The sequence below is a fragment of the Linepithema humile genome, chromosome 2 (assembly GCF_040581485.1).
Source record: "Linepithema humile isolate Giens D197 chromosome 2, Lhum_UNIL_v1.0, whole genome shotgun sequence".
Classification (NCBI taxonomy): domain Eukaryota; kingdom Metazoa; phylum Arthropoda; class Insecta; order Hymenoptera; family Formicidae; genus Linepithema; species Linepithema humile.
The window spans coordinates 14,677,227-14,797,940 of record NC_090129.1 but is presented as its reverse complement, the minus strand read 5'-3'; the positions used below and the strand labels follow the sequence as shown (position 1 = coordinate 14,797,940).

At 37.7% G+C, this 120,714-nt stretch overlaps 6 protein-coding genes and 1 pseudogene across 7 annotated transcripts; 4 read left to right on the top strand and 3 right to left on the bottom strand.

The window, feature by feature from the left end:
- Positions 1–2,445: 2,445 nt before the first annotated feature.
- On the bottom strand, positions 2,446–7,463 carry LOC136997755 (uncharacterized; annotated as a pseudogene).
- Positions 7,464–11,277: 3,814 nt separating this feature from the next.
- Positions 11,278–13,761, top strand: LOC136997756 (uncharacterized). Its single transcript, XM_067348929.1, has one exon. It carries the CDS (start codon positions 11,324–11,326, stop codon positions 12,536–12,538), a length of 1,215 nt encoding a protein of 404 aa, XP_067205030.1. The 5' UTR covers positions 11,278–11,323; the 3' UTR covers positions 12,539–13,761.
- A 35,412-nt stretch (positions 13,762–49,173) lies between these two features.
- Positions 49,174–49,722, top strand: LOC136997876 (uncharacterized). Its single transcript, XM_067349274.1, has one exon. It carries the CDS (start codon positions 49,174–49,176, stop codon positions 49,720–49,722), a length of 549 nt encoding a protein of 182 aa, XP_067205375.1.
- A 31,830-nt stretch (positions 49,723–81,552) lies between these two features.
- Positions 81,553–86,512, bottom strand: LOC136997686 (skin secretory protein xP2-like). The gene is made up of 3 exons (XM_067348720.1): positions 86,430–86,512; positions 85,838–86,343; positions 81,553–85,323 (listed from the first exon to the last, which is right to left on the bottom strand). Exons 1-3 carry the CDS (start codon positions 86,449–86,451, stop codon positions 84,994–84,996), a joined length of 858 nt encoding a protein of 285 aa, XP_067204821.1. The 5' UTR covers positions 86,452–86,512; the 3' UTR covers positions 81,553–84,993.
- Positions 86,513–90,813: 4,301 nt separating this feature from the next.
- On the top strand, positions 90,814–95,841 carry LOC136997875 (uncharacterized). The gene has a single exon (XM_067349273.1). It carries the CDS (start codon positions 90,814–90,816, stop codon positions 94,120–94,122), a length of 3,309 nt encoding a protein of 1,102 aa, XP_067205374.1. The 3' UTR covers positions 94,123–95,841.
- A 1,162-nt stretch (positions 95,842–97,003) lies between these two features.
- Positions 97,004–98,631, bottom strand: LOC136997687 (uncharacterized). 2 transcript variants are annotated; one of them, XM_067348722.1, is made up of 3 exons: positions 98,460–98,631; positions 98,141–98,376; positions 97,004–97,606 (listed from the first exon to the last, which is right to left on the bottom strand). In XM_067348722.1, the coding sequence occupies exons 1-3, from the start codon at positions 98,500–98,502 to the stop codon at positions 97,247–97,249; spliced, it is 639 nt and encodes a 212-aa protein (XP_067204823.1). In that variant the 5' UTR covers positions 98,503–98,631; the 3' UTR covers positions 97,004–97,246. The 2 variants fall into 2 exon arrangements, with proteins under 2 accessions (XP_067204823.1, XP_067204822.1); XM_067348721.1 differs by having other exon boundaries at positions 97,004–97,609; positions 98,460–98,630.
- A 15,707-nt stretch (positions 98,632–114,338) lies between these two features.
- LOC136997768 (uncharacterized protein DDB_G0281497-like) lies at positions 114,339–119,048 on the top strand. The gene is made up of 6 exons (XM_067348991.1): positions 114,339–114,655; positions 115,197–115,262; positions 115,404–115,490; positions 115,785–115,895; positions 116,306–116,365; positions 116,808–119,048. The coding sequence occupies exons 1-6, from the start codon at positions 114,454–114,456 to the stop codon at positions 117,194–117,196; spliced, it is 915 nt and encodes a 304-aa protein (XP_067205092.1). The 5' UTR covers positions 114,339–114,453; the 3' UTR covers positions 117,197–119,048.
- Positions 119,049–120,714: the final 1,666 nt, after the last annotated feature.

Genomic DNA, 120,714 nt, shown 5'->3' with positions numbered 1-120,714 from the left:
TGAGCTGACAATTTTTAATAAATACAGTCAGAGGCGATCTAACATCAGCTGATAATTTTTAATAAATACAGTCAGAGGCGATCTAACGTCAGCTGACAATTTTTAATAAATACAGTCAGAGGCGATCTATCGTAAGCTGACAATTTTTAATAAATACAGTCAGAGGCGATCTAACGTCAGCTGACAGTTTAGAAAAAACAGAGCCAAAGACGATTTATTCGTGAGCTAGCAAATTGTAAGAAACATTGTCAGAGGCGATCTATCGTGAGCTGACAATTTTTAATAAATACAGTCAAAGGCGATCTAACGTCTACTGACAGTTTAGAAAAAAGAGAGCCAAAGACGATTTATTCGTGAGCTGGCAAATTGTAAGAAATATTGTCAGAGGCGATCTATCGTGAGCTTACAGATTTTAAGAAATACGTATTTTTAAGTTTGTTATTTACTACAAGTGTGGTCTTTTAATGTTTTATCGCATAATTTATAAAGTTATTTCATCTTTTTTCTCGCAATTGAAATTCTATCGTATGGCTGTATGATGTACATACGAGACGAAATAGACTTATACAAAGTGTCTAATAGATATAAATTAGATATGATAAAATATTTTATTTGAAAAATATATATATAATACTATATATCTAATTGGAAAAAATATGCTTTCTCTATTTTTATTTTTATGTAATTAATACAAAATAAATAAATAAGTTAAATAATTATTCAATACATACATATACATATTAAATAAAATTATCTTTATTTTATATTTTATATAATGACCGAATTGATATATACTCTCATTATTTCAGCCATTATCATATAAAATACAAAATAGGGATAACTATTTATTCAATATATGTGTATATGTATATATTAATTAATTGATTAATTAGCTATTTTGTATTTATTACATAAGGATAAAAATAAGAAAAATATATGACATTTTTCTTCAGTGATATATATAGTATTATATGTATATTTTTAATTTATTATTTTGTCATATTTAATTCATATTTATTTGACACCTTGTATACGCCTATGTCTTCCCGGACATTATATTGCAGCCTTGCGACGAAATTTCAGTCAAGGAAACAAGCGCAAGCATCGTTTGTTTACAAACTATCCGATCACACGTACACAGACCACACGTCAGTGTAGTGAGTTACCACTACAAACAAATGCGTACACACGGACCTACGCGGCATAGGTCCGTAGGCTACGCCGATAATGTCATTTTTTTTTTAGTACCATCGAAATGATGGCGCTTTCGCGTCGGAGTTCGGCTTCCACTCCAGCATCCTCTTAAGAGGATGCTGGAGTGACAGCCAAACTCCAACGCGATAGCGCCATCATTTCGATGGAACTAAAAAAGAAATAGACATTATCGACGTAATGTCCATGTATATGTATTTATTTGTGTTGGTAACTCACTACACTGACGTATGGTCTGTGTCGGATGATAAACAAACGACGCTCGCGCTTCTTTCCTCGACCGAAATTCCGTCGCAAGGCTGCAATATGATGTACGATGCGAAATAGATATATACAAGGTGTCAAATAAATATGAACTAAATATGACAAAATAATATATTTGAAAAATATACATGTAATACTATATATTTACTCAAGAAAAATGTCATATGCTTTCCTCATTTTTATCCTTGCGTAATGAGTACAAAATTAACTAAATAATCAATTAATTAATGTATACATGTAACATATATAAAATATAGTTAGCTTTCTTTTGTATTTTGTACGATAATGACTAAAATAATAAGAATTTATTATTTCAGTCATTGTATAAAATACAAAATAAAGAGAACTATACATATACTCAATATGTGCGTATATGTATATATTGATTAATTAATTAATTTATTTATTTTGTATTTATTACATAAAGATGAAAATAAAGACACATGACACTGTTCTCTAGTTTGATGTAGCATCATATATATATTTCTCAAATGAAATATTTTACCATATTTAGTTAATATTTATTAGACATATTGCATATGCTTATTTTGTCTTGTACATTATATCACAGCCCTGCAATAAAATTTTGGTCGAGGAAAAAAGTGCGAACGTCGTTTATTAACAAACCATCAGATTACATATGCACAGATTAGTCACGTCAATGTAATGAATTATTAAAGAAAAGAAAACACGTATTTATTAAAAATGACCAGCCCACGTTAAATCGCCTCTGGTTTTATTTATTGAAAATGCACACGTTACATCGCCTGATATTATTTTTTACAAAATGCCAACTCGCCATTAGATCGGCTCTGACTTTATTTATATTTTGCAAAATATATTAAACATAGGGAATATATAATGGGCCCCGTCCGCCGCCCATTCTCGTGAGACGCGACCATTGTATTCTTTATTCGTCTCTCCGATTGTGCACACCAACTGTGTGAATAATAACGCATTTTTTTGTAAGTGCGAGTGAGACATATATCGAGTATTATCGATATTATATTTAAAAATGCTATTTTATGTAAAACAATTGGTTTTTTTTATGTCGTGGAAAATTTTATGTGGTGCAAAAAACGCTTATTGTGAGGGGAAAAGTGACAGCTTGTTATTTTCTATTATATTCATAAAATGACGTCTTATGCGTTCTATGTCATTAGAATATTTGTCCTCACAAGGATTTCTTCCTAAGACTACAGCTGTAGCGAAAGCAGCTGCATAAATTCCACAACATATACTGTCCGATTGTGATTGCACTTTTTCGAATATTATATCGCTTACGTTTATTCTAGGATAACGTTTGCGAATATAATCTTTCTCCTTCCGTGCTAGTTTTTCGTATGTACAGTTTGGTAAACTGTCATACACATGCAGTTTGGAGCCGTCAAAGAAAATGCATCGCCAGTGATCAGTACAGTTGCCTCCAATTATTTGTAAGCTGTTGTCGCTATCATTGGCTGTTATTAGTTCAGGGAACTCCAAGTACTGAACGCTTTGCGTTTCGAAACGAGAAGTTTCTCTAACGACGCGCAAAAATCTGTCTAACGATTCATCGTTCAGTTTGTTCTGTACAGGCAGAACATTTTCTCTCACCAAAGAAAGAGGAATAATTGTATCATCTAAAGTTTTTTTACGTATTGCTATTTCTTCTTTAGTCAGATTTCGTTTATTCTTAGAATAACTGACTAAGATGCAATCGCTATCCTGCTCTGTATCCAAAACAGCAGCAATGTTTGTTGCGTCTGTTGGCAAAACGTTTAGTTTTAATCGCTTCTTTTGTTGTCCAATATTTATGCTTTTTGTATTATTTTGTTGCATCGTTTGTCGCTCACAACTAAATTTCTTTTTAGACGCTTTTTCTTGAGCGTTTATTATATATTCAGGGTTTCTAATAGGCATATGCCTGTTATGACGGCTATCCAACATTTCTGGAAGCATACAATCATAATAGAACCATGTTAGGCGAGGCAGCATTTGATTTTCCCAAAAGTTATTGTCTCTATTAACAACGACAATTTTTAAGCTTTTGGGAGTCCATATTGTGAATATGCAGTAGTTTCGTTGTGTTATGTTTAACTGTCCTTGAACTTGATAAAAGAATCGGTGATTCCGATTCATTTTATCAGTATTTTTTTTTGTCAAATACGTTTTTTAATTGAGGCAATTTTTGTATAGTTTCATCAACTGTTAAATTTTCAGCTGATAGAGGACATTTTATCTCCACTAGACCATCTTTATCAATAAGTCCATCGGGAGAAGCACCCAAACATGGATTTTCATAATCAATGAACAATCCGCATGGTTTAATTTTTGTGTTCAGTTTTGCAGCCAATTGTGTTCTAGCGACTTCCTCCCTATCGAGACCATATTTCATGGCTGCAGTGTTAATTTGTGGAGGATACAAAATTGTTTTTTACAGTCGTTGCACAAGACGTTGTTGCTCTTATGCGACATACGGTTCCAAAATTTGATGCCGTTAGCATTTCACGTCTCAACGAATGCCATAGTTCACATTCACTTTGGCCTCTTGTATTCCGTTCAATTTCTTGCCTTCTTTCTGCGTTTTCCGCTAACTTTATTAAATGATTGTTTTCTAATTGTTGATATACGTCAGACGAAAAATCTGGTCTTTGTGATTGTGGGCCATAACAATCTGTTCCTGGCTCTGGTTTAAATTTTTGTTGTCTACCATGCACTTCTCGAGATTCTTTGGTCCTCGAAATTTTTATTTGTCGTCGTTTTTCTAAATTCTTAACAACCGGAGGAACATCCTTACACATGCTTTGATACACTTGCGTAAGAACTTGTTGAGTATTATACTGTACAACAGCTCCCGCAATTCTAGCATTGTAAGAACCTCGTAGGCCGAAATTTATGCGCTTTCCACCAATTTCTTTGCAGATTATCGAATTAAACGATTCTGCAGGATTGTTTGTTAAATTTAACAACAAACTATCTGAATAAGCGCTCAAGTACATAACAGCACTCTCAATTTTCTGATATAAACCGTGGAATTTCAAATACGGTACATGATTTTGTATTTTCTCACGGTTTTTGTCGCATATACGGCCGCGTTCTTTACATCTTTTATGCTCACCAAAAATATGGCTAGGAATGTTTAAAATATCTTTTTGTAATTCCGTAGCTTTACTATGGTGAGGTACTTTTTCTTCTCTTCGTAGAGTGGCTGTCTCCAGCACTTCTTTACGTATTTTTAAAATGTTGTTTTTTACAACATTTCGTAGCTGAACAAAGCCACGTTTTCTTTGCTGTTTTGGCTGAACTGTCTCTGCAACAGCTTTCAGTTTTTTGCATAAATTGCGAAGCAAATGATTGGTGCATTCTATTTTTTTTACAGTCACCATTTGTTCGCGATACGGTGCATTATTTTTTATGGAATGGTATACACTGCTGTCGCCATCAGCAATAACTGTTTTATATATCAGTCCATGCATTTCAAGGCTATTTTTAAAGCCTTCTACAATGGCGTCGCTTTCCATTCTTGCAGAGCTAGCCTTGCGGTCAAAATTTTTATAACATTTATGACTATGTGGCTCGTGACCGTTTCGCTCTGCCATGTCACACACTGTACAAAATTTGTTGCGGATACCAATAAAAAGAACTTTCCTTGTGCGATAACCTATTATGGCACCAACACCAGAAAGTGAATCGTAAGTATTGCCATACGATCTCTTCATCCAACTACCATCCGCTACAACGGTTATATACGGAATGCCATTTATAGTTTCATTCCTCTCGAGGGCGAGTTGTTTTTCAAGTTTGCCTGCCATTTTCATACTTTCCGTGGTTGTTTTTTGAAAATCATCGACTATATTTTCTCGATGTTTTATATAAGTCTTTTCAGACATGCAAGGGATATTTATACCCGCACAGAACTCTTCCAGTTGGGCATAACCATTCCCAACTGTTATATTTGTAGCCACAGTAGCTTTATTGATATCCAACTTTTCAGGTTCTGTGGGTTCTGACCATATGTTGGCTTCATAGTTGCACATTTGGCACTTGAAGAACAACTGTGTCAGTAATCCACGGCGACGAGAATTTATGAGTTTCCAATCTTTAAATTGGCACTCTATTCCTCGTGCATGGTTATCAAATACTCTGTGGATTTCATTCAACACAAAAGAAATGTCGATTATGCGACGACCTTCGGGCATGCATTCTTGGATACGATGTGCATCCAGAAGACCCTTATTGTCAATAACATAACTGTTATCATCGTCGTATTCGACATTTTTACTGTACTTACCTTTTCCTTCTTCTTTTTGCTGCTCTTCTGTCAAGCACTGCACAGCTTCTCCAGTAAACTTTTTTTCTCCTAACTGCGTATTTCTCGTATGCGTTTTAAATACTTGACGCCTACAAAGAAAAATTAATAAATATACACGCATTTAATTAATTTTATATATATATGCTCCTACACAATATATTTTAATAAATTTACATTACAATAGAAAAGTTTCACTATCTTGCACATTATAAATAAAAGCAATCCTTTGTTACATTTTTTCTTTACTTATAATAAACTATATGCTACCTATATGTTCTTAGTCGGGTAGGCATTTATAATTTTTAATATTATTGTAAGTTATCAGCTTCTGTACAAAACTGACAGCCTCCGACTTTACGTTATATAAAAAAAAACCAGCTCACGTTAGATCGTCTCTGGCTATATTTATTAAAAAGTACCAGCCCACGGATAAATCGCCTCTGGCTTTTCTTATTCTAAAATGCCAGCCCACGGATAAATCGCCTCTGGCTTTTCTTATTCTAAAATGCTAGCCCACGGATAAATCGCCTCTGGCTTTTCTTATTTTAAAATGCCAGCCCACGGATAAATCGCCTCTGGCTTTAGATATTACATTTACTCATAAACTACTATAAAGAATTACACATACACAATGTGTGTATGTAACTTTTGTACTTGTAAAAAATGAAAATTAACAAAGGATTGCTTTCTTATATCATATTTTAAATTTCTTTTACTTGGACTTTATTTCTTGAATGTACTCAAAAATTTTAAATTTGATTATTAACAATAATAATATTAAAATTAATAAAATGTGAGGAAAAAATATACAAGTATACATAATCTTTATGATGGAACACAAAGTTGTAACTACATTAATGACAGTGTAAAAAGAACTCATTACAAAAATTTAATTTTGAAATCTGTTAAATTAAAATTGATTGAAACAATTACAATGCACCTTTATAGATGGCCTTTTTTATACACGTAGAAAATTTTATATAAAAAATTACTATGTACGGTAGTAGCCGCGGACCATAAAGAAATTATAAAAATTTTTACTATGTTTTTCACATGTAAAACATAGTAAAAATTTTCGGTCTGTAGCTTCATGGTTCGCGGATAATGTCGTACATAGTAATTTTTTATATAAAATTTTTTCCATGTACTAAGCAATATTTATCTAAAACATTTTTTTTAATAATCTACATTTATACTGTTATTCATGTTATTATTCCTTTAATAATAAAAAATAGATATTACCTTTTCAGAAATGATTGTTTCCTGCACAGTCTGCGGGCACAGAGAGTCAATCGCTTCTCATTATATTTTCGTCCCATTTCTTCTTTCTTCTACACTAATATTTTTCACTAATAATCTGATGAATATACTCACAGCTATCACTCACTATAAGGTTATGATAAAGACGCGCTAAATCTTTTCCCGCTGAATTGTCATATATTTTTAATACCCAGTACCGTATGCAGCATAGCGCAATGCCCACATATTTACTAAAAAATGTGTACAATGCATTGATATTGATAGAAAATCAAAAAATATATATTTTACAAGTATATATTTAGACAGACATAAATTCTTATTCTGCAGACTTCTCTGTAGGTTGTCGAAATAAAAAACTGTTTATGAGAGAAGATGCGATAAAAATTAATTTTTTTATTATTATTATTGCTCTAGTTTTTGAGAATATTATAAAATATGCGTGGTTTGTACATGGAATTAAATAGAAGAACTAACTATTTAGAATTGCAATGTGATTGTACGGTACATGCATTTATAGTGTGTATATGTACAGAATCAATTGTTCATTCTTTTATGATTAATATCATCCAACACATCGTACAAATTTTTCAGTATATATCAGGGTGTCTCACAACTACCGCCTAATATATTAATAGTATATTCTGCAGATAAAATGGAGTAAAAAACTTTAATACAAGAATATATGGGCTACAATAGTTTTGAAGTTATAAACGATCAAAGATTGCCATTGATCTCGCGTAGAACTGGCGCGTTCTGATCCGTGACTGCACGCACACGCGTACTGATCTGTCAACTGTTATTGTTATTGATTTTTACAAGTCAGGTGATATTGATTTTTACTGCACAGCTAATTTTATTATGTCGTTTCTTGTGTGCGTGAATACACACGTATACTATCACGGTCAGTTAATATTGAAAAATTAATTATTATAATAGGAAATTATAATTCTTTTAAATAAAATATTTTAAATTTCGTTTTTGAATTATTATTTTAAAAATAAAAAAATTTTATTTTTTGAAATATTATTCTTTTTAATTATTCAAAGAAGTTGCTAAACATGTCCTCCTTCCGAAAATTTTTAATATATTTCACGTATGAAAAACTTAGTAAAAATTTTTATAATTCTTTCATGATACGCGCCTACTGCTGCATATAGTAATTTTTAATATAAAATTTTCTTCGTGTAATCGTGCACGTTGTAGTAAATTTGTGGTCCATTTAACTGATCAGCACTAAACTTGATTCCAATTGATTTTTTCTTTTCTGGGGAAATCTTTAACAATATATTTATCAAAGAGAACAAATCCAAAATAAAGAGGTATTGTACGATTAAAGTCATGAAGGTTTGACAACAATTACAAATTAAATGATTAGAGAGTCCGGTCGCAATTTACTACGACGTTTATGCATCGAGGTTGAAAGAGGACACTTTTGTTAGAGCAACTTCTTTGAATAATTAAAAAAAAAATATTTTATAATTTTTAAAATAATATTTAAAAAATACAAAATTAAATATTTAACTTAAAAGAATTATGATTTCCTATTACAATAATTAATTTTTCCATATAAACTGATCGCGATAGTTACGTGTGTACTCACGCACACAAGAAACGACATAATAAAATTAGCTGTGCAGTAAAAATCAATATCACCTGATTTGTAAAAATCAATAACAGTTGACAGATCGGTACGCGTGTACGTGTAGTTACGAATCAGAACGCGCCAGTTCTACCCGAAATCATTGGCAATCTTTGATCGTTTATAACTTCTAAACTATTGTAGCCTATATATTCTTGTATTAAGATTTATTACTCTATTTTACCTGCAGAATATACTATTAACATATTGGCTTAGTTGTGAGTTACCCTGTATAAAGAATATATAATAATAAAAATCATACTGTTATGGATATATTGAATTTTGCATTAATTTTATTGAAACAAAGACTAAAAAAAAAGTGTATGTGTTTCTCATTCCAAAATATTTTGTACACAATAACCTGAAAATTTTTAAAAATATTAAAAAATGAAATAAAAACATTTCAAAACTAATCATTACAAAATCATGAGAAACAATGAAAATAAAATAGAATAAAGTTAAAAATTAAAGCATATCGCATATGATAAATATAGATATCAATCATGCTAGGTATACAATAAAAAATAACAATAAAAAAACGCTATGGTTGTTCTTTTTAGAATAATTACAAAATATAGTTATTGTGAAATGTGCGGAAGACGAGCGAGTTTTTGATTATAAAAAACGGGAAGGGGTTATCGCACATATGCAAAAGCCACGTACATGTGAGCTCCACGCTTTGCCTAGCTTCGGACGCTTGTCGAACCGACAACGTCGAAAGCGACGTCGTCACAATATTCGCTTGTTAGCTGTGATAGCAATGATTTTAGATTTCCAATCTATTTATATATATACGCATATATGTATTTTAAAATATGTAGTCGCAACATTAATTATATGCGAAAATACTATTAAAAAAAATGTAATATCTATATTTATAAAATATTTAATATTATGCATCTTATATTATTATCTTTTTAATTTATAAATAAATTAATGATATAATAAATTTATATACGTACTAATCTGTTAAACGTTATTGATTTTTTCACTTCATGTGATATTGATTTTTACTGCTTATTGTCAGCTGATTTTGTCTTTTGTTTATTGTGTTATTATTCCGACTTTATAAACTAAGTATTTTATATTTGTCTCTGGACGAAATTGTTCAAATATTTATGAAACAACAGTTTTAATTATTTAATTTTTATTTTATTGGAATGTATGTATATATTCCGTTCCTAATATTAAATCTTTGTTCTTATTCCTAATTATATCCTATTTTCTCCACTGCGCGCAGGACTTTTCAATTAAAATTGGATAAAAATATTACTTTTTACTGTTTACATATTCCAAAGCGCATAATTTTTTATTATACTAAATTTATTATATTTAATTTTATATTTTATATTTATATTAATTTATTTATAAATTAAAAAGATAATAATGTAAGATGCAAGCGATTATCGACCGATAGACGGCGCCAGCTGACGGCAGCCAGATGATCGAGGGCAGCGCCTCGATAGAATCGATCCTGCGCGGGCGTGCTTCCGCTCCTTGTATTTTACTATGTTGAATTATAACCGATCTAATTGTTCGAGAAATTTCTTGAAAGTCGACTTGCGAGGCAACGTGAGATCAAGTCTCACTCTCTATCGCCGAACCAGTTATAACAGTCGCAAAAATCGAAAATATAGAGAGACAGTCGGGCCGATATATTAGAACTTTTGGACTTAGTCGAAATTACAACTCTGTACTTATAAGTCGATATTATATTGCTAATAGTTAAACTAAATTCAGTGTCGAATCATTTAAGAACCATCCTGTCGTTTTACCATTTTCATCGAAGTATCATCGTTAATAAATAAAACAAAATAACCAGGGTCGCGTCTAGGACGTAACCGTCGCAGTCGTTTGAATTATCTTTGAACAATAAGAATATTCCTATTAAGAAGTCGATAATCGAAAGATTCTATAAGGCTTCTTTCAGCTCAGAAGTGGGATTACGGGCTCATTATACCCGTGTCGTGTCGGATGGGATTACGGGCTTATTATACCCGTGTCGAGTCGAAAGTTTGAAAAAACGAACATTGCCGTGTCGTGTCGGATGGGATTACGGGCTCATTAAACCTGTGTCGAGTCGAAGGTTCAAAAAAAAAAAAAAAACGAACTTTATTGTGTCGTAACGGAACATTTATTAAAACATTTATCGGAACATTTATCGGACTGAATAAGTCCGCGTCGAGTCGAAAAAGTGACAAAAACTCTTGTCGTGTCGAGTAGAAGCAGTGTACAGGCGGAAGTAATCCGCGTCGAGTCGAAAGAGGCAAAATTTGCCGTCGGAACGTGACGGGTCGATCAACGGATTTTTCAAATCCGCGTCGAATTGAAGAGGCCGAAGAATCCTGATTGGAGTCGTGCCGGGCATTAGAATGCCGAAAACCAGGTCCATGATGGACAGAGAAGACCTAGAAAAGGCTTCATTAGAGCAGCTCCAGAGAGAGGCAAAAAGATACCAATTACCGGTCTCAAACGACCGCGATTTATTGGTAGATCAAATTTTAACTTACCTGGAAAAGACGAGCCATACCGACAGGACGTTGGAGATGCCGAGAGAGACGGGTGTGATGCACGATCCAGCAGAGTCGTCCTCGAGTCGAGCCATCGATGCAGATCCACCAAATGCAGGAGCTCTCTGCCATACCATCACGGAGATGACGGTGATGATGCAGCAGCAGCAGCAGATCTTGCTCCAGGTGTTGCAGAGGCTGGCGCCACAGGAAGCGAGTGTACCGATAGCCCAGGACGAGGGGACAGCTGGTCCGAGCGGGCTGGTAACTCTGCAGAGATCAACATCGGGTAATGTACGATCGAACCAAAGTAATTATTCGAATAACGGACAGAGTAGATTGCTCTCGAATGCGAGCGCCTTACCGGCCGGAAATGCGGTAAGCTGGTTGGCCTCACAAATACCGGAATTTGGCGGGAGTGACGACGAAAATGTCGAAGTGTGGTCGAATCGCGTGGACAAAGTGGCGGAAATCCACGGAGCGTCCGACGGGATAACGTTGCTGGCCGCGTCCAGTAAGCTCGTAAAGTTTGCCCGTCAATGGTACGAGATCCAGACGGGTGAAATAATTGAGTCGTGGCAGGCGTTGAAAACGGATTTACTGAAAATGTTTAAAAAACAAGTGTCATTCTATAAGGCAATGCAGAAATTAGAGGCGCGGAAATGGATTCCGGGAAAAGAATCCTTTGACCAGTACGCGATCGCGAAGCTCGCGCTTATGAAAAACTTGAATTTGCCGACGAGTGACGCGATTCACATGCTGATTGGCGGAATATCGCAGGGTTCGCTAAGGGCCATAGCCCTCTCGATATCCGATATCTCGATAGACGGATTTCTCGCGAAAATGCGAACAATTGCGGAAGGAAATACTGAGACAGATAGAAAATCCACGGCAGTCGCGAGTGCGGTAAAATCCGTGAATACTACCGCGTGTAGAAACTGCGGAAAAAAAAGACATTCGCATAAGGATTGTCGCGGTGAACTCACGTGTTTCTACTGCAAGTCGAAAGGGCACCGTCAGTTTGACTGCCCTAAAGTCAAGGATAGAAACGGCGGGAAACCGCCGACGGCTCAGAGGTCTTCGATGGCCACGGTAGCAGCCGCCGTTACCGTCGATGACGAGGAAGAAGAGGTGGTGGCTTGCGTTTCCGTAGCCACGGGTGGAAACTTGGAAATTACCGAGCCATTTGCGGAAATCTCGAGCATCTGCGGGAAAGAATGTAAAATTCGTGCGTTAGTCGATACCGGAAGTCCAGTCTCGTTTGTCGATAAAGGGATTTATTTAGAAAAAATCAGACCGTTTATTAAAAATTTTAAATTGCCGAATAAAATTTCATTAATCTCAGCCGGGAACGGTTAAATGTACAAGGAGTCGTACAAACAGAGATAACATTAAGCGAACTTGGCGGAAAAAAATACGAAATTGAATTGTATATATTAAACGAACCGTTCGACGGAGACATGATCTTGGGAAGAGAGTTTTTAGACAAACAAAAACTCACCTTGATTAGACGAAGCCGTGAGTCAGCAGAATTCACGAGCACTGTTGGTTTGTTTGAACAACTGCCGTTATATGTAAATAATGAGAATGCCGTTAATCTAGAAAAAAATTTTGAATTAGATATTAGTAGCTTAGATTTAGAGACGAAAAACGAATTGCTTAGTTTATTAAATAAAATAGAGGAAAAGAAAATCGTACCTGTCGAAGACAATTACGAGGTGAGAGTACATTTGAAGGATGACTCCATCTACGCGTATGCGCCGCGACGTTTCGCGTATGCGGAACGCATACATATACGCAAAATTACGGACGACCTCCTTGAGCGTGGCATCATAAAAAACAGCGTATCGCCGTATTGCGCCAGGGTAATACCTGTGAAAAAAAAACGGAGAAATTAGGCTTTGCGTCGATTTGAGGCCATTAAATTGTCGAGTCGTTAAACAAAAATATCCTTTTCCGTTAATCGAAAACTGTTTGTCGCGCTTAAGTGGCATGTCGATATTCACACTACTTGATCTTAAGGATGGGTTCCATCAGATCAAGGTGCCGATCACGAGTTAGCTCGTTTTACCAAGGCCCTGGTGGGACAGGATACAGACCTGGAGAATGACAGAGACGCGTCACGACAGGCAGCGCGAAACGCAACAGACTCGATCAGAGCTTATAATAAAAAATACCGCGACTCGAGATTAAAGAAAGCAACTGTCTATGACGTAGGCGACTACGTGATGATCAGGAAAGCGAAGGCTACTCCTGGTGAAAGCGCAAAATTGCGCCCAAAATTTGTAGGGCCGTATGTAATAAAAAAGTCTTTAGGAAATAATCGTTATGTAGTTCAGGACATACCGGGCTTTAACGTAACGGCGAAGCCGCTCAATACGATTTTGTCATGCGATCGCCTAAAGCCTTGGATCCGATGTAGTCCTCCCGATGAATCAGTAAACGAAAGTTGATCTACAAAATAATTTTGTTATTAGGTTAGTTGTTAATTATATAAAAAGAAAATAATAATGTATGTTTTAGGATTAAAATATTGAAGCTTGTAAGATTTGAAACTTACCACAGATTTGTAGAAGTTAAATGTCGAATCGGCAACAACAAACTGTTTCACTTCTGTTCACAATTCCGCACATAAAATAAATTGCGCAACAATTGCACATAAAAGAACTTCGGGATAGAGTCCCTATAACTAAGAGTCTGGCCACCTCCGTGTCATTTCTTATTGGTCCGAATCAAAATGGCGGCACCAATAGGAGTTTAGGAATTAGACGCATCAAAATTGAAACTATTCCAATATTCGTTCACATAGCTTGTTCTCTGAAACAATCAAAATGAATCAAAGAAAAGAATAATAGAAAAAAAAAAAACGAATATTTAAATATTTATTTAATTAAGTTTATAAAATTTTTGAAATGGTCCCAATTAAGTTTTTATTTCATCAAATCATTTATTCCAGCTTTTAATTTAAAAAACTATTAATTATGCTACCTCTGTACGGTCAATTTACCGCAGTTATTTAAAATATTATTGAGTAGATCAAATCTTAAATTAAAATAAAAAAAAGTCATGATTTTGTTGGAGGTGAATAATTCATAATTCAATTTATTTTGCCTAATTCATGATTATAAATTAATAAATTAACACTAAAATCACCGGAATGTAAATTTTTATTGTTTTTAAGAACCTAATGTAATTTGAATTCATACAGAAATATGGATATCAAGTTCATATTATATGATCCTACATAATATTACTGATATATTGCAATATTACTGTGATATTTCTTTAAATTATGTGCTATGTAGGTACATATCACATGCTATCATACATATAACTATACATATCACACATACACATCTTTTATCACACATGCTTTCTTTATTAATATAAATATTACATAAAATATCATTTAAATAAAACTTAATTAAAAATTCAATAAAATATAAATAAATGGTCTTTTAAACAGGGTCTTTTAAACAGGGTCTTTTAAATAGGGTCTTTTAAACAGTCTTAAAACTTTTCAATAAAATATGAAATACTGAAGAAGATATTCATGCAGACATGCAATAGATCTTTATAATTATCGAATACTGTAATGCATCGCCATTGTTTTGCTGCTAAAAATACGTTTTTGTGTATTTCGTTCGCGTTTGGTGGCAATTCGAATCCGAAATCGCACAAAATAAAACATTAATTTATGCTGCAAAGCATGACAGTTATTTAGTGTGTCACACCGAATATGGCTCATTTCCTGCAAGAAAAATTGCACCAAGTTGCAATCTGTTTCTTTTACATAGGAAAAATATCTGCGGAAAATTGTTTCTATCTCCAAAAAAAAATTATATGTATTTTCATTTATATAAAATAGAGTTTTTGCTCTAAATGATCTTAAATGAACAAATAGAGAATATTTTGTTTGAGCGTTAAAATTTTTGGAACCAGCTGAATTTATGCAAGTATCGCATACTCTATAAATTTTGCAAATTCTCGATACAACGTAGCCACTGATATTGTATAAGGCATTCATTTCGAAATTATTTAGAATTATTATTTTATTTCTTGCTTTATGAGGAATTAAAGGGACGTTTTGCAATGTTTCGATTTTATTCTTTTTCTTGTTGGTACGTTCAAACAGTTCTGCAATCATGCTGCCTTCATCATGGTCATAATTTGTATTTTTTAACTCTTGGAAATATTGAGATAAACTCAATATCTTCAAGCTCTGTTTGAATTGTAACGCGTTTGGCACTGGAAACTTTTTCCTGATATTTGAAAATGTGTTTTCAACACAATCTTGTGTGAATCGACTGCCCAATACATATGTGTAACCCCGCTTATATATCAAATATTCAGAAAGGTCAATGTAAGATTGAGTGGTAATCATGACACCTATTTGCACTGGTTTAAAGTTTTTTTTTCACCTATGTCTATTTCGCGGAATAAATCACGAACTGATTTTAAAAACGCTATTGCTTCAATAAATTTTTTCTCTGATTCCCCGTTATTTGACTTCCCTAATGCCATGGCTGGATTTCTTGACGCGATTAATGCAAACCATTTTGAAACAATTTCTATGAATATGGCAGTCGTTTGATATTCATTTTTATTGATATCGGATCCTAAAAGTTTTAAAGCACTGCTTACGTCACGATTTATCAAATTAACAGCTTTATTTACTTTCATTTTGTTAAATCTGTTCACCGTAAGAATTTCTCTGTTCAATGTCGGTGCTAATTTAAAATGTAATTTTTCTTGAATATCTACCAGTTCTGAAAGGTGTGATAAAAGAACAGCACATGAAGATAGTCTATAACATTTTTTAAAATGTTCTGGCAGCGTAATAACTTTGTTATTTATTAACGCACTTTTAAGATTTTTTATAAGATGTGCAGCATCGGCGAAAAAAAATAATTTACGTTGAGAATCAGTTGGATGAGGAACATAATTTTGGATTTCAGAATATTTTCCCGCTGTAATATTTGAAAATGATTTCCACATTGCTCTGTTTATGGAGCCCATATCCGATGTAACGCTATGCACATGCAAGTTAATAGCTTCAGCCTTGAAAATTATCTCTTCTATAAGAGGTTTTAATATTGCACCGTTGTATCCATCGGGTGTATAATAGTAAGCTACAATTTGCTTCCAACGTCTAAAAATATCACCCAAAAGAAAAACCAATTTATGCGTTGCTACCGTACAATTTCCTAGGTAAAAAAATATAAGAAAAATTTGTCAATGAGATGAATCATGGTATACGAGGATGCAGGCGAAATGCAGCGTGATTCTTCTGTTTATTCACAATAACATTATTTTTCATTTATATACAATTGATTTAGCACCTAAGTCTCCGCTTGATACATACCGCGACTATCAGGAATGGTAGTATATCCCATCAGACCATTAGACGATGCATCAAGTTGTTCCCCAGATGCGATACTCATCTTATCAAGAGCTAGCATGCAATCTTTGTCTCTATCGTCTTCAAATTGTGATATTTTAACCTTTAATGCTTCAAAAATATCGTTACATATTCCTGGTTGAAAATTAAGGGTTTCAATATTTCGACGAAAAGTTCGTTCTGACGGAAGAGGAATATTCTGTTTTATCAACTCTTCATAGCCACGTGCAGTACAAGCAAATTTTATTCGAAGTGCTTTTTTAATGGTATCGTTAGACCATCTAATAAATCTACGTGTAGAAGTATCTTTGGTAAGCCATTGTATTTGATCATCATTCAAATATAAACGCAATGGATTGAATTTCCCAAATGCAACTTTCTGTAATTCTGCTACTTGCTTTTTTAATTTTTTATTTTGTTGCATTAATTTTTTATTTTTTTGGTCTACTTTTGAAACAATTGAGTTAGCAACTCTAAGTTTATTATTATGTATATCTTTATCTGATAATGGCGACCGAGCTTCTAAGTTATTGATTATTGAAAATAGTGAACGAGATTCTAATTGATTGATAACTGGCTGTGATGTATGATTATTGGCATTAGAGTGGGTGCTTCTTATGTCTATATAGTTTGGTGTTGGAATCGATAGCTGCTCCGTAGATATGGATGTTTCTTTCTCTGCAAAAATCCCTTTCTGATCATTATGTACCTGTTAAGGAGTAATATTTTTATTAAATTTCAGTACAAACATTCTTTCAAAATTTATAAAAGTAAAAAATATTTACCCCGCAATTTTCGTTTTGAGAGGGAAAAATTGTTGGGACGGCATTATGTTTTAGTTTCCTCTTCCCATCTACCCGTGTTTTTTCCCACATTTCCTCCGCAAAGTGAGCCTAAAAAGTTATTTTTCATGACGTCGAATTGGAATGATTATATGATTATATAATGATTATAACTCGATTACCAATTACATATTTGATTCATCTAATTTTTCCATATTCAGAGTTTTAAATTTAAAAATCGGTTTTATTGCAAAGTATAGGTTAACGTACGTCACAAATACGAGGATTTGGTGATCGAGGCGAATTTTCCTTTCCAATGTGTTGAATCCAAATTGCTCGGCGCCCTGCATTCGTTGGAAAACGTCTCATTGATATTCCTACGCAAGAATCATTATGGCAGCCAACTATACAACAGCGAGTCATTTCTACAAAATAAATAGATGTATATCAATTAAATATAAATATAAAATATGCATAAAAATGGAGAATCGGAGAGACACTTCGAGGAGAGAAAGAAGCGGGGGATAATTGCTCAAAATTAAGTAACTCAACATACAAAGAGTAATACGAGTACATAGTCTAGCGAAATAAAATTACTTTTCTGTATTCTATTTTACTTTTCTGTATGTGCATACTTGTGTTTTGGTTGATTTGGCAAACACCAGTAAGTCCCCTGACGGCGAACTGTTGACAATCTGCATGGAAAAAAAATGTATTGTGTTGTGTATGTTAGTAAAATATCAGAATATGAGACAAAAGCTAAAAATATGCAGCATTAAATATTTCGTAAGTTCTTAGCTTACCTGTAATTGTAACACAATAATTCCGAACTCTGAAGTCGAACGGTTTTCACGATGTCACTCACAAACGACGCGAAAGACGAACTAGATTACTAGTTTGAGGCAAAGAGGATTGTTTGGGTATGTTGAACCGACGCATAAGTCGGCCAACACCATCTGTGGGCGAATTTCGAAACAGCTATTGCCGGCATTTTGGTTCGGATTCTCGGAGGTGGCCAGACTCTTAGTTATAGGGACTCTACTTCGGGACGAAGTCCAGCGCCAGGACGGCCGAGCTGTAAGATGCAAGCAATTATCGACCGATAGACGACGCCAGCTGACGGCAGCCAGATGATCGAGGGCAGCGCCTCGATAGAATCGATCCTGCGCGGGCGCGCTCCCGCTCCTTGTATTTTACTATGTTGAATTATAACCGATCTAATTGTTCGAGAAATTTCTTGAAAGTCGACTTGCGAGGCAACGTGAGATCAAGTCTCACTCTCTATCGCCGAACCAGTTAGAACAGTCGCAAAAATCGAAAATATAGAGAGACAGTCGGGCCGATATATTAGAACTTTTGGACTTAGTCGAAATTACAACTCTGTACTTATAAGTCGATATTATATTGCTAATAGTTAAACTAAATTCAGTGTCGAATCATTTAAGAACCATCCTGTCGTTTTACCATTTTCATCGAAGTATCATCGTTAATAAATAAAACAAAATAACCAGGGTCGCGTCTAGGACGTAACCGTCGCAGTCGTTTGAATTATCTTTGAACAATAAGAATATTCCTATTAAGAAGTCGATAATCGAAAGATTCTATAAGGCTTCTTTCAATAATAAGATGCATAATGTTAAATATTTTATAAATATAGATATTACATTTTTTTTAATAGTATTTTCGCATATAATTAATGTTGCGACATACATATTTTTAAATACATATATGCGTATATATATAAATAGATTGCAAATCTAAGATCATTGCTATCACAGCTAACAAGCGAATATTGTGACAATGTCACTTTCGACGTTGCCGGTTCGACAAGCGTATGAAGCTGAGCGAAGCGCGGAGCTGACATGTACGTGACTTGTGCATGTGTGCGGTTACCCCTCCATTCCTGCTGTTGTTGCGTGTGAAATCTGGCGACACTGGCTGTGTTCCGAAATTCACTGTCAGTACTGAAAATCTATAGTTTACGTAACGTATATTGTAGATTTTCAGTACTGGCAGTGAATTTCGGAACGCAGTCACTGATGAGTCGTGTGCCATGTGCTCGTTGGTGTGTGTCGTGTCGTGCGCCGGTCCCCGCTATGAAAAGACGTAAGTATATACACATTTTTCTTAAATTCTTTTATAGTTTTTTCATTTGTAAATATACAATAATAATAATAATTGGTAATAATACATTTCTCGCGATTGAATTGTTAATAGATTAATATTTATTCTTTGTTTCAGCTAAAAGCGAGGGAAGTGTGGAAAAACAACTGAAGTCGACGATGTCGCCGTCGTCATTGCCAGTCACAATGACGGCGACGACATCGTCGTCTACAATGTCCACGAGAAAAAGGGGAACAGCGGCGTCGGGGTCAACGGCGTCGCAAACAATGGCACCGGCGCCGCAAACAGCGGCACCGGAGACAGCGGCGTCGGGGTTAGCGGCGCCGCAAACAGTGGCACCGGGGACAGCGGCACCGGGGACAGCGGCACCGGCGACAGCGGCGTCGGGGTTAGCGGCGCCGCAAACAGTGGCACCGGCGCCGCAAACAGCGGCACCGGGGACAGCGGCGGCGGGACCATGGTTTGGGTTTAGAAGAAACGTAAGTAACGGTATTATATACAGAAAAGTGTAAACACAGTGCGGTGCGTTACATCAGTTATGTGTCAAGAGTGAATCTGTGCATGTGTATATGTATACGCGTGTGTAAAAAAAATGCTGATGCAACGCACCGTTCAGTGTTACGCCCAAACATTTTTCTTTTTTTATTTTTTTTTATAATAGTTAGCATTTCTCGTTCGCGACACAACCTAATTTAGCTACATGCCGCGTTACTTGTCGAACTCCGCTTTTCTTTTGGCCGCACTTTTTTTTTTTTTTTTTTTTTTTTTTTTTTTTTTTTTTTTAACGCAGGGAAATCCATTACGGATACCCGCAGCCCTCGGGGGAGGAACTGCAGGTTATGTGGGACTCTCCCCGGCTAGCCGACCGGGGCCTACCCACTAAAACCCTACGAGTGACCTACACCGGCATGATGCAGGGACCCGGGGAACTGCCCGAGGGTATAACGTCCCGGGCCCCCGCTGCCTGATGCTCTATTAAGAGCATCGCTCCTCGTCCTAACCCTCCCAAAAGAGAGTTAGGACCTGCTGGGAGGACCACTACCCCCTCCCAGCACTATCTCGCGTAATGCGGGGGGTGGAGTCGGTGTTAGGGCCCCTGCCCCATACACCGGCCCCCCCGGACGCCCGGCCGGCGGGAAGAGCGGGAGGGATGATGTCCTCAGAAGAAGACCCCCATTTCCACTCGACCCCCGGCCGGAACCCGTTAGGGAGGGTGCGGAGGAAACCGCCCCCCCCGTAGATGCGCGGGTGGTCGCCGCCGACGGCCAACCAGCCGTCGACGACGGGGAGCACCCGCGCCGTCCGCGTGAGGATCATCCGGGGGGTGGGTTTTCCCCCGTCTGATCCTCTCGGCCTCCTCCTTCTGGGAGATAACATTCTCGCAGAAGGTGGAGACCGCCCTCCAGTTTTCCTCTCCCTCCAGCATTCTCTCAACGAGAGTGGGGAAGGAAAGGTCACAGCCCACCACTGCGAGCAGAACCCGGCGCTCGGCATCCCACGCCGGACACACTTCAAGAGTGTGCTGTGCCGTGTCCCGCCCGGCCGCACAGTGGTGGCACTTGGTCGTGCGTTCCCGCCCAATGTTGTGCAGGTACTCACTGAAACAACCATGTCCGGTGAGCACCTGCGTCGTTCTAAAGGACAGCCCGCGTCCCCTCCGCCCCAGCCACTGCCGGAGACGGAGGTGGATGGCCATGGCGACCCTACGGCCCGAGAGATATTCTACTCGGGCCACCCGCCCGAGGAATTGCTCCCACGAGCAAATGGCCCGAGCCCGGGCCTGCCGTCTCATACGGTCGACCGCGCCGGGAGGGAAGCTTCCCTCCCTGCGGAGATCCCTAAGGCCATTATAGGCCTCCCGGTATTGCTCCGCGAGGAACTCTACCGGGGAGATCCCCGCCAGCACAGTCGACGCCGTATACGACACCGTCCTGTACGAGCGGATGACTCTGATGGCGGCCAGCTGCAACGCCCGATGCATACTGGCTTGTATGCGGGCGCTAGCCGCCATCTCACCCGCCCACACCGGTGACCCGTAAAGGGCCACCGACAGGACGGTGTTGGCGTAAAGACGGCGTGTCTTCACGCCAGGGCCGCCAATGTTCGGCAGGAGTCGGGAAAGAGCTTCCGCTATCCTGCCGACCTTGGGGGCTAGAGCCGCGAAGTGCTGCTCAAACCCCCAAGAGCCATCCAGGGTGAGGCCCAGATACTTCATCTGCTGCCCCACCCTGACGCGGACTGTCCCCACCGTTACGTCGGCCTGCGGTGGCCCCCCCAGAGACCCATCGTGGAAAAAGAGGGCCTCTGTCTTCTGGGGAGACACCCGCAGACCGATCTCCTCAATGGCACGCACGACCATGGCGGGAAGAAGGGGATGGGGAGGCCAGGCCTCCACTCACCCCCAACCCCAACTCCTCATCTTCCTCCATCCCTCCACCCGGGAGGGATTCCTCCCTCAGGTCGGGTGGAGTTCCCCTTATCCCCTTTTTCGGCAGCTTGTGGTAGCCGAATGGGGGGAAGGGGGGGCCGCCCGTAAACGGACGACCTCCTCCTTGATAATTTTTAGCTCCCGCGCGAGATTCTCTTTCTCGCGCTGGAGCCGGGCTATCTCAATCCTCCTCAGCTCCTCATCATCCTGTGAGGAGCTGGGGAGGAGGCCCTCCCTTTTCTGAGCTCGCTGGCTCAGAATGGAGGAGGACGCTCTGATTCCAGCCGCGGCGTCCCACAAGAGGCCTTTCAGCTCGCCTTTAATGCGAACCGAGGACGCCGCGACCTTCATCACCGCCTCCACCTTCTCGATCACCCGTGCGGCAAGATCGATGGTGGGGGCCTCTCTCAGTCGCTCCTCGAGGATAAGGGCTCGGTCGCGTATGCTTCTCGCCCTGTCCCCAGGAGCCTTTGTGGCCGGGTCTGCCGCTAAGCGGGCCACTTCATTTTCCTCTTCGTCAGCCGCCTCTAGACGACGGACCTGGATGGCCTCGCGCGTGAAGCGACCGACATTGGCGGGGTTGATCGCCGACCGACCCCTTTTCTTTTTGGATTGTTTGGAGGGGGGGAGTTTTCCTGTGTCAGGATCCTCCATCCCCAAATCCTCCTCTTCGTCGCACGAAGTCGACGCATGCGTCGATAGAGAGCGCTTACGTGCGTGAGCGCCCGTGCTCCTGCTCGTCAAGGAGGCTCCGCTGACGCTGATGGTGCCATCATCATCAGCAGATTCGTCAGAGACAATAATTGTCTCTAACGGGACCTCCCTGTCCATCTGGAGTTTGGGGGGAGTCAAGACAGATCCCCCCAATCTCTGGATTCGCACCTGGGGTACGAGTCGGCCGAGATCGTGTGCCACAACCCCCGCCGACCCCACCCCTTGCGACAATCCTGCTACACGCAGGAGCGTCCCCGCTGAGCCAAGGCCCAGAGCGGTCTTCACAGACGTCATTTCCTCCACGCCGCCTGCGGTGCACGGCATGGACGGCCCATCATTGGATGACGACACCACCCCTGGCTGGGACAGTAGCGCCTAATTTTATTATCAATTTTTTAATTATTTATTAATGATTTAATTAATATTTGATTTTTAATAGAAATAATTTTTTTTAATTTTTTACATATATATATATGTAAGAGATTAATAAAAAAAAAAAAAAAAAAAAATTTATTAATTTAGGCGTTTTGGTCCAAGGAATTCTGGCTTCCTAATAGTCCGGATTTAAACCCCCTAGATTATTATGTTTGGGGCGTTATTGAAAGATTGTCTAACAAGTCCAGGCACCCCAATGTGGCAACTCTTCAAGCCGCTATTGAAGCAGCATTCGTTGATTTAGACAAGGAGCAGTTGAAAAGAGCGTGCTCGCGCTTCAGGCAAAGGATTGAAGCAGTGATCGCAGCAAACGGGGGTTATATAGAATAATTGTACTCAGAGAGGATCTTAAGCAACGTACAAAAAAAAAAAAAAAAATATTTCATAATTTCAAGTTTTTTCTGAGTTAAAGAGTGTTTTAATAAACAATTTGTTTTGTCCGGATTTAGCTGACGCACCCTGTATATGTACATATTTGATGTATATTTTAAAATATTATTTTTATTAATAATAAAATTTTATAAATTTCAGCGATTAAATCAAGCTGCGCGCCGTGCTGTAAACAGAGAGGTGCGGAAATTATATAGGCCAAATAATCCGCCGCCATTGCCGCCGCCGCCGCCGCCGCCGCCGCCGCCGCCGCCGTCGCAGACACCACCAATGTACAATTCTATTTATTTCCCGTACAACCTAACGCCGGTGCAAACGCAGGCACCGATGTACAACCCAACACCGGTGCAGACGCAGGCACCGATGTACAACCCAACGCCGGTGCAGACGCAGGCACCGATGTACAACCCAACACCGGTGCAGACGCAGGCACCGATGTACAATCCAACGCCGGTGCAGACGCAGGCACCGATGTACAACCCAACGCCGGTGCAGACGCAGGCACCGATGTACAACCCAACGCCGGTGCAGACGCAGGCACCGATGTACAACCCAACGCCGGTGCAGACGCAGGCACCGATGTACAACCCAACGCCGGTGCAGACGCAGGCACCGATGTACAACCCAACGCCGATGTCGACGCAGACACCGATGTACAATCCAATGTCAATGTCGACGCAGGCACCGATGTACAATCCAACGCTAATGTACCCACATATGTAATTTTTTTAAAAATGTTAAAGTACAAAAAAGTTAAAGTACAAAATCTTATATAAAATAATATATTTGGAATTATGTAATGTAAAAAGAAATATTCTTTTATGAATAAAAAATGTGTGATAAAATATAAATTTTTTTCTGAAAACCTTATCTATTACTCTTTGCTTTATCCTCTCGTTTCTTCAGTTTTTTATAATTGCTTCTATATTTTTTTAATCTCTTTTTTCGTACTTGCTCTTTTTTTTGCTTTACTGGTCTTTTTTGCTTTTTGTTCTCATTTCATAATTTGTCTTAGTATTGTACATTTGCGCATGTTTGTATTTTTTCGTTTATATTCGCTCTCGTTTTTTTACGTTCCTTCTCTTTCTTTTACGGATTTAAAAAGTAAATAGTGGATAATTCTATGTATGAATCTTTTTTAACCTATTTGTCTCAATAAATAAGAAATAAAACATTTTCAAAGACATGATTTTTACATTTACTCTTTACACATGTAAAGGGTTAGTAAATAATGTTTTATTTTTTATTTATTGAAACAAATATGTTGAAAAATTGATGATTAAAATTATTCTATATTTACTTTAACATTACAAAAGTATATAAATAAAAATATATAAATAAAAGGAAAAAATAATGCTAAAGTGTGCAGAGTAGGATGAAATTTGCAATCGCAGTATTACTATAGCGAGTGAGCGAGCAAGAAAACAAGAGTGAGCAAATAAAAGTACGAGTCTATAATATGCAAATGATAATATCATATAGCGCCTCTAGATCATAATCCGGGAACTAATGTACCATTCTGTTTTACTCAATATGTCATACACGCACGCACACATACAAAAATTTTCACAGATTTATTTCTAATAAACTAAGCTTCTAAGCTCAATTTTAAGGGTTCTATGTTGTTTTTCCGTATAATCTAGAGTGCGGAAAGATACACACAATTTGCATAATTTATGCATAAAAAAAATATTGTCACAAATTGACAGTTTTAAAGGTTAAGAAAAATCTTTTTTTTTAATTTATTTCTTTCTTGCCTTCAAGTCTAGGCTTCCGCACTTTATTATCACGTGTATTTTAATCGTAGAAAAGGATTTTTCATTCTTTGCAGACAATAAAAAGATCCTCGCTCGCAAAAAAATCGTGTTCAGTCGGTAACTCCAGCATCCTCTTAACAACTGCATTTCTAAAAAAAAAAATTATGTCTTCTCCAAAATTTTGTATAAATTTTTTGTTTCAAATTGAATTAATTATTAATAATGATATAATATTATTATTTATAAAGGAACATTTGCAAAAACAGTTGTAAAAACATCAAAGATAAAAAAAAATGTTGTCAACAACGAATCTAACATAGAATGCACGAATTGTTGTCCTTGCATAGGTATATATTTAATAAAAATTCATACAGATATTATTTCAAATAACACTATTTTTAAAATATTGTAGTAATTTTAATGTTAATTTCCAAGAAAAGATAATAATTTTTGGTAATTTTTTAGAAAAGATAAATAGGAAACTGAAAATGATCATACACATCTTGCAATCAAAAATAAATGAAACTAATAATATTAGTATACAGGAAAATGTTGAATTTTTACAACTGCAGACAAAAGAAGAATTGAACGAATTTGAAAAATTACTTTCAGAGGATGCAAAAAAACAGAAACAATTTGTAAGTATAAATTACATTTTTCATATATATTACATTTCTCATTTAATTATTTCTTTATAACAGCACAGACAAATTTTTTAATTATATAGGAAACCGTTATAAAACAAGAAGGTGGAAAAGATTTTAAAGAACATATAAGAAGAGCAATGAAGAGAATAATGACGGACAATTTAGCTCTTCAATATTCTTGGAGTGGCAAAAAAATACTATTCGGTTTAAAGATTGTCTTATTTCAAAACTTATTTTGAGTAAGTGTAGATAAAATAAGAATATATATATATATATATATATAATGAAAATGAATTAAATGAAAATTATTCTAAAATAAAAATTTTGTTATTTTTTCATGCTTCTTCTTCTACATATTTAAACGGTTTATATTCTATGTAAAGTAATATTCGATTTGTTACAGATTCTGTTGCATCTTTAAATACATCGATAAATATAAAAATAATGGAAGATTCTATACTATCTATTCTATATTCTATTCTGTAATCTTGGTTAAATCATGCATCAGATCGGAAAAAGAAAAGAGAGAAAGAGCGTGAGTTATTAATAATTGATTTTAATTTGTTGATTGATTTTATGATAATTTGATATGCGTCTCTAATTGATGTTTATTTGATGTTTATTTGAACATTACTGCAAGTGGAATTGTATATCGCAATTATTGTAAATTTGAAAAAATTAAAATAAATACAACGGAGAATACAGAGAAAATTATATTTTTATAAAAGCACGACCTGATATATTATAGCAGAGTAAAAATAAAATATAATGTTTTGGACAAATTTTTTATTTTATTAAAAAATGTTTATTTTATTAGAAAATTTTTATTTCAAATTTTATGTCATATTAAATATATATTACAATTTATATGTATTATATTATAAATAGATAATTATGTTTATATTATTTTTATACGTATATGTGTGTTTCTCGTTATATGTTTGTTTTTTAAATAACATGCATATTACTTATATGTATTTTTTTTTAAGTATATAAATAAAGTAATTTTTTTAAAGCAATAATCTTATATTTACTTTTCCCTATCTACAATTCTTTCAAAAAAGTAATCCTTTTTCAATTCTAAAACTATTTCTTTTGAATTCATAAAGTAATCCTTTATCTATTCTAAAACTGTTCTTTTTGAATTCATAAAGCATAAATCTGTTGGTATAGAAGAATACTATATGAATACTCTAAGAAATTTTCAAGAATTCCAATCATGGTGCATGTAACTTCTTAAACCATTCTTATAGTATTCTTCTATGAATTCCTAAAGAATTACAATTCAGAAAAGAAGAAAACTTGAAGAATACTTTGCAAATTCACTGTGCTATCTGGGACACTGGTTTACATGTAACATCAAGTAAACGCAGTCAATCAGAATCAGATTATGATTGTGAAAACACACCAAAACGTTCGAATAACACAATAAGTAAAAACCAATTATCAAATAAAAAAATTTTGTTACAAATTTATGAATCAAAAGAAACTTTTGAGAAAAATCGAGAAAGACGTCATCAAGAAAAAATGAAGCAAAGAAGTGAAACAATAGAAGTTATTGAAGCAGATTGTAACGAATTTAAAAAAATAATTTTTAGAATAGTAGTTTGTATTTAGAGTATTTCATATGTGTTTTAATGAAAAGACTTTATTATAGTTATGTTTCAGAAGTTTAAAGAAATATTTTTTGTTTTTTAATATTTAAGAATACTGGTTGTGTTTAGAATCTTTTATATTATATGAATAAAAATACTTTAGTTCAATAAGTTTAAAGAAATATTTTTTGTTTTTTAATATTTTAGATGAATAGTAATTGTGTTCAGAGTCTTTCATATAGTATTAACAAACTAGTATTAACAAAAAATATCTATATTATATATCAATGAAAGACTGAAAAGTTGTGTATTATATTTATAAAGTCTTTAGTATCTTAATAAATTATATCTGCAATAAAAACTAATTCATGATTTATTTAATAATGCAATAAAAACAATAAAAACCAGTTACATTTTTTTGCAATTTGTATTAATTTATTAACATACAAACAAATTGATATAAAAAATTATGCTAAATAGTATTTATTCTTATACAATTTTTGTTTCTATAAAAAAAGTTTTACATAAGGGGCATTCTTTCTCAACTTTACACCCATGCTGCCCATTTTCTATTTGATCTAAAAATTTTTGAAAAAATGATAAAATTTACAGAAAAATGTAAGCTTTCCAATGGCGCGTGGCAAAATTATCAAATTCAATTGGATCATACTTAAAATTTCAGAAAACCGAAAAAAAATAAAAACGGTAATTATTCAAGTGTAGCGATTATTCATTCGACGTTTTTCTCTTCCAATTAACACTTTCGAGTACTCTGTTTATCTGTGCACTGTCACATAAGTCTAAACTAAAATGGCGAATCCAATATGGCCGCCGAAAATTTAAAAAATTTAAGAAATTAACGGATTTTTGTAAAACTTAATACCAAAGAATTTTTCTGTATGCTGAATACAAATCTCAAATCGGATTTTGAAAATTCAAAATGGCGGATCTAATACGACCACCAAAAATATTGAAAAATTTAAGAAGTTAACGGATTTTTATAAAACTTGGTATCAGGAGTATATTTGGGATGCAGATTTTAAAATTCCATCATTAAATTCGTATTTATCGACCTATTTGGTCTAAAGATTATCGAAAAACTATTAAAATTTATAACAAAATTCAAGTCCTCCATGGGCGCGTGGCAAAATTATCAAATTCAATTGGATCATTAATTTTTTTCTGAGCCTAGTCAAAAAAGTTTTATAAAATAAGATCGTGAAATCAATTTTGTACACATTCGAGAGAGTTTCTCTACCGCGATATTATCGCCATTCATTACAACATTTTAACGTTAAAAAACGTTTTATTGTGATTTCGTAAATTTCTAAACGCTTTAATATTTGGATTTGTATATCCGACTCCCATGGTTCTGGGCTTTTTTGTGTTTTGAGCGTTTCTCTGAGGTTTTCTTCGAACAGTTCTTTTTAGAGCTACTATTAACCGTTCTTTTAGGACTGCTCTCAGAACAATACTACAGATAATTCTATTATCTGTACTATTTTTGATCGTGAATCTTAGAATTTGATTTTGAATATGTCCAGTATACACGGTGATAGATGTTGCAATCCCTACAATGTGGAAGGTCACAGAAGGTCACCTATATACTCGACATTCAAGGGCCGTACTTCTCTGATAGCTGGAATAATGACGCTCGTATTCTGCAGAATAAATTTGTAAGAGATGCTGATAGAATGACAACGTGGTTTCAGGAAAATGATATTGTTATAGTGGATAGGGGGTATCGGGATGCTACTGAGCTACTAGCCCGCTTAGGTGTTCTGTGGAAAATGCCGGCGATTATTCAACCGGATGAGCGTCAACTCTCCACAGAGGATGCTAATGATTCGCGACTGGTTACAAAGACAAGGTGGATAGTAGAAGCTAGAAATGGGCACATTAAATCCATTTTCAAATTCCTTGAGAAAATTATACAAATCCAGCATCTTCCAAATCTAGGAGATTTTTACCGGATAGCTGGAGCTATTATTAACAGATATCACCCGCCCATTCTCATGGAAGAAGCCAATGCTGAAATGGCCCAACAATTACTTGACAAAGTGAGGGAACCAAACGTCGTCCAAGCAATGGTTGAGGTGGAAAATCTCAAAACCAGGAATGCTCAAAGGTGGGTTCGTTTGGATGCTGCACAATTGCTTGATTTTCCAGTCTTGACGGTGGAGTTTCTAAAAAATCTCACAGTTGGTGTATATCAAATCAAGTTAGCACCATCTTATGTGCAAGATAAATTACAAAGAGACGAGAAAGAAGAGTTTCAACTTGAAATGTTAAGAGGTGTAAACAGATTACCACAGCCAGGATTGATGAGAATTAGAGTTTTTTCACGATTCCGCAATGCAATGAAATATCAGCTATGGATTTCATACCAACCGACTAATGATGATGAGGTGGACGATGGGATGGATAATCACGAACGTACTCTCATACAAGGCTACTACTGTACGTGTAAGTCCGGCGCTCGAACTCTTGGTACCTGTGCGCATATTGCCAGTGTCCTATGGTTTATGGGATACGCACGCCATCAAGTTAACATTCGCTATCCCTCAACAAGACTACTCGAGTCCATACATGACGCAGCAAACAGACCGCAACAACAAAATGTAAATATTGTACCAGAAGTCATTGACGTTTAGATTAGATTGCATTCTATTATCTATTATATGCATAATCTATTGCCACTTTTTATTTCGGTTCCGGGAATGTTTTAAGACTGAGCTGGTCTTATGTTAAAGCACAAACACTCAAATCAACAGATACTCTGATACGAAATAACGTGCTATATCTGACATCTTCTAAAAAAGACCAACTTGCATTAATGTATCATAAACGTATATAACCATGCATAACGGACACTAGAAACGCACGGAACATTTTCGACAAAGAAATCGGTTCTTTTTAGGGCCAAATGATGTGTAAACTCCGATCGCGCAACCTCCTCGCGGTGCACATCGGGTAATTCTAATGCCGACGGTAATTGCTTGATTAACGTTAATTAATTGTACGTTTTATTATAAAGGAATTAAACGCTCTTAGAATTTAATCGATAAAAATGGCGATCAATTAAAACGGAATTTTCATTTACGCGCGCGCGCACACACACACACACACACACACACGCACACACGCACACAATCGCACACGCATACACCCACACACACACACGCACACAAAACATATACACGGTACCAGCATTATCATCCATCGTAAACATTACCATAAGCCGATGAACGCATTTTCGCGATGTTTGACGCTCTGTATCTTGGAAACTGTCCATTTTTTGACTTTGTGCCCATAGACACTTTTGATCGGGACGTCATGAACTACATTATACTACATTTTCAGTCGATTCGACTGAGATCCATTTTCCATAAGGTTTGTGCGGGGTCCTTTTTTGGAAGGTTAATATATACGACAGCTTTTTTTGAAAGGTTTATATATACAACAACTTTTTTTGGAAGGTTTGCGTGTTTATATATACAACTTTTTTTTGGAAAGTTTGTTAATATATACGACATTTTTTTTTAGAAGATTAATTTTTTTGGAAGGTTTGCGTGTATACAACTTTTTTTTGGAAGGTTTGCGTGTACTTGGCGCCTTTTCTTTACCTTTTTTTAAAAAGGTGACATTTACTCACCATCAGTACTACAATGTCGAGTTATGCCAAGAACTTCCCATATTGCTGATGTGCGTGAAGATACATTATACTTGTATGATTTTTCGTAGTTCTTGTATAAACCCATTTTATACCGTGTTATCTTTTTACGATTTTCTTGGCATGTTTGTTGGGTATTGTTGTTACTGTCTGATGTACTTTCCATTGTCTGTGATGTGCGGTTATAAAATGTTTAATTTAGTATTGTATATGCAGCATGTACAACTTTCTTAGCATAACATATAATGTACAACTTATTTTTGACACTTACCTGATCTTAATTTTGCATCAACAAACAGTAGAATTTATTTATTTTCTACATATAGTTCAAACAAGAACAAAATTCAACCACATGTTTCTTGCACGACAGCCATATTAGCCGGTATGCGTGCGCAGTGGCACTTCGCTCTAAGGCCTGTTCTACAATACAGTCGTAAGTCGTAAGAAATTGACCAATCACAGTCGATTATTCTTCTGTGATTTGTCTGTGATTGGTCAATTTCTCACGACTTACGACTTACGACTGTATTGTAGAACAGGCATAATTCGGTACTTGAGTTGTGGCAAGCGATCGAGCATGCGCGGCCTTGTACCAGCTAGGCACGGTACTCGGCGATTGGCCATTTCCACCATCATTCCACCGCGTGATTCTCTGCGACTGTGATTACTGTGAGTTGGTGCCGGTGCAGTATGCAATAGCACAACAACATTGGCAAATTTCTGATTTTGAAATAGAATATCGTTTAATTTTATCTCGCGATATCCAATTGTTATAATACGTTCATACAGTTTTCTTTGTGAGGTTGAATTTTTTTGTAACAAAAGAAATGTATGCGTATGTGAAACTCCTTGAAGGTCCCAACAGAGGGAAAAAAATAATTGTGCATACTTCAGAAATCCGAAATTTTTCAAAAAACACATAAGGACAATGTCAAGTATCGTTTGGAGGTGAACAAAAAAATGTACTCAGGAATAATTATGTTATTAAAAGATATGTAATGCATATTTTGTTTCTATGATATATATATATAGCGCCGATAATATATATATATTATAGATACTATAAGATGGATTTAATAAAATGGTATATTATTTACATATTTTTAAAAGGAAAAAAAATTATTCCATTTAAGGAATAAAATTATTCCTTTCAAAAATATGTAAATAACATACTTTTTATTAAACCCATCATATAGTATCAGTAGTATATCACAAGATTGTTACAAAACTTGCAACATCAATCTTTTTTAATTACCACAAACAGACATTAAAAGTGTGATTTATTATTTTACAGACTCGAAAGATGATATTATAAAGCGACTGGAAAGTTTCAAAAGGTTGTCTATTATTTCGGAACGCTTGATGATAACAGCATCAAGTAGTGGCATATCGTCAAATGAAATCATTCATGATTCACTGAATAGTAAGACATCTTCGAAAAATACACAAGAAAAGAATTCTGTAAGTTTATATTTTTTGGCTCAAATTGTATAACGCACAATATATTATTATATAAATAATAATCAGAATTGTTGATAATATCTTATATACATTTATATACATCTTATACACTGACATTCATGTTCCAGGTTTTGCAAAAAATATTAACAGTAAAACTGGATAAGTTATCGACGCAATCTACAATGAAAGATGTCGATGAAAATGCTAATGAACAGGTATAACGTAAAATGTTTGCAACACAAATTTTATTTTACATATATTTCAAATTCTTTAAATGAAAAAGTTATTTGATTTATTCTGTATTAATTTGTGCTTTGGATACTGAGCCTTGCTTGTATTAACTTCCAATTACGATCTTTTTGTGACATTTCTTATTCTAAATTTGTAAAATTCTTTTCTTAATTAAAAAATCTATCTTATAAATAATTTTCTTAATAATCTTTATTTCTTAATAATGAAATAAATATGATATTGCACTGATACAAATACAAATGTATGTACCTAAAATATATGTACCTAAATAAATGTGTACCTAAATAAGTATTTGAATAAATATGTATTAATTAATATTGTCAGCAATAAAATAGAACTTTTTAAATTTATAAGAAAGGAAAATTAACTTTATTTTTTATTATGAATGTATTTCTGAAAACTCAATGTTCTTTTCATTATTTTTTGTTATATAATTGTTCTAGTTTTTTTGATAGGCACACGTTCAAATCAAAAGATTTTAGGAATTAATTTTATTTTACTTTCTTGTCTTGTTTTAGTTTCATGTATTTTTTCTCTTGCTTTTTTTTATTTTGTTTTCAATTCTAATTAATCTATTGACCTTAATCTGTTTAATTTTTTAAAGATTTATGATAACTTTTACTTTAAAATCATACAAAATTGAGTATCAAAAATGTATAATATTTTGCTGTCAATATTTCAACTGTGTAAATATTTTATATAATTTGAATTGGAAACTGATTGAAGCAATTTCAGCTTATAAGTCCAAACAAGGAGACAGAGCAGATCAATGTACGACGCAAAGCTGACAGAGCAAAATTAAGTGGTTCGGATTGCTAGGAATGTGAAAAAGTAATTATAGGCGTATTGCCTAATGGATTGTGTTCGACTTGGTTGGAAGTTATGAAACCAATTTTGTGTTAGAAAAATATAATTTATTTTTCTCGTCAGAGAATGAGAGTATATGTACAAGTTGTGTTTGAATTAATTGATTGCGCCAGAGGCGCTTTCTCGGTAATAGTGTAAGACCGAGAATTAAAAGAAAAATTGACGGGCGCGGTAAGAAATTACCGGCCGCGTCTTAGTATATTGAACGGGTCCTAAAAAAGACGGTTCAATTGAATCTGCTCGTTGTAGCCCCTTTCCCGGTGTCGGTGGAACTCCGTTCGGGAAGTGGTCTTCCGTCTGACAACTGCTCTCTGAGCAGGCTTTCGGTGGCGAAGTCTGTACGGCCACGGAACGAGTCTCTGGTGTGCGGATAACTGCAACCGTCTCGGCTCTCGGTATTACAGATTGCTCCGTGTATCGAGGAGAGAGAGGCCTCCGAATTCGGATGTCGCCTGGTACAAGAGTGTCCCTTGGTGGTCGAATCAACCGGACGCAGAACTCTAGTGGAATTAATTTCCAAGTTAGAGACTGAGGAGGTGACGGCAAAACTGGAGTATCCGCGGGCCGCTTGGTTGAAATGTGCGGCCGATGCTGGGACTCTGTTTTCCTTTTACGTGCCTTGCGAGGCAGCGTGAGAAAAACTGCGAGACAATATGCCTCTGGTTAAATTCTGCTAAAGCAGAGTACGACTCAGATCAAGGGCCCTTGGAGAGAGCTCGCCTTGAAGCGAGTGAGTGAGGAAAGATCTGCGGAGCAGCTCTTTTATATCTCTTTGATCGAAGCTTGATCGCGAGAAAGCTCTTCACCGCCTGCGCAACCTGGCGGTGTCTCCGCAAGCTTATAACTGGTAGAAGGCCTGCGGCGCGTAGCGGCGCCGCGGCGTATTATGCCGCGTCAGTGCAGCGGTGTGGCGGTGAGCCGCCACAGTAATATTAAAATATTATTATACAAAATATATATACATATAAAGCAAATATTTTATTTATAAACAAATATTAACTTTTCTGATTCTGTATGTAATTTTTTAGTATTACAAGAATTTGTCGCTGTCAAAAAACGAACTGCAGAAAAGAAAGAATAAATGCTCACGGCATCGGCAAAAGTACGAAAGGCCAATAACACCAGAAGGTATATTAATAGTGTTTCTCATCATTTTTGTGATCATATTTGTAACATTATATAAAATACAATATAATTTTTTTTTAAAGGATTTTGGAATCCCGAATTTCCTGAAACACAGTCGTCGGAATGTATAGAACCAGCATTAAAAAAAGGTTGCAATAATTTGGAGGTATTGTATACAATATTTTTAAGTATATTACAAATAAATCATTGAAATTTACACTATAACACTATTTATCGTTATAACAATAACTACAATGTAGTTGTTGCATGTTCAGATAAAGCATAATATCTAAAATGAGCACAAAAGCAAAAACTTAGTTTTTAATATTTATAATTTATTACGAAAATTATAATTGAACATGTTTAACTAAAATATATGTCATGTAATCCTTTTAGATTTCTCAACATCAGGAAAGCTGCATGTTAGATCTCAATCATTCAAAGGTTTGTTTAATTTCTGCTATTAGATCTTAGAATTAGTAAATTAATAAATGTATTATAATTTAAATACGTATTTGTAGAGCAATCAATCGGGAGGATGCAATAATGAAGAGGTACGTTGATTGGATACATTTTTCTCTGCGTACATTGTACCACTAGTACTAATAGTAATACTAGTAGTAATACATATTATAGTAGTAATACATAATATTGTATTACAATGTACACTTAAAACTTTACTCGTTTTTTGCAGTTAAAAGAAAAAGTATCGTTACTTTATGAACAAAACTTTAAATTACAATCACGGATTAAGGAACTACACGAATATAATAACAAATTAGAGGGTGAATGTAAAGAAATAAAACAAAAGCTGGAGAAAGCAACGTTTGAGTTGACAAATGTAAGAAAGCTAAACGAACGACTGCAAACGGCGTTAATCGATAAAACTAACGAATGCGAAAGTAAGAGATTGTATATACATTATGCTTTTTTACTGTCAGTTTATAAAAATATCTTAAATTCTCTTGAAGTACAATAAATACACTAATAAGTGAATTACATAGCTATTCAAACAGCATAGAAAAAAAAAGAAAAAATCCTAAAGATATATAAAAGATAATAAGGAATCTTTAAGTGATTTTTAATCATCTTGTTTAGATATGTATGTTGTCTGAATAGAGTCGTAATTTTTTTTAAATGTTATGTAGATAAAAATAACAAACATTTAAATTTTTACAGCAACGTTGAAAACTGTATTGACTTCTAATATCAACATGCAGTACGAAAATAATTTTCCACCAATTGGGACAAGACACGTCTACTAGTGGGATGGTAATGAGTACAACCTTTCCCATTATATTATTAATAAAAATTATTTGTCATGATAATAAACATTTATGCACGCATTACAGATTCACATTGGGCGAAACAAATGGATAAGTGAAATCTACTATAACAGAGTGTTAAACTCGTCGAAAACTCCTCGCCAATTTGCAAGTAATGTTATTCTTGCTGTTTTCGACAATGAATTGCTTATGACTAGCACCGTTACAGGATACACTTCTACATGATGCGGTAAAAAAAGGAAATGCAATAAACTGGATGAAAAGAAACTGGGAGCTTGTGAAGGTAAAACATGTTTCATTATGCAACATATAATATCAATATAAACATATAAGAATATAACGTTTATTACTAATAATTTCTGAACAAAATCAATGGAATATTATAATAATGGATATAAACTCAGAAGTATAATCATTTGAGAATATTATTTTATTTTACTATATGTATATATAATATATATTTTATATATATATTATTTTTTATGTTTTGTTTTTAAGACCATAGTACTGAGCTAAAAGTATATATTGTCATTTATATTTTTGTTCGGATGCATACAAGCATTGGATAAACGACTTCTACTAAAAAAAATTTGCCAATACTCCCGACAAAGATAATTCTATGAGAGAAATGTCTAAGTTTTATTATTATGTGGGGAAAAAACTTGCTGATTTAAAGAAAATATGTGAAAAAGATACCGATGAAAATCAATCGATTGATGAAGAAAGCGAGGACATTGTTGATGATTCACAAATGAATGACGAAAATGCGAAGCCAAAAAATAGTGACAAGAAGAAAAAGAAGTACAGAAACAGAAGAACAAGAAACAGTAAAACTACTCAAGAGACTAGCGAACAAAGCGAAGAAAATGAAAATATTGTTGACGAAGGTGGTCGTTTTTATGATTTTTTACCTAAAATGTTTTAATTGTAAAAATCACAGAAGTTTCATTTATTTTAAGTATCAGTTGTTTTGAATTTTTTGAATTTTTTGGAAATTTTTAACAGCATAAAGGTATATTAAATTAAAAGAAAAGAAATATATATAGAAATAATATATATGTCAAATATATGTAAGATTATATAAGAATAAGAATAAGATTATATAAAAATGATATAATAGTACAAAGTACAGTACAAATAGTAACAAAAATTGTTTTTTTTTTTGTTAAAATATTTTAAGAAAGTTTACAATTGAAAATTTTATTTTTCTAATTTTATAAATTGTTTATATTACTATTGTACTTGAAAGTGTAATGCATAATATAAAAATTTTAAAACATTTTAATTCAGTTGCATTAAAACTTTTAATACTCTCCGCGACCACGTTTTGGAATCCTGACATTAGAAGCGAGAAATGATACACTGAGACGCTGAGAATTCTTGCGTGCCATTTTTAAATAAAAAGCTATTTTAATAAAATAACATTGTAAATCATGTTAACAAATTTGTAAAATTGTTCGAAAATTATTTTTTTTTCTTGGCGGTTGTTTAAAAATGCATAGCTTTCAGACAATTTTACAAATTTATTAACATGATTTATAGTGTTATTTCATCAAAATATCTATTTAAAAGTGGCACACAAGAATTTTCAACGTCTTAGCATGTCACATCGCATTAAAATTTGATTTAATTATAATTTATGAAATTCTGTAATTGCGGATTGATATGGATTTATCCCAATATTAATCCGTCCGAATTGTACTAAATCCGATCTTATTTTTAATCGGTTTTAATACCGTATTTTCGGTGCAGAAATCCCGATCGATTCGGATTACTTTTTTTTAAATCGGTTTTAATCGCATATTTTCGGCAGGGTAGTGTTACACAGATCCATTCATTTTCAATAGTGCATTCTTCTGTGCTTTCTTCAGAGCTTCATTTCGGCATCCTGTATATTTTGCCTTTTACATCGTTTAAGTTTATTGTCTCAAGTGTATTTAATAAATTTGAACACTGGAAAACACCTGCCAAATCAGATGTTAAACCAACGTCGTATACGTAAACCTGTGTTCAGAATTTTCTGACGATAAAACTAATATTTCCTTCTATTTGTACTATGTTTTCTATAACGCAGATTTATGAATTATTTAAAATACAGCAATTGTCACGACGGGAAGTAGAAAATGTTATATCCCCAACTTGTAATTTTCGAAATTGTTGACAACGACAGGCTAGCATATGATGTAGAAGAGGTCCCTCTACATGAACTTTAGATCCACGAATTTTTATTGTATTATCGGCCGGAGGCAGAACAAACTCATTTAAGTCACACATCTTAACGTAAAACTGCTGAAGAGGCATATGTGGTTTTCGTATGTATTTTTGAAATTGTGGCATGTTATTCTCATAACAAAAGGCACTGTATGATTCCAACGGCCCCAATCGCATAACATCGTTAACTACATGCAACAGACCATGCACATTGTACGAGATAAATTGTTCTCCGTACAGTTTCTCACACATCTTGACGTAACTCTTCAGTGCCGCATGGCAATAAATATATATTTCATCAGAGATATTTTGGAAACTGAGAAGGCGCATCACACAATGTAATAAAAGGAAATGTTCATAATATTCAGTATGTATAACATTTTGCAGCACAGCCGGAGCAGTATACAGTAAAACTTGTCTAAATTCAGTGCCTTTGAAATGTTGAAACATGGAAAACTTATTCGGACGACGATTGAATTCCGTAGGGCAATATTCTTTAAGTTGCATCATTCTTGAATCAAGAATGTCTAGTTTTCTTTTGTTTAATTTCTGACGCCCGTATTTTCCGTGGACGTGAGCGTGTAGAACTTTTTTTACTACTCCAATGTAAATAAGGTGTAAAGGCTCGAATGGAACTTGTGTTACTAGTCCTACCACAAGCTCTAAAGGGCTTTGGTCTTTATGGTGGTCTTCGTCTACTATATCTTTATATTCTTGATCAGTTCTTAATGGATGATGAATCCCCGGAAAAACCATAGTTCCCCGAAAAAATATTGCTTCGCTACGGAGACCTTCGACCTCACATTTGGAACACGCATTTGACGACATGTGCCCATAATGATTTAATGCAAATGCTCTTGCCGGTGCATCGGCAATAAAACAACGAATGATTAATGGTAACCGTCGATCGTTTATAATAATATTACTTTCATCTCGAATGTCGATAATTTCTTTAACAAATTGTTCAAAAAATTCAAATGCATTAGATGGTTTTCCTGATCCTTTAAAAACTCCTGCTATTATAGGCCGTTTATCGGGGTAATTGTAAGTTTTATACTCTGAATAGGCCAAATTTGAGCAGTACCATTGTTGTGGATTTGTGCACCGTCGGTACTGAAATCAATTTCTATTGTCTCTTGCAGCATATCTCCAGGAAGACTTTCTAATTTTTTTTAAGGGTACATTTGACACCTAAATAAAAATATTCTCCTCCAAAAATTTTTTTAATGTGCCTCGTAGCATTAGTAGGCGTTTGTAGTAATGTTCTTGTGTCGTTGGGAAAATATCTTAGGTTAAAAGGAAAGTTTTGCATTGTTTTCAGTAGTATATTTCCTTGTTTATGATTTAAATTTCCTGTTAAGAAAGCGTTTGCCAATGCTCTTTTCTTCAACTCGTCCAGATTTTGTAGATTATTGTCATTTTCATCTTCCGAAGAATTTGAAGACATGTTATATTCTGCTATTAGATTATCCTGAACTTCAACGTTATCAGCATCTCTTCCTTCTTCTTCGTTTTCATCATTTTCAGCGAAAGTGCCTTCACTATCTTCTATTCTTTCCCCACTGATAGAAGAGTCCTCATTGTAAACAATACATCTCTCATCATTGTGAATATTGTTATCAAATACAGATGGACCAGGATCTTCTGCCGCTTCATTCTCTGAAGCATCAGACGATGTAGAGTTCGAACTATTCAAATCATGTGCTACGGATTCTGAGTATCTTGAATGACCTTGTATAATAGATAACCGCCTTCTTTTCTGACTTGCACTTAGTTAAAGAAATGGTTTAAATTTTGTTGACATCCTTTTCTAAGCGTCGTTCGTAGTTGGTATAATAGTCAGAAAAATAATTAAAAATGCAATGATTCATTACAATATTTGTGATTAACATTATTAATCATTAATAATACAGATATCAGCCAATTAAAGATAAAATTAAAGTTTACAATTAAATTTTTTATATTACATCAATTAAAATTAATTAAGAAAAAAAAGAGCCACGTTGAGATTGACCGTGCAAAATTATATTATATCTACTAAGAGACTTACTAAAATTGCACACAAATCTACTGTATAATTTCTCTCAGTGAAGAAAAGCATCATTCTTTGCTTTAAACAATTTATACCTCTTATTTATACCATATATATATATATATATATATATATATATATATATATATATATATATATATATATTGTGTTGGTTAATGTATGTATATAATTCAGAAATACAATCCTCACTATGATATGTGCCGGCCTGGTGGCTTTCAAAAGGTTGTGTCGCTGGGGAACGCAAGTATGCAAATCACCAATTGTTATCTGGATAATAAAGATTTGATATAACAATGTTAATATTTATTATATCTAATGCCTGTATATTAATATTTTATTCAATTTATATAATATTCTATTTAAAATTTAATTAAAAATACATACAGTATTTCATTTAAAATTTAATTCTAGTTTTTTGTTTTGTAATCATTATATAATAATTTTTAGAACAGATTCTTCAATGAAGAGTTTAAGAAATTTTTAAATATATATAAATATAAAAAGAAATCCATGTACATATATAGAAAAAAATAATTTGAATATTAATTGTACCTCAATTTTATTTTGCTAAACAATTTATTTTAAATACTTAAATAAAATTTATATTTTTAATAAGAACAGCATTATACTAATAATGTCTAATAGTCATTAAAAGTTGTATTAAGAATAAACATTTTCATGATTCATGATTAAAAAATCTATTGCCAAAACAGTGTTAGCAAAAGTTATTTTTTACGATGACATTTATTTATATAAAATAAAAGTTGAATACTTTAGAAATAAATTGAAAAAAAATTAAAATTTTGCATATCTTACACATTTAAGTTTTTAACTTGCCATTGCATGATATTTCTAGGTTACAAGTCTATTAACAGAAAGTGTTTATTTGTGAAATTGCGATGTAATGTGTCTATGGTAATTGCTTTGTCAACTTTTGGCTAATGAAAGTACAGCTATTCATTTCTGGCTATATTTTATTATATGTATTTACTCTGTTTGATTACAAATTGAAAATTCGCTATTCAAGAGGTATTTACCGCACTATTGTAAAATTATTTATTTATGTGATATCATAAAGATTTACGTTAAGTAACACGTACTTTAGATAATTACTGTACTCGAAAACAACTCGTGATATAAATAAGGAGCATTTCCTTACAACCAACCAAGAAACACATTGGCACGCTACACTGACTACAAAGTTACATTTAGGTATCTTGTCGTTCGTCTTATATGATATGTAGATACAGGCAACCACGACTGACCACGACCGCGAAAAAGCAAATGCAACACTTTTGCAAACTTTTCTATAAAAATACAATATAAAAATGTGAAGTTATAACAAGGATTTCATATGACAATATTAATATTTATTATATCTAATGCGTACTTACCAAAAACAGCGAATTAATCGTCAGTCCAATGCCACGGTGTCACAAATATTTTGTACAAAGCAATCAAAGCAGCAATAACTATTAAGTACACCAGGCACAAAACGGCACACTCTTGAATTAAGCGGGAATGAGAATAACGCAATAAAATGAATTCTCGGCACATAGCACTCACGTCGTGAAAGGCAGCACAGTCGCGCATGGCGTAAACTGCATAGTGTGATTTATTGCTCCCGCACGCATGTCCCGATCACGTCGTACAGGCAAAGTGATAGCACTGTGCAGATATGGTGTGATACTCACATCGTGCAGGTAATATGAGCCCGCACGATTTGTTATCTGGGTGGTTTTGCTGGAAAACCACAAGCTTTTCTTGGAACAAGCATGTCATACGGATAATTTGATTGCTGATTAAATAATTACAATTGCAAAATCAGTAAAAATTCGGAGTACAATGTACAAAATTGGTGACGTTTTATTAATTTCGTTTGATGGAAATTTACCATTATTTGGTGTTATATCTCAGATTGTATCTTCGTCTAATATTACTGTATATTTTTATTGTCATTTATTTTTAACACTTGGTTTTGAAGATCATTTTTATGCTTATGTTGTGCATTATTCAGAAAAGTATATATATGTAGAGAAATCAGCGTTGTATGATTTTCGAACTTATTGTGCATGTAAGTCATTTACTGTTCATGATAAAAACTATTATATATGTCTAAGAAATAAAATATGTTCTACTAAAGATATATGATATAAGCTGAAAAATTGATATAACGTTGAGCGTTATGCGACGTCTACAATGCAGTCGTAGAGTCGTAAGAAATTGACCAATCACAGACAAAGTGTAGAAGAATAATCGACTGTGATTGGTTAATTTCTTACGACTTACGACTCTACGACTGCATTGTAGACCCCGCATTACTCAGAAGATTATATGTATGTAAAGGAGCGTTCCATGATTTCAACTTTATGTATGTCATTTATTTTTCACGAAAACTAATATATCCAAAGTCTGATATTTCATCCCATAAAGATAAGATGTTTTGTTACATAATGATAAGATATTTTGTTACATAAAAAAAAAAATGTAACGTAAAAAAAATATGTAGAAAAAATAAAAATATATTTATCTGTACACACAGACTTGTTTATATATTTAAATATATGACATATATGGCATATATTTAAATAAATGACATACATAAAGTTGTAATCATGGAACGCTCCTTTACATACATATAATCTTCTGAGTAATGCGGGGTCTACAATGCATATTTTAATAATGTTTTATATAAATATATGCCTGTATGTATTTTGAAATATAACTATAATATGAATCTAATTTAACTATTACTGTATATTTACTAACGATAAAAATAAAAATTACATTTAATCCATATTTGAATACCTTTTAACATATGTTATAGGTTAGCGATATTAATAAATTAAAACAATAAAAAGTTATTTTTTATTAAGTCAAAGGTTGAAATTAACACATGCACGTAGTAAATAATAAATTAAACTTGAGTCAAATTTAATACATTTTTTGAATTAAATTATTTAACTTTATTGTTTTAGTCAAATTAACAACATATTAAGTAGGAGCAGCGGCGACCTCCTCGTTGTGCGCCACCTTGTCGTGGTGAGGAGGCTCACCGTGGAATGGCCTGAAAAGGTCTTTTCATGGTGTTAAGAGCGCACAGTTCCTCCTATGGGGGAACAGGGAGTCCGGCGACTCTCCAAGGGACTTTTCCCATTCGCCAGTAAGAGATGGGGACTCCGACTTCAAACCCCCGGTGGCACGGCACCGTTAGGGGGAGATTTTTATCTCCCCTCCGTGCACGGGCGGCCAGGCTCGTCAGCCCAGTGGGGCGGCTGGCCAGGGGGGTGCTTCCCCCATGGTCGAGGCCTGTCCTGGCCGGGGCTGCTGCTCCGGCGGGACGGGTCCCTGGTGAGGTCACTTCGGTGGCCCCGTCTAAAGGGACGGGATGTGGGTGCCGGTCCTCCTGTGTCTGGGGCCGATCCTTCCTCTCCCGGTTCTGGGGGAGAAATGGATGCGATCTGGCATGGGAGGAAGCGGTGTCCCACAACAGAGGTGGCTCTCCCTCTCCGATCAAACGGCACGGGGACGTGGTCCCTGTGTACGCGAGAGTGATGGAGAGTGACGGGCCGTCGATGTCCCGGAGTTCACTGGGCTCGTTGGGCCGTACCGAGCCGCTCGGAGGTAATCCGAGGCAGGGTCGGACGGCGGTGGAGACTGGGGCGGTTACTGGGAGCTTAGCTTGCGGTTTCCGGTCTGGCCTGGTAGCTGCTCGAGCCGCTCAGACGTATTCTGAGGTCGGGGTCGAGTAGCGAGGTCCGTGCACTTTCGGAGTGTGTCCCGGTAGTCCTACCGGTCTCAGAGTGTGCGGACGAGAAGTACTCATGCTGGTCGCCACGGCGGGCAAGGCGGTTGGTTGGGTCGCTACAACCTTCCGCTCCATCCGTCCGTGGGGCCCCCCGCGTGGCGGCGCCCATCACGGTGCCCACACAGTCGGAGGTGTGGGACCCCTGAAAGCCCCTGGTTGGAATCATATCTGCCAGGGAGAAGTAAAGGGCCGGAGGCCCGTGCACCGGATGCCTATCCCGATGCTAGCGCCATATGCCGACTCCCCGGGGAAACTCGGGGGTAACGGGGCATGCCCGGTCGGCGGAGCCGTGATGGGTGGCGGGTTTGAAACCAAAAATGAACTGTTCCAATTTTTTTGATGTGGAGAAGAATTGCGAGGATCGCAGCACACTTGCGTCATGACACAAGTAGTAGACGCCCAACATCGGCGCTCGGACGGGTCAGAGGCTACCTCCTCTCCTCCTCCTATGAGGTTGAGAGGCGGAGCCGACGACAACAGGGAAGGACGGGACAAGGAAGGGAACTCCTCGGACACGGAGGGCACTCTGGTCGGGTCCGGAGGCGAGCGAGAGTCCGATACTGATGCGGAGATGTCCGACAAGACGGACATCTCGGTCATCTCGGTCCGCTCAGGCTCTGACCGCGGAGGGAACGATTCCCCTATTGGGCGGGTATTGAGGAAGAGGCCGGCGGCTATGAGCTATCAGACCTCCTCCGGGGACAAGGAAACGGACGCTCCGTGCCTTCGCCCTAGGAAGAAACAGGGCCGCCCGGCCAAATCAGCCGATCAGGTGGGGCAACACATCGCCCAAAAAAGAGGGAGAAGGACCAGCTCAAAAAGAAAGAGTTAAACGAAGAGTTGGCCCTCTCCATAGTAGAGGGAACCGAGGCCGTTGACCAAACAACGAGAAGGTTCCAGAAGCACGAGAAGGCGATGAAGACCTGCTCGGAACAGTTCGTGGACGCACCTGTCCAGGACGTCTTGAACACCCTTGAGACACAGGTGAGGTCCATCATGACTGTAGCAAGCAAAGGCAGCGGCATACAGGGTCCTCTACAGAAACTCCTGTACACCGCTGCCTCCACGATAGAAGCGGGGGCCAAGGTCCTGGCGTCCCGTACCCAGACGGGCCATTATGACCCCCTGGTCAGGAGAGCTCCCTCCCCTGTCAGCATGCAGGTGGAGGAATTAAAGGAGGCAAACCGCCGCATGGAGGAGGAACTCCGAAACCTCCGCAAGGAAATCGCGGAGATGCGGAGAATATCTCCCCCTCCCACCCTATTATTACCAGGGCCAGAGCTGGGCTCACGGGGGAAGAGGAGGAGAGGATGGAGGAAGACGAGGACGTGGAGGGACTGGAGGGGAGTCCCCCCTGATACCCTCCCCCGTTATCGTCCCCCCCTCCGAAGAGGAAAAGGCAAAGAACCCCGCTTTGAGGCCCCCGATAAAGGGGACAGAAAGATGTTGGAGGATCGCCCTATGAAGCCGGTGATTACGAGCAATTACCGAATTCCTGGGGACAAAGATTTTGTATGAATCATCGCCAATGAAGTCGAAAATAGGATTACGGGATCTCTCCTCAAAAATATCGAGGAGATAATGGTTAGGAGATTCCCCTCCTTGCCAGACCACCCCCTTCTGAATCTCCTAGCGGTCCGGGTCCACTCTCCGTTAAGAGGGTGGTTTCCCTCACTGGGGACTCAAAGAAGGGGAAAGAAAAGAAGGGGAAGAAGAAGGCGCCGACGCAGTCCGTCGATTTGCGACAGCCCACTGCCGGCCCTCCCCCTCCCCCTAAGGCGAAGAAAAAGGACCCGAGCAAGAAGCCGAGTCCCCTAACTCCCCCTGGAGAGGATACGACCACCCCTGCGGCCCTCACCAACGTCATACCCCGACGGGAGGAGGAGCTACTGTTCACCACGGTGGTCAAGAAAGGGGAGAAGAAAAAGACCCCCCCCCCCAAAACAGAAGGGAGAAGTTCGGCTCCCAAACCCCCCTTTTCTCCCTCCTTCCAAGGGGCTGGGAAAAAAGGGGGAAAGAGGAGGAAAGCCCCCCGCACCGCGGCGATCACCGTCACCTGCCCTGTGGGCAAATATGCCGAGGTGATGGGACGGGCAAAAAAGAGGATCCCCCTGAAAGAGGTAATCTCGGGAGAACTGAAATCCCGTCCAGCTCAGACGGGGGCCATGGTTCTGGAGATTTCCGGCCCCGATAGGAAAATCGAAGCGGACAGGCTGGCCAAGCGGATGGTCGACTTGTTTGCCGACAACCCGGAAGTCCGCATTGCCCGTCCGCAGAAGACGGGCAAAATTAGAATCAGCGGAATGGACCCCTCTGCCACACCCGAGGAGATAGCCCGGGCTGTGACGGAGCAAGGAGGATGTCTCCCCACTGAAGTTAAAGTGGGGGACTTTACTCTGACGGCGAGGGGCCTGCGGATGGCGTGGGTCTGTTGTTCCCTGGAGGCGGCCACTAAGATCGGACGAACTGGCCGTCTCCAGCTGGAGTGGTCCGCCTTCAAGGCGGAGCTACTAGACGTGCGCCCCTCCAATGTTTCAGATGCTTGGAGAAGGGGCACGTCAGGGCCAAGTGTCCAGCCGGTAACGCAGACCGCAGCGGCTGTTGCTACCGTTGCGGTGCTGCGGGACACTAGGCAAAGGCCCGGCCCGGCCCATTGTGCCGTCTGTCAGGCAGCCGGTCGCCCGGCCTCCCATCGTATGGGAGGCCAAGCGTGTAAACCCCCGAAGAAAAGGGGAAGGAACGGAAAGGGGGGGACTGCCTCGGCACTCTCTCCCCCTCCTCAGGGAGGACAGATTAAGGCGGTAGCGGCGAAACCGTTTGGTCCGGAGGGGCCCAGTCCCCCCCAGAGAAAGGAGAGCGAAACGTCGCCAAGTGTCGTCGCTGACGACGCGATAAAAGTTGACTTGCGGGAGTGACGGGTTACATAAACCCGACAATGTCTACAAGACTCCTGCAGGCCAACCTAAATCACGCCCGACAGGCCCAAGATCTCTTTCTTGCAGACCTGTGCGGGCGTGACGCTGGATTGGGAGTGGTGGCGGAGCCGTACAGTGTGCACGACTCAAATCCTAATTGGGTCGCGGCCGCTGATGGCTCCGCTGTCATTATTAGAAGGCACTCCCCGCGCTCCTCCCCGTATCCCTAGTGGAGAAGGGGAGGAGATTTGTCATCGCGCGGTGAGGTGCCCTACGGGTGGTGGGGGTCTATGCCCCTCCCAGCATGTCTCACCCCGAGTTTTTACAACTCCTGCGGGAGATGGGGGCAGGCATTTGCCGATGCCTCCCCCACCCTGTACTGGTGGCCGGGGACTTCAACGCCTGGAACATGGCGTGGGGTTCCCGGCGCACCGACAGAAAGGGTGAGGACGTGATAGAGTGGGCGGCGGAACTGGACCTCCCGCAATTAAACAGGGGGTCCACAAGCACCCCCGTGGGGAGTCCATAGTCGATCTGACGTGGACCTCCCCGCGGGCTGCGCGGCTGGTAGAGTCCTGGGGGGTGACGGACAGGGAGTCCCTGTCGGACCACCAAATCATAGAGGTGGTCCTGACAGCCACCCCCCAAGGAGTGCCGCTCCGTCGCCTGCGGAAAGAAAATAGATCCCCACGCAGGTGGGTCCTGGCGAGGCTGGACCAGGACAAGTTGGAGGCGGCGGTCTCGGTGGAGATGTGGTCGGATTCTCCCGGTCATGTCGAAACCAAAGAAGAGGCCGCCGCGATCGTGGGCATGGTGACACGGGTTTGTGACGTGACCATGCCCCGATCGAAACCCGCCCCTCGCCGGGCGGCGTATTGGTGGAGTAAGGAGATTGCAGAACTCCGCAGAGTTGCCAATTCAGCTCGACGCAATCTCCTCAGGGTCCGACGAAGGGCGGGTGAATACGATGGAAGCACTGCAATGGCGCGCGGTGTGTACCTGGCCGCAAGGTACGCACTGCGGTCGGCCATTAGCAGGGCCAAGGCCAAGGCCTGGGAAAAACTTATCGCGGAACTCGACAGGGACATGGGGGCATCCCTACCGGTTGGTCCTAAACAGACTAAGACCGGCGGCGCCCCCCATCTCGGAGATGCTCGACCCGGAGTTTCTCGGTCAGATAGTGGGGACCCCGAAAGAGATGTAAACATCCCCCCGAGGAGGGACCCTCCCCCCTGGTCCGAGGACCTGGAAATTTCAGAAAGGGAGCTCTCCGAGGTAGCAAAGAGACTGGGGGCGACTGGCAAAGACCCCGGTCCCGATGGGATCCCTGGTCGAGTCTGGGCCTTGGTCTTTGGCGGAGTGGGAGTCCGCCTGAGGAGGTTATACAACACCTGCCTCAGGACGGGCACTTTCCCCTCGGCGTAAAAAAGAGCCAATCTGGTTCTGATCCACAAAGAGGGGAAGCCGGCGGAACAGCCTTCTGCTTACAGGCCGATTTGTCTGCTGGACAAGGTCACCAAGCTGTTTGAGAGAATAGTTGCTGGCCGAATTGTCCGGCACCTGTAGCGGAATGGTCCCAACCTAAGTGAGAAGCAGTTTGGATTCCGGGAGGGTCGCTCTACAACAGATGCAATCTTGCATCTGAAGACCTTCTTGGATCAAATTGTAGGGCAGGGAGAGGTTGCGTTGGCGGTGTCATTAGACATCGTCAACGCGTTTAACTCTCTCCCCTGGGACTGAGTGGGGGTGGCCATGGAACATCATGGCCTTCCCCAATATTTAAGGGAAGTGGTATGAGACTACTTCCGCGGCAGGACGCTTCAGCACCAAGACCAGCTGGAGCCAGTAAGCAGAAGGCCAGTGCACTGCGGGGTTCCGCAGGGGTCGGTTTTGGGTCACCTACTGTGGAACCTCGCATAAGATAGAGTGCTCCGTACGGCGCTCCCCCTGGGCTGTCGTCTGTTGTGTTACGCAGACGACACACTAATAGTGGCCCGGGGAGAGGACTGGAGAGAGGCTCGGGACGCGGCAAACGCCGCAACCCGAGCGGTCGTGTGCTCCATAAAAGCCATGGGACTAGAGGTCGCCCCGCATAAGACGGAGGCTCTGTACTTTTACAACAGGGCCATGGGGCGTCCTCCCCCCATCCAAATGTGGGTGGGTGAGGTCCGAGTCCCGGTGGGGTCCCAGATGAAGTACCTGGGCCTCACTCTGGATGGGCTTTTGGGATTCAAGCAACATTTTGGTCAAATTATCCCCAAAGCGGACAGGATGGCGGCCGCACTAGGTCGTCTCCTGCCCAACGTGGGTGGGCCGAACGTTCGCGTTCGGCGTTTATACGCGAACGTCGTGCAGTCGGTGTCCCTTTACGGGGCACCGATATGGGCCGCAAAAGTCTCGGTCAGTCGGCGAATCATGGCGATTATTCATCGTCAACAACGCCGGCCTGCCATCAGGATAATTCGGTCCTACTGCACGACGTCGTTCGTGGCGGCCACGGCCCTGGCGGGCCTCCTCCCGGTCGAATTTTTGGCGAACTCGTACGCCGAGGTTTATCGGCGTACGAGGGACCCTGATCGTACCGGGAGTGCCTGTCTTAGACCAGGGGGTGGCGTATAGCGTTTCTACGCTCATGTAGCAGGGGTTTTGTTCCTTTCGCGGTTCAACACCCTCACAATGAATGTCTTAGACTAGGGGCTACCGGCAGGGGTTTTAGTGGGTATACCCAGGGACACCTTCCCTGGGGGACTCCCACATAACCCACGGGCTTTCCCCCGAGACCCGTGGGTATCCATAAAAGATTTCCCCCGCCTTACAAAAAAAAAAAAAAGGAGCAGTGGCGATCTATACGGGTGGTTAAAAATGACTCAAATATGGTGAAATTTTTAGTTAGTTTTTTGATAATCTTTAGACCAAATAGGTCAATAAATACGAATTTAATGATAAACTTTTAAAATCTGCGTCCCAAATATACTCCTGATACCAAGTTTTATAAAAATCCGTTAACTTTTTAAATTTTTCAATATTTTTGGTGGTCGTATTAGATTCGCCATTTTGAATTTTCAAAATCCAATTTGAGATTTGTATTCAGCATACAGAAAAACTCTTTGGTATTAAGTTTTACAAAAATCCGTTAATTTCTTAAATTTTTTAAATTTTTGGCGGCCATATTGGATCCGCCATTTTAGTTTAGACTTATGTGACAGTGCACAGATAAACAGAGTACTCGAAAGTGTTAATTGAAAGAGAAAAACGTCGAATGAATAATTGCTATACTTGAATAATTACCGTTTTTATTTTTTTTCGGTTTTCTGAATTTTAAGTATGATCCAATTGAATTTGATAATTTTGCCACGCGCCATTGGAAAGCTTACATTTTTCTGTAAATTTTAAGATTTTTTCAAAAATTTTTAGATCAAATAGAAATGGGCAGCATGGATGTAAAGTTAAAAAAGAATGCCCCATATATACATACAATTAGATTAAAATGTAAAAAAAATAGAAAATTTATTTTAAAAATGTGCACTTTACACGCGTGTGTGTGTGTGTGTGTGTGTTTGTGTATGTATGTGTGTGTTAAAATGTGATAAAAAAAATATATAATAATATACATATAAAAAATCAGTCATCTGTAACAAAAGAAAAAAATCATTAATAAATTTAAAATAACAGTACAGATTTTAAAAAATAGATACAAACGGGAATAAGTAGCCTGCAGAAAGCGCTTCCGCCACCGTCTGCAACACCTCGGCTGTTTGTGCCGCATCATGCTGCATGTGCTGGAACCGTGTAGTTAATATTTCCAGCAGCCTTACAGCCGTCATCAAGTTTCCCCGTATATTCTGCCTACAAGCAAAATAAAAAATAGTATAAGATTAAGAATAAATCTTTCATACGTAATATCAGCTAACAATACTTACATCGATGCTAAAACTACTCCGTTTTCACACCCGTGTACATCATAATCAATTCTGAAAAAGTGCAGCACGTGCTGCTGCTGCACAAGCCTCGTTGCCTCCTCAAATTGATGGATTGCACCTCGCAGTACAGCCACTCGATCCATTAAAGATGTCAGTAATGCATCGATTTCTCGAATTCCTAATGTGTATAACGCGGCCATTGTATGAAACTATCACCGACTAAATGTCACAGCTCGAATATGAGAAGACTTGTGACCGTCTAAAACCTCAACGCATTTTTATAATGTACATCCCATAGATGTGGTGCAAATCTATGTGACCGCTCTACAGGGGTTATCTTTTGAAACATACTCCAAATTTATAATTGTGAAACATAATTCTTCTCCCGAGTAACCGTATATCGGTCGATAGGTGTTTGATAGATCTAGTATAAACTACTGCGGGATAAACAATTCTCATAACAGACATCATAGCGATTCCTTCGTAAATACTCGAGGGTATCTTACACTCATTTACAAACTACTGTGGGATAAACAAATCTCATAAGAGATATCATAGCGACTCTATATAATGAGTTTGGCACCCGTGAATATTCCTCTTACGAGGTTGTTTTACTCTTATTCATAAACTACTGCGGCATAAACAATTCTCGTAACAGATATCATAAGATACGTATGACACACGTGAATACTTCTCTCACAAGGATGCCTTAATAATAATAATAAAATTATAACGGGGGGGCGTTCCCCTTTCGAAGCACCGCCCGCGGCACCCAGACATTGTCCATTGTGCCTCCCCTCATAAGCTTACTCATGAGAGACCTGTTTTTCTCCAAAAGAGAATCAGATCCCTCACCGGCAGCTTCCTGATCTGCTCGGGCCCAAGTAGTGCTGGCCCAGCATCTTGTGTCTCAACCCTGCCTGTGCAGGACAGTCGCTGAGCACATGAAGGCTTGTTTCCTCGTCGTCTCCACATGCCCTGCACTTGTATCGCTACGCCCAAGCTTGTACATGTGGTAGTTTAAGGTGCCATGACCCGTCAGTATATGTACCGCTGTCCTGGCATCTCTCCTACTCAGAGCCCTTACGCTCCAAGCCAGTTCCCTATTAGGAGTATCTCCCATCAGAGCTCTAGCCTGTCTGCATTTGGACTCAGATTCCACTCTCCAGTGTCTTAGATGTTCTCTGCGAAGCCATTCTTTGATCCTCCCCCTTCCTAGACAAAAGGGGATTCCCAGAGCCGGCCCCGGTCTTACCATCGTTATTTTTGAACCCGCTTTTGCCAGCTGGTCCGCACATTCATTACCCTGGATGCTCGAGTGACCCGGCACCCAGGTAACGGTGACTTCTCTCTCTCCCTCGCCAGTTCGTTCAGAACGCCTCTGCACTCCTGAACCAATCGCGACGTTATTGTCGGAGCCCTCAGCGCCTTGATGGCTGCCTGGCTGTCCGTACAAATTCTGATGTGCTCTCCCGCTTCTACCCTACTCCGCACGGTCTGAGCACAGCTTAGGATAGCCACAATCTCCGCTTGGAATACCGTGGCATAACTGTCGAGAGAAATGCTCTCCTTCCATCCCTCTTGATTGCCAAAAAAGCCGGCCCCGGAGCCCGTGTCCGTCTTGGAGCCGTCCGTATACCAGACATCCCCTCCACGCACTTGAGCCCCTAAGTTTCCACCTTCCTTTTCCCACTCCTCCGGCCTCGGTATATGCACTTTGAAGCGCTTATTAGAAACCCGAATAATAGGTATTCTGTCCTGTCACATTTCGAATATCGGATCCAACAGAACGTCTTCCGGCAGCCTCGTATGCCGGGCTCCCTTCTTCCATTTTAGTTCGCATCTTAGACAGTATGTCGCCACTGCTGCCGCAGCCACCACCACCTGGTGAAACGGTTCAATGCCGAACATTACGCCCATTTTTTTTTTTTTTTTTTTTTTTGGTGAGGCGGGGGAAATCCTTTATAGATACCCACGGGTCTCGGGGGAGAGCCCGTGGGTTATGTGGGAGTCCCCCAGGGAAGGTGTCCCTGAGGTATACCCACTGAAACCCCCGCCGGTAGCCTTCCTAACCCAAAATGAGAGAGGGTAAGGCATCGCCAGCGGCATTCATCTCACCCCCACTCGAATTTGGCCATTTGGTTTGGCCTTATTTCAGGGGGGGAAAGGTTTTCTCCTTCCTCATAATTCCTTTCTTTTTTTTTTTTTTTTTTTGGGGAAACCGGGCTACCTCGGTCTCCCCTGCCTTTCCTGGTTTATATATAGGGGGGGCCGGGACTACCGTGAGCCCCCGCTCACAATTGGCCCCCGCTGAAAAGAGAGGGATAATTTCCTCTCCGCCCAGCCTTTCTCTTAAGTGGAGGGTATCCCCGAAGAGGGGGGATACCGTCCCAGGGGTCTCTCAAATCAGATGGTGGCGGCGGTGGATGTTTGTTCACCGTCGCTGTCTAAGAGACCCCTACTCCCGTCACGCCCTACGGTGGGCTGGTGTACGGCGACGAGGGATGATTCTCCTACGCCGCATTGCGGTCGGGGGAATTCCCCCGCCGCCGTTGCGTCCCGTTCTTCTTCTCTGGGAAAGGGGGAGAGGTGGGGAGGGTGTTGGAGTACTATCCACCTCTTTCGCCTCCCCTCTCCTGATACGTTCCGCCTCTTCTTTCCGTGACATTACAATGCCGCAGAAATCGGAGGCGGCCTTCCATTTTTTCTCTCCTTCCAGCATTGATTTGACCAATGCCGGAAAGGAGAGGTCCTGTCCAACCACTGCGGTCAGAGCCTGGCGCTCCTCCGTCCACGCCTCACATTCCATGAGGGTGTGCTGCGCCGAGTCCCGACCGGCCGCACAATGGTAGCACCCCGTCGTATGCTCCCTACCAATCTTGCACAGGTAGTCACCGAAGCAACCGTGCCCGGTGAGCACCTGTGTCAGGTGGAACTCAAGTCCTCGTCCTCTCCTGTCTACCCATTCCGGTAGACAAGGCTGGATGGCGTGGGTAGTCCATCTGCCCGTCGCAGAATCCGCAATGGCTTTCTGCCACTGGGAGACGGCTCTGCGACGGGCTTCCCTCTTTATTCTTTACACGGCCCCTGGTCTTAAACGGGCACTCCCGGTGCGGTCGGGGTCCCTCGTACGCCGATAAACCTCGGTGTACGAGTTCGCTAGGAACTCGACCGGGAGGAGGCCCGCCAGGGCCGTGGCCGCCACGAACGACGTCGTGCAGTAGGACCGAATAATCCTGATGGCCAGCCGGCGTTGTTGGCGATGAATCATCGCCTTGATTCGCCGACTGACCGAGACTTTTTCGGCCCATACCGGTGCCCCGTAAACGGACACCGACTGCACGACGTTCGCGTACAGACGCCGAACCTTCACGTTCGGCCCACCCACGTTGGGCAGGAGACGGCCTAACGCGGCCGCCATCCTGTCCGCTTTGGGGATGATTTGAGCAAAATGTTGCTCGAATCCCCAAAGCCCATCCAGGGTGAGGCCCAGATATTTCATCTTGGTTCCCACCAGGACTCGGACCTCCTCTACCTACATTTGGATGGGGGGAGGACGCCCCATGGCCCTGCTGTAAAAATACAGGGCCTCCGTCTTGTGCGGGGCGACCTCAAGTCCCATGGCTCTGATGGAGCACACGACCGCTCGGGTTGCAAAATTTGCCGCGTCCCGAGCCTCTCTCCAGTTCTCCCCCCGGGCCACTATCAGTGTGTTGTCTGCGTAGCACAACAGACGACAGTCCAGGGGGAACGCCGTGCGGAGCACTCTATCATACGCGAGGTTCCACAGCAGGGGCCCAGAACCGACCCCTGCGGAATCCCGCAGTGCACTTGCCTTCTGCTTACCCGCTCCAGCTGATCTCGGTGCTGGAGCGTCCTGCCGCGGAAGTAGTCCCAGACCACATCCCGTAAGTATTGGGGGAGACCATGGTGTTCTATGGCCACCCCCACCCAGTCCCAGAGGAGGGAGTTAAACGCGTTGACGATGTCTAATGACACCGCCAACGCCACCTCTCCCTCCCCTACAATTTGGTCCGAGAGGGCCTTCAGGTGCAAAATTGCATCTGTTGTTGATCGGCCCTCCCGGAACCCTAACTGTTTTTTGCTTAGGTCGGGACCGTTCCGCGACAGGTGCTGGACGATTCGGCCAGCAATTATTCTCTCGAACAGCTTGCTGACCTTGTCCAGCAGGCAAATCGGCCTGTAAGCAGAAGGCTGCTCCGCCGGCTTCCCCTCTTTGTGGATCAAAACCAAGTTGGCTTTTTTCCACGCCGAGGGGAAGGTGCCCGTCCTGAGGCAGTTGTTGTATAACCTTCTCAGGCGGGCTTCCACTCCGCCAAAGGCCAAGGCCCAGACTCGACCGGGATACCCATCAGGACCGGGGGCTTTGCCAGCCGCCCCCAGTCTCTTTGCTGCCTCGGAGAGCTCCCTTCTCGAGATTTTCAGGTCCTCGGACCAGGGGGAAGGGTCCCTCCTCACGGGGATGTTCACATTCCTTATAGGGAAGAGGGTCTCCATCACCTGACCAAGGAATTCTGGATCGAGCGTCTCCGAGATGGGGGGCGCCGCCGGTCTTAGCCTGTTTAAGACTATCCGGTAAGGATGCCCCCATGGGTCCTGGTCGAGTTCCGCATTCAACTCCTCCCAGGCCTTGGCCTTGGCCCTGCTGATGGCAGACCGCAGTGAGTACCTTGCGGCTAGCTACACACCGCGCGCCATAGCAGTGCTGTTGTCGTTTCCACCCGTCCTTCGTCGGGCCCTGAGGAGATCGCGTCGAGCCGAGTTGGCTGTTCTGCGGAGTTCCGCGATCACCTCGCTCCACCAGTAGGCCGCCCGACGAGGGGCGGGTCTCGATCGGGGCATGGCCACGTCACATGCCCGTGTCACCATGCCCACAATCGCGGCGGCCTCCTCTTCGGCTTCGACGTGGTCGGGCGGATCCAACTACGTCTCCACCAAGACCGCCGCCTCCAATTTGTCCTGGTCCAGTTTGGCCAGGACCCACCTGCGTGGGGATCTGTTTCCCCTCCGCAGGCGACGGAGCAGCACTTCCCGGGGGGTGGCTGTCAGGACCATCTCTATGATCTGGAGGTCCGACAGGGACTCTCTGTCCGTCACCCGCCAGGACGTCACTAACCGCGCAGCTCGCGGGGAGGCCCACGTCAGATCGACTATGGACTCCCCACGGGGATGCACGCACGTGCTTTTGGACCCCTAGTTTAACAGCTGGAGGTCCAGCTCCGCCGCCCAATCCATCACGTTTTCACCCCTTCTACCGGTGCGCCGGGAACCTCACGCCATGTTCCAGGCGTTGAAGTCCCTGGCCACCAGCACGGGGTGGGGGAGGCATCGGCGAATGTCTGCTCCCATCTCCCGCAAGAGCTGTAAAAACTCGGGGTGAGACATGCTGGGAGGGGCATAGACCCCCACTACCCTTAGGGCACCCCACCGCGCGATGACGAATCCCTTCCGCTTCTCCAATAAGGATATGGGGGGGGGAGCGCGGGGATTGCTTTCGAATGATGACGGCGGAGCCATCAGCGGCCGCGACCCAATTGGGATTTGAGCTGGGCACGCCGTATGGCTCCGCCACCACGCCTAACCCTGCATCACGCCCGCACAGGTTTGCGAGGAAAAGATCCTGGGCCTGTCGGGCGTGATTCAAATTGGCCTGCAGGAGTCGCGTGGACATTGTCAAGTCCGCGGAACCTGTTACTCCTGCAGGCCAACCTCCATCGTGTCGTCTATCGCGACACTCGGCGACGGCTCGCACTCCATATCAGGGGAGGGACAAGGTTCCTCCCGATTAGGCTGAATCGCAGCTGCCTTCCTCTTTTTTGGTTGGGGGAGAGGTGCCTGGGCAGTCCCCCCCTTAACTTTTTTCCCCTCGTTTTTCGGGGCCTTGCACGCCGGGCCTCTTAACCGGTGGGAGGCCGGGCGACTGGCTGCACTGCATATAGCGCAGTGGGCCGGTGCCGTGCACGCTCTCGCCTTGTGCCCCTCGGTGCCACAGCGGTAGCAGCATTTGCTGCGATCTATGTTGCCCGAGGGGCATTTGGCTTGCACATGCTCCTTCTCCAGACATCTGTGGCACTGGAGGGGGCGTGCATCCAGTGGTTTCACTTTGAAGTGGAACCACCTTATCTGGAGACGGCCGACTTTCCCAATTTTTGTGGCCGTTCCAGGGGGCAACGGACCCACGCGGTCCTAATGCCCCTTGCCGTAGTTTTGATATCCTCCACCTTTATTTCGGTGAGGGGACATCCTCCCTGCTCTGCCATCGCCCGGGCAAAGTCATCGGGTGTGGCTGAGGAATCCGCGCTGCTGACCCTGATCTCCCCCATCTTCTGGGGGCGGGCGACTCGAATTTCCGGCCTGTCGGCGAACAGGTCGGTCATTATCTTGGCCAACCTGTCCGCCTGTTCCTTCCTCTCGGGGCTGGACACCTCCACCAACATGGCCCCGGTTTGGGCCAAGCGGGACTTGGGTGGCTCCGTGATCCCCAAGTCTTTGAGGAGGATTTCCTCCTGTGCCCTCCTCATCACCGCGGCGTATTCACCTACTGGGCAGGTGTTCATGACCGCCGCTGTGCGGGGGGCCTTCCTCTTTTTTCCTCCTTTCTTCCCCGCTCCCTGAGAGGGGGGTGGAGGAGAGGGTTTGTGAGCCGGGCTGCTCTCTCCTGATTTGGGAGGGGTCTTCTTACCCCTCCTCTTGACCACCTCGGAGAAGAGTGGCTCCTCTCGTCGGGGTACGACGGCAGAGGAGGCCACGGGAGTGGTCTCATCACCTCCAGGGGGGGTTAAGAGACTCGGCTTCTTGCCAGAGTCCCTTTTCTTCCCTTCAGGGGGAGGGGAAGGGCCGGCAGTGGGCTGTTTCTGAGCGACGGACTGCGCCGGCACCTTCTTCTTCCCCTTCTTTCCCTTTTCCTTCTTGGAGTCCCCGGCGGGGGAAGCCACCCTTTTAACGGAGGGTGGACCCGATTCGCTAGGGGGCTTGGGAGAGGGGGGGTTAGGCAAGGAGGGAAGCCTCCTATTCACCATCTCCTCAATTACATTGAGGAGGGGCCCCATCATCCTCTTTTGGACTTCGTTGGCAATATTACCAACGAAGTCTTCGTCCCCTGGAATCCGGTGATCGCTTGTGATCACCGGTTTCTGTGGACGGTCCTCCAATACTTTACAGATCCCCAGTATCGGGGGCCTTACGGCGGGGTGACGCTCCAGTTTCTCTCTGGAGGGGGGGGGACAATTTCGGGAGAGGGTACCGGGGGGGGGGCTCCCCTCCAGTTCTTTCATGTCCTTGTCCTCCTCCATTTTCTCCTCCTCTCCCATAAGCCCAGATCTGGCTTTGGTAACAATGGGAGATGGAGGGGGAGAAGTTCTCCGCATCTCCGCGATTTCGTTACGGAGGTCGCGTAGTTCCTCCTCAAAGCGGAGGTTTGCCTCCAGAAGGGCCTCCACTTGTACGCCAACAGGGGAGGGGGTTCTCCCGGCCGAGGGGTCGTAATGGCCCTTCTGGGTACGGGACGCCAACACCATGGCTCCCGCCTCTGTCGTAGAGGCAGCGGTGTACAGGAGTTTCTGTAGTGTACTCTGTAACCCGCTGCCTCTACTTTCCACACACATTATAGACTTCACCTGTTTATTGAGGATATGTAAGACCTCTTAAACAGGTGAGTCCGCAAATTGCTCCGCCCGGAGCTTCATCTCCGCCTTGTGTATGCGGAGTCTTCTCGTCGTCTGATCGACGTTAACCCCTTTCATAATGGAAAGGGCCAGTTCCTTGTTCTGCTCCTTTTTTTTTAGTAGAGCCCTCTCCCGCATTTTCTGGTGTGCTGCCCCTCCTGTTCGGCCGATTTTGCCGGGCGACCCTGCTTCCTCTTGATCGGGGGCGAGGATCCGGAACGTCCATCTCCTTGTCCCCTGAGGAGAGTTGGTGGCGCATCTCCACCGTCCTCTTCCTCACCCTTCTCCCGACAAGGGAATCACTTCCCCCTCGGTTGGGGCCGGAGTGGGTCGAGACCACCGAAATGTCGGACGTTTCCGCATCATCTCCGGACTCTCGCCCACTTCCGGACTCAATCAAGGTGTCCTCCGTATTGGAGGAGTCCCTGACCCGCGGAGGCCCCCGGAAGGGGAGTTCAGGGACGCAATTCCGCCTCCGAACTCCGCCCGAGGAACTCCCGGGAAGGGGTGAATTCCCGGTTCCCTCCCTGTCGGCTCCGCCTCTCAGCCTCAAAGAAGGAGGAGAGGGGGTAGCCTCCATTCCCTCCGGATGCCCAGGCTGGGCGATTCCGGTTTGCGCCGTGGCGCGTGTGCGCTGCGAATCCTCGCAGCTCTTCCCCGACTCGAAAAATGTAAAACAATGCATTTTTGGTTTGAAATCCACAACCCATCACGGCTCCGCCGACCGGGCATGCCCCGTTACCCCCGAGTTCTCCCGGGGAGTCGGCATATGGCGCTGGCACCGGGATGGACATCCGGTGCACGGGCCTCCAGCCCCTTACTCCTCCTGGCAGATGTGACTCCAACCAGGGGCTTTCAGGGGTCCCACACCTCCGACTGTGTGAACACCGTGATGGGCGCCGCCACGCGGGAGGCCCCACGGACGGATGGGGCGGAGGGTTGTAGCAACCCAACCAACCGCCTTGCCCGCCGTGGCAACCAGCGTCGATACTCCTCGTCCGCGTACTCTGGGACCGGTAGAGCCACCGGGACGCGCTCCGAGAGTGCACGGACCTCGCTACTCGACCCCGACCTCAGAATACGTCTGAGCGGCTCGACCAGCTACCAAGCCAGGCCGGAAACCGCGAGCTATGCTCCCGGAAACCGCTCTAGCCCCCACCACCGTCCGACCCGGCCTTGGATAACTTCCGAGCGGCTCGATACGGCCCGGCCGTACGAGCCCGGTGAATTCCGAGACATCGACGGCCCGTTCTCTTTCACGCTCGCGTACGCAGGGACCACGTCCCCGTGCCATTTGAGCGGAGAGAAAGAGCCACCCTTGTTGTGGGACGCCGTTTCCTCCTATGCCAGACCGCATCCGTTTCTCACCCAAGACCAGGAGAGAAAGGATCGGCCCCAGACACAAGAGGATCGGCACCCACATCCCTTCCCTTTAGTCGGGGCCACCGAAGTGACTCCACCAGAGACCCGTCCCGCCGGAGCAGCAGCCCCGGCCAGGACAGGCCTCAACCATGGAGGGAGCATCCCCCTGGCCAGCCGCCCCACTGGGCTAACGAGCCTGGCCGCCCGTGCACGGAGGGGAGATAAAAATCTCCCACTAAATTCCCCCATAGGAGGAACTGTGCACTCTTGGCACCGCAGAAACACCTTTTCAGATATTCCCCTGGTGAGCCCTCTCACCACGACAAGGTGGCGCACAACGAGAGGGTGATATCTCCCTCCACTGTAATCCGATACCTTCCCCTCTCCCCCGCACTTTCCTCGTTACCCTTTCCACCGATACCCCCTCCCCTTGTTATCCCCTCCACTGTAACCTGATACCCCTCTTTCCCTCTTTACCCGTACACCCCCTCAGATCCCATGGGCCAGAACCCATGTTGTATAACTATTTATAATAAAAAATTATGCACTTTGGAATATGTAAACAGTAAAAAGTAACATTTTTATCCAATTTTAATAAAAAAGTCCTGCGCGCAGAGAAAATATTAGGATATAATTAGAAATAAGAATAAAGATTTAATATTAGGAACAATATATATACGATAAAATAAAAATAAAATTATTAAAACTGTTTTAATATATATAGCCAATAGAGCAAGAGCTGGATCGATTTGCTCAAAAATTCCTTTTATTTATAAATTTCTACAGACGTTTCGGCCAAGGTACGTGGCCATCTTCAGTGTAATACAAATTATAAAATTTAGTACATGATTAGAGAAGCGTTGGTACTATTTTTTGACTAAGGAAACGCATCTTCTGATAAACGTGTAGTACAATGTGGTTAGTAAAGTTATATACGTGTGAAGCCACGGACCGTCTAACTTAATGGTTCGTCACTACTGTGTAAAAGCAATTAAAACTGTGACATGTGTCCACGCTATGAGTGGGACTCGACTCCTCAGTCAGTCGAGTCCCACTCATAGCCGTGGACACATGTCACAGTTTTAATTGCTTTTACACAGTAGTGACGAACCATTAAGTTAGACGGTCCGTGGCTTCACACGTATATAACTTTACTAACCACATTGTACTACACGTTTATCAGAGGATGCGTTTCCTTAGTCAAAAAATAGTACCAACGCTTCTCTAATCATGTACTAAATTTTATAATTTGTATCGTTTTAATATATATATAATAGAGCAAGAGCTGGATCGATTTGCTCAAAAATTCCTTTTATTTATAAAATTCTACAGACGTTTCGGCCAAGGTACGTGGCCATCTTCAGTGTAATACAAATTTTAAAACTTAGTACATGATTAGCGAAGCTTTTGGACTGGTCCCAGTCGAGTCCCACTCACATCCGTGGACACATGTCACAGTTTTAATTGCTTTTACATAGTAGTGACGAACCGTTAAGTTAGACGGTCCGTGGCTTCACACGTATATAACTTTACTAACCACATTGTACTACACGTTTATCAGAGGATGCGTTTCCTTAGTCAAAAATAGTACCAAAGCTTCGCTAATCATGTACTAAGTTTTAAAATTTGTATTACACTGAAGATGGCCACGTACCTTGGCCGAAACGTCTGTAGAATTTTATAAATAAAAGGAATTTTTGAGCAAATCGATCCAGCTCTTGCTCTATTGGCTATATATATTAAAACAATTTTTAATTTAATTAAGGAAGAGCAATAACCAACTATTATTGTATTTTATAATTTGTATTACACTGAAGATGGCCACGTACCTTGGCCGAAACGTCTGTAGAAATTTATAAATAAAAGGAATTTTTGAGCAAATCGATCCAGCTCTTGCTCTATTGGCTATATATATTAAAACGATTTTTAATTTAATTAAGGAAGAGCAATAACCAATTATTATTTGTATTATTAAAACTGTTGTTTAGTAAATATTTGAACAATTTCGTCCAGAGACAAATATAAAATACTTAGTATATAAAGTCGGAATAATAACATAATAAATAAAAGACAAAATCAGCTGAGTAATAAAAATTAATATTTCATGAAGTGAAAAAATCAATAACGTTTATCAGATTAGTACGTATGCATGTATGGGTATGTGCTCTCTTTACCGCTCATGCATACCCATACATACATACGTACTAATCTGTTAAACGTTATTGATTTTTTTACTTCATGTGTTTGCGCTTTCGCTCTCTCATGACACGTTAACAAAATTTCGGAATACTCCGAAGCCTTCCCGTGCCTTTGCGGGACTTGCGCGAGGCATTTGAGAGGCCTCTTTGTCCGGCCCGATACTCGCGCTCCGGTAGATTGAGCAGCTGGGCGACGAGGATCGGGGCCGGGGGAGAAAGCTCCTGTTCGCGCGAGTGCAGGTGCTCGCTCTCTCGTTCTCGAGCTTTCGAGCAATACACGTGTTGTGTACATGGGGTTCTGCATTTCGTCAGTTTGTTTGATTATTGATTAAAATTGTGTTTCTTTACAAAGAGAGCATCTTTATTTCCCAAAGTTTCCAAACGGTAATGATAGCCTATACCGGTACTCTGTCTAACTCTCGCGAATGGACTTCAAGTCGAGAAAAAATCTGTGACCGAGTCGGATAGCGAATATTTTGGTCTTTCGAGCCGGATATATTGCTGTTGATTGGGCATTGCGGCTTACGCCCACGGAAAATTCGGGACTTTTACTAACCCTTGCGTGGAATCTTGCCACGTGGTGTGCCGTGCCACGGCACTTCCAGCGAGATCACGCGCTTGCTCTCAAGTTTACGCGCTTAGTGATTAGTGAGTAAGTGCAGTGGACTTTGTAACAGGACCTTCTCAATCTCGGAACGACCTAGTGAAGAACCACTCCCAAAAGGGGTAATTACGCAGGTGCGTAAAGAATAAAAACCATGAGTGAGTAGTGCTCTCTCACGCACCTGTTGTTCAATAGACGGCACATACCGGCGCGCGCCGCTTGCCTGCTGCGACACGGCCGTGTACTCGCGCTCTATCGCTCGCTCTGCATCTGTGCTTTCGGTCTTGCTTGCGCATGCACGCTCGGACACGCGCTCTCTGCTACGTGAACGCGCCGTGTCACTCACTCCATAGCCGATATTTCGCCTTCTCTCGTGCTTTGCTCGCGCAACCGCGTGCTCCTTGCTACGTGTTTGCCAGCCATTCTGTGCCTTTCAAGCAATATACGCTCAAGCCGTCTCTTCGCTCCCTTTTTCTGCCTCTATTTTTCTCGCTCCATGAATGTCCGCTTCAGCTGTGCTGCTTCAACTTTGCCTTATATCTCGTGTCGAGACATTTAACTAAATTAAGTTTCAACCATCAAGTGTTGTACCCCTTTTTGAAGGTACGTGTTCGGGATCTGCCGCTAAGGAGTTAGGCCGGGGATTCGGAATTTATTAGACTGTTTTTTTGTTGAATAAATAACGTAGTTTCCATATATTTCTTGGTTGCTTGATTTTTTTCCCTTTTTAACAATTAAACTAAGTTTCGTTCCAGGAATCTTTATCTTAGTTTAGTTTTTACGGAGCCTCAGATTACACTTATTTGTTAGCTATTTGTTACAATCCGCGATCTTTTTGATTCATGTCCCGACGGACATCCGTCCGTCCCGTTTGGTTGTTAATTTTTGACTCGCCGCACAGTGTAATATTTTCGCAATCTAGATGGACAAAATTCAAAAGTCATAAAATCATAAAATTATGAAAAAATCACATTTTTAAGGTAAATATATTATATTTGAAGTCTTCATAATTACTTTTTCATGAAAATTAGAAAAACATGATAACTCAATTTGAAACTTCCGTTCCTCGGATTGCAAAAAAAAAAACACTTATGGATATGCGTCATTTATCTTAATTTTATTAATCGGTAGCATTGTTATATGGTATTATAAGCAACGCGGTACAGCGCCGCCGATTGAGCGACACTGCGTTCCCTTCCAGCGGTCCTCGTGACCATGCGCAAGTTATCTAATGCGCTGCGTCTAGCGTCCTAGGCGTAGGAATATCTTTGATTAGGGCCAATCAGGATGAGCTGATGCAATGGGCGATACTTGAGTGTGTCAGGGCATGCGTATCGATCATTGCCGTCTGAGTAGTCCTTGTGACAACACGTGCGATTGATTGTGAGAACTTTACGCCACGTCCGTCGTGTTTTCGGCAACCAATCATGCCTCGCTATATGTATGCGAGTGTTATCGATATTAATAAATATCGTTATATTGTTATTGTGTTTGCCCTTTCCATATCGTTCTGTCTTTTGATCCTGACAGATCCTCGATAAATATCTTCGAGTGGACGTTTACGTAATTACCGGTATCACCGTTGCTATTTGATAATAGTGTCAGCCGTGGATGTACGTGCCGTACCCATCGGTGGTGCATCGTACATATCGCGTGATTACTTAAAGTACGCTTACAGTATTATTGTGTTCTTATATTTGTCAAGATACACTTTCTTCATTTATTAACCTTCCATGGCCTTTAAAAATTATAAACTAACTAACTTATGTGGTTTCAACCTCTATTTTTTTATTATAAATAAACTTATAACATATCACTCCGCGTTATTCCGCGACGCAACAAATTTTATATTGAACCTAGTCCCTCAAACTGTACAAAACGCCAAAAATATCTTGCGCAAATTTGCGAGTTCAAGTAATATAAATTATTATAGCACAAATAATAATGTATTGGATTCAGTACAAGAACCATTCCAATGCTACGAAATATTCATTACAAACATTTTATTGATTTGTGCAACAAATTTTACGTGTTTGCAACAAAAAAACAGAAACAAAAAACAAAAAACAAAAAAAAAATACAAAAAGCAAAAATAACAAAAAACGGAATATACTTCTCTCGTCGCGGCAGGTTGTGATATTTGCCGCTAGGAGTCGAACTTTCTCGTTTACGGAAGGTAGTACTTCTGTAATAAATACGTGTTGCTTCGTTTGGAGCTTTTTAAGCTCTCATTCTTCACAGAGTTCTATACTGTCGGTTCGCAATGTCTTTTCAAATTTCTCGTAAGGAGATTTTTGACGTATGGTTCAACAATTCGGGAAATGATAGACCTAATACTGTATTAGCGTTTGTTTTGCAAAAATGTGATAATTTTTCATTGCTAGATGAAGCTTTAAAGGACGTAAAAACATCTATTAAAAACTTTTGTCAAAAAATTGACCAGAGGTGGTTAAAATTGAGCAGACATCGAGAACGATTGCTTAATGCGAATTTTTACTGGCTCAAAAAAAAATTTTACTTTTCGTGATATTGTCACTCAAGTGCAACCTAGTACTTTGCAATGTAGTTTAGACAATAAACGTGGTAGGCCTAAAAAAAGTTTTTCTGATTGTACTTCAAAAGCTAAGAAACAAAAGGTAAAAGGCTTATTAGAATCAAGTTGCGAAAAATTAGCTGTGGCTACAGCAATTAAACTACGAAAAGAGGGTAAAAAAGATTCTGCTTTGATTGTGACCAAACTCTGCACTGGTTCCTCAATAACAGGAACTGAAATATAATTAAAAAAAGCACGTCAGTCTGCTCATTACAATGCGAAAAAATTTTCTCCGAGTCAAGCGCTAGGCGCTAATAGCTGATGCCAATCTCTCTACAAATCAGTACAATATTATATGACAATAAGCCCAAGTTATCGGTAGTAAATTATATCTAGTGTATTATAAAGTAAAAACAGCTAAAAAAGCATGCTATCCATCTAATCTTGTCAATACAGAAATTTCAGCAAAAATACCACTTCAGTTTCTTATCAATCATACAATCTCACGATTGTGTGAAGTTTTAGAAGAAGTTCTGGAGACTGTATCTTTATCGCAAAGAAGTAATCTCCACATAATTATAAAGTGGGGTTGTGATGGAGCTCAGCAAAATAGGTACAGACAAAAATTTTCGCAAGAAGATTACATGGATGAAAGTATGTTTAGTATTAGTATGGTACCTTTGCAAATATACATTGTTTATAGCAAGAATAAAAAAATTATTTGGCATAATCCGTCACCGTCTTCAACAAGGTATTGTCGTCCCATCAAATTCGTTTTTGCCAAAGAATCAATAAATCTGATAAATGCGGAAATTACAAACATCAAAAAGCAAATAGAAAATCTTTTGCCAACAAAAGTATGCGTAAAGGATACGGAATTGCATATGAAGCCTATATTAATATTTTGTATGATAGGCGGCAAAGTGTGCAATGCTGTGTCATTGTGCATGTCAACACAAACGTGTTACTTGTGTAGGGCAAAACCAAGTGAGATTAACAATTTGAGTATAATAAAAAAGAAAATAGTAAATAAAGATTTTCTTTTATTTGGACTATCACCTCTTCATGCATGGATACGCTTTATGGAATGCATATTGCTTATTTCTTACAGGCTTGATATAAAATTAGGGCAAGCTCGTGGCACAGCAAACAAAAATTAAGTTGCTGAAAAAAAAAAAATTATACAGGATTCAAAACGCAGTTAGGCCTTTTGGTAGATGTGCTGAATCAGCATTCGGGAAACGCGAATGATGGTAATACGGCTCGAAAATTTTTTTGAAATGCAGAAGTATCAGCCGAAATAACAGAAATTAACGTAGAGCTGATAAAACATTTTTACGTTATATTACAATGCTTAAGTTCCGGATTTCAAATTAATCTAGACAAATTTAGCAAATACGCGAGTAATACGCGAAAATTGTACGTAAAAGATTATAATTGGTACCCAATGTCCATTACTATCCACAAAATTCTCGACCATGGAAGGGATATTATTGCAACGTGCATTCTTCCCATTGAAAATTTTTCCGAAGAAGCGCAAGAGGCACGAAATAAACATCATAGACAATACAGGGAATTTTTCACAAGAAAAACATGAAGAATAGACACAAATAGGGACTTATTGAACAGACTGCTCGTTACCTCTGATCCGCTTATTACGAGTTTATGTGCTTCCTTAAAAACAAAGCGCGAAAATATTAGTTTAAAAGTACTGAATTTATTATCTGAACCACAACATGATATACACATATCAGAAAATGATGAAAACAGCAGTGATTCTGAATAGTCACACCCACACACACACACACGCACGCGCGCGCGCACGCACGCACGCACCCACAGCAGAAAAGGTTTGGAGCAGTGCTGCAAGATCGAGCATCCTGCAACAGAGCAACATGAGGGGAACAGCCCCCACCATGCGGGCACTACACAAGCGAGAATCGCACGTCACGCGTCCGTGTGCGCACGCGTCAGCGTAGCATGCTATATTTTGTCACTTCCCCAGCCCGCGAAAAATGCTAAGAAGCCAAGCGTTTTTAAGAGGATGCTGAAGTGACGGGCGAACTCCGACGCGAAAGCGCCATCATTTCGATGATACTAAAAATGAAATGACATTATCGGCGCAGCCTACGGACCTATGCCGCGTAGGTCCGTGTGTACGCATTTGTTTGTAGTGGTGACTCACTACACTGACGTGTGGTCTGTGTACGTGTGTCATCGGAAGTTTGTAAACAAACGATGCTTGCGCTTGTTTCCTCGACTGAAATTTTGTTGCAAGGCTGCAATATAATGTCCGAGAAAACATAAGCGTATACAAGGTGTCAAATAAATACAAACTAAATATGACAAAATAATAAATGAAAAATATACATATAATACTATATATATCACTGAAGAAAAATGTCATATACTTTTCTTATTTTTATCCTTATGTAGTAAATACTAAATAACTAATTAATCAATTAATTAATATATACATATACACATATATTCAATAAATAGTTATCTTTATTTTGTATTTTATATGATAATTACTGAAATAATGGAAGTATATATCATTTCAGTTATATAAAATACAAAATAAAGATAACTATATTCAATATGTATATGTATGTATTCAATAATTAATTAACTTATTTATTTATTTTGTATTAATTACATAAGAATAAATTTAGGAAAAGCATATAACATATTTTTCCAATTAGATATATAGTATTATACATACATTTTTTAAATAAAATATTTTATCATATCTAACTTATATCTATTAGACACCTTGTATAAATCTATTTTGTCTCGTATGTACACCATTCAGCCATACGCTAAAATTTTAATTGCGAGAAAAAAGGTTAAATGACCTTATAAATTATCTGATAAAATATAAACAGACCACACGTGCAGTAAATTGCTAACTAAAATAAATACGTATTTCTTCAAATCTGTCAGCTGACGTTAAATGGACTATGACAATATTTCTTAAAATCTGCCAGTTCACAAATAAATCGTCTTTGGCTCTCTTTTTTCTAAACGGTCAGCTGACGTTAGATCGCCTCTGACAATATTTATTAAAAATTGTTAGCTGACGTTAGATCATTTCTGACAATATTTCTTACAATTTGCCAGTCCACGAATAAATCGCCTTTAGCTCTCTTTTTTCTAAATTGTTAGCTGACGTTAGATCGCCTCTGACAATATTTATTAAAAATTGTTAGCTGACGTTAGATCATTTCTGACAATATTTCTTACAATTTGCCAGTCCACGAATAAATCGCCTTTAGCTCTCTTTTTTCTAAATTGTTAGCTGACGTTAGATCGCCTCTGGCTATATTTATTAAAAATTGTCAGCTCACGATAGATCGCCTTTGACAATATTTCTTACAATTTGCCAGTTCACGAATAAATCACCTTTAGCTTTTTTTCTTCTAAACTGTCAGCTGACGTTAGATCGCCTCTGGCTATATTTATTAAAAATTGTCAACTCACGATAGATTGCCTCTGACAATATTTCTTACAATTTGCCAGTTCACGAATAAATCACCTTTAGCTTTTTTTCTTCTAAACTGTCAGCTGACGTTAGATCGCCTCTGACTATATTTATTTAAAATTGTCAGCTCACAATAGATCGCCTCTGACAATATTTCTTACAATTTGCCAGTTCACGAATAAATCGCCTTTAGCTCTTTTTTTTCTAAACTGTTAGCTGACGTTAGATCGCCTCTGACTATATTTATTAAAAATTGTCAGCTCACGATAGATCGCCTATGACAATATTTCTTAAAATCTGCCAGTTTACGAATAAATCGTCTTTGGCTCTCTTTTTTCTAAACGGTCAGCTGACGTTAGATCGCCTCTGACAATATTTATTAAAAATTGTTAGCTGACGTTAGATCATTTCTGACAATATTTCTTACAATTTGCCAGTTCACGAATAAATCGCCTTTAGCTCTCTTTTTTCTAAACTGTTAGCTGACGTTAGATCGCCTCTGGCTATATTTATTAAAAATTGTCAGCTCACGATAGATCGCCTTTGACAATATTTCTTACAATTTGCCAGTTCACGAATAAATCACCTTTAACTTTTTTTCTTCTAAACTGTCAGCTGACGTTAGATCGCCTCTGGCTATATTTATTAAAAATTGTCAGCTCACGATAGATCGCCTCTGACAATATTTCTTACAATTTGCCAGTTCACGAATAAATCGCCTTTAGCTGTCTTTTTTCTAAACGGTCAGCTGACGTTAGATCGCCTCTGACTATATTTATTTAAAATTATCAGCTCACAATAGATCGCCTCTGACTATATTTCTTACAATTTGCCAGTTCACGAATAAATCGCCTTTAGCTGTGTTTTTTCTAAACGGTCAGCTGACGTTAGATCGCCTCTGACTATATTTATTAAAAATTGTTAGCTGACGTTAGATCGCCTCTGGCTTGTCTTATTCTATATTGCGAGTCTACAAGAAAGCCGCCTCTGGCTTGAAGACAAGAATAAGAACTTTCTAATGCCAGTCCACGAGAAAACCGCCTCTGGCTTGAAGACAAGAATAAGAATTTTCTAATGCCAGTCCACGAGAAAATCGCCTCTGGCTTGAAGACAAGAATAAGAATTTTCTAATGCCAGTCCACAAGAAAACCGCCTCTGGCTTGTCTTATTCTATATTGCCAGTCCACGAGAAAACCGCCTCTGGCTTGTCTTATTCTATATTGCCAGTCCACGAGAAAACCGCCTCTGGCTTGTCTTATTCTATATTGCCAGTCCACGAGGAAATCGCCTCTGGCTTGAAGACAAGAATAAGAATTTTCTAATGCCAGTCCACAAGAAAACCGCCTCTGGCTTGTCTTATTCTATATTGCCAGTCCACGAGAAAACCGCCTCTGGCTTGTCTTATTCTATATTGCCAGTCCACGAGGAAATCGCCTCTGGCTTGAAGACAAGAATAAGAATTTTCTAATGCCAGTCCACGAGAAAACCGCCTCTGGCTTGAAGACAAGAATAAGAATTTTCTAATGCCAGTCCACGAAAAAACCGCCTCTGGCTTGAAGACAAGAATAAGAATTTTCTAATGCCAGTCCACGAGAAAACCGCCTCTGGCTTGAAGACAAGAATAAGAATTTTCTAATGCCAGTCCACAAGAAAACCGCCTCTGGCTTGTCTTATTCTACACTCATCCGAAAAAAAAGCGGTACACTGAAAATGTGGGAAAAATTCATCAAATTTCAACTGACGATAACTTCGTAAATAATAAAGATAGAAAGTTCTATAAAATATGGAAATGAAGCTAAAAATCTCTACTTTAAGAATCAATTTATTTCAATGTTGCAAAATAAATTTATTGAAAATGGCGGATGACAAAGCGCGAGCATGCAAAATTGAAAAATAATGGTTCGAGTTTGCGACGGTGCACGGTATAAACAAAAAATTATAGCTTATTGGGATCAAAAGCGTACGAAAGTACAGAGTCTCCTCTTTAAAATGCTTTTTTATGCATCTTGATACGATGATTTTTCGCCGAGAGATTCGCATTTGTAGAAAAAGGCAGATTCTTACTTCAAATGCGAATCTCTCGGCGAAAAATCATCGTATCAAGATGCATAAAAAAGCATTTTAAAGAGGAGACTCTGTACTTTCGTACGCTTTTGATCCCAATAAGCTACAATTTTTTGTTTATACCGTGCACCGTCGCAAACTCGAACCATTATTTTTCAATTTCGCATGCTTTTGCTTTGTCATCCGCCATTTTGGAGAAAGTTATCACACATTATTGCGTTATGAATTTTCGAACACTAGACATCCAAACTTTTAAAATGGTTTTTAAAAAATCCTGCTAGCTGTATTACGTGCCGAGATATTCAATTTTGAACCAGACCGAATTGCAAGAATAAGAATTCTGTGGTTATCAGCTCCGCGGTATTTTAAAACTCCAAACTCTCCTTACGGTTATAAGGGTCAATTCTGCTCTTGGCGTTACCCAGGATCAACGGCGTGGACGTGGCAGAAATCTGATCCCGTGTGCCCATGTTGGCACGTGTGTATGTGTGTGTGTGTGTGTGTGTGCGTGCGTGTGTCCGTGCGTCCGTGTGTGTGTATGTGTGTGTGCGTGCGCGTGCGTGCGTGCGTGCGTGCGCGTGCATGCGTGTGTGTGCGCGTGCACCACTGGGATAAGGACCTCATGGCTCGTTAGATCCACGATATTTTACGACTCCAAACCCTCCCGGTGGTGCGTGTACAATTGTGTGTGCGCGCGCGTATATTAATAATGGGTATGACGTCCTCGTGCGCGTATTACCTCATTCATGCGACGAGGCATACTTCTTATTAGTGTTCTAATTTCAGTCTGCGTAATGTCATTCCACTCTATTTCAAGAACTCTTCGAAGTTCTGGCAATGACTGAGGAGCAGGTATATGATTTCGTACTTTTCTGTTAATATTGTCCCATAGGTGTTCAATGGGATTTAAATCTGGACTCATTGCTGGCCATTCGAGTCGATTTATGCCAACTTCATCGCAGAAATCAAGCACTTTTCTCGCAACGTGCGGTCGAGCATTGTCTTGCATAAACAAAAAGTCCTCTCCGATGAAGTGCGCATACGGAACAACGTACGGTATGAGTACGTCTTCCACGTATACATCTGCGTTCATGTTTGCGTCAAAAAAGTGGAGATCTGTGTGAGCATTCGCAGAAATTCCTGCCCAAACCATTACAGAGCCACCATTGTAGCTAGGCCTCTCACTTACAGTACAGTCTGCAAATCGTTCTCCAACGCGACGGTATACTCGTTCTCGTCCGTCTGAAGAATACAGACAAAAACGAGATTCGTCGCTAAAAAGAACGGTACTCCATTCTGCATATGTCCAGCCTGCATGCTCGACAGCAAAATTGAGTCGAGTTACGCGATGGCGACGCATAAGCGAAGGTACATTTGCTGGCCTGCGCGGAAAAAGACCGTGTTCCGCTAATCTGTTTCGAATAGTGTCAACGGATACATTACATTCGCGGACATCTCTTAAATTGTTTCGAATTTGAACAGCCGTTCGATGTCTGTCTCTTAATGAATTTAAAACAATAAATCGGTCATCGTTTTCATTCGTACAACGAGGACGTCCCGAACCAGGTCTTCTTTGGACAGAATTAGTCTCCAAGTACCTAGCATAAGCACGTTGCACGGTTGACACTGATAAATCAAGTGCCTCAGCAACGTACCTTCGACTTCTCCCATCTTCAATTAACGCCTTTCAATTAAGAAAAAGGCAGATTCTTCAAATGCGAATCTCTCGGCGAAAAATCATCGTATCGAGATGCATAAAAAAGCATTTTAAAGAGGAGACTCTGTACTTTCGTACGCTTTTGATCCCAACATAATAAACAAATAAGCTACAATTTTTTGTTTATACCGTGCACCGTCGCAAACTCGAACCATTATTTTTCAATCAATTGTTTTGCATCCGAAGGAGATGTCTGCAGATCTTTTGTGATTTCTCCGCCCTGACTTTTTGTTTATGCTCGACCGCACATTGCGAGAAGAGTGCTTGATTTCTCTTGATCTTTTTCTTTCGAGACGCGTTACTTATTCGTACGACTTCGTCAAAGTAAACAATAATTAATCTTTTCGCATTGAAATTATTGGTCAATTATGGCGACGATAAGTCCTGAAAAAGCTGCTCAAGTTGTAGCGTTAATTGAAGATGGGAGAAGTCGAAGGTACGTTGCTGAGGCACTTGATTTATCAGTGTCAACCGTGCAACGTGCTTATGCTAGGTACTTGGAGACTAATTCTGTCCAAAGAAGACCTAGTTCGGGACGTCCTCGTTGTACGAATGAAAACGATGACCGATTTATTGTTTTAAATTTATTAAGAGACAGACATCGAACGGCTGTTCAAATTCGAAACAATTTAAGAGATGTCCGCGAATGTAATGTATCCGTTGACACTATTCGAAACAGATTAGCGGAACACGGTCTTTTTCCGCGCAGGCCAGCAAATGTACCTTCGCTTATGCGTCGCCATCGCGTAACTCGACTCAATTTTGCTGTCGAGCATGCAGGCTGGACATATGCAGAATGGAGTACCGTTCTTTTTAGCGACGAATCTCGATTTTGTCTGTATTCTTCAGACGGACGAGAACGAGTATACCGTCGCGTTGGAGAACGATTTGCAGACTGTACTGTAAGTGAAAGGCCTAGCTACAATGGTGGCTCTGTAATGGTTTGGGCAGGAATTTCTGCGAATGCTCACACAGATCTCCACTTTTTTGACGCAAACATGAACGCAGATGTATACGTGGAAGACGTACTCATACCGTACGTTGTTCCGTATGCGCACTTCATCGGAGAGGACTTTTTGTTTATGCAAGACAATGCTCGACCGCACGTTGCGAGAAAAGTGCTTGATTTCTGCGATGAAGTTGGCATAAATCGACTCGAATAGCCAGCAATGAGTCCAGATTTAAATCCCATTGAACACCTATGAAACAATATTAACAGAAAAGTACGAAATCATATACCTGCTCCTCAGTCATTGCCAGAACTTCGAAGAGTTCTTGAAATAGAGTGGAATGACATTACGCAGACTGAAATTAGAACACTAATAAGAAGTATGCCTCGTCGCATGAATGAGGTAATACGCGCACGAGGAGGTCATACCCATTATTAATATACGCGCGCGCACACACAATTGTACACGCACCACCGGGAGGGTTTGGAGTCGTAAAATATCGTGGATCTAACGAGCCATGAGGTCCTTATCCCAGTGGTGCACGCGCACACACACGCATGCACGCGCACGCACGCACGCACGCACGCGCACGCACAGACACACGCACGCACACACACACACACACACACATACACACGTGCCAACATGTGCACACGGGATCAGATTTCTGCCACGTCCACGCCGTTGATCCTGGGTAACGCCAAGAGCAGAATTGACACTTATAACCGTAAGGAGAGTTTGGAGTTTTAAAATACCGCGGAGCTGATAACCACAGAATTCTTATTCTTGCAATTCGGTCTGGTTCAAAATTGAATATCTCGGCACGTAATACAGCTAGCAGGATTTTTTAAAAACCATTTTAAAAGTTTGGATGTCTAGTGTTCGAAAATTCATAACGCAATAATGTGTGATAACTTTCTCCAAAATGGCGGATGACAAAGCAAAAGCATGCGAAATTGAAAAATAATGGTTCGAGTTTGCGACGGTGCACGGTATAAACAAAAAATTGTAGCTTATTGGGATCAAAAGCGTACGAAAGTACAGAGTCTCCTCTTTAAAATGCTTTTTTATGCATCTCGATACGATGATTTTTCGCTGAGAGATTCGCATTTGAAGTAAGAATCTGCCTTTTTCTTCAAATGCGAATCTCTCGGCGAAAAATCATCGTATCGAGATGCATAAAAAAGCATTTTAAAGAGGAGACTCTGTACTTTCGTACGCTTTTGATCCCAATAAGCTACAATTTTTTGTTTATACCGTGCACCGTCGCAAACTCGAACCATTATTTTTCAATTTTGCATGCTCGCGCTTTGTCATCCGCCATTTTCAATAAATTTATTTTGCAACATTGAAATAAATTGATTCTTAAAGTAGAGATTTTTAGCTTCATTTCCATATTTTATAGAACTTTCTATCTTTATTATTTACGAAGTTATCGTCAGTTGAAATTTGATGAATTTTTCCCACATTTTCAGTGTACCGCTTTTTTTTCGGGTGAGTGTATATTGCCAGTCCACGAGAAAACCGCCTCTGGCTTGTCTTATTTTATATTGCCAGTCCACGAGGAAATCGCCTCTGGCTTGAAGACAAGAATAAGAATTTTCTAATGCCAGTCCACGAGAAAACCGCCTCTGGCTTGAAGACAAGAATAAAAATTTTCTAATGCCAGTCCACGAGAAAACCGTCTCTGGCTTGAAGACAAGAATAAGAATTTTCTAATGCCAGTCCACGAGAAAACCGCCTCTGGCTTGTCTTATTCTATATTGCCAGTCCACGAGGAAACCGCCTCTGACTTGTCTTATTCTTTATTGTAAGATACTTTTATTACGTCATATGCTCTATGTATATATATAATGTATATTATATGCTCCATATTATCTATATTCATATTAAAATATCTTTCTAAGAAATTGACATTATTTTGTATACTTTTTTTACAATAAATGTATGATATATGCCATATTTTTTATTTCTAAAGCATGAAATATAAAGATATTTTTATTTTTTTGTGTCTATTATTTGTAAAATAATCTTGATAAAAGAAACAACATTAATTTTGCGACTTGCAATAATCTGTTTTATTATATGCTTCTTTTAAATACTTACAATTAGCCTTATTTTATGTGATTAACTTGGTATTTAAAATACGTATCAAAATCGAAAATGTATTTGTATTACAGTAGAAACGAAACATTCTTGTCTTACAACAGAGAGAAATGGCAAAATATAATATTGTCTAAAGTACAGTCTAATAAAAACTGTTAAAATTGAACATTTTATAAAACCACTGTGATTCATGAAAAATCAGAACTATTATTTAAAAAATATAAACATATTTCGACTGTGTGTTTTAAACTGCACCACACATTCAAAATTCACAGAATAAAATTATTTCTGCAAAGTTGTGTATAATGTCAGTGGAAAAGTGATTTATTTGTTATTACATATACATGATATTTTATCATTCCTCTCTGGTGTAAGACTACAATGTTTTTTTTCTACTAAACTAGAAATTAATTTTACATTTTGATGTGTATTTTAGATACCAAGGTAAACGCATAAAATAAGGCTAATTGTAAGTATTTAAAAGAAGTATATATTGAAACAGATTATAGCAAGTCACAAAATTAATGTTTTTTTTATCCAAATTTTTTTACAAGTGATACATACAAGAAACTAAAAATACCTTTATATTTCATGCTTTATAAATAAGTTATATGACATATACATTTATTATAAAAATATATACAATATACAAAATAATATTAACTTTTTACATAGATACTTTGATGTGAATATACATAATATGGAGCACATAATATATATAATATAAACACATGAAGCACATGAATAAAAGTATTTTACAGAAATTAGAATATGAATGTATGTAACTATATAATATAAATATTTGCAAAAATGTTGCAAAATTTATGTATAATACATACACTTTTTTATCCTTCAGAGTGCTTTCAACCCATTTTTTCAGCCGGGTTTTGTAGCACATAACACAAACACACACACACACACGAACAACTAACCTAAAAGATTCTGTATATGACAGATAGCACTGAGAACTGTATAGCGCCTCTATCCCAAAATCGCGGAACTAATCTATAGCTCTTTTTTACCATTTTCTTCTATATTGCACGCATGCTTTGCATAAATCTGGAAAAGTATGGCATTTTGAAAATAAGTCTCTAAGCTCTATTTTTTTGGTTTTCCATTATTGTTTCATACGCTCTTCTTCGGCACACACTCTTGTTTTGCAGATTGAAGCAGTATAATTTTGATATAAAAGATATAATTCTTTGAGGTGACATTGTCAATAAATTTTCAAAAATTTTTTTTATTTTTTGGTTTAAATTTCACTATCTACCGAAAGATTAGCATGTGCACTTTACTTACACCAAAGGATTTGTAATTCTATCAAAGCAATAAAAAATGCCATACTTTCCAGAAAATTAGAAGTTCGGTCGGTAACAATATGACTTCAGCATCCTCTTAAGGCGATGCTGGAGTAGTACTGTTTTACCGACGAAAAATTAATTTCGTAGTTTAAGAAAATTTTTTTATTGCATGTATAGAATTACAAATCCTTTTAGGTGATTAAAGTATACATGCTAAAGAATCGGCTGGTATAACATTTAAAACAAAAAACAGAAAAAAATTTGGAAATTTTACCGACAAGCTGTCGGTGCATACAAATATTTGTTTAATATAAAAATTATACAGCTTGCAGGTGCAAAATTAACATTCCGGCCGAAAGAGAATATATCAAAGATTAATAGGGAACTGTTAGAATTGAGTTCAGAGATGTAGTCTAAAAATGTTTCCTGAATTAGAATTTATGCAAAGCATGCGTGCAATATAGACGATAATGAGGTAAAAAAGGGCAATAGATTAGTTCCGGGATTTTGGGATAGAGGCGCTATACAGTTCTCAGTGTCATAAAGTAGTATATGTATATATTAGGTTAGTTATGTGTCTACACACACATTTACCCGTCATTTAGTACATTTTAGTTTATTATATACATATATATTATACATATATTATACGGATAAATGTGTGTGTGGACACATAACTAACCTAATATGTACATATGCTATTTCTCTCTCTTTCTCTCTCTCTCTCTCTCTCTCTCTTTCTCTCTCTCTCTTTCTCTATATATATATATATATATATATATATATATATATATATATATATATATATATATATAGAGGTTTGTGTTACGAAGAAAAATGATTTTATACGTTCAATTTGTACAGTTTTCATTGCACTGTACCTTATACACAATATTATACACAATATATATATATATAGAGAGAGAGAGAGAGAAAGAGAGATTGTAAAATAATATTGTGTATAAGATACAGTGCACTTTTAAATTGAACAATATAAATTATATATAGAGAATTTATATAGATACATATTTGATATATATATAATTAATGTTATTCAATGTTATTTTACAAATGTCATTGTAGTCAATGAATCATTTATTTTTTGTATATAGAATAAATATGTTGAAATTTTAATGTAGAGATATGATTCAATTAAATATTGTGTAAGATACAGTGAAAGAAAAACTGTACTAATTGAACACATTATAAAAGCATTCCTATTCGTAAAAATAGAACTATTTTTAAAATTTTTACATATTATGATTGTATTAACATTAAACATTTCAAAATCATAGAATAATTTACACAATATTAATTTAACCATATCTGTACATTAAAATCTCTACATATTTATTTCATATACAAGAAATGCATGACTCATTGACATTTATACAATGACATTTGTAAAATAACATTGACTAACACATTACAAAACTTTGAAACAAGTTTATAGGAATTTATGGGGGTTTATAGGATAATAAGATACAACATTTTTGCAGAAATAGAATTGTTTTATTCTAATTCTAAATTTCCATTATACATTTCCATTATACAATTCCATTTCCATTATACATAACGTATAAAAAAATTTTTATAATACATTTTTTTCATATAAATAATACAATAATAGTCCGAGTAAGAGTTATACATATATTAGGTCCTTGAATAAGTTCTCGCTGTTTCTTAAAAGATGGCGTAGCGGCACTCTGTGCATGGAATTTCGTACGGAAACGCATCAGCTAAGTAGTACTATATGTAACCTCAAATTCTAGTAGATACAGTTTACCACAGTGTCAACCACGTGTTTAATTACCTATTGCGAAAATGTCTACTTTTGTGCCCAATAAAGTGTTTTTGCGGGGAATTTTATTGCACTGCTTTATTCAAAAGAAATCTGCAGCTGAAGCACACAGAATTCTTGTTGAAACATATGGTGACAATGCTCTGTCGAATACGACATGCAGAGACTGGTTTAGGCGCTTTAAAAATAATTACTTTGACCTTGAAGATAAAGAACGTTCTGGAGCACCGACAAAGTTTGAAGACGAAGAATTGGAGGCATTGCTTGATCTAGATCCATGTCAGACGCTAGTAGAGCTCGGGAAAACATTGCAAGTAGATGCGTCAACAGTTTCAAAACGTTTAAAAGCGTTAGGAATGATCCAAAAGCAAGGACATTGGGTGCCGTATGAGTTGAAGCCGAGAGACGTTGAACGACGTTTTCTCATGTGTGAATTGCTGCTTCAACGGCATAAAAGAAAAGGTTTTCTGCACCGTATCATCACTGGAGATGAAAAGTGGATACACTACGATAATCCTAAGCGTAGAAAATCGTGGGGTAAGCCCGGCCATGCATCAACATCGTCGGCAAAGCCGAATATTCATGGTTCGAAACTTCTGCTCTGCATTTGGTGGGATCAGCAGGGCGTAATTTATTATGAGCTGCTTAAACCTAATGAAACTATCACGGGAGCTCGCTATCGACTTCAGATGATGCGTTTGAGTCGAGCTCTAAAAGAAAAGCGGCCACTATACGGGCAGAGACACGACAAAGTCATTTTGTTACATGACAATGCTCGGCCACATGTGGCAAAACCAGTCAAAACTTACCTGGAAACGCTTCAATGGGAAGTTCTACCTCACCCGCTGTATTCACCGGACATAGCCCCCTCGGATTACCACTTGTTTCGGTCGATGGCGCATGGTTTGAGCGAGCAGCGCTTCCATTCTTTCGAAGAAACCGAAAAATGGGTCGATTCATGGATTGCGTCATAAGATGAATCGTTTTTTCGACGGGGGATTCAATTACTGCCAGAAAGATGGGAGAAAGTGGTCTCTAATGATGGACAATACTTTGAGTAAAGTTATTGTAAGCCTTATATTTTAAATTAATGTTTTTTTTTAACAAAAAAACAGCGAGAACTTATTCAAGGTCCTAATAATAAATGAAATAAAATACATGGCACATGTATCGCACATTTGAACAAAAAATACAAAACTATATAATGCTTATCGTCTCAGTTTCTTTTTCAAAACATTGCATGTTTTCATAAAAATACTAATTACACGTCAAATCTCTTTTCAATCGCATCACATTTTGCGTTGTGTCTAATACATCTTATGTTTGCTGCGAATAAACTAAAATCACAGAAATAGTGTAAAAAATCATTACAATAAACCAATATTGTAATTAATGATAATTGACCAAAGTTTATAACACAAAATGTGATGCGATTGAAAAGAGATTTTGTTATACATATAATAAACGAAATAAAATACATCGCACATGTATCGCACATTTCAACAAAAGATACAAAACTATATAATGCTTATCGTTTCAGTTTCTTTTTCAAAACATTGCATGTTTTCATAAAAATATTACACGTCAAATCTCTTTTCAATCGCATCACATTTTGCGTTGTGTCTAATACATCTTATGTTTGCTGCGAATAAACTAAAATCACAGAAATAGTGCAAAAAATCATTACAATAAACCAATATTGTAATTAATGATAATTGACCAAAGTTTATAACACAAAATGTGATGCGATTGAAAAGAGATTTTGTTATACATATTATTTTAAAAAGTATACTTAAGAAGAATTAATTAGATAATTAACTAGATATAAACATAAATATCATTTTTAAATAAATAATTAGATATACATGCAACTTTTTTTGAAAGGTTCTTTATTTAAACTTGGCGTCATTTTCTGATATCACCTCTTTTATAGACAGAATATGTAGCAAATTTTTATTTAATATATACAACTTTTTTTAAAAGTACAATTTTTTTGGAAAGGTTTTTTGTGAGAAAAACTTTTTTTTAATATAATATATTTTTGAAAGTACAGTTCTTTGAAAAGGTTTTTTATGAGGAAAACTTTTTTTAAAAAAACAATTTTTTGGAAAGGTTTTTTTATGAGGAAAACTTTTTTTTAATATAACAAGGCGTGTACTTGGCGCCCTTTTTTTACCTTTTTTTAAAAAAAAGGTTTTTTGTGAGATATCATTTCTTTTTTTTAGTAAAAATAATTTTAATAAATATGATTCTTTTTTTTTAGTAAAAATAATGGTAATAATATCCCACCATCACTCCCGTCATATTTTCAATACGACGATCCTCTTTTTGATTATAGAAATCTTAATTTATACAAACCTAATAATTTTTTTTTATATTTTACAACATGTTTTATAAGAAAATTATTAGTGATCATAAAAAGGTTATAAAAAACTATCTGTATTTCTAAGTTATTGCGTTTTTTTCATATATAAAAACAGATTACTTTTGATCAAATTTCTGTAAGAATGACAAAAACATCTTTAGCACCTCTAGACCATTGTCTTTTTTTAATTAGCGTATCGTCAGCTTCAATCCAAGTGTTAGACATTTCTTCTCTATAAACATTACATACCTGCCGATTCCACCAATGTGCACAAAGTACACTTTCTGTCCACTAACTACAGAATACTAACAAGGGAACGTTCACAAGTGTCCCCTCCCCGATTTGATTCTCCTTGAAATATGTTGTAAAACATACAATTTGAGGAGACACGTATTTTTTTATAGCGGCCCTAACTCAAATTTAAGGGATCAAACACTTCTTTGAAAAAAAAACGGTTTTTTTCTTTGTGTGTAACTATCGCCAAAACCGTAGGAGATAAAAAAATATTTCAAATAGAAGTTGTATGGCTTGTAATGGACTTTATAACTGTGTAGTTAAATTTTCAAAAAATGAAATTTTTTTTAATTTACCCCCACCCCTTGTTATTATTTTTTCGAATTTCAAAATTTTTGTAATGACAAAAGTTGTAGCATTTTTTACGCTGAATTCAACCATATATGATTTTATTATGTTTCGAAATCACATCTTTCAAAAATGAGTCATCAATATCACATTATATGCGTCGCGCTGCATGACCGTTTATACCGCACTTGTGTTGTGCATAGTCGCAAAATAAATATAAAAATGACATGTTAATTTATATTTGAGAAAGAAAAGTTAACTAAAATTGTTGCTAAAGCATCTCTTTCACATTACACTCTTATAGATAATCGCTGCATTTCGTGCGCAGCGCGTTGTTATATGCAAGTTAGCTATCAGCGCATATTACACTTTGAAGTTTTGCTTGCAGTGACCACGGGAAAATAATTTATGAAACGAAAACAGTGAATGAATTAATCTATTCAACATATATCTACCCTGACTCTACCTTCTTGGCCCGACTTGACTGAGAATGAAATAAAATATAAAATTCTGTACAGTTTACTCTTTTTCAATAATTTTAATATACTGTGATTCTACATGCTATTACATTCCACTAAATTACTACGATTTTTTTAAACTATGGTATATAAAATGTATATTATAAGTATAATTATAATATATATAAATAAGCTTATATATATATAAAAGCTTATTTATTGTATCAATATATTATAATTATACTTATAATATACATTTTATATTTCAAGATTTTATATACCATAGTTTAAAAAAATCGTAATAATTTAATAGAATGTAATAGTATGTAGAATATATCGCAGTATATTAAAATTATTGAAAAAGAGTATGTACAGAATTTTATTCATTGTCAGTCAAGTCGGGCCAAGAGAGTAGAGTCAGGGTGGATATATGTTGAATAGATTGATTCATTCACTGTTTTCGTTTCATAAATTATTTTCCTGTGGTCACTGCAAGCAAAACTTCAAAGTGTAATATGCGCTGATAACTAACTTGTATATGACAACGCGCTGCATACGAAATGCAGCGATTATCTATAAGAGTGTAATGTGGAAGGGATGCTTTAGCAACAATTTTAGTTAACTTTTCTTCCTTAAATATATGATAACATGTCATTTTTATATTTATTTAACGACTATTGCGCAACACAAGTGCGGTATAAACAATGCGTCATGCAGCGCGACGCATATAATATGATACTGATGACTTATTTTTGAAAGATGCGATTTCGGAACATAATAAAATCATATATGGTTGAATTCAGCGTAAAAAATGCTACAACTTTTGTCATTACAAAAATTTTGAAATTCGAAAAAATAATACCAAGGGGTAAGAGTAAATTAAAAAAAATTACATTTTTTGAAAATCCAACTACACAGTTATAAAGCCCATTACAAGCCATACAACTTCTACTTGAAACATTTTTTTATATCTCCTACGGTTTTGGCGATAGTTACACACAAAGAAAAAACTCGTTTTTTTCAAAAGGGTGTTTCACCCTTTAAATTTGAGTTAGGGCCACTATAAAAAAATACGTGTCTTCTCAAATTGTATGTTTTACAACATATTTCAAGGAGAATCAAATCGGGAGGGGACACTTGCGAACGTTCCCTTTAAGAGTGTTGTCAGCATGTGTGTTGCTACACTTCTGCACTTCAAGACGAGAAAATTTTTTTTATAAAGAATACTATTATTTTGATATACACTATCTCTATTCGTCTCCACAACACGTTACATATACATTTTACGACCGATATTAATTATATCAATGTGATTAGTATCATCAAAGCTGCGAGCTGACAGGTCTGAGCGCCGCCATGTTGGAAAAGAACAGACATCTTTTAGAAAAAGAAAGGAAAGAAAAAAGACGCTCTTATGCGGGAATCGACATTTCACGGGATGTAGAAAAGGACAACCATGTCGCATTTTGATGCTTCTAGTTGACAAAGGAAAAACTTATATATTAGAGAAGGATGACGAACAGACGACGACGACGACCAAGACTTACATAGATTTCGGCATATTTCGACTTTGGCAAACTTTGGCAATTAATATATTTTTTTAGAAAGCATGTACAAAAAAAGTAAAGATACTTTTATTATGTAAATCGCATGTGCTCTATCGATTGAGCCTATTATAAATTCGATCGGTCCACGCATTATTGAGATATGAAAATCTCGACTCCTATCAGCTCATGTGCTCGCGTAAAGATACACGGTCGGTCTTGCGCTGCGCGTGAACTTGGCGCGAGACACTACCGTGTCTCTTGATAATAAACGAAATAAAATACATCGCACATGTATCGCACATTTCAACAAAAAATACAAAATTATACGCTTATCGTTTCAGTTTCTTTTTTAAAACATTGCATGTTTTCATAAAAATACTAATTACACATCTATTTTTTATCGCATCACATTTTGCGTTGTGTCTAATTATCTTATGTTTCCTGCGAATAAACTAAAATCACAGAAATAGTGCAAAAAATCATTACAATAAACCAATATTGTAATTAATGATAATTGACCAAAGTTTATAACACAAAATGTGATGCGATTGAAAAGAGATTTTGTTATACATATAATAAACGAAATAAAATACATCGCACATGTATCGCACATTTCAACAAAAAATACAAAATTATACGCTTATCGTTTCAGTTTCTTTTTTAAAACATTGCATGTTTTCATAAAAATACTAATTACACATCTATTTTTTATCGCATCACATTTTGCGTTGTGTCTAATTATCTTATGTTTCCTGCGAATAAACTAAAATCACAGAAATAGTGCAAAAAATCATTACAATAAACCAATATTGTAATTAATGATAATTGACCAAAGTTTATAACACAAAATGTGATGCGATTGAAAAGAGATTTTGTTATACATATAATAAATGAAATAAAATACATCGCACATGTATCGCACATTTCAACAAAAAATACCAAACTATATAATGCTTATCGTTTCAGTTTCTTTTTCAAAACATTGCATGTTTTCATAAAAATATTACACGTCAAATCTCTTTTCAATCGCATCACATTTTGCGTTGTGTCTAATATATCTTATGTTTGCTGCGAATAAACTAAAATCACAGAAATAGCGCAAAATATAATTACAATAAACCAATATTGTAATTAATGATAATTGACCGAAGTTTACAACGCAAAATGTGATGTGAAATAACGAAATACGAAATAGAATACGAATAGAACAAAATTACCAATAATATCCATATGGATTGTACGCCGAAGGCTGGTGGTATGGTGCACCGTACGATGGTGGGCCCGGCGGTGGATACGATGGTGGGCCCGGCGGTAGATACGATGGTGGTCCCGGCGGTGGATATCGTGGTGGCCACGGAGGAATACATGGTGACGCAATACTGTACGCTGGAGCGTGTGTGGAGTATGTCGTAACATACGGCGGAGCGCACGAAATATGCCATTGAGGTGGTGATGGTGCTGCTGGTGGTGGTGGTGGTGGTGTCCTGCCTTGTGTCCTCTTCTGCACCGTGCGCAATTTCTTCCTTATAATGTTGTGAATCCGCTGCAAACAGAAGAAAATATTATATTTAAAAACACATATAATATTAAATTTAACATTTTATATAATTAATTGTGCATGCAAGCACATACACGCACATACACTCGCGAATACGCATGCACGGACATACACGCACATACACTCGCGAATACGCATGCACACACATACACTCGCGAATACGCATGCACGGACATACACGCACATACACTCGCGAATACGCATGCACGGACATACACGCACATACACTCGCGAATACGCATGCACGGACATACACGCACATACACTCGCGAATACGCATGCACACACATACACTCGCGAATACGCATGCACGGACATACACGCACATACACTCGCGAATACGCATGCACGGACATACACGCACATACACTCGCGAATACGCATGCACGGACATACACGCACATACACTCGCGAATACGCATGCACGCACATACACTCGCGAATACACATGCACGCACATTCATTCACACAGATGCTACAATTTAATTTTATTACTTACTTTATTTAATGCGTTTAATTTTCCATGCGGTTGATTCCCCTGCACGGGCTGTAGCACGTTGACGGATGCTTGGACGGGCGCGTGGACTGGCGCCTGGACGGGCGCCTGGACGGGCGCTTGGACGGGCGCCTGGACGGGCGCGTGGACGGGCGCGTGGACTGGCGCCTGGACGGGCGCTTGGACGGGCGCCTGGACGGGCGCTTGGACGGGCGCGTGGACTGGCGCCTGGACGGGCGCCTGGACGGGCGCTTGGACGGGCGCCTGGACGGGCGCGTGGACGGGCGCGTGGACTGGCGCCTGGACGGGCGCTTGGACGGGCGCCTGGACGGGCGCTTGGACGGGCGCCTGGACGGGCGCGTGGACGGGCGCGTGGACTGGCACCTGGACGGGCGCTTGGACGGGCGCCTGAACGGGCGCGTGGACAGGCACGTGGCCGGGCACGTAGTTCGGTACCGATGAACGTACCGAACTACGTGCCGGCGATGGTACTTGGCCTTCACTTCTGACTGCAACAATAAAAAAGATATATTAATAATTTCACTTATTACAATTATGTTATACATAATATAAATACAGATATAAGAATACTTACTTTTGCGAGTTCGTTTCTCCATAGCGTCGTCACAGAAAGCACAGAAAGAACTGACAATGAGCGGGAAGACCACGCTAGCAGCACCGTGGTAGGGGAAGCACGCAACAAGCGAGAATCGCTGACGTCACACGTCCGTGTGCGTCCGACCGACGGGTGTGTAGAAGCGAGCATACATCTATCTCGCTTCCACCGAAGCTTCTAAACACGAGCCGACAACAGCGTACGATAAATGCTAAAAAGCAAGCGTATCTAAGGTGAGTGGGCCGAGTAGCTAGAATATTAGAGATCCCGTATTTTATATCTTCTTTTGAAATGTTACAAACAAATGCGAAAAAAAGTTGCAAGAAGCACGTTTCGGACACGGAATCTCTAATATTGTACCTACTCTGCCCACTCACCTTAGAAACGCTTGCTTCTTAGCATTTATCGCTGTTGTCGGCTCGTGTTTAGAAGCTTCGATGGAAACGAGACAGATGTATGCTCGCTTCTACACACCCGTCGGCTGAGCGCACACGGACGCGTGACGTAAGCGATTCTCGCCTGTGTGCGTGCCTTTCCTACCGCGAACGGTACTCTCGATGCTCTCGATGTAGTACTTGAGATCACTGCATTGATTTTGATGATTGCATTATTGTTACATACACACGACTTCAATAAATGTCTGTGTATAAATTAATTTCACAAATTCACAACACTGACGTTCCGCGTAGGCTGTTTGATTTTTAATAAATTGAAAATAATATATAATAATTGTACATTATTTTGCATATTGGCTGCTAATTGCAAGTACTTCGTAGAAGCGAATTAATTTGAATAGCTTAGCAAAAGTAAATTTTCTGTATTACAATCAAGCAAAAATGAGATTAAAAAATGAAGTACATAACATTTTTTAGCGTAATTATCTGCTCGCGATCTTACTTGCAACATCTTTTATAATTTTTTACTCGCTCGCTCTCATTCTTTTTTCTTTCGCATGTTTACTCTTGCACGTTTATTAAATAATTCTTGTTCTTTCGCTTCTTCGCATTATTTTACCCGACGTTTAGATAAATACTTGCCATAGTAATATAAGAGAAATAACGAGAGCGAACATGTAAAAAAATATAAAATATGTGTGGATAGAGCAAAGGAGATGACCACGCAAAAGAAATGTTAGGTACATAATTTTTTAAACTCACCATTTATTTATTGAAACAAAAAAATTTAATAATGAATATTGCAAAGCTATTAAAAAAATTTGTATTAACAGAAGTACTTGCAATCAATTAGCAACTAATTTACAATATATCGTATAATATAATTATTTCATATTATTATTAAATTTGTAGCGTTTTTTAAACAAATTAAATGACAATGTTTTCTTGCGTAAAAATATGAGAGCAAGTAACATTTGAGTCGCGTTTTCATTTTTGGGGCACGGCACAATCCTGTACACTACTGAATTTAAAAACAGTAGAACGGATAAACATGTGTTGTGCTTGCACAGCGTGAGTGGTCGCAACCGATTATCTTTACGCTGTCGAAAGTGTATATCTTGCGATACAGATATCTTCTGTGTGTGTGATTTGTGATTTGACATTTAACAAATATACAAGATGGGAAGATATTTGCAGAGAGGCAAATTATTTCTTTCCTCGCACAGACACTCATCAAAGAAAATAAATAGAAAAAGGTAACGTTATTATGTATTATGATTTATAAGAATTGCTTCAGCATCAATTAATACTTCATATATCAATGACTACAAAGTTTGAAAGAAACAAAAAAATTTTATTAATTATTTATTTCTCAATTTTTATGAAAAAACGATTCTGGAGCAATTTCGAAATTTATATTGCAAATATGTTTGTTATTACAATGTGTCAAAGCTTCAGAGTTAAAATTTATGTGATTTTTGTTTTATAAATTTTGAAACATACATATATATTTAACAGCTGCTTGAGGCTATCTTCAATGAGATAGATAATAGTAAAAATACAATGTTCATATAATAAATTAAGAGAAAGCCAACTCTACCTTCAAACATGTCAGTTGACAGGCAAATAATTACAAAATAATATATAAAATTTTTTGTTATAATATGATATCAATTTTACTATTGTTCATGAAATAGAAGATGAATAACAAGTTTTGCCTCTGAAGTCTTGAAATACTGTTACTAACATTATTAATTTTTTCAGCCATAATTGCATTTTTAGTGCATGTTCTTCTAACAGATATTGAATTATTTTCGAAATGGTATATCATTTTTATGAATCCAATTTTTCTGCAATATTTAGCGCGGAATTATTGTTTTCTGTCCTGAAATGTATATGTGTAAACATAAACATGTAAGATTAGAAAAGTAAAATCATTGAAAACTTTTCTGAATTAGAATTGATATAATAAAATATCTAATAATTTTATTATACCATTTTAAACATGTCTCAATATCGGTTACAAAAACATGCAGTAATTAATGTATTTCAAAATTGAATTTACAGGATGTCTCATTAGAATTATTGCATGGAAATATCTTGTACATGACACATTTTCGTGGAAAAATGTTTTATATAAAAGTTGTTTGGTTCGAGGGGGGAAAAAAGATGGTGATATTAATTTAAGCTTTTATGGAGGCGCTTCGGGGAGATTTATCTTGATTTTTTTTTAATGGAACCACAAAAATTTTGTAGACTATGAAGTATGTCATTAAATATTCATTTTTCAATAATCTTACCCAAACAATTTTATGTAAAAAAAAAGGAGATAAATCAATTGGTGTAGAAAAAACAGTTCTGTAAAAAAAAATTTGTAACAGAAATAAAAATTAAAAAAAAAAAATTTTTTTTTTACATTAATTGATCTCTCTTTTTATTTTGTGCATAAGTGTTTAGGTAAGATTATTGAAAAATAAATATTGAACGACATATTTCATAGTTTATGTAAAATTATGTCAAATTAAGATAAAAATATATGAATTATTCAATTTTTAGCCATCCTTTCCTTCAAACTTTTTACATCGAATTTTGCAAGGATTCTATTAATATTAACAAATTTGAGTGGTTCCATTACAAAAAAATAAAAATGACCTTCAAATATCCAAAGCGCATTTATCCAAAGCTAAATTATTATCTCTTTTTTCCCCCTTGCAATGAAACGTCTTTTATATGAAACTTTTTTTACGAAAATGTGTCTACATGATATTTCGACGCAAACTTTTACATATGACACCCTGTATTAAACAACTTTAAAAAAATAAAAAGAATTCAATATGACTGAATATTTAAATTACTTATACAAATTTCGACTTATATTTGAAAATAAAGTTTTTTCATGTTCATATTTAAAGTTTTATAAATGTAATATTATTTTATCTTACAAATTAATGTTTTATTAAGATGTACAGTTTTGTTATGTTTATATTACTGAAAATATTTTTTATATAGCTATTAAAAAATAGGATGTGTAATATACATGAAAGCAATCTTTTCTTTTATATTTTTTAGAACAGAAAAATTTACACATACACATAGATTGACTTGCGTTGTGTAAATAATTTTTTTCAGTACTTTGTAGTATTTTGTAGTGTTAATTAAAATATGTATAGCCAGAGGCGGTTTTCTCGTGGACTGGCATTAGAGAATTCTTATTCTTGTCTTCAAGTCAGAGGCGGTTTTCTCGTGGACTGGCAATATGGAATAAGACAAGCCAGAGGCGGTTTTCTCGTGGACTGGCAATATGGAATAAGACAAGCCAGAGGCGGTTTTCTCGTGGACTGGCAATATGGAATAAGACAAGCCAGAGGCGGTTTTCTCGTGGACTGGCAATATGGAATAAGACAAGCCAGAGGCGGTTTTCTCGTGGACTGGCAATAGAAAATAAGACAAGCCAGAGGCGGTTTTCTCGTGGACTGGCAATATGGAATAAGACAAGCCAGAGGCGGTTTTCTCGTGGACTGGCAATATGGAATAAGACAAGCCAGAGGCGGTTTTCTCGTGGACTGGCAATATGGAATAAGACAAGCCAGAGGCGGTTTTCTCGTGGACTGGCAATAGAAAATAAGACAAGCCAGAGGCGGTTTTCTCGTGGACTGGCTGTATTATAAATATAATTTATTACATAATATATTATATAATGTATAAAAATGGAAAAGTGATTGTTTGCATGCTTATAATTAGAAAAAATATATTAAGTTACAGATGCCTATCTGACTATATATATAGGTACTATGTGTTATTATATTAAAAAAAAGAAAAGACTGCTTTCATTATTTTAACAATAATATTACAAGATATATCTTTTTAAAGTATATTTGCGTGTAGTATTAGATTGATTTATTAAAAATTTATGTTTTATATATATATATTTATGATTAATTTTATTTTGCAGGCGTGAAATGCTGAAAATGCAGAAAAACGCACAAAAAGAAGAAGGCACGCTTACTACTGGTATTGACGAATCATCACGTGAGGAATTACACGTGACAGATTCAAAAGTCAGTACCGAAGTAGTGCAGTGCCTGGAAAAAGAAAAAGGTACGTATAATCAAAATGTCGATTTATGCGAAGATGACAGTTTTGTTATCGACGACAAGGGTGTTTCTGATGCATATGCTATCAAAGAAAGCATGCCCGAAGGTCGTCGCATTGTCGACATTTCTTTTATGTGGAATGAAATCCACAGAGTATTTGATAATCATGCGCGAGGAATTGAGTGCCAATTTAAAGATTGGAAACTCATAAATTCTCGTCGCCGTGGATTACTGACGCAATTGTTCTTCAAGTGCCAAATGTGCAACTATGAAGCCAACATATGGTCAGAACCCACAGAACCTGAAAAGTTGGATATAAATAAAGCTGCTGTAGCTTCAACTATAACAGTTGGGAATGGTTATGCCCAACTGGAAGAGTTCTGTGCGGGTATAAATATTTCTTGCATGTCTGAAAAGACTTATATAAAATATCGAGAAAATCTAGTCGATGATTTTCAAAAAACAGCCATGGAAAGTATGAAAATGGCAGGCGAGCTTGAAAAACAACTCGCTCTGGAAAGGAATGAAACAATAAATGGCATTCCGTACATAACAGTTGTAGCGGATGGTAGTTGGTTAAAGAGATCGTACGGCAACGCCTACGATTCACTTTCCGGTGTTGGTGCTATAATTGGTTATCGCACAAGGAAAGTCCTCTTTATTGGTATCCGCAATAAATTTTGTACGGTGTGTGACATGGCGGAGCGAAATGGTCTGAAGCCAAATAATCATAAATGCTACAAAAATTTTGATCGTAATGCTAGCTCTACACGTATGGAAAGCGACGCCATTGTAGAGGGTTTTCAAAGTAGCTTTGAAATGCATGGATTGATATACCAAACAGTTATTGCTGATGGCGACAGCAGTGTATATCACTCCATAAAAAATAATGCACCGTATCGCGAACAAATGGTGACTGTAAAAAAAATAGAATGCACCAATCATTTGCTTCGCAATTTATGCAAAAAGCTGAAAGCTGTTGCAGAGACAGTTCAGCCAAAACAGCAAAGAAAACGTGGCTTTGTTGAGCTACGAAATGTTGTAAAAAACAACATTTTAAAAATACGGAAAGAAGTATTACAGGCAGCTACTCTGCGAAGGGCAGAAAAAGTACCTCACCATAGCAAAGCTACGGAATTACAAAAAGATATTTTGAACATTCCTAGCCATATTTTTGGTGAGCATAAAAGATGTAAAGAACGCGGCCGTATATGCGACGAAAACCGTGAGAAAATACAAAATTATGTACCGCATTTGAAATTCCACGGTTTATATCAGAAAATTGAGAGTGCTGTTATGTACTTGAGCGCTTATTCAGATAGTTTGTTGTTAAATTTAACAAACAATCCTGCAGAATCGTTTAATTCTATAATCTGCAAAGAAATAGGTGGAAAGCGCATAAATTTTGGCCTACGAGGTTCTTACAATGCTAGAATTGCGGGTGCTGTTGTACAGCATAATACTCGAGAAGTACTAACGCAAGTGTATGAAAGCATGAAAAAGGATGTTCCTCTAGTTGTTGAAAATTTAGAAAAACGACGACAAATTAAAGTTTCGAAAACTAGAGAGTCTAGAGAAATGCATGACAAGCCCAAAAAATTTAAACGAGAGGCTGGGACAGATTGTTATTATGGCCCACAATCTCAAAAGCCAGATCTTCCGTCTGACCTATACCAACAACTTGAAGAAAATTATATAGAAAAGTTGGTAGAAAACGCGGAAAGGAGGCAAGAAATTGAACTAGAGACAAGAGAGCAAAGTGAATGTCAACTATGGCATTCATTGAGGCGTGATATGCTAACAGCATCCAATTTTGGAACCGTGTGTCGCATGAGACCAACAACGTCTTGTGCATCAACTATAAAAAGCATTTTGTATCCTCCACACATTGACACTGCAGCCATGAAATATGGTCGCGATAGGGAGGAAATCGCCAGAATAGAGTTGGCTGCAAAATTGAATAAAAAAATTGAACCATGCGGATTATTCATTGATTATGAAAATCCATGCTTGGGCGCTACTCCCGATGGACTTATTGATGAAGATGGTCTGGTGGAGATTAAATGTCCTCAATCAGCTGAGAATTTAACAGCTGATGAGGCTGTACAAAAATTGCCTCTATTAAAAGCTATATTTGAAAAAAAAGATAATGATAAAATGAATCGGAATCACCGATTCTTTTATCAAGTTCAAGGGCAATTAAACATAACACAGCGAAACTATTGCATATTTGCAATATGGACCCCCAAAAGCTTAAAAATTGTCGTTGTTAATAGAGACAATGACTTTTGGGAAACTAAAATGCTGCCTTTCCTGACACGTTTCTATTATGACTGTATGCTTCCAGAAATCTTGGATAGCCGTCATAACAGGCATATGCCTATTAGAAACCCACAATATATTATAGATGCTCAAGAGAAAGCATTTAAAACAAAAGTCTGCTACGAACTAAGTGTACAACAAAATAAAGTGCAAGACAGAAAAATTGTACAAGATAAAAAACTGAACGTTTTGTCAACAGACGCGACAAACGTTACTGCTGTTCTGAATGCAGAACAAGATAGCGATTGCATCATAGTCAGTTGTTCAAAAAAGAAAAGAAATTTGACTAAAGATGAAATAGCAAAACGTAAAAAAGTTTTAGATGATACAATTGTTCCTCTTTCTTTGGTGAGAGAGAATGTTCTGCCTGTACAGAATCAATTAAACGATGAATCGTTAGATACATTCTTACGCATCGTTACAGAAACTTCTTCTTTCGAAACGCAAAGCGTTCAGTACTTGCAATTCCCAGATATAATAACAGCCAGTGATAGCGATAAAAGCTTACAAATTATTGGAGGGAATTGCACTAATCATTGGCGATGTATTTTCTTTGACGGGTCCAAACTGCATGTGTATGACAGCTTACCCGGTTGCACATACGAAAAATTGGCAAAGATGGAGAAAGATTATATTCGCAAACGTTATCCAAGAATAAACGTAAGCGATATAATATTCGAAAAAGTCCAATCACAACCGGACGGCACAAGTTGCGGAATTTATGCAGCTGCTTTCGCTACAGCTGTAGCCTTAGGAAGAAATCCTACTGAGGAAAAATATTCTAATGACGTTCAGCGCATGAGACGTCATTTTATTACTATAATAGAAAGTAATAAATTGTTTCTATTTCCGCAACAATAAACGGTTTTTTGCGCCTACAGCCATTTAAAAAAATTTATTTTAAAATAAATGACTTTGATTTCGCTAATACTTTATGTATGCTTTCATCGTTATCACTCGCACTTTTTCTTTTCACAAAAGAAGTGCATAATTATTCACACGCTACGTGTGCAAAATCGGAGAGACAAAAAGCATTTATTGGTTGTGTCTCACGAGAATGGGCGGTGGACGGGGCCCATTCTATATTATTAACATTTATGACAAATATTAATAAAGCCAGAGGCGATGTAACGTGAACTGACTTTTTTTTATAAATACGTATTTCGTAATTCATTTGCTACACTGATCTATAAGTGATGTGGAGTAATTTGTAAACAAATATTCGCACATATTTTTCTTGGACTCAAATTCCATCACAAGGCTCCAATGTACGAAACGAAATAGACATACAATGTGTAATAAATATAAAGTAAAAATGAAAATATAACATTTGACACATATAATAATATAGACTATATATTATATATAATTAATGTCGCTTTCCTTATTTTTATCCTTATATAATTAATTCAAAGTTAATTATTATTTATTGAGTATACAGATATTGAACATAATTATCTTTATTTTGTATTTTATAGAATAATGATAAAAGTGTTTTACATATCTTATATTTTATATATATACTGAATACATTTTTTGAATATTGTAATATGCATTTATCGTTTCAGTCATTATGCTATGAAATCCAAAATAAAGATAATTACATATTTGTGCAATATGTGTGTATACGTTTAAATTAATTAATTATTTAATTAATTTATATACTTATTTATTTTGTACTTATTACATAAGGAAAAAAGGAAAGAATAACTTTCTTTTTTTAGTGATATGTACAGTATTATGTGTGTGTACTGTACATATAACTAAAAAAAGAAAGTTATTTCCTTTTTTTCCTTATGTAATAAGTACAAAATAAATAAGTATATAAATTAATTAAATAATTAATTAATTTAAACGTATACACACATATTGCACAAATATGTAGTTATCTTTATTTTGGATTTCATAGCATAATGACTGAAACGATAAATGCATATTACAATATTCAAAAAATGTATTCAGTATATATATAAAATATAAGATATGTAAAACACTTTTATCATTATTCTATAAAATACAAAATAAAGATAATTATGTTCAATATCTGTATACTCAATAAATAATAATTAACTTTGTATTAATTATATAAGGATAAAAATAAGAAAAGTATAAGACATTTTTCTTCAGTGATATATATAGTATTATATGTATATTTTTCATTTATTATTTTGTCATATTTAGTTTGTATTTATTTGACACCTTGTATACGCCTATGTTTTCTCGGACATTATATTGCAGCCTTGCGACGAAATTTCAGTCGAGGAAACAAGCGCAAGCATCGTTTGTTTACAAACTTCCGATGACACACGTACACAGACCACACGTCAGTGTAGTGAGTTACCACTACAAACAAATGCGTACACACGGACCTACGCGGCGTAGGCTACGCCGATAATGTCGCTTCATTTTTAGTACCATCGAAATGATGGCGCTTTCGCGTCGGAGTTCGGCTGCCACTCCAGCATCCCCTTAAGGGGATCCTAAAGTCGTCCTGTATTATCGACCGAATTTGTAATATTTTCCTGCACACTAATCTTTTTTTTGGTTCTATAGAATTAGATATCCTTTTTCAGGATTAAAGTATACACATTAATACAATCTGCAAGGTATACCTTATAAGCAAAGAAAGAAAAAAAATTTATAATGTATATCTCGATTTACTAAATTCTTAATTTAGTATAAAATTATGCAGTTTGTACATACAAAACAGAGCTTGCAGATACTAGATGATACAGAAGAATCACATAAAACCTTCAGAATTGAGTTTAGGAATGTAATATAAAAGATTAGTGTGCACGAAAATTTATAGATAGTTGTGGAGGTTAGATGGATGCAAATGAAGATAATAGGATAAAACAGAGCAAAAAATCAGTTCAGGGATATAACTATAGAGGCGTCATACTATATTTTTTTCTGTTTTATCTCGTTTTTACTGATTTCTGATTTCTTTTATAATTAATTTTTTTTCTTTTTTTGCTTAAAATTTATACTTTGCAGATTGTATTAATATATATATTTTATTCTTGGAAAAGGATATATAATTTTGTATTACCAAAAAAAAGATTACTGTGTTGGAAGTTTTGTTGATGACACAGTCGGACTACACTTATTCTTTCGCATTTTTTCCATTTTTTCGCTCTCCCTTACTTACTTTTTTTTCCATCTCAATAATATTTTAAAATTATAAAAAACAATACAGGCAGTAATAAATTGTCAATACGTGTGCAAAAATAATATAATGATATATCTTATGATCTCGAAGGATGAGAAGAGAAGAAAGAAAGAAAGGAGGACAAAAGAGAAAAAGAGAGAAAGAGAGAGAGAGAGAAGGAGAAAGAGAGAATAAAAAAATTGTTATAATTCTTGCTATTACAAAGGATGGTAATAGAAAGAATAGAAATAAAATTTATTTTTTGGTAGTACGATTGTTTTTATTCTTTTTATAACAATAATTGTTATAAATTCACTTATTCTAATAATAAAATTGTGATATTTATTTAGATAATTAATATAAGTCTCCAAATTTATAAATTACAAAATCATAAATAGACACAGTAAATTGTGGAAAAAGCACAATGTGAAAAGCAAATTAAAAACCAAAAGAAAAGTAATGCAAAATTTTTAACAAGACTGCGGCAAATTGAAGAAAAAAAAAGCAGATCTATTTTAAACTAACATAAATGCACATGAATTGTGGAAAAAGCACAATGTGAAAAGCAAATTAAAAACCAAAAGAAAAGTATTACAAAATTTTTAACAAGACTGCGGCAAATTGAAGAAAAAAAAAGCAGATCTATTTTAAACTAACATAAATGCACATGAATTGTGCAAAAACCGCAAGATTAATTGTGAAAAATTGTGAAAAATAAAAAAAACACATAGCAAAATACCAACATCTGGATATGTTGGTACCAATCTATATGCCACCACTCATATATCATTTTGCAGCAAAGTCATAATACAAAAAACTTTTTTCATAATACTTTTATCTATAATACGGATATGGAGGATAAGAGGGATATGAATTTGGAATATAAGATGACTGATTGTGAGTCGATGGTGATATATATATAGGTGGTGGCATATAGATTGGTACCGGACATATCACTTGTGGCGATGGTGCGTAGGGTTGCGGCGCAGGTGCGTAGGGTTGCGGCGCAGGTGCGTAGGGTTGCGGCGCAGGTGCGTAGGGTTGCGGCGTCGGTACGTACGTCTGCGGTGACGGTACGTAGGTTTGCGGCGATGGTGCGTTGGATTGCGGCGAGGGTGCGATGGATTGCGGCCTTGATTTTTTCCACAGCTTCCTCCGCTCTCTATTTACAGCACGCCGCACTGCATCATTAACCTGCTAAAAAAAATATTTTTATTACATCGAAAATATAGATAGAGAAGTTGTTTTGAATGAAAAGAAAAAAAAAGAAAATGATAGAAAGCACGAGATAAAGAAAGCGATTGAGTATGACAGTGAATGAGAGAAAGAAAGAAAAAGCAGAGGGTGAGAGGAAACATGATAAAGAAAGCGACCGAGTCTGAAAATGAGAGAAAGAAAGTGAGAGAGAGAGAGAGAGAGAGAGAGAGAGAGAGAGAGAGAGAGAGAGAGAGAGAGAGAGAGAGAGAGAGAGAGAGAGAGAGAGAGAGAGAGAGAGAGAGAGAGAGAGAGAGAGAGAGAGAGAGAGAGAGAGAGAGAGAGAGAGAGAGAGAGAGAGAGAGAGAGAGAGAGAGAGAGAGAGAGAGAGAGAGAGAGAGAGAGAGAGAGAGAGAGAGAGAGAGAGAGAGAGAGAGAGAGAGAGAGAGAGAGAGAGAGAGAGAGAGAGAGAGAGAGAGAGAGAGAGAGAGAAATCATACATTCCATGCATGTTTGAATAACAAAAATACTTACTTTTTCAATATCTGTCTCCCTTTTCCATCTTCTTGTTGGACCCGGTGCTGCACCAGGTACCGGATCTAGTGCGGCGACGGACACTAAACCTGGTGCGGCGGCGACGGGCGGTGGACGTGGTGCGGCGGCGACGGGCGGTGGACGTGGTGCGGCGGCGACGGGCGGTGGACCTGCCGCAGCAGCGGCGCCACGGACTGAACGTGATGCTGCACCATTTCTAGATGGCTCGCTTCTTCCTATAAAAAAATAATACAGATAAATAATGTTATAATTCCGTTATTTTATTGTTTAATTATTAGTACATAATGAAATCACTTACGTCTTCTACCTCGCGCCGTTGCTTGTGCCCACGTGCCTTCCATTATTGCACCGCACCGTCACTGACCGTCACGCAACTGCGACCAACGTGCCACTACCGACTGCCGACTGCCCATTGTTGCAAACAAGCGACGATCAATTTACGCGGCTTCGCACGTGATCGTCATGTGCACGCATACATTTGACAACACCGTACACTCGGCATTCAACTTTGCTTGGCTATGAGAATTCTTGATAGGCTATAGAATATATATATATCTTCTGTCTTGCTTCCACTCCGTTGACAACAGTATATTATATTTATATATGCATCACAAATTACACGTAGCAAGCGTGGCTAAGCGAACAAGGCTAATGACCAGAATATTAGAGGTCCCATGTACGAAACCATGCTTTTTTCATTTTTTTTTATCTTTTTCCATATTTCTTTCCAACAGTGCACAATGAAATTAATTATTGCACAATGTTTTTGTATCAAAAAATGAAATATACTTTATTATTAAAAATATTTGCACTTATAAAACTAATAATTGTAAAAAGAAAGTTAATTCGAAAAAGAAGTTTTACTTTAATATTGTTATTTTCAATATTAAACAAAAAATTATTTTACAATAATGCATTATTCATCTTTGGATGATATCAAATTATTATGATATATTACTGCAATTTTATTAATCATTGCTTGTAGAATCTTTTTCTAAATGAGAATCTTTATACACATTTGGATGTTTATCGTTATAGCATCGAAACTCAATCGTAATTTGATTCCAATAATAAATATCAGCAACATATACGTGCAAAGATTCACTTCGAAAAAGAATCGGAAAGCGATAATTAATATAATTGTAGTAATGTGTCATTGTAATTTAATGTTATCAAAGATGAAGCATTTTTTTATAATAATTTTTTATTTTTATATTGAGAATAGCAATATAAAAGTAAAACTATCTTTTTAGAATTACTGGTTATATAAATCCGAATAGTTTTAATAATGTAGTATATTTCATTTTTGCCACAAAACCATTGTCTAATAATTAATTTAATTGTACACTGCTACAAAGAAATATGAAGAAAGAAAAAAAATATGTAAAGCATAGTACGTGAGACCTCTAATATTGTAATCATTAGATTTGTTTGCTTGCTACAACATATTTGTGCATATATACACATGCTCCTGTTATTCATATGACATCGTTGCGGACAATCTAAGGATCACACGATTGTCCGCGATTTCATGTCTTGTCTAATATCACTTTTGCTTACTGACACTTGAAAGCAACAACGCTCTCAACGCACAATTTAGCTACCGCAAAATTTCTGCATGTAACCGCGAAATATAATATGTAGAATGATCTCGCATTGATGACAGTTCTTATTAGAGAATAATATGTCTTCTTGTTAAATAGATGAAATAAATGTATCATATTATAAATATATTTTATTTTCTCTCCAATGTTATTATCGTTTTTGCATCATTTCTTTGACTTTGCATATATGTACATATAATAGAGCACGTAGAATTAAAATAAGCATAATTTGAATATAAACAATTGATCGAGCCTGTCGTTATTGATATTGGATAATCTCGGCTCTTCTCAGCTTGCGATGTCGCTTATAAACATCTGATCGCACTTTTGTGCCTTGCACGTAATTTGATGCAAAACACATCCATGTCTCCTGATACGGAATGATCTTGTATTGAGAACACTTATTGTTAGACGGTTTTACATTGATAGTATATGCATATGTAATATATTTTACAAGAGGCATCTCCTTTTTCGCATCTTATAAGTATTTGTACAGATGCCGCAAATTGATAGTACGAAGCATTTACATTAATTATATATAAATGTATATATATATATATTTATGTAGAAAGGCAGTTTTCGGGACGTTTTCTAAAAATATGATTTTTGTGAATAATAGTGTAGTAAAATCTTTTTATAATACTTTTTCGTCAACAAAAATCAGTATTTTTGGAAATATTTTGAAATTTGTATGTATTGGCAGCTATCAGGTCAATCATATTTTTAACTAAAGCAACAAATACCTTTTTATTTAACGTTTACATTCTATAGATTTGACATTTACTAGTAATTTTTGATCACTTTTGTGTTGTAAAAAGAAAAAACTAATAAATTATATAAATTTTTTTCACAAGTCCTTAATTCTGCCATTTAACTGAATTAATATTTAAAGAAAAGACAGTTTTCAGACCTTCCATATTTTTAATATAAAAAGGCAAATAATTTATTTTATTGAGTTTCTTGTAATTGTATATGAAAAATTACGTTAACTGTGAGTGTAATAAATTATTAAAATGCAGTATTAAATAGAAACAGAGCAAAATTTTGTGTAAAAATGCAAGTTCCGAAATCTACCATTTCGTCAAAATTAAATTATACGTTGGGACAGTTTTCAGGTCTTATATATTTAATATAACACTTCAAACGAAAATTTTGTTAAATCTAATAACTGCCATTTGGAAACATAAAAAGAAATGGTTAAGGCCAAATTACATATAATTTTGGTTTAGTTTTTTTCAAAAAAAGAGGTTTAGAATGTTCTAAATTGAAATCAATATTTAGACATTTTGGTTTTATTTTATCAAAAACCTAGCGATCTAACAACTGCGATTCTATTGCTATATATAGACTTGAACCACCAAATAAGCAAAAACTTTATAAAGACAAGAACTTTATAAATCCTTACAAAGCTCTTACACGTTTTACATGTTTTGCTTTATATTTGATTGTCAGCATGCCAGGCTATTGGAATAACATATGATATACGACTTTAACTTGGAACATCAATTCTTTCTAATCTGCGGAACGAAATCGTTTATTTAAATGAACAAGAAGAATTCGTCGAAGTTGAATTTTGTTTTGGAAAATTACAAAAATTTTTGTCTAAAATAATCAAATCTCTATCAAGGTGATAATTTAAAAAAACATTAATAATTTTGGTCTTTTTTTGAAAACTAAACGATCTGAAAACTACCATTTCGCTACTATATATAGACCTAAAAACTACCATTTCGCTACTATATATAGACCTGAAAACTGCCATTTTAGCAAGAACTTTAATACTTTCGACCTTCTACACGTGATTCAAATACTTCATAAAGCTCTTATTAGATGTTATGTTTTATGTTTGATTATCGACATGTCGCACTGTTGGTTTAACATAATCTATGACTTTATCTTTGCCTATCAATTTTTTTCAATCTACGGAATAAAATCAGTTGTTTAAATAGACAAGAAGAATTTACAGCAGCTGAATTTTGTTTTAGAAAATATTACGAAAATCATTTTTTGTTTAATGGACCAATTCAATTCCTTATGTATATTCATATGCACCTATGCAAATTTGTTTGGATAAGCCCTAACGTTTGCCGCGCGGCAAACATTGCCGCGTCCTGTGTGCAGAAGCTGTCACTGCTTTCGAATGCAGTTTTGAGTGTAGTTTGAGGCCTAAGAAATAGGTAGCATAATACGTTATAAATATTTATTTTCTTGCATAAGGAAAGAAAATAAATGTTTAAATTCTTTATAATACGAGTAACTCTATAATGTAATAAATTGATTTGTACTTTTAGACAAATATTAAAAGTTTTTAAGGTTAGGAAGTGTTTATTTATTTGATAAAAACATATAGTTACAATAAATAATGTATTCTTTGAGTAAGAATGAAAATATGTACAAAGTAATACGTACAAAGAGAAGAAAAGCCAAAGGATGGATAATATCTAGCAATAAAGTATCAACAAAATTATATACAATTATGTATATGTAGTATTTGTCAAAAATGACAATTTTAAGTAATCTATATAAATATTGTTTTAAGAAAGTTATTTAGATCTCGAAAAAATTGCAAACAACCTGATGAGTGATATACCAAAAGTATATTTAAAACGAATAGATTTGACAAATACTTCTATCGAAAGTGATACTTTTTCAAGTTCTATTGAAAATTCTATCGAAAAAGGTAATTTAAACTTTTCACTTTTTATATATCTTTATTTTTTTCAAAAATATATAAATAATTTTGTAGACATTGATGCTAGTTTGTCAAGAAATGAAGTTCTAGATGAATCTACAGAAAAAAACAATCAGCAAGGTTTGTATTTTGATTCATTTTTATATAAACTTGTTCTTTCATAAAAGTTGAGATATTTATATCATCTTTTTATTTCTTTGAAAAATATATTAAGGGGATGCTGGAGTGGCAGCCGAACTCCGACGCGAAAGCGCCATCATTTCGATGGTACTAAAAATGAAGCGACATTATCGGCGTAGCCTACGCCGCGTAGGTCCGTGTGTATGCATTTGTTTGTAGTGGTAACTCACTACACTAACGTGTGGTCTGTGTACGTGTGTCATCGGAAGTTTGTAAACAAACGATGCTTGCGCTTGTTTCCTCGACTGAAATTTCGTCGCAAGGCTGCAATATAATGTCCGAGAAAACATAGGCGTATACAAGGTGTCAAATAAATACAAACTAAATATGACAAAATAATAAATGAAAAATATACATATAATACTATATATATATCACTGAAGACAAATGTCTTATACTTTTTTTATTTTTATCCTTATATAATTAATACAAAGTTAATTATTATTTATTGAGTATACAGATATTGAACATAATTATCTTTATTTTGTATTTTATAGAATAATGATAAAAGTGTTTTACATATCTTATATTTTATATATATACTGAATACATTTTTTGAATATTGTAATATGCATTTATCGTTTCAGTCATTATGCTATGAAATCCAAAATAAAGATAACTACATATTTGTGCAATATGTGTGTATACGTTTAAATTAATTAATTATTTAATTAATTTATATACTTATTTATTTTGTACTTATTACATTAGGAAAAAAAGGAAATAACTTTCTTTTATTTAGTTATATGTACAGTACACACACATAATACTGTACATATCACTAAAAAAAGAAAGTTATTCTTTCCTTTTTTCCTTATGTAATAAGTACAAAATAAATAAGTATATAAATTAATTAAATAATTAATTAATTTAAACGTATATGTATATGTATATATGTATATAATACACACATATTGCACAAATATGTAATTATCTTTATTTTGGATTTCATAGCATAATGACTGAAACGATAAATGCATATTACAATATTCAAAAAATGTATTCAGTATATATATAAAATATAAGATATGTAAAACACTTTTATCATTATTCTATAAAATACAAAATAAAGATAATTATGTTCAATATCTGTATACTTAATAAATAATAATTAACTTTGAATTAATTATATAAGGATAAAAATAAGGAAAGCGACATTAATTATATATAATATATAGTCTATATTATTATATGTGTCAAATGTTATATTTTCATTTTTACTTTATATTTATTACACATATTGTATATGTCTATTTCGTTTTGTACATTGGAGCCTTGTGATGGAATTTGAGTCCAAGAAAAATATGTGCGAATATTTGTTTATACAAATTACTCCACATCACTTATAGATCAGTGTAGCAAATGAATTACGAAATACGTATTTATAAAAAAAAGCCAGTTCACGTTACATCGCCTCTGGCTTTATTAATATTTGTCATAAATGTTAATAATATAGAATGGGCCCCGTCCATCGCCCATTCTCGTGAGACACAACCAATAAATGCTTTTTGTCTCTCCGATTTTGCACACGTAGCGTGTGAATAATTATGCACTTCTTTTGTGAAAAGAAAAAGTGCGAGTGATAACGATGAAAGCATACATAAAGTATTAGCGAAATCAAAGTCATTTATTTTAAAATAAATTTTTTTAAATGGCTGTAGGCGCAAAAAACCGTTTATTGTTGCGGAAATAGAAACAATTTATTACTTTCTATTATAGTAATAAAATGACGTCTCATGCGCTGAACGTCATTAGAATATTTTTAGTATTCTTTAATATTCTCAGTAGGATTTCTTCCTAAGGCTACAGCTGTAGCGAAAGCAGCTGCATAAATTCCGCAACTTGTGCCGTCCGGTTGTGATTGGACTTTTTCGAATATTATATCGCTTACGTTTATTCTTGGATAACGTTTGCAAATATAATCTTTCTCCATCTTTGCCAATTTTTCGTATGTGCAACCGGGTAAGCTGTCATACACATGCAGTTTGGACCCGTCAAAGAAAATACATCGCCAATGATTAGTGCAATTCCCTTCAATAATTTGTAAGCTTTTATCGCTATCACTGGCTGTTATTATATCTGGGAATTGCAAGTACTGAACGCTTTGCGTTTCGAAACAAGAAGTTTCTGTAACGATGCGTAAGAATGTATCTAACGATTCATCGTTTAATTGATTCTGTACAGGCAGAATATTCTCTCTCACCAAAGAAAGAGGAACAATTGTATCATCTAAAACTTTTTTACGTTTTGCTATTTCATCTTTAGTCAAATTTCTTTTCCTTCTTGAACAACTGACTATGATGCAATCGCTATCTTGTTCTGCATTCAGAACAGCAGTAACGTTTGTCGCGTCTGTTGACAAAACGTTCAGTTTCTTATCTTGTACAATTTTTCTGTCTTGCACTTTATTTTGTTGTACACTTAGTTCGTAGCAGACTTTTGTTTTAAATGCTTTCTCTTGAGCATCTATAATATATTGTGGGTTTCTAATAGGCATATGCCTGTTATGACGGCTATTTAAGATTTCTGAAAGCATACAGTCATAATAGAAACGTGTCAGGAAAGGCAGCATTTTAGTTTCCCAAAAGTCATTGTCTCTATTAACAACGACAATTTTTAAGCTTTTGGGGGTCCATATTGCAAATATGCAATAGTTTCGCTGTGTTATGTTTAATTGCCCTTGAACTTGATAAAAGAATCGGTGATTCCGATTCATTTTATCATTATCTTTTTTTTTCAAATATAGCTTTTAATAGAGGCAATTTTTGTACAGCCTCATCAGCTGTTAAATTCTCAGCTGATTGAGGACATTTAATCTCCACCAGACCATCTTCATCAATAAGTCCATCGGGAGTAGCGCCCAAGCATGGATTTTCATAATCAATGAATAATCCGCATGGTTCAATTTTTTTATTCAATTTTGCAGCCAACTCTATTCTGGCGATTTCCTCCCTATCGCGACCATATTTCATGGCTGCAGTGTCAATGTGTGGAGGATATAAAATGCTTTTTATAGTTGATGCACAAGACGTTGTTGGTCTCATGCGACACACGGTTCCAAAATTGGATGCTGTTAGCATATCACGCCTCAATGAATGCCATAGTTGACATTCACTTTGCTCTCTTGTCTCTAGTTCAATTTCTTGCCTCCTTTCCGCGTTTTCTACCAACTTTTTTATATGATTTTCTTCAAGTTGTTGGTATAGGTCAGACGGAAGATCTGGCTTTTGAGATTGTGGGCCATAATAAAAATCTGTCCCAGCCTCTCGTTTAAATTTTTTGGGCTTGTCATGCATTTCTCTAGACTCTCTAGTTTTCGAAACTTTAATTTGTCGTAGTTTTTCTAAATTTTCAACAATTAGAGGAACATCCTTTTTTATGCTTTCATACACTTGCGTTAGTACTTCTCGAGTATTATGCTGTACAACAGCACCCGCAATTCTAACATTGTAAGAACCTCGTAGGCCAAAATTTATGCGCTTTCCACCTATTTCTTTGCAGATTATAGAATTAAACGATTCTGCAGGATTGTTTGTTAAATTTAACAACAAACTATCTGAATAAGCGCTCAAGTACATAACAGCACTCTCAATTTTCTGATATAAACCGTGGAATTTCAAATGCGGTACATAATTTTGTATTTTCTCACGGTTTTCGTCGCATATACGGCCGCGTTCTTTACATCTTTTATGCTCACCAAAAATATGGCTAGGAATGTTCAAAATATCTTTTTGTAATTCCGTAGCTTTGCTATGGTGAGGTACTTTTTCTGCCCTTCGCAGAGTGGCTGCCTATAATACTTCTTTCCGTATTTTTAAAATGTTTTTTACAACATTTCGTAGCTCAACAAAGCCACGTTTTCTTTGCTGTTTTGGCTGAACTGTTTCTGCAACAGCTTTCAGCTTTTTGCATAAATTGCGAAGCAAATGATTGGTGCATTCTATTTTTTTTACAGTCACCATTTGTTCACGATACGGTGCATTATTTTTTATGGAGTGATATACACTGCTGTCGCCATCAGCAATAACTGTTTGGTATATCAATCCATGCATTTCAAAGCTACTTTGAAAACCCTCTACAATGGCGTCGCTTTCCATACGTGTAGAGCTAGCATTACGGTCAAAATTTTTGTAGCATTTATGATTATTTGGCTTCAGACCATTTCGCTCCGCCATGTCACACACCGTACAAAATTTATTGCGGATACCAATAAAAAGGACTTTCCTTGTGCAATAACCAATTATAGCACCAACACCGGAAAGTGAATCGTAGGCGTTGCCGTACGATCTCTTTAACCAACTACCATCCGCTACAACTGTTATGTACGGAATGCCATTTATTGTTTCATTCCTTTCCAGAGCGAGTTGTTTTTCAAGCTCGCCTGCCATTTTCATACTGTAACAGCACGCGCTGTTACTAAGCGTCACGCGAGCTCCACGTGAGCACCACCGTTTCGGGCCGCATTCCGATCCCCCAACTCGAGGGTAAGAACTCGAGAAGGGGTAGCTGCCGGGTAGGGTAGCACCCCAAGTGGGGGTAGCGCGACCGGTATAAAAGCCGGCTCGCGGAACCGTTCGAGACCCATTCCCCGAGTACGACTCGGACAAGCCTCAGGGCGCACTCTGAAGCTCCGGTCGTACTCGCTCCCATCCCGATAGTCGTTCTAGGGGCAGGGCGTTCTCTGCCTCGGCCGGGTGTCTCGGCGTTCGACTTCCTGTACTCCGTCGTTCTAGGGGCAGGGCGTTCTCTGTCTCGGCCGGGTGTCTCGGCGTTCGACTTCCTGTACCTCGTCGTTCTAGGGGCAGGGCGTTCTCTGTCTCGGCCGGGTGTCTCGGCGTTCGACTTCCGACTCTCCGTCGTTCTAGGAGCAGGACGTTCTCTGCCTCGGCCGGGTGTCTCGGCGTTCGACTTCCGACTCTCCGTCGTTCTAGGGGCAGGGCGTTCTCTGCCTCGGCCGGGTGTCCCCGGCGTTCGACTTCCGATACCCCTTGCACGAGAGAAGTCTCTCACTGTCTTAGGACACAGCGTACTGGCAACCGTCGATGACTCAGCAAGGCTCGGATATACGCGATATCGCTTATTTTTTATTACTTTGCTCCGTACCGTACGAACCGACCGATTAAATAATTTAATTTGTTTATAATTCAGCCAAAAGCGCACCAACGATTTACGCCGTTTATTTTCCGTTCATTATTCATTCGTTCGCAATTAGAATTATACACATGTACCGTCGCAACATTTACTCGTCCAACCGATAAGAAATTACTTATTTATTTCCGATAGTTAGATCCGATTATACCGTTCCAGAAATACACATGTACTCATTGTTACTATTTTCTTTTATAATGCTCTATTAAATAAATAGTTATTTTTCTTTAAAATTATTTTTGTTAATTTGGAGTCTCCCGATAAACCACACGAACGAATTCTGGCAGACCGACGAGTTATTCCGCGTCGTAAGAATCCGCTTCGCTAACTACGCACCGTCGTAATTCCGCATCGAAAATCCGCATACCGTCGAAAATTCCGCATCGAAAATCCGCATACCGTCGAAAATTCCGCATCATTACGCACCGTTACAATACTTTCCATGGCTGTTTTTTGAAAATCATCGACTAGATTTTCTCGATATTTTATATAAGTCTTTTCAGACATGCAAGAAATATTTATACCCGCACAGAACTCTTCCAGTTGGGCATAACCATTCCCAACTGTTATAGTTGAAGCTACAGCAGCTTTATTTATATCCAACTTTTCAGGTTCTGTGGGTTCTGACCATATGTTGGCTTCATAGTTGCACATTTGGCACTTGAAGAACAATTGCGTCAGTAATCCACGGCGACGAGAATTTATGAGTTTCCAATCTTTAAATTGGCACTCAATTCCTCGCGCATGATTATCAAATACTCTGTGGATTTCATTCCACATAAAAGAAATGTCGACAATGCGACGACCTTCGGACATGCTTTCTTTGATAGCATATGCATCAGAAACACCCTTGTCGTCGATAACAAAACTGTCATCTTCGCATAAATCGACATTTTGATTATACGTACCTTTTTCTTTTTCCAGGCACTGCACTACTTCGGTACTGACTTTTGAATCTGTCACGTGTAATTCCTCACGTGATGATTCGTCAATACCAGTAGTAAGCGTGCCTTCTTCTTTTTGTGCGTTTTTCTGCATTTTCAGCATTTTACGCCTGCAAAATAAAATTAATCATAAATATATATATATAAAACATAAATTTTTAATAAATCAATCTAATACTACACACAAATATACTTTAAAAAGATATATCTTGTAATATTATTGTTAAAATAATGAAAGCAGTCTTTTCTTTTTTTTAATATAATAACACATACCTATATATATAGTCAGATAGGCATCTGTAACTTAATATATTTTTTCTAATTATAAGCATGCAAACAGTCACTTTTCCATTTTTATACACATTATATAATATATTATGTAATAAATTATATTTATAATACAGCCAGTCCACGAAAAAACCGCCTCTGGCTTGTCTTATTTTCTATTGCCAGTCCACGAGAAAACCGCCTCTGGCTTGTCTTATTTTCTATTGCCAGTCCACGAGAAAACCGCCTCTGGCTTGTCTTATTTTCTATTGCCAGTCCACGAGAAAACCGCCTCTGGCTTGTCTTATTTTCTATTGCCAGTCCACGAGAAAACCGCCTCTGGCTTGTCTTATTCCATATTGCCAGTCCACGAGAAAACCGCCTCTGGCTTGTCTTATTCCATATTGCCAGTCCACGAGAAAACCGCCTCTGGCTTGTCTTATTCCATATTGCCAGTCCACGAGAAAACCGCCTCTGGCTTGTCTTATTCCATATTGCCAGTCCACGAGAAAACCGCCTCTGACTTGAAGACAAGAATAAGAATTCTCTAATGCCAGTCCACGAGAAAACCGCCTCTGGCTGTACATATTTTAATTAACACTACAAAATACTATAAAGTACTGAAAAAAATTATTTACACAACGCAAGTCAATCTATGTGTATGTGTAAATTTTTCTGTTCTAAAAAATATAAATAAAGAAAAGATTGCTTTCATGTATATTACATCCTATTTTTTAATAGCTATATAAAAAATATTTTTAGTAATATAAACATAACAAAACTGTACATAACAAAACTGTACAAGCGGAAGACCCGGGTTCAATTCCCGGCTTAGCCATTCGCGCCCTGATATTTTTTCTCTATTCCCTTCTTTCTAATAATTCCTATCAGTACATACTGATTCTCCATATGTGAGAACAATGTACTAAAATTTTCGTACACTTTAAGTATCTCGAACCAGAGATCGGTGCACAAATTTAACTGTCTCACGTAGACTAACAAATTAATTTCTTTAAGAAAAATTATAATTTCGCACTAACATCCCGCGACGGCTCTCTATGCCTTTCTATTATATTAATTGATTGTTATCATTTGAGCCATTCCTTTATATGTGTTAAAACTGTACATCTTAATAAAACATTAATTTGTAAGATAAAATAATATTACATTTATAAAATTTTAAATATGAACGTGAAAAAACTTTATTTTCAAATATAAGTCGAAATTTGTATAAGTAATTTAAATATTCAGTCATATTAAATTCTTTTTATTTTTTTAAAGTTGTTTAATACAGGGTGTTATATGTAAAAGTTTGCGTTGAAATATCATGTAGACACATTTTCGTAAAAAAAGTTTCATATAAAAGACGTTTCATTGCAAGGGGGAAAAAAGAGATAATAATTTAGCTTTGGATAAATGCGCTTTGGATATTTGAAGGTCATTTTTATTTTTTTGTAATGGAACCACTCAAATTTGTTAATATTAATAGAATCCTCGCAAAATTCGATGTAAAAAGTTTGAAGGAAAGGATGGCTAAAAATTGAATAATTCATATATTTTTACCTTAATTTGACATAATTTTACATAAACTATGAAATATGTCGTTCAATATTTATTTTTCAATAATCTTACCTAAACACTTATGCACAAAATAAAAAGAGAGATCAATTAATGTAAAAAAAAATTTTTTTTTTTAACTTTTATTTCTGTTACAAATTTTTTTTTACAGAACTGTTTTTTCTACACCAATTGATTTATCTCCTTTTTTTTACATAAAATTGTTTGGGTAAGATTATTGAAAAATGAATATTTAATGACATACTTCATAGTCTACAAAATTTTTGTGGTTCCATTAAAAAAAAATCAAGATAAATCTCCGAAGCGCCTCCATAAAAGCTTAAATTAATATCACCATCTTTTTTCCCCTCTCGAACCAAACAACTTTTATATGAAACATTTTTCCACGAAAATGTGTCATGTACAAGATATTTCCATGCAATAATTCTAATGAGACATCCTGTAAATTCAATTTTGAAATACATTAATTACTGCATGTTTTTGTAACCGATATTGAGACATGTTTAAAATGGTATAATAAAATTATTAGATATTTTATTACATCAATTCTAATTCAGAAAAGTTTTCAATGATTTTACTTTTCTAATCTTACATGTTTATGTTTACACATATACATTTCAGGACAGAAAACAATAATTCCGCGCTAAATATTGCAGAAAAATTGGATTCATAAAAATGATATACTATTTCGAAAATAATTCAATATTTGTTAGAAGAACATGCACTAAAAATGCAATTATGGCTGAAAAAATTAATAATGTTAGTAACAGTATTTCAAGACTTCAGAGGCAAAACTTGTTATTCATCTTCTATTTCATGAACAATAGTAAAATTGATATCATATTATAACAAAAAATTTTATATATTTATGTTTATATATTTATATTTTGTAATTATTTGCCTGTCAACTGACATGTTTGAAGGTAGAGTTGGCTTTCTCTTAATTTATTATATGAACATAGTATTTTTACTATTATCTATCTCATTGAAGATAGCCTCAAGCAGCTGTTAAATATATATGTATGTTTCAAAATTTATAAAACAAAAATCATAAATTTTAACTCTGAAGCTTTGACACATTGTAATAACAAACATATTTGCAATATAAATTTCGAAATTGCTCCAGAATCGTTTTTTCATAAAAATTGAGAAATAAATAATTAATAAAATTTTTTTTGTTTTTTTCAAACTTTGTAGTCATTGATATGAAGTATTAATTGATGCTGAAGCAATTCTTGTAAATCATAATACATAATAACGTTACCTTTTTCTATTTATTTTCTTTGATGAGTGTCTGTGCGAGGAAAGAAATAATTTGCCTCTCTGCAAATATCTTCCCATCTTGTATATTTGTTAAATGTCAAATCACAAATCACACACACAGAAGATATCTGTATCGCAAGATATACACTTTCGACAGCGTAAAGATAATCGGTTGCGACCACTCACGCTGTGCAAGCACAACACATGTTTATCCGTTCTACTGTTTTTAAATTCAGTAGTGTACAGGATTGTGCCGTGCCCCAAAAATGAAAACGCGACTCAAATGTTACTTGCTCTCATATTTTTACGCAAGAAAACATTGTCATTTAATTTGTTTGAAAAACGCTACAAATTTAATAATAATATGAAATAATTATATTATACGATATATTGTAAATTAGTTGTTAATTGATTGCAAGTACTTCTGTTAATACAAATTTTTTTAATAGCTTTGCAATATTCATTATTAAATTTTTTTGTTTCAATAAATAAATGGTGAGTTTAAAAAATTATGTACCTAACATTTCTTTTGCGTGGTCATCTCCTTTGCTCTATCCACACATATTTTATATTTTTTTATATGTTCGCTCCCGTTATTTCTCTTATATTACTATGGCAAGTATTTATCTAAACGTTGGGTAAAATAATGCGAAGAAGCGAAAGAACAAGAATTATTTAATAAACGTGCAAGAGTAAACATGCGAAAGAAAAAAGAATGAGAGCGAGCAAGTAAAAAATTATAAAAGATGTTGCAAGTAAGATCGAGCAGATAATTACGCTAAAAAATGTTATGTACTTCATTTTTTAATCTCATTTTTGCTTGATTGTAATACAGAAAATTTACTTTTGCTAAGCTATTCAAATTAATTCGCTTCTACGAAGTACTTGCAATTAGCAGCCAATATACAAAATAATGTACAATTATTATATATTATTTTCAATTTATTAAAAATCAAACAGCCTACGCGGAACGTCAGTGTTGTGAATTTGTGAAATTAATTTATACACAGACATTTATTGAAGTCGTGTGTATGTAACAATAATGCAATCATCAAAATCAATGCAGTGATCTCAAGTACTACATCGAGAGCATCGAGAGTACCGTTCGCGGTAGGAAAGGCACGCACACAGGCGAGAATCGCTTACGTCACGCGTCCGTGTGCGCTCAGCCGACGGGTGTGTAGAAGCGAGCATACATCTGTCTCGTTTCCATCGAAGCTTCTAAACACGAGCCGACAACAGCGATAAATGCTAAGAAGCAAGCGTTTCTAAGGTGAGTGGGCAGAGTAGGTACAATATTAGAGATTCCGTGTCCGAAACGTGCTTCTTGCAACTTTTTTTCGCATTTGTTTGTAACATTTCAAAAGAAGATATAAAATACGGGATCTCTAATATTCTAGCTACTCGGCCCACTCACCTTAGAAACGCTTGCTTTTTAGCATTTATCGTACGCTGTTGTCGGCTCGTGTTTAGAAGCTTTGATGGAAGCGAGATAGATGTATGCTCGCTTCTACACACCCGTCGGTCGGACGCACACGGACGCGTGACGTCAGCGATTCTCGCTTGTTGCGTGCTTCCCCTACCACAGTGCTGCTAGCGTGGTCTTCCCGCTCATTGTCAGTTCTTTCTGTGCTTTCTGTGACGACGTGACGCTATGGAGAAACGAACTCGCAAAAGTAAGTATTCTTATATCTGTATTTATATTATGTATAACATAATAATTGTAATAAGTGAAATTATTATTATATCTTTCTTATTGTTGCAGTCAGAAGTGAAGGCCAAGTACCATCGCCGGCACGTAGTTCGGTACGTTCATCGGTACCGAACTACGTGCCCGGCCACGTGCCTGTCCACGCGCCCGTTCAGGCGCCCGTCCAAGGGCCCGTCCAAGCGCCCGTCCACGCGCCCGTCCAAGCGCCCGTCCAAGCGCCCGTCCACGCGCCCGTCCAGGCGCCAGTCCACGCGCCAGTCCACGCGCCCGTCCAGGCGCCCGTCCAGGCGCCCGTCCAAGCGCCCGTCTAGGCGTCCGTCCAGGCGCCCGTCCAGGCGCCCGTCCAAGCGCCCGTCCAGGCGCCCGTCCAAGCGCCCGTCCAGGCGCCAGTCCACGCGCCCGTCCAGGCGCCCGTCCAAGCACCCGTCAACGTGCTACAGCCCGTGCAGGGGAATCAACCGCATGGAAAATCAAACGCATTAAATAAAGTAAGTAATAAAATTAAATTGTAGCATCTGTGTGATTGAATGTGCGTGCATGTGTATTCGCGAGTGTATGTGTGTGCATGCGTATTCACGAGTGTATGTGCGTGTATGTCCGTGCATGCGTATTCGCGAGTGTATGTGCGTGTATGTCCGTGCATGCGTATTCGCGAGTGTATGTGTGTGCATGCGTATTCGCGAGTGTATGTGCGTGTATGTGTTTGCATGCACAATTAATTATATAAAATGTTAAATTTAATATTATATGTGTTTTAAAATATAATATTTTCTTCTGTTTGCAGCGGATTCACAACATTATAAGGAAAAAATTGCGCACGGTGCAGAAGAGGACACAAGGCAGGACACCACCACCACCAGCAGCACCATCACCACCTCAATGGCATATTTCGTGCGCTCCGCCGTATGTTACGACATACTCTACACACGCTCCAGTGTACAGTATTGCGTCACCATGTCTTCCTCCGTGGCCACCACGATATCCACCGCCGGGACCACCATCGTATCTACCGCCGGGCCCACCATCGTATCTACCGCCGGGCCCACCATCGTACGGTGCACCATACCACCAGCCTTCGGCGTACAATCCATATGGATCGTATTATTGGTAATTTTGTTCTATTCGTATTTTGTTATTTCACATCACATTTTGCGTTGTAAACTTCAGTCAATTATCATTAATTACAATATTGGTTTATTGTAATTACATTTTGCGCTATTTCTGTGATTTTAGTTTATTCGCAGCAAACATAAGATATATTAGACACAACGCAAAATATGATGCGATTGAAAAAAGATTTGACGTGTAATATTTTTATGAAAACATGCAATGTTTTGAAAAAGAAACTGAAACGATAAGCATTATATAGTTTTGTATTTTTTGTTCAAATGTGCGATACATGTGCGATGTATATTATGTATATTAAACAAATATTTGTATGCACCGACAGCTTGTCGGTAAAATTTCCAAATTTTTTTCTGTTTTTTGTTTTAAATGTTATACCAGCCGATTCTTTAGCATGTATACTTTAATCACCTAAAAGAATTTGTAATTCTATACATGCAATAAAAAAATTTTCTTAAACTACGAAATTAATTTTTCGTCGGTAAAACAGTACTACTCCAGCATCACCTTAATAATTCTTTAGGCATTGATGCTAGTTTGTCAATAAATGAAGTTCTAGATGAATCTAAAAAAAAAAGCCATCATCAAGGTTTGTATTTTGATTCATTTTTATATAAACTTATTCCTTCATAAAAGTTGAGATATTTATCTCTAAGATATTTATCTTTTATTTAGCATTTTCATAAAAATATCAATTAGTCATTCAGAATAATTATAATTCTTTTTTTAGACGTTCAACCAAATATCTCTGAAATCAATTTTAGTAACACATTTTTTGAACATATTTTGCTGAATGACAAAACAGTTGATATCACAGGTAACATAACTTATTAAATATTTAATTGTTACATTTATATATATACATAAGCATGGCATGATTCTATATAAATTATTATTTCTAGATAATAATTTTGTTACAAGTATAGAAAGAATTCGAAAAAATTTTTGAAAATTTTAAGTAAACAAGAAACAATCAGTCAACAAAATAAAGTCTATAAATCATATTTAGATTGCTATCATAATTTTGTTGTTAGCTTATTTAATTAATATTAATATTTTAATTTCCAAGTAAATTTGTTATGAATTTCCAAAAGTTTGAATTATTTTTCAGATTTAAATATTAATTTTTCTATAAACGAAGTTTTGGACACATCTTTAAATGTTTCAATAACAGAAATAAATAACCAAAATGATAAAGTGGCAGAAATAAATAGCCCAGATGGTAAAGTATAATGATTTAATTATTATCTAAGTAAACTAGTAGTCATGTATCACATAATTTATGTGTATAAGTATGTATAATGGATATATTACCATTAAATAATTATGTATATTTTATTTATAAATAATGCACATATCAAATGTAATCAAATTTTTTAGATATCACTTCTAATTTATCTGAAAATAGAAACCTGTGTATATCTTTCGAATCAGTTATACAATTTATTAAGATAACTTATATAGTTAACAATTTCTTTTAACTATAACTATTAAGTAAAAGAAATTTCTCTCTATTACACACACACACACACGCGCGCGCGCGCGCGTGTGCATATCAGTATTATATATTTATATAATCAATGTAACATAATTATTAATGATTATAACATAAATATAAATATAATGTTGCAGTAAACAATATTCAAAATAACTTTTTAGAATTTTGCGAAGAAACAACAGTTAACCAACAAGGTAATATATAATATGGCTATTTTAATTTAATATATCATTAATAAATTTATATGTACATGATTTTTTTTCCAAATTTTATTCCAATATTTCGATATACACGAGTGAATTATTGAAAGAATCCTTAAGAACTTTAAATAAAGATAGAATGTATTAATCAAACAAATAATTAAATATTTTTGATTTTATTAAATTTTTCAAGAATTTACAAGATGTCTGTTTACAAATAATTACAATTAAAAATTTTCATAATTTTGATAAAATTATGGAAAGCTCTTTCGATAAATATATAGCATGTATAATTGTTTTTAAATTTATTTTTAAGTATTTTAAATTTTATGTTTCTTTCTTATATCTTTGATATATCTTTAATATTGCTAATATTAAACATTAATATGTATCTATTACACATTACGTTAAAAATTATTACACATTTTGATTTCAGAAGATATTTATGAAGACTGTGAGGATTACAAGAATGATCCAGACTATGAAGTTTCCAATGATTCAAAAAATTTTAGTGATGAATCAAATACTTCTATTGTTTCTCAAAGTTTTAATGAGAATGAGAAATCTAATATTACAAATAGTAGTCTTGATACCTCGAAATATACTTATGAAGGAAAAGCAAATTGTGATGACACAAATCTTATTGTACATAATTCTCAAAAGAAAGGAGCAAATAAAAAATACTTTTGTATGTATTGTAAAAAGTTACAAACTAAATTTGCAAGACACTTAGAGACTGTCCGTAAAAATGAGGCAGAGGTTAAAAAATTCATTTTACTTCCTAAAGGTAAATATAATAATCTATACATATGTATATCATTTTAAATCAAATGTTATATTATATATACTTTCATTTAAAAAAATTTTATTACAATTCTCTTAGGTAATTCAGAAAGAAAGGCCATTATAGAGACTATTAGAAAAGAAAGTAATTTTATATATAATACTAGCTCGCAGTTTAATACAGGAGAAATGATAGTAAGTCGTAGACCTTCAAAAGCTAATAAACCTGCATCAGATTTTATTTGTTGTCCAAAGTGTAAGGGCTATTATACAAAAAATAATGTAAGGCATCATTTTCAAGAGTGCAATAAAAGCAGTATCGGCAGACACATTATGGTACTTGGTAGAAAACTACAAGCACGGATACACACTAAAGTGATATGGTTAGGAAAGTAATCTTCCCAATTTTAAGAGATGATGACGTGTGTAAAATAATAAGATATGATGAATTAGTTATACTTTGCGCAAATAAATTATGTAGAAAATTTAGAAATCAGCGTTATCATGATATGATAAGAGCAGAATTAAGACTTTTAAGCCGCTATTTAATTTTTATTAGAAAATTTAATTCAAATATTACTGATTTTGCCTCAATATATCAACCACGCCATTATGACTCATGCATTTTAGTGACTAAAGATGTGGCTTAATTTGATCCTGATACTAATAAATTTAAAACACCGTCTGTTGTAACACGACTTGGTACCCTCTTAAAAAAATTGGGAAATTTATTAGCTACTGAATATATAAAAAGAAATGATAATGAAGGTTTAAGGAATGTAGACAATTTCTTGAAACTTTTACAAGAAGATTATGGAACAACAATAAATAAAACAGCAGAAGAAACTGTAACGCAAAATAAAAGACATGCTAACATTGAATTACCAAGTATGGAAGATATACAAAAATTATATAACTATTTAAAAGAAAAAAGAAGTATATTGTATAGTGATCTTATTAAATCTTATAACTACAGTATATGGTTAGAATTATTAAAAGTAACGCTTATTTCTATGCAAGTTTATAACAGAAGAAGAGCAGGTGAAATAGAAAAAGTTCTAATAGAAGATTACAAATGTTATAAAAGTGTCGGAAAACACACAGATTCCGAAGTGTATAATTCATTATCAGAGACTGGAAAAGAGGTAATATTATTATTATTTTTAATAACTACTAAATAAATCATTTTTTGCATTTAAACATATTAATGATTTATATTTTTTTTTTTTAAATTACTTATATTTTATTAATTTTAATGCAAAGATTAAAAATACTTTAATTAAATATATTCTTTAATAATTTATTTTCTATGTATTTCTTCTGTTTGTTACATTAGGCTATTAAAAAATTTGTCACATTTGATATTAGAGGTAAATTAGGTCGTACAGTGCCTGTATTGTTGCATTCGCAATTACAAGATTGTATCGAATTATTATTGCAACATAGGTTAAATACAAAAATAAAATTAGAAAACCCTTATCTTTTTGGCATTCCTGGATATGACAAACATCGATATAAGCATTTGAGAGCATGCGATCTTATGCAAGACTATTCTTCAAAGTGTGGAGCAGCAAAACCTCTTACTTTACGAGGCACCATATTACGAAAACATATTGCCACAAAATGCATCACGCTTAATCTTTCAGAATCGGAAGTCACAGAGTTGGCAAACTTTATGGGCCATAATCAGGAGACGCGGTAGTGTCTTCGGCCAAGTTCAAAAAACGACACTACTAAGTCAGGAAAAGAATCTCTGGCAAAGTTCAGAAAATGACACTACTAAGTCTCTTATCCTGCGCGCACAAAGTCGACTTTTCGGGGGTTTGTAGCAACTAAAATATAAAAAATTTTATAAAAACACATAGTATATCCTTAAAAACGGCATCGCCACGACTAATTTGAGCCAAAAAAAATTTAAATTGGTCCAGCCGTTTCAGAGATATAAGCGGTCAAAAAGTGATGTTGGTAATGCAAAAATTAAGAAACGTCGTCTCCTTATTCTTCTCCTCTGTCCGCAGGGGCGGATAAAGAATTTACGGGGCCCAGAGTATTATCATTATCATTAAAATTTACGGGTATTTCTCGCACCAGGTGCCAAGAGTCGACGATTTCGACTTCCCCGAGTTGCACTACGGGAATTCCTCGCACCAGGTGTCAAGAGTCGACGAATTCAACTTTCGCGAGTTGCGCTACGGGAATTTTTCGCACCAGGTGCCAAGGGTCGACGAATTCGATTTTCGGGAGTTGCGCTACGAGAATTCCTTGCATCAAGTCCCAAGAGTTGACGAACTCGAGTACCCCGAGTTGCGCTACGTGCATTTCTTGCACCAGGTGCCAGGGGTCAATGAATTCGACTTCCCCAAGTTGCACTACAAAAATTTCGCAAACATGAAAAAGAGAGAGAGAGATGTAACGGTGCAGTCCGCAAGCTGCATCGTTACGGCTACGGACCGTCCATTGTCCGTGACCCACCAAGGGCGCATTGAGCGCCGATAAATTTCTTATCGTAACAACGGCGGTCAACCACCGAAAATCTCCCACACCCGACCGTTCCGAAATTCCGTTTTGTGGGGGACTCGCCGCCGAAACCGCCGATGCTTGCCGATTCGAAACCATTCGGCTGCCAGCCGGGTATAAAAGAGGCCCGGCTGTACGTCTTCTCACCAGATTCCGTTCGCTGATAGACAGCGAACAATCACTCTACGAGTGTCCTCGTAGTCCAAACCGAGCATACTCGGTTTCTATACCTGTTCCAGCACACGAGTATCCTCGTGTACCGCCGAGCGTCCTCGGTATTCTTGACTCCCGCATACGAGTATATTCGTATACCCGCCGAGCGTACTTGGCTCCTCTAGGCCACCGAACTTCGTATTGCGGACATTCCCGCGTACCTAGCTAAGTCGCCGTTCTAAAATTCCGCCTTCGTACGAGCATCCTCGTACTCCCGCCGAGCGTAATCGGCAGCCTAAGTCCTTATATCGCGTTTATTCGCCGGGATTTCAAACCGTAATCCGTCCGACAGGCAAAACCGTGTCGACCAATCCGCGCCGCCGAATAGTCCGCATCGATCTACGATCGAACGGACTCGCGATACCGTCACGAACGCACTCACCGACAAGCGCTCCGTCTTGTACCAATTGTTGCGACACGATCACCCGCGCTTGCGCTCTCGCCGACCGCACCAGGACGCCTCACGTCATACTTTATAATTTCGCGTAAATAATTATTCCACCGTTACCTAAAGAATTATTTCACCGTCGCCTTTACAATTATTTCACGCTGTTTAAATAATTCTTTCGCCGTTACTCTCGATTTATCTTACCATCGTCTTTATATTTATTTTCACGCTGCTTGTATACTCATTTCACGCTGCTTCAAGAATTATTTCGCCGTTGCCAAATAATTATTTCACCGTGGTTACTCTACCAATCGCAACGATATTCTGTTACCTATTTTACCGTTGCCATACTGATTTCACCGATATATACTTTTATATTTATTCCACGCTGCTCAAATAATTATTCAGCCGTTGCTTAATAATCATTTCACCGTCGCTTGTA

Coding starts and splice junctions, on each gene's coding strand:
- LOC136997756 (XM_067348929.1), top strand. CDS start 11,324: ATGACGGTGATGATGCAGCAGCAGCAGCAGATCTTGCTCCAGGTGTTG.
- LOC136997876 (XM_067349274.1), top strand. CDS start 49,174: ATGGGACTAGAGGTCGCCCCGCATAAGACGGAGGCTCTGTACTTTTAC.
- LOC136997686 (XM_067348720.1), bottom strand. CDS start 86,451: ATGGAGAAACGAACTCGCAAAA. Junction 86,344..86,429: donor GGAGAAACGAACTCGCAAAA/GTAAGTATTCTT, acceptor TTATTGTTGCAG/TCAGAAGTGAAGGCCAAGTA. Junction 85,324..85,837: donor AATTAAACGCATTAAATAAA/GTAAGTAATAAA, acceptor TTCTGTTTGCAG/CGGATTCACAACATTATAAG.
- LOC136997875 (XM_067349273.1), top strand. CDS start 90,814: ATGCAGAAAAACGCACAAAAAGAAGAAGGCACGCTTACTACTGGTATT.
- LOC136997687 (XM_067348721.1), bottom strand. CDS start 98,502: ATGGAAGGCACGTGGGCACAAGCAACGGCGCGAGGTAGAAGAC. Junction 98,377..98,459: donor AACGGCGCGAGGTAGAAGAC/GTAAGTGATTTC, acceptor ATTTTTTTATAG/GAAGAAGCGAGCCATCTAGA. Junction 97,610..98,140: donor GGGAGACAGATATTGAAAAA/GTAAGTATTTTT, acceptor TATTTTTTTTAG/CAGGTTAATGATGCAGTGCG.
- LOC136997768 (XM_067348991.1), top strand. CDS start 114,454: ATGTTACGACATACTCTACACACGCTCCAGTGTACAGTATTGCGTCAC. Junction 115,491..115,784: donor CAAAACAGTTGATATCACAG/GTAACATAACTT, acceptor ATTATTTTTCAG/ATTTAAATATTAATTTTTCT. Junction 115,896..116,305: donor AGAAATAAATAGCCCAGATG/GTAAAGTATAAT, acceptor ATAATGTTGCAG/TAAACAATATTCAAAATAAC.